Below are 144,179 nucleotides of genomic sequence, written 5' to 3'. Positions count from 1 at the left end.
GCTTTTGCACAGGTGAATGTACTAATGTGATTTGCCAAATGATCATCAGGTTCTTATTCCTATATCTTAGCACCAATAGTTTAAAATGAAAACTTCTTCACTTTCTGAGAACAATTGTAAGTAAAACTCCATTTTCGTGGAGACAGGGATTTTCCTAGCAGTGATTCTAGGAGCTGGTTGCCTTACTCCCGACTTTTCGTCCAGTTGTAAACACAAATAGAGACACATTAATTCCTCTCAAAATGACTTGGCTGTTGAAGGATTAACCTTCAATTTCTGTTCCTTAGTATTCTTCCCTCCAAAGCATAATTTGACCAAAGGTAAGACTGTTGAATTTTCTTTCTACTTTGAATCAGGACATGAGAAAAAAGCTGGCTTATGCATGTGCTTCACTTTAGAGTTTAATTACTAAAATTCTCAAGATTGCTATATATTTGAATTTGCTGAATTATTAAATAATGCTGCAGGGTAATGCAGTTCGTGATCTTCCCATTTAAAAACATGATGGCAATTTTATCAGCATTTTTAATAGAAATTCATATTTAGACCCAAGTAGACTGCTATTAATCTGAACAATTTCTTTCATACTGAGGCAAGAATATTGGTGGCTGTGGGTTTGTCAGATGCAGAACAAAGTGATATGAAACCATTTTAATAAAAGGCAATTTCCCCTTCAGCAGGATTTTAGTTGAAGTTTACTTCCATTATTTATTTGAATCATTTAATAATCTGTTGCAGTCCAATTAAAAAGACAGATTGGACTGAACCCATATTTAGAAGAACAGTGCATAAGACTTTCTCCTGCTGTCAAAATTCTGTTTAATTAGCACTGAAATTTACAGCATCTATCTTTCCACCTAAATTACTGTAGCCAGCTAAAATGCAATATGTTTCCATACCTGTGAAATGTTCAGGATAATCAAGAAGAAGCAGGTCAGAGTTTTCAGATTCTCCTACATACCTAGCTGAATGCACTCACAAATAAAATCTTTACCAGTATCAAAGAAGCAGATCACAGACCTTGCAATATGTTCAGATCTGTTCCAAAGCAATGAAGCTATTCAATAGTTAAGGTGAGTTGAATCCATTACTATCTCGTTCTGAAAGCAAATCTGTGATTTTAATGTTCAGGGTGTTCAGTAGAGCCAGGCTATGGGATGTTGTATGTATGTAAGAAAAAGCAAGAGGAAGAATAGCTAACTACAAAAACATTAAAGCCCATATGTTCCCAACAGCTGCACGAACTGGAAAATTGTCAGAAGCTGGGCAATATTGGTCTAACAGTTTCACCTGCCTGAGCATGCGGGGTGCATGGTTTTAATGTTGCAGTCAAATTGCTGCGTATGTTGCTGTCTCCATGATACTTGTGGAGACACTTGGATACTTGTGTACTCCACAAGTACCCTTCATCTTCTAGATTATTTTAGTGAAATTAATAGCATCTTTCTGTCCAGGACCACCTACTGAGTTTTGGTTGGATGACTTCCAGGACAAGAGACTGATCTACTGAGAAAGGTTGGCAGACTTTGGAATGGACAGTGAATCAGGAGCAAAAAGGTGAGAAAAACTGAGGGATAAGATAATCTTACTTCACAAAGAATAGTTTCTTTGTATTTTTGATAACTTGTCATCATCAAGAGTTAGGATTTCTATCTGGGCACCAGGAATTTTAGTGAGGGGGAGCTGCATTGCAGAAGTTTGCCACCAAGCACTATGATTTCATTTTGGAGACACCCATCTCCTTGTCTGATCCTTCTAGCCACCACTGACTCTCCCTGTTAACCCTACTTCTTCTGGGGTGGCAGCTGCAGGGCATGTGTTTATTCATACTGAATACCTCTTGTGGCCCACCCATGACACAATTCAGGGACCTCAGTGGAAGCTGTATGGTGCCTAATTTTCAAGCACCAGTCACTCGTTGGTTCGTAGTAACAGTCCAATTTACATAACTACAACATGGAACAAAAATTGTTCTTAATTTGTTGCTAGAATAGTATCAAATTGTTTCCACTACACATCCTAAAGCTCTTGCCCAGGTTTGTCCTTGAGAGGATTCAACTAAGTTCTGTGTTTCCACCATGAAACTCCCATCATTTTGATGCGCATTGAACCAGAGCTCTTCCTAGAGCTGGGTAAAGAGTTCTTCAAGGTGAGTTGAACTGTGTAGCTTTGAAATATGTTTTTGTATTAGGAACCTGACAAGTATCACATTTCTACCTTGTGCATTCATTCTTTGAAATATAACTACAGTCAGCTTCTAATATGCCAAACACCTATGACTCTTTCCTGTCATCTATGAGGGAGTATTTTCTTGATATAGAAAACTGTCTTTTTTTTTTTTTTTCTTCCCTAGAAAACAAAAAAAATTTTGTTCTAATTTGAGTGATAACATCACTTCAAAATGATGAATTGTCACTTTACCTGGGAAAATTCAAAATTGCTAAGAATAACAGACTCCAATAGAGATGTCACTTGGAGGAAAATCTTCTATGACAGCATGTTTTTTCTTTGCTAGAAAGCACATTAAACAAGACACTGCTAAGGCTAAATTGATCCTCCCATAAGAAATCATAAGCTCTTGTATTTTATTTAAAAAATAAATAAAAGGAGTCGATTGTCTTTAATTTTAATTTGGTTAACTTCCATGTTCACAGCTCTGATATCCCACTGTAATTCATTTCTGCATGAAGTGCCTCATAGTTAAGGAGAAACAAGTGTATTAGTGAAAAGCAATAAATGACAGATACTGCTTCATACACAGGAATTAAGTAGATGTTAACTATGAAATTTAGTTGCATGAACTGCAGTTGGTGAAACTGCCTATATTTACAGGTGACTAGTGCCATTTTGTGCACTTAGGATATCCAAGACATATCCACAGGACTGGGGGAGTATCATAGAAATACAGGAGATGCTCAGCTCTCTGCCAAGACTTGCTTTTAAGTTCACCCTATGTTAGGTCATCTTAAACCCACCTGCAATTTAAGCTCACCTGAAAGAAGCACAGAAGGCTTGGTTCGGTGGACTAAAACAGGCATCTAGTGCCATTTGAGATGCCCTAGGGCATTCGAGACACATCCATGCTTTTGGCAGATGTGACAAAGGACAAACAGGATGCCTGCACAGTTTTGGAGCATCTGGATACCACGCACTGTGCCTGAGGACATCTGAAATGACACTAAATGCCATTATTAGACAACTGAATTTGACACTTACTGCCCCCCCCCCCCCCACTTTCAAAACCATTAGTCATAATAATCTATTATAATATAACAAAAGAAGGCTACACTTAACCCAGGAATTTTAATGTTAATTGCTCCAGAATAAAAACTGGATTTTGTTAACAGATGGATTATTTCCTGTTGTTATCTTAACGTTGTTCCAAAGCATTTGGAACATTCAGTTCATCTGCAGGGCACTTTACAGTCCTCACTGCCAAAGACAAGTTGAAAATACCAAGCAAGATGGTTTTGCATTGCCCAGTTCTGCACAACACATAGTCAACAGATTAACACTTGCCCATACTCCATCACTAAGAGCCCAGGTAAGACTGGAAACAATTGCATGAGATTCCTTTGAGTTCACTAAACATATTGTTTTCATTAATTGTTAATTGTACTTTCATTCGCAGCACTGATGATGTGGAAATTAGTGATCCAGATGTAGACAGAGCTGAAGGAAAGGCTAGTGATTCCTGCAGGAGATTCTGAGTACTTGCACACTTCTGTTGCAGTCTGTCAGGGGAAAGAGTTGAGCAGTTACATACCAAAACAGGTCTAGCAGAAAGCTCTTTAACATGAAATCTATGAATCCATGTCTTAACATTGACCACACCCTAGATAATTCAGTTTGTCTTTTCTTTTGGCTACTGCTTATGTGATTCATACTTACGGAGATTTTGAAAGTTTACTTCTGCCAGATTCTCCCATTAGTTAAAATATTATAAATGAAGGATAACTTCTCATGAATTAATTTACCAGTGTAAAATAAACAAACAAGGAAAGTAATCAAATAATTTTACATTGCATACATACCATCTATCTATTGACTAGTGTGCCACTAATCTCTTTATTCTTCTAGTTAGCAGCTACTCAATTAAAGAATATAATTTTATAGAATCATAGAATGGTTTGGGTTGGAAGAGACCTCAAAGATCGTCTAGTTTCAACCCCCCTGCTATGGCAGGGACACCTCCCACTAGATCAGGTTTCTCAAAGCCCCATCCAACCTGGCTCTAAACACTTCCAGGGATGGAGCATCCACAACCTCCTTGGGCAACCTGTTCCAGCACCTCACCACCCTCAGAGTAAAAAAATTCTTCCTTATATTTAGTCTAAAACTCCCCTCCCTCAGCTTCCACCCATTACCCCTCATCCTATCATTACAGTCCCTTGTAAAAAGTCCCTCCCCAGCCTTCTTGTAGGTGCCCTTCGGGTACTGGAAGGCCACTATGAGGTCTTCCAGAGCCTTCTCTTTTCCAGGCTGAACAAGCCCAAGTCTCTCAGCCTGACCTCACAGGAGAGGTGTTCCAGCCCTCTGATCACCTTGGTAGCCCAACTCCTCTAGACTCATCCTAACAGTTCTATATCCTTCTTGTATTGGGGGCTCCAGAGCTGGACACAGTATTCCAGGTGGGGTTTCACAAGGGCAGAGTAAAGGGCAGAATCACCTCCCTCAACCTACTGACCACCCTTCTTTTGATTCAGCCCAGAATCTGGTTGGCTTTTTGTGCTGCAAGTGCACACTGTTGGCTCATGTCGATATTATCATCCATCAACATGCCCAAGTCCTTCTCCCCAGGACTGTTCTCATTCCACTCATTACCCAGCCTGTATCTGTGCTTGGGATTGCGCTGGCCCAGGTGCAGGATCTTGCACTTGGCCTTGTAGAACTTCATGAGGTTGGCCTGGGCCCACCTCTCCAACCTGCCCAGGTCCCTCTAGATGGCATCTCCCTTTCCTCCAGTGTGTCAACCACACCACACAGCTTAGTGTCGTCAGCAAACTTGCTGAGGGTGCACTCCACTTTCCATATTGCCAACAAAGATATTAAACAGTACCTGTCCCAGTACCTATCCTTGAGGGACACCACTTGTCACCGATCTCCACTTGGACATTGAACCATTGACCGCAACCCTTTGAGTGCAGCCTTCCAACCAATTCCTTATCCACCGAGTGGTCCATCCATCAAATCCATGTCTTTCCAACTTGGAGACCAGGATGTCATGTGGGACAGTGTGAAAGGCCTTGCACAAGTCCAGGTAAATGACATCAGTTGCTCTTCCCTTATCTATTGATGCTGTCACTCCATCATAAAAGGCCACCAAATTTGTCAGATAGGACTTCATTTCACTCCATCTACAAGAGAAGCAGAAAGGAGGATCCAGGAAACTATAGACCTGTCAGTCTCACCTTGGTACCAGAGAAGGTCATGGAGCAGATCATCTTGAGTGCCATTAGAAGTCATATAATGGACAAACAGGGGATCAGGCCTAGTCAGCATGGGTTTATGAAAGGCAGGTCCTGTCTGACAAACCTGATCTTCTTCTATGACAAGATGACCCAACTACTGGACGAGGGAAAAGCTGTGGATATTGTCTACCTGGATTTTCAAAAAGCATTCGACATAGTTCCCCATAGAATTCTCATAGGAAAACTGGTTGCCTATGGCCTGAATGAGCGAACAGTCTACTAGATCAAGCACTGGCTGGCTGGACGATCCCAGAGAGTGGTGGTCAATGGAGTTAAATCCAGCTGGCAGCCAGTCACAAGTGGTTTCCTCAGGGCTCGGTGTTGGGATCATTTCTGTTTAACATCTTTATTGATGATCTTGATAAGGACATAGAGTGTAATTATCAGTAAGTTCGCAGATGACACCAAGTTAAGCGGGAGTGTCGATCTGCATGAGGATGGGGAGGCTTTACAGAGATACTTGGATAGATTGGATCAGTGGGCCAATGTTAATGGGATGAGCTTCAACAACGCCAAGTGCCAGGTCCTGCACTTGGGCCACAACAACCCCCTGCATGGCTACAGGCTTGGGGAGGTGTGGCTGGAGAGCTGTCTGGGAGAGAAGGATCTGGGGGATTTTATTGACAAGCAGCTGAACATGAGCCAGCAGTGTGCCCAGGTGGCCAAGAAAGCCAATGGCATCCTGGCTTGTATTAGAAATAGTGTGACCAGCAGAAGTAGGGAGGTGATAGTCCCCTTGTACTCTGCACTGGTGAGGCCACACCTGGAGTATTTTGGGCACCTCAATGTGAGAGAGATATCAAGGTGATGGAGCAAGTGCAGAGGAGGGCAATGAGCTGGTGAAGGGCCTGGAAAATAAATCCTGAGGAGCAATTGAAGGAGCTGGGACTGTTCAGTTTGAGAAGGAGAAAGCCAAGGGGAGACCTCATCACTCTTTACAACTACCTGGAAGGACATTGTAGAGGTTGGTGCTGGTCTCTTCTCACAGATAATTAGCGATAGAACAAGAAGGAATGGTTTTAAACTACAACAGATGAGGTTTAGACTGAACATTAGGGAAAAAAAATTTTCACAGGAAGAGTGGTCAGACAGTGGAATAGGCTGCCCAGGGAGGTGGTCGAGTGACCATCCCTGGATGTGTTTAAGGGTCATTTAAATGAGATGCTGGGGGATATGGTGTAGGGGAGAACTTTGTAGGTTGGACTAGATGATCCCAAAGCTCTTTTCCAACATGAATGATTCTGTGATTCTGTGATTTTCCCTTGGTGAAGCCATGTTGATTTCCCCCAATCACCTCCACATTGTCCATGTGCCCTAGCAGAGCCTTTAGGAGGATCTGCTCCATGATCTTGACAGGCAAGGAGGTAAGACTGACTGGCTGTAGTTGCCAGAATATTCCCTTTTTCCCTTTTTAAAAATGGGGTGCTGGTAAAGACTGAGGCAAAGAACTCAATGAGAACCTCAGCCTTCTCCATATCCTCTGTGACGTGTTCTCCTGTTCCCTTCTGGAGAGGACCCATATCTTCCCTAGCTTTCCTTTTATCCTTTACATGCCTAAAATTTTTTTCTTATTTCCCTTGATGTCTCGGTCTAGATTTAATTCTGTCTGGACTTTTGCTTTCCTAACTTGATCACTAGCTACTTGGACAACTTCTTTATATTCTTCCCAATCTACCTGTCCTCCATCCTTTCACTTTCTGTAAATTTTCTTTTTATCTCTAAGCTTGTCCAGGAGCTTCTTGTCCATCCATGCAGGTCTAGCATTCTTACCTGCCTTCCTCTTTTTTGGAATACAATGTTCCTGGGCTTGGAGGAAGTGGTCCTTGAATATGCCCTGAGGATCATGAATTCAAACATTTCATGGTCGCTGCAGCTAAGGCTTCCCTTCAGCTTCACATTAGCCACCAGCCCCTCCTTGTTGGTGGGAACAGGGTCCAGCATGGCACTCCTTGTTGGCTCCTCTACCGCCTGGAGAGGGAAGTTGTTCTCAGTGCATTCCAGGAACCTCCTGGATTGCTGGCGCCCTGCTGTGCAGTCCTTCCAACAGATATTCGGGTGACTGAAGTATCCCATAAGGACCAGGGCTTGTGAATGTGAAGCTTCTCCTATCTGTCTATAGAGGGCCTCATCTACTCGGTTATCCTGATTGGGTGGCCTGTAGCAGACCCCCACTATATCACCTTCCCCTACCTTTCCTTTAACCTTGATCCATAGCTCTAAGTTTGTTCCTCATTCATCCCCAGGCCAAGCTCCATGGATTCCAGCTGGTCATTAACATAGAGGGCAACACCTCCTCCTCTTCTTCCCTGTCTGTCTTTCCTTAAGAGCCTATACCCATCTATACCTATGCTGCAGTCATAGGAGCCATCCCAACACATCTCAGTAATACCTATAACATCATAACCTTGTAGATGTGCACACATCTCTAACTCTTCTTGCTTATTCCCCATGCTCCATGCAATTTTGCCTTGTTTGTTACTCTTAGACCCCTAGAATCATCTAAAAGAACTGACCAGTATTTAAAAGAACTGACTTCAGTATTTTATAAACTAGATGGTTTATACTCCACTTCCATTTAGCAGTTTTCTTTGATGTAAATATTTTAAATTAAGGGTTCTGCCTTTATCAGGTTTGAGATTTACAGTTCCAAATGTACTTCATTTATATTTCTAAAGATACTTCATAATAATACAAGAAGGATGCAAATCAGTGATTTTACAGCATTAAAACAGGTAAATTAAAGAACCTTGAAGGCTGAGAAATTCATGGCTGAATATTAAATTGAAAAAGCTCAATAGTGGCCATATGACACTTTTGAAGAGATGCAAACATTTAAAGGGTAAAATATCCACTATGGAGAAAGCTGTTTTACAGCATTGCCAAGCTGAAAAGCACAGGACAAAGTCTGTGAGAGCATGAGGACAAAGTATTTCTCACAGAAGAGATCCAGCTATGGTAAAAGAAAAAAAGAATCAGAAGAGATTATAATCAGACTTTCTTTATGAAACACAGCCAAACCTTAAACAGAAGAGACTCTCTGCTCCATCTAAGAACCACCCTGCTTTGTACTGAGAAACATTAATCTCCCCAACTCCAACCTGAATTACAAGAATCTGAAGAAAAAAATCAGTAAACCAAATTATCAGAATCTCAGAAGTTAAAAATCACACAGCCCAAGCAAAGACCTACACTGAAAGAGAAAAATGCCAAAGAAAATGCCAGGGACTCTTCTGAATTCCTTTAGGAATTTCTTTGTTGCTATTTTTTAGCATGGAAGATCATCAGATACTATGATAATGGAGTATAAAACTGTATTGGGAGTTATTTTCAAGACAGGAATAGTGAGTCTGGCTAAACAAAATGTAAATGTGATTATCTTGTCTCTCCCAAAGGTTGTTGTTTCTGCCACATCAGAAAGAAAACACAAGACAAACATGCACTAGAAAAGCCTCCTGGAATATCTTGTAGGGCAAAAATCCTTAACAGACATGAGGACAGAAGATATGATTTGGCCGTAAATTGAGTATGCTGTCCGCAGGCACAAACAGGATCTATTCTTGCAGATAAGATTTTGCAGTGTTCTCAGATCACTGCTGGGTCAGTCACTTACTTTCATGCAGCTGATCTGCAAGAGGCCATTAAGGACCCTTGTAAAGTTGGTATGACAGGTCATTTCCTTCTCTAATTCAAGTGTTTCTGTGACAGAATATGCTAATCTGTGAACAGCTTATAGCATTAACATATTCAGGAATGCTCTACATCCAGCAAGACACTGTTTCCATCAGCAAGTGCAAATGGCACTAAGCATTGAGTTTACTCCATCACCAGGCTCTCAGCTTTGCACTACCAGGAAAATTATGCCATTATTTATTTATTTACAATGACAAGTTAATTAATTTCATTGCAGCCTTGTCTTCAATTTACCTCTTTCTTTGTACCTCCCCCCCAAACGTCTTCCTCCTTTTCTCCTGGTCTTTCATGCTGGTCTTTCTCTCTCTTTCTGCCCTCCTACTCCAGGCAAAAGCATCTGTTCTAAGTCTGCAAAAGGCTTCAGGTTTTACTGTGCTTTCTGGTATCTTTAAACTGTGGCTTTAATTTCAAAAATAGTTAAACTGGAAGAATGCAAACTCTTTATTCAGCTTCCTTAAATAGAAATTTCAGCTTTCAATTTCCTGCTGTTATGGACAAGCACCACAGGATATACTGGCACACTCACAGAACAGATGCCATTAGTTGGAGAGGAAGGGTGTACAAAGAGAAATTGGAGTGTTTCATTCACATATTTTTCTTGTGATGCTGCAATGGTTGTTTTAATTAGTTTTGGGAGGCTTCTCTCATCACCTAGAATTGATGCAAGTAGGTAGCCTGAGATTTTCAGCAGCGGGTGGTGGCAATGTGTGCAAAGGAGACATGCAGGGAGCTGCAGGGCATGGTTATGCAGCGCTTTCTAAAAAGCAGGCCCCACTGAAGTTTCATGAAAAATACTTAAACACCCCAAAAATCAACCATCTGTTTGGAAAAACGTGGTCTTACCATTTTAATGTCCTCACACTATGTCACTCTGAAGGAGCACTTAAAGGGAGCTCTGAAGGACCATCCCTTTTTCCTGCTAGTGGAATCTTCTCCCATACTCAGATTTTTTGAAGTTAGTCAAGTCACTTATAGGATAAACAGAATGAAAAGAACCACAGTGAGGCTTGTTTCCATTAAAGAAGCCACCACTATTACTTTAAATAACCAATTTCAGGTGGTATTTTATTTCAAGCCATTGGGTTCCTACAGCAACCACTGCAAAATCCACGTGGAAGAAATGACCTTGCAGTTCAAGGCTCAGTCTCCTGCCTTTCCTCTGTTCTCCACCTGTACCCACCACTGTCCTGTCACTCAGGCCATAGATTGTGCTTTCTTTGTATCCAGTCTTGCCATTAAAATGTATTGAGAAATCACTGTGTGGCTATAATTCATTTTTTGTTTTCCCCGCCCTCCAAAGTCATTCTCAGGGCACAGGGAAGGCTGGCTGTTCCCTAAGGGTTACAATTGAACTGAACAATGCCAAAACCTCAGAATTAAGAGGAAATTTTAGCTAGAAGCAACATGCAAAAATGAGGCAAGTGTAGAAAACACCATGAAGAAGCTGTGTTGAAGACGACCAACATGTACAGTATCAGTATAGCTTTTTTTAATTAGCAAAAGTATTTTCTCATGTTTCATTCTATTATACGTAATAGATCTGTAATTTGCTAGTGGTTTTTAAAAGTGAACATGCAGCCTCATCAATTTTTTTCTGCTTCTCATTTTTTTATATAATTACAATGGAAGTTGTACTATGAGACAGAAAAGCATCCTCAGCAGACAGAGGAGAGGATGCTGTGACTTCTTACTAGATCAACTGCACAGACACAGCACACATAGCATAGTATACAGCCAGTGTTTAACATGCTGCAGTGTGCAGCACTGGCTAAACACTGTCCTTGGTGAGAAAAGTGAGAGCTTTATAGGCAGCCCTCAGTCGCTCTGATCTGGCAGAAGTTCACGCTACATCCTGTACAGCTGCCTCCTTGTTTTCTTCAATGGATCATGGTTTTCTATTCTTCATACCAGTCAGGCGCAAGCTGAATGTTTCATGGCAGGGAAGTTTATAGTATGATACATTAATGGTGTAAACATTATTTCTGATACACAAAATAGAAAATTAGAATGTTTGCAGTATACTTGCATAGTGTTTGACTAGGACTATAGGGCAGTATGGTGCCTTGCTGAAGGAAAAGCCTAAAGCAATGGAAACCCTTACTTCTTCCTAAGCATTTCTGCCACCATCACATCATTATACCTCTAGATAGAGCATCTGCTGTTGCTTTCGCTGGTAATATCCTACTCAGTACATGCATAGTCAGCACTAGTCTATTGACTACTGTTTGCACCCAGATCAGCAGCCACAGGCATTTGACATCAGTGTAGATGACTGTATGATGTTTGCTGTACTGTGCATGTTGTTAGGCAGAACTCATCATTACCAAGAGACAAACCCTCCAGCCCTGCTGGGTAGGCAGAGAACATGTCCTGGGTTCCTGGGACCAGCTTTCCATTGCAGGAACCTTGTGTCTAGAGAACACAGTCAGAATTTAGATTGTGAACGGCTTAATTTCTGTGAATAACCTTCTTTATCCTTTGGGTAAATAATAAAGTTTAGCAGCTTAAGACAGACTCACATTGCTGACTCTTTGGGTTTTTCTCCACAGAAAAAAAATAACAAGGAAAAGAAGCCTCTGCACTCAGAGCTGTCGACTGTACTGAAGTGCAGCTCAGCTATGACTGCAGCACCATCTTCCCAGGCCCATTAGGCTTGCTAAGTGCCATCTGCAGGCCTTCTCGGGAGCACCGAGTGGAAGCTTTTATTACTGTCTGGTCCCACTGAAAATAACTGAAAAAGATTTGCAGCCTAGAAAAAATTGTAGGAATATGAATGAAATGAACTCTGTCTTGTCTCGTAATCTTTTAGTAATTTCTAAGAATAAGAATTTCTCTCAAGATTCTCCTCCACTGTCCCCCCAAAATCTTAAACAAATATTCACTAGCTAAATAATGGGCTTAGATTTACTGTTTTGTCTCGAAGGTCTAGTCAAGTTCAGGCTTTGTTGGATTTCCATAGCACAATATTACTTTGTACAGCCTGGTTCAGTTCATATGGTGACAATAATAACACTAACCCTATCCTCAAAATATATTAACTAACTGCTAATTCGCCACACTGTAAGTTATATTTTCATGTAAAATTAGTTTCCTTTTCCTTACAGTTAATAAAGCCATTTAAAGCATCCTTTAGTAACATAGCGAAAACAGTTCTGTCAAATGACTCTGCCCATAACACAACTTATATATTGTCACACATGCAGAAAGGAAAAAACAATGCAGTGAAGCAAAATGCCTGTTCAGGAGGAGTACATCTATGATTCAACAAGCAGGGTATCACTTTTACAAAGCACGCCCACCCATCATTCTTTAAATGACTGTAACGAATTAATAAACTTTTTTTTTTTTTTTTTTTCAGTGCAGTTTCAGCTTTTGAAGAAAGAGCTACAGTCAGTGAGGCACCTTGCCACTACGCTGCAACTCTCTTGCTGCTTGGTGCCTGCAGACACATCTGTCTGGCTGATTTCATGCTTCTCTCATCTCCCTCACTTAGCAGACCACCAGACCACAACCACAGGCACAGTGGGGAAATGTTCCTGTGATGTGGTTTCTGAAATTTGGCTCAGTTTTTCTTTGCCTGGCAAAGGCTTATTCATTTCCATGCTCTGAGCCAATCCTGTTCCCAGTCAATGATAGCTGTGTGAATGCATCTGAGTGCTGAATTTAGCTTTTTGTGTTCAGCTGGTTTCACAATGACTTCTTCTGACTCAGCGTTCATTCTGGCAAATAAATTCAATTTTTAATGAGTTACCACTTAGCAGTTTTTTTTTTATTAGCAAGTAAATTATTCCTACTTCACTTTGATTTTGTTTTCTTTTTTTCTTAAATTAAAAAATCAAAGTTCATTTCTAAGAACTGTTTAGAGTCCACAGTAGATTAAATTTTCAGGTGTAAGTAGCATCTTGTTCAGCCTTAATAGATCTCAGTGATGTCTGGTGCCTCCTGTGAGTAGTTTAAAAGTTACTTAACATGATTAAGTATGGGCTTTCAAAAGCAAAAGCTTAGGATCATTTCTAAACACATCCTTTCCAGAATGCAGACATTGACAGCTGTACAAAGGATATACTATAAAAATGCTCGGGAGGTCCCTGGTCCAGCCCTGTCACAACAGGCTCAGCACTGAGGTCAGACTGGGCTGCTCTTGTGATGTTAAACAGAACGGGCCCCAAGGCAGACCCCTGTGGTACTCCACTGCCACCAGCCTCCAGGTAAACATGATTCATTAATCACTGTCCTTTGAGCCCAACCATCCAACTGCTTTTTAATCAACTAGTTGTCTGCCCCTCCACACTGTACTGTCCCAACTTAGTTACAAGAATATTGTAGGAGGCACTGTTGGAAGCATTGCTAAAGGCAAGGTGGGTGATATCCACCACTCTCTCTGGTCCACAAAACTAGTCATATTAACACAGAATTCAATCATGTTGGTCAGGCATGATTATTCCCTGGAAAATCCATGCTGGCTGTTGCCAGTCACTTCCTTCTCCTTCACATACCCAGAAATGCCTTTCAAGAGGACCTGCTCCACAGTTTTTGCAGAGATCAGTGTTTTGGAGACTACTCTACTGATAGAAATTGGTCCAACTTCCATGTAAAATAAATTGTATTGCATTTCCTTCTATGCTAGTAGATGGATTTGAAGCCTTCACGGTGGATACAACATTTGGTTAATCACTCAACTTCATTTTAAAGTTGGTATTTTCAGGAATCCCATTAATTAAACTCCAGTTCTTTCATGACGTTTTTGTCCATTGCTTGACAATGGAATTTACGGCTTGGGCTATAATAAAATGCCACCAAAGCTGCTGAAATTTGGGAATATAGCTGAGGGAAGCTTTTTTCCAGAATACAAGTAGTGACCATAATTCATTCATTTGAATTCATTTTCAAAGCAATGTCTTTATTTTCATTTATTATTGGAATTGTTCATAAACATTTATTTGCATACTTTTGACTGTGTTAAAGAAACCTGAGTTATGATTGAAAGTGTTAAACAGAAAGAAGTTAGGAACTACTACCTTTGGAATTGCTTTGTGTGTTAAACCTGTGTTTGGGGTATGTGCCCAATCCTAGTATACATGAATGACTACTGAGGTGTCTGAAAGCTGGTTTTGCAGGAAACGTTCACTTGACATTTCTAAATTTCAACTCAGAAAATACTTTTTCTTTTCAGCACATGGCTTCTTACTTGCTCCTGTTATTTTTATGCTGTGATTGTGAACTGTGATAGGGGCTGTCTTTCTAGTCTGTGTTTAGACAGCACCTGGGGCAACACAGCCCTGATAAATGACTAGCAATAGGGAAAGGGAATTATACGTAACAGACATACCTAGCTGCTAAGTTTTGAGACACTTCTACATTATGTGTCACCGCCCAAAATGATTTTGCCATAACTTACTTCTCTTCCTTCCCTTCTCCATAGCCATGTAATTTCATACGATGAAATGGGTATTGTAATTATCTAATCTGCCCATATACAGGCCTGAGGGACAGTTAACGGGAACTCAGATTTTCTGCTTCCATCCCTCTCTATATCATACTGCAGGGAAATACGTGGATTTTGGGGGGTTCTGCAGCAAATTTGCAGATAGATCTCATTCCACTGTTTTAACAGTGTATTTTGGCATCACAGATGGATTGCATTAGAAAGAAAAACTGTTTTCTGCCTTGGCTTCTGAATCAGGCCAGCCACACAGCTTCATGGTTTGTGAATATCATAGTTTCTTCTTGTGGTGCATGTGTGAAAGAAGGAAAATGGCAATATCAGGCATTTAGGTCTCAGTAGAAGCTTACCAGAAATTAACAGGACAAAGGAAAAATATTTCATTAACTGTAAGTACTCCTCCTCAAAATCCTCCTGCAAATTATATGAAAAAAAAAAGTCTTATAGAAAAAGTTGTGAGAATGTTAATAATGGAAAGTGTTAAAAAGCCAGGATATATCATCCCTACTTCCCCAGGTCTCCTTCTAGCAATAAAGGTAGGCAGCATCTTAATACTTCGTAGTTAGGAAAATTTAGTTGAGTTTTAATATAGTAAAAGGAGAGTAACTCTTAAATACATTTCTGAAGGCTATCTGCAGCGTGCCGTAGCCAGCACAAATGATGATGTGCTTCAGCAATATTCACCATGGCATTCATTAAAGCACAGCCTTTATTTGGCTGAAATTACAACAGGAATTTGATAAAAGAGAGTTTATGAGTCAAGAGGCTAAATTCAATGCCTGGAATAATTTTACTGAATCAAATCCAATGGTGTGGTCTCCTAAAGTGCATTTGCTCAACAACTTTTGAAACAAAACAGACAAAACTGCAAAAGGTGCTGGCTTATAGCATTTTATTTAAAATCAATAGTGACTTCTGTGATCACTAACCTCTGGAGCACCGACAGCAAACATCTCTGCAAAAAGTATTTATTTTTAACTCCAGACAATAACTTTTTATTTTCCATTTAGTTCACATCTCCATCACTCCATTTTTTTCCCCACATAATCTGTTAATTTTTCAAGAAGATGTTTTTAAACAAGACACGGACAAAAAAATTCCTACATATCCCTTCACCTTCTGCCTGTGGGGAAACCACCTGGTCTGATCATTCAGGTTGTTTAGCTTTTGAATACCTCCTGGCTTTCCTAGCCTTGAAACTATTTTTTATCATCTCCCTTGCATGTTTCAGTACTGTCTCCTTTTGTCCCTTATAAAAACTGTTCCAGGACACTACACACATAGTGTCAGAGCACTTAGACTCCAAGGAAGATGGTAATTCAGCTTCCCAGTTTTAAAGCCTTATATTTAATAGGGACCTTTTCTCCAACTATTGTCTCCCAGACCTATACCCAAACCAAGGCTACTACTGAAAAGATATCTAGCAGGAATCTTGAAGAGCACATTAAACAAGTAAAACTCCTCAGTAAAATAATGAGAGACTAAGTAGGCTCCTTACTCTCAAACAAATTTCATAAATGAGGTTGCCCTAAATTAAGGAAGGCAAATTGCTAATGAGGGAAAGAAAGAGGGAACTTCCCTCCACCCTCATAAGGCAAGATCTAGCACTTCATGTTCTACCCACCATTCTTATGAAACTATCACAGATAGCCTGGGAACACAACAAAAAAGATATATCAATGAAAAGTCAGAGATGTCAATTGCTAAAAATTTTTAAGCTGGTAATAAGGTAGGGTGACAGAAAAAGATTTTATGGAATCTGTTCTTACCCTGATAACATGATGATCAAGGTGATCAATGTTTTTTACTCAGGCTAGCAGCCTGTCACAAGTGTGGTCCCCCAGGGATCAATACTGGGTCTCATGCTGTTCAACACCTTAAATGGGATTGAAAACACCCTCACCAAATTTGCTGATGACACTAAACTGTGTGGTGAGGTGGACATGTCAGAAGGCTGAGCCATCCTTACAGACAGACCTGGACAGGCTGGGCGTGGACAAGCAAGAACTGTATGAAGTTTAACAAAAACAAGTGCAAAGTCCTGCATCTGGGACATGACCAAAGGCCCCAGTATAGGCTAGGATCTGTGTGGCTGGGGAGCAGCCTTGCTGAAAGGGACCTGGGAGTCCTGGTGGACAACAAGCTGGACATGAGTCAGCAGTGCATTGCTGCAACAACAAAAGCAAATCACATCCTGGGCTGCATCTGCAAGTGCATTACAAGCAGAGCTACAGATGTAATCATCCCACTCTACTCAGCAATTGCCAGGCCACAACTTAAGTACTGTATCCAGTTTTGGTCTCCACAATTCAAAAAAGACACACACAGACTGGAGAGGGTCCAAAGGCATGCCATGAAGATGATCCAAGGGCTGGAGAACCTGTCCTATAATGAAAGGCTGAAGGATTTAGGTCTTTTCTCCCCAGAGAAGACAAGGGTCAGGGGGGACCTCATCACAGTTTTTCAGTACTTAAAGGGCAGCTACAAAGAGGACAGAGGCACTCTCTTCACAAGCAGCCACATAGAGGGCAACAGTTACAAGTTGCTCTAGGAGAGTTTTCATCTTGATGTAAGAAAGAATATTTCTACAGTGAGAACAATCAGTTACTAAAACAATCTCCCCAGGGATGTGGTGGAGTCTTCATCACTGAAGGTTTTCGAGATTCAACTGGACAGGGTGCTAGATAATCTCACCTAGGCTCTCTTTCCCACAGTGAACATCTGGACCAGATGAACTTTCAAGGTCTCTTCCAGTTTAGGCTGTTCTATTATTCAATAATCCAAGCTACACTGATGTTTTTGCCAACACTTGGACATTAATTTTTGATTAATAAAATGTCCACACCATCTTGTTATTAACTCACTGCATCCTCCAGAGAGCACCATGTTAGCAGCTTCTCCTCATGAGAATAAAAAAAGAGAAGAAACCAAACTCATCCCCAGACAAACCTAGATGGAAATGGTGGGCCAAGTGTTCTCCTTTCTATTAGGTGCCAGTGTCGCTTTCTCACATAGTGTAAGAAAACAATGGCAAAGATTATTCAGTGTCATTTCTCAACTTCCAATGATATAGGTCTGAGCATGTCTTAAAGACAGAGAGGATTTTTTTTTTTTTTTTGGTGTGTGTGTGGGTGGGTGGTGTTGGGGTGGGGGTGTTGAATGTAAGACCTGAGGAATCCTATCCAAGCCTGAAATTGAGAAGCAGATGGTACAATTCACCATTGGTTTGCTTGAATGAGCCAACATCAGCTATCTCTCAAAAACGTCGGATTATCTTCTTTGTCTCACCCTCTTCACAATTCTCTTGGACTCTAAATCAGATTTAATAAATTATTTGAGGATTTGGTTTTGACATGAATGATTGTGTCTTCTGTCCTGGCTCCAATTCATAGTCAGCACTGAACAAATAGCTTATCTGTCACACATCACCATTCTTTGACTGTGTGGCTTCTGGCTGTCTAAAATATAGCAAAATGATCATTGTTGCAGTCACACATTTTCTCCTTGATGAAGGATCATGCTGATTTTTTTTCTAAACTAAACTACTTTGAACATATAAATTGGCAGATATACAAAAAAAAAAATCCATAGTTGAGAAATCATAATAAAATGAAAGGATTATAAATATCAACAAACAAACCATAATTTGTGGATCAACTTGCATAGATTATGTATTGTCTTCATTTGACATAACTTTAAAGCACAGGTCTAGCACATGACACAGAAGGATTTAAAATCGTATGAGATTCTAGTTATTAGTAAAAAATAAAAGACCCCAGAGGATATCCTGATTTAGTTTTAAGGGCTGGAAAAATTGCAAAATTGCATCTTGAGGTCAGAATTAACTGGCAAAAATATTTTACAGAGGAAAGATCTTCTTATGAAAGTTAAGTCAAGAACTCAAATACCTGGGTATGCAGTTAGGAGCTCCAAGCTTTGCAAAGTAATTTCTTCAATAGTTAATTAAAAACATTAAGATGCCCACCTTGTTGCACCAATTTATGACTAAAATGTTGAAGTCTGAATGAGACAACTTTGCTAATAGTTTGATAGTTTTAAAATTAATTTCAATAAGCAGAAAATCATTACTAAATGAAGAAGAGGTTCAGTGAAGAGTGGCAGAAATGGTCAGAAGGCTGAAACTAATTATAAGCTACAACTAAAAGTGCTAAATATGTCAAACTTAGCAAAGGATTGTCCGAGGGGTAATATAACCAGTCATGGATATTTAAAAAAAAAAAAAAAGTTAAACTCAATATGATATGGATAAAGTAATGCTGAAAAAAATTGGCTAAATATCAGTAAAAAAGTAAGAATGAGTGTTTTCTGCTTTTCTTGATGAAAAAGCTGCATAGCCTGGGAATATTTGCTACATGAGGCATCATTGTAAAAGTGCAGATGGATTGTATGAATCAGTTGGCCACTGCCTTTATGAAAAGAACCTTTTTTTTTTTTTTTGTGAAAAGTGAGTGAAAATTCTTAATATTATCATCACTGAAAGTCTGACGAACACAGCCTGTCCTGTGGTCTCATGGCCATTATCCAAACCTCTCCAAAATCATGGGGTCTTTCCATTGACTTAAACAGGCTCTGACATTCTCTCAGAGTGAAATGAACTTATGGCTGGCACCCAAAGTTCAGGAAAGCTCAGAGGACAAGATCCTGACCTTTCTATGCCTAACAAGGGAAAAAAAAAAATAGTAAGGGAGGAGGCCAGACCTTGTAAAGACTAGCAACTTTGGGGCTTTCTTCCCTGAGGCATGTCTAAAGTAATGATACATGCTGGGGATTTGCTCCAAACTGATAGGGAAGGAAAAGGGAAGAGTGATTGTAGGAAGTTGGTTCAAGGAAGAGGGAGGAAGAAGAGCCTGGCACAGCAGAGAGGAATGAAGAATGCAGCTGGCAGCCCTTCCACAGAGCTCTGATAAGAGCTGCAGGGATTTAAGATCCTCCAGGTACCTTATGAATCTCTCCCACTTTCCTATTTCCATTACAAATTCAAGCAAAATTGAAAGCAAAAAGCAAAGGAGAAAAAGAGGAAAGGCTGTGCTTTGGTGGCAAGAGGAAGAAAGTATGCCTATTATAAGAAAAAAAAAGCAAATCACAGACATAAAAAAATGCAGCGTCTTGTTTTCTGCAACTATAGTAGCATATACTATAATACTGTGAACTTCAAGGCTATTACGAACACAAAGCATCTCTTAACTACATGGAGACTGGAAAGACTGGGAAATGTATATGACATAATAAACAAGGGGAAAGAAATATACATTCTCACATTTGATCTTTTTCAGTAGATAATGACATTTGGTTCTTTTTCTTATCCAAGTACTGAAAGCAGTAACTGCTAGGTGTCAAAGAGATGTATTCCTCAGTCTGATGTAATCAGATGTACTACTGAATCAGAACAGGGAGAATGAGAAATGGTGTGGAAGCAAGTGGTGTGCAGCCGGTGGGCAGCCAAAAGGAGGACAGTCACCTCCTTCCTTTGTCACTATCTTGGGTGACACACACTCAGCAGTGCACAACCAAACACCCAGAAGGGTCCCACCTCGGGCTAGCCACTCTGCCCCCAACACATGCCACTGACTTCAAGTACTACACTGACATCTACTTTCCTGGTGAAACTGGCTGCTCATGGCTTGGAGGGGCACACACTTTGCTGGGTAAAAAACTGGCTGGGTGGCCGGGCCCAAAGAGTTGTGGTGAATGGAGTTCAATCCAGTTGGTAGCCAGTCACAAGTGGTGTCCCCCAGGGCTCGGTTTTGGGGCCACTCCTGTTTAACATCTTCACTGATGATCTAGACGAGGGGATCGAGTGCACCCTCAGTCAGTTTGCAGATGACACCAAGTTGGGTGGGAGTGTTGATCTGCTCGAGGGCAGGGAGGCTCTGCAGAGAGACCTGGACAGGCTGGAGCCATGGGCTGAGGCCAACTGGAGGAGTTTCAATAAGGCCAAATGCCGGGGGCTGCCCTTGGGCCACAACAACCCCCAGCAGCGCTACAGGCTTGGGGAGGAGTGACTGGAGAGCTGCCAGTCAGAGAGGGACCTGGGGGTGCTGATTGACAGCCGGCTGAACAGGAGCCAGCAGTGTGCCCAGGGGGCCAAGAAGGCCAATGGCATCCTGGCTTGTGTCAGCAATAGCGTGGCCAGCAGGGACAGGGAAGGGATCTGACCCCTGTACTCGGCACTGGTGAGGCCGCCCCTCGATTCCTGTGTTCAGTTTTGGGCCCCTCACTACAAAAAGGACATTGAATGACTCAAACGTGTCCAGAGAAGGGCAACGAAGCTGGTGCAGGGTCTGGAGCACAGGTCGTACGGGGAGCGGCTGAGGGAACGGGGGGGTGTTTAGTCTGGAGAAGAGGAGGCTGAGGGGAGACCTCATCGCCCTCTACAGCTCCCTGAAAGGAGGTTGCAGAGAGATGGGGATGAGTCTCTTTAACCAAGTAATAAGTGACAGGACAAGAGGTAATGGCCTCAAGTTGCACCAGGGAAGGTTTAGACAGGATATTAGGAAGTATTTCTTTCCAGAAGGGGTTGTTAGGTGTTGGAATGGGCTGCCCAGGGAGGTGGTGGAGTCCCCATCCCTGGAGGCGTTTAACAGTCAAGTTGACACAGCGCTGAGGGATATGGTGTAGTTGGGAGCTGTCAGTGTTAGGTTAATGGTTGGACTGGATGATCTTCAAGGTCTTTTCCAAACTAGATGATTCTGTGAAGTGGTGGAAATGAAAATTTGGAGCACATCACACATTCTGTCCTCCTATTCAGTTTCAGGAATTTTAACATTGTTCCCTGTCATGGGGCTTGTGGCTCACAAAGGTGGAGATACAAGCCTGCAATTGATTCTGCCACTGAAAAAAAAATCACATATGACATGCTATAGGCCCTCAAACATTTTTTACTATTGAAGGCACAGAGCAACTGCAGACTACAAGCATTCCAGTTAGTTCAGTAAAATTTTTCTTTCTCTTCAGTGGGATAAAGATGTTTAAGTTAAATTTCTTTTTCCCAGATGTATTTATCTACCTCCCTATTACATCAAATGAGAGACAAAGATAAACAGAGGAATAGTTTCCATTCCTAAACTAAGCAAATAAATCAAAGTGAAAACCAAAAAGTGATCTGAGTTATTAATGAAGACCAATTTTGTTAATTTGATGAAACCAGAACATAGTGATAATTATTGTGACTATTATACATACTAATATAAAAACGAATTATAAAAAATTATATTATGAATAGCTATTCTACACAGCCATAGTACCTGTATTTATTGATAAGTTAACAAAGAGGAGAAGGTTTTTGCTTGGAAAAGACTTTCCAGTTAAAGCGAAGGATCGATAATCATAAAATATGATTAAATGTGGGCATGAAATAAATGGTCCTATTTTACTGAGAAGATTCCACCTGCATGAATGAAGCAGGATGGGTGACCTTACAAAGGCATTATCAGAAGAGATGGGAAGAAACAGAACATCCACACAAGAAAACTGGTGACATCCATAACAATAATAAGCTTGCACTAATGCATAGAGAGAGCCTGAAAAATTTGTCTTCCTGGGAGGTGGAAAACTTCAGCAGTCACAGACCAACTCTGTAAATACTGTTGAGGGGACATTCCCTCACCCAGGCATGTGCCATGTTCCACATGGCAGGTGCTGCTCTGGGTTTTCACCAGCAGTGACTTCAGTGGAAGGGTTTTGCCTCCCTCCCCCAGCCAGCCAGCCCAAGCACAAATATTTATTCAAATGGGATAAACAGCAGAAACAACTTTTTTTTAAGAAATAGAAATTCAGTTTACTAGGACTGTGGAAACACAGGGCCAGACATTTAAAAGTATAATCAAGCCATTTAAGTCCAGCCATAACATTTAGATTCTGTTTAATCCTAATGTATTTTTGTAACTGATTTTTGATGAATCAGCCTTTTAAATATCTTTACATAAACTGTTCTTTGGATTTATATGCAAATACTACCCTTTGTATACCTAAATGTTAGCATATATTCCTACCATGGTTTACAAGTAGCCTAACTGTTTACCTTTCAGATTATTCCTAGATCTTTTGATGGTAAATAGCATCCAAAGAAAGGAAAGTGCTTCCTTTTGGTGTATCACTAAAATAAACAGGCTTGGGGGCCACAAAAATCCCTGGGTTAACATCCCGTCAGGAAGGCTAATCTGAACAAGATTGGTTACCTTGATTTTATTCTTATTATTTGTTTAGCATATGCAATACGAACAGTTTGAAAAACTGTCTCCATTATAAATGAGCTACTTCACACTCTAGCAGTCTTTGCCAAAAGTCATTTCACCTTTTGACATACCTAGTTGACAAAAGTGGTACTCTTGACTGGAACAGAAATGAAATACCTGAATACCACCAAATTCAAAAAAAGCAACAAAGCAATCTTGTAATGACCTGGTAAACTTCCCTACCAGGTCAAGTACATTCAAGAAGAGGTAAGACTGGGAAGGGGAATGTGGACATCCTTCTGCTTACAAAAAAAAAAAAAAAAATTTTCTATTCTGCTCTATGAAAAGGGAAAGAACCTTTTATCTTGTTATATGCCATGTGTGGCTCCTACAGTAATGGATGCTTCTTTAAGAAACTTGCTTCTACCTATTCTCATTCAAGTTTCCACACTTCCATGATTTCCCTTGTGCTACAGATATCTTCATGCCTGTCCAGTAGCCTGAAGCAGTCAAAAAAGGCAGTAAGACTACAGAAAACAAAAGTCACAGTCTGAGTTAACAAAATGAGCACTAAGGCAAAGATTAGGCATAGCTATAGCCTTACACATAGTAAAGGGCCCAGAGATGGCCAGTTAGAGCAAAAAGTCCTTTCCTTAACCTCACCTTCTAAGAGGAAGAGAGATTCAAACTTTATGTTATGTCACCTTAGATTTCCAAGACATCTTCCCACACCCCATATTGGAGGTGACAGTGAAAGTTACCATTTCACTGAAATGTCTGTAATATTCATGCTGCATTTTGGTGCAGTTTATAATTAAGTGCTCATATGGAGGCCATCAGGTCCACTCAGCTTCATTTATGCATTTCACATTGTAAAAATTCACAAAACACACCCTCTGAGTAAAACCTTCTGCTTAATGTACAGAAACATAAAATCCCTCCAACAACACATTGCTACATTATACACAATACTGTAGCCCTAACATCAACTCACTGCATTTTCAGTTAGTACAACCTATATAAACACCTTCAAACAACACACTTGAAAAGCAAACATACAGGATAAGGCATAATGAAATAATATGGTATATATCTACATAGCATAATACAACACAAAACCAAAGCACTATTTCCTCTTTCTCATCAGCAAATTAAGTCTTGCTTAAACAGGTACTAAAAGTATTTATGATTTAAGGAGTAAGACATTTTCAAGAGTTAAGACAAAGCTCTGTACAATACTAAAAAAGCTAGCAAATGTAATAAGGTTTACCTGGGGAGATTTTTAGCTCATTCCCACATATGTTCTTTAAATCTACTTTATCCCTTGGTAGTGCAGAAGCAAATTAGCAACATGGGAAAAGTACTAGGGAAAACAGAAGGTGTACATTAATTTCACACCTAATTATTAATTAATTTGCTCAGGCTCTGCTGGAATAATCAGCACTTGAACAGCTTCACTTGTTCCCAATGAGCTGCTGCAGTGTCTCTGTTTAAAATTCCAGGGGGGTCACAGTTGCAGTAGGCTGAATAGTAATGATTGTAGAGAGCTTAGGTCTGGGTCTTCTTCTGTAGGACCTACGCCACATGCTTTTATGGTACCAAGCATGACTAGGTCACTAATGCTAGAGTAGATAGATGTGATATCTTTCTGATAGTTGAGTTATACTAGCACAAGACTGAAAAGAAGGAGGATTCAGGTGAAGTAGCTTTACTGGTCTTTTGCTGCTGTTAGCTAAGAGTATTAAGACAAAGCCACTGTTATTTACATTAGAAAAATTAACCAGGGTAAATTTATCTGCACAATGTATTATGAACCAAGGCTTTGGTGCTCTGATACAAGCAATACATATTGCTGGGAGATGACAAGTTCTGCTAACTTATTAAATAACACACAAATAACTTTTGACGTCCTAATGATGTGAAGGCTGGCTGAAGCTTTCCTACAGGCTGCCTTTCTTTCAAATAAAACTTCTAAAATACAGTCTATATATAAGCAGTTCCTTGTACATTTGATCCAGATTGCATTTCACTCCCTTCTGTACCCCATGCAGGTTGTAATTTGCTGTAACATCTGTCTGATAAAAAGCCTTTCATTTATACAAAATAAGTGACAATTTGAAAAAGAGTGCTATGCTTATATAAAGATATGATGCATCTTCTATATCCTATCCTTATTTTATCCTAGTTATTGGAAAGAGGCACATGTGAAAAATGGAAAACATTTAGGATGAGATTCAGAAGGAACTCTGGTACCAACAGGACTTGGTAAACTTTATACCCCAAGAAAATCAGGATGCAGCCCCCTGTTTGGGTCTGAAGATCCCAAATGCCTGCACACCTCTTTCACTACTTGTCTCACAGTGCTCACTAACGCTATCTAGCTCAGACCTAGAAACTGGGAATTCAATATAAATCCATCCTAGGAGAGTTTTATAGTTGGTGAGGAGTAGCCTAGGCTCAGCTAGACTTTCTTCTTTGCCTGCTGAGTATTTGCAAAGGAGATCAGGATCTTCCAAAGAGGGAGGGAAAGTCAATGAGGGGGAGCTTGGCTCTGCAAAGCCATGAGGACATTTAGGTAGGAGTGAAATGATAAGACTGTCTCTACTTTCAGGACTGATGATGTGTTTTATATTAAACAGTCACCGGACTTAAGAGTAATAAAAGGAAAAGTACCAACACTCCCACATCAGCACTTAATGCTATGGTCAAGCTTCATCCCTGTATGCATTCTTCAGCTACAGGAATTCAGCACTGCTCTGGGAAACTTCCTTCCCCTCCCTGCGGTGCTCACATTACAGACTGATAGGGACTTTGCTGAAAGAGGAAGGCTTGGTGTTGCTCAGGCTGGAGGGTGCCTAATATGCAGATACACCATTGGTAATCTCTCCTCAGACAGTAATAAAGCACACTCTGAAAAGACACCAGGAGCTTTACCTAGCTTTTTCAAGCAGTCTTGATGGGCACTGACCCTTGGAGAGAATATGGACTCTAGATACCAAAAGTAGAGATAAGTATATCTCTATAGGTACATATCTGCAGCCCTGAATAAGGCACCTAAGCTCCAGAGCAGGATTTGAGGGACAGTCTCTTACTTTATATTTTCTATCTGTGTCTTGCTTGTTCAGTATGTTGGGGGAAGGCAAAAACATGAGAAAGAATGAGCTGAGGGCCTTGGGCCACTGAACCTTCCCCATGCACTGCCTAAAAAATGCTAGTTCAATGGTCCCTTTTAGATATAAGGTCCCATTCTGGAATCGAGTCCACAAAATGAGAGCTATGGAGTACATTTGTCTAAGTAATTACAGTCATCTGCAGAAGACAGCTCATCTCAGTAAGCTTTGCTAAGTATTTCAGTCTCTGATGGATAGGAATTGGAGTGTCCTGGTTAAAATGCAAAAAATGCTACATATGGCTAAATAAGAAAAAGAATAAATTGTACAGTTCTGCAAAGTAAGATGCTTGGCATCCATTGCCTTCAGGAACAACTGAGAATGTGCAATAACCCTCAGGACTGATCTTCAAGTAACCTCTAAGGAAAGCATTGTAAACATAAGCTAATTTTAAAAATCAGGTGTAAAAACCATAAAATTCTAGCAGAGCTTATTTACTGTTTTATACCAAGATCTATGTTTGTATAAAATTTCATGAAAATTGCACCTAATTTACCATGGGTTATTTCTTGAATAAAAAATAGGAAGAAAGGGAATAATAATTTCCCTACATTTTTTATATTATTTTCATCACAGCAGGTAACCTACCTGTAATAAAAAAATGCAGCAAGTCTGTTTTGTAATGCTATGTTTATTGTATTGAGTTATACGCAATATAATACACATCAATACCATATGGTGCATAAGCAGTAAAATAAAGAGTATGAAACACAATGGCATTACGATTATTTAGTGCTATAAACACCATAAAGCATCAGAGTAGCTAGCAAAAATATGCTGAAAACTAAGCAGGGATGTATTTTTAAAGTTTTTGGAGAACTTTGCCAAGAACTACTCAACTGTTAATATATCCTCCTTAAAACCAGGTTTGAGTCCTCCACTAGTATAGTTTAAGATAGATCCATCAGCATAAATCAAGTTAATCAACATACACCAGCTTAAAGTCTATATCCACAAGGATTCTTTCCTTCAGCTATCGCATTATTCTCCCATGCAAGCCCAGGAACGCGAGTTGAGCAGAAAGAGTGCATCAAAAGGGAAACACACTTTAAAATAGTAATTATCACATTATTGGCATACTTTGCATTGCTATGGGATTGCTCCAAGGATTCCAAGCAGAATAATCAGTCTTCAATCAAGTCATCACAAGTTCATAAAACCCATTTTACAGATGAGATCTTCATTATGTGAAAGGACTGAAGATTACAATCAGCCTTATCAAAAAAGGATATGCTTGCATTTTCTTTGACCGTAAAACAAAGTTCCAGCTCCCATCATTAGCTGACCTCTCCCACCCCAGAATCACAGCTCCTTCCCCTCTCAGCAATACTGACTTGTACGCTGTAGGTCTGGTGCAGTAAACAAAATTCACAAATCTGGAAAAAAGGTACCTCCTGAATCAAGGGACCTGAGTTCCACCTTGTGGACTTAAATCAACTTCTGATTTAGGAGAGCAGGGACTGTGTATGTTTTTTTCCAGTAGTTGCACCAAACAGGCATGCATAAGTACAATTTGCCTGGACGGAGGAAGTGGTTTCCTTAAAAAAGAACTGAAGAGATGAGTTTTCTGAACTGAAGAGGGGCAATTATTTTTTTCAGGCTGTTCAATTTTCTTCCAAGTTTACAGAGATTAAAAAAATCAGGACATTTCATATCAAATGGGCTCTAACACTCGAAGTCCTGATCAGCAGGAGGCAAGACCTGTCCAACTGAATGTAGCTTTGCGCTTTTGCATCCTAAAGCCTGGCAGAGAGCCCTAATATTTTCTGTTATGCCTGCTCTGTGGATAGATTTCTTCATTTTGCTGCAAGCCATATGGCTTTCATGAAAATTACTTTTTTTCTCAAAATACTAAAATAAAGTAATATATGGATAATATTTTATTTACATCCCAATACCTTTTGGCGACAATAATTTAGTTTCGGATAAAATATGCATTACAAAATTTGTAATGGGTACTGCGGAGGTGGATATAGATAGAGAAGATATAGAAGTATTTGTCTTATTCCTTGCTGAAATGAGTTTGACTGATAAAATCGTGTATCTATTGGAATTTTACTCACGTCATGAGAGCACAAAAACAAATGTCAATGAAAATATTAAGTATTCTGTTTGTCAGTTAGAGATTATTATTCATGTCAGACAAATGTATTACTGAATCAAATTCATCCTTAACACTAAAATTCACCGGAATTACACCAGAGATGAGGGTGTCATATTGACTTCAATAATACAAAACTATAACACCTATGTTTTTACTTCTCCAAATAAATGAGATTCATTATTTTAAGGGATGTCTGTGTGTTACCAGTGAGATTCCATTGCACAATAGATTCTGTTACACAACAATCTTAAAAATCAGTTTTCATTAAAAGATCATTTTTTGTGTATGTGTGAAGACATTCAGGACTGGTGTTTTTCTTCATCCGTCTTTCTTTACTTCAGACATGGTATTTGTTCAGAGAAGCTCCAACAACATTTCTCAGATGTAAAATTATGTTAGGATCCCAGACATTATCTAAGTGAAATAAAAGTAAAAAAAAAGTGCTTTCTGGAGTTTAAATAAACAGTGTTGTTACCAGGCAATGCTTTTAATATTTCTTTTAAAACATCATTTTGATGTTTGAGGAGGTCACAGTTTGCTAGGACACAAAATATTTGAAAAACAAAGCACATAGCTCATGTTGCTTAAAGTACACAGAGGAATAAAGCATGGCAAAGTACGGGCCAAATTCTGACCTCCTGGGCAAGTCTTACAAAAGAGTATAGCTTCAGATGAGCAGCAAAGAAGCAAGATTTGCTTACTTTTCAAGCATTTTACAGCATTCCAAAAATGAAGAAAACAAAGCTTTCTGTGCGTCACATCTGGCTAGATTAATCTGTACTTCTAGAAGAAACTCTTAAAAACAAGACTATAACTTATATTAACAAAATATTATAAAACAACAGCTGATGTAGCAAATGTCTCAAGTATTTGACTCTCTGCAAAAGCACTTGGTGTGATGGTGCAGGAAGGAAATGGAATTGTGCTTGATAGTGGGATTCAGAGCTATAGCAGGATAAACCATTGGGTAAGGAGAGCTGTAGTTTATCTGGACCGATACAACTTTCAGAAGACAGATGGGAAACAGAAGGTGTGTTGCCCCAACAGACAACCACTTATGCAGGCTCTGTAGTATAGATGGTATAATAGAGGAAATGATAGCAATGACACATTTTGGGAAATCTAAGACAGATAGAAATCCAAAAAGGAATAGCAGTCCGTGTTTGCAACAGACTACATCAGCATCTCAGAAGAGCTGATGAATGAATTCGGAAATGTCAGTGTGATGGATAAAGGAATTAATGCTAATCTTGGAAGGAAATCTGAAATAAGTTACTGCAGCAGTACCATACAAAAGATGAACATAAAATCAAGCGATTATAAAAATATTCAACTTCAGGATATCAGAGTACTGGTTTTCAAGGTACCACAGACAGTAATTGGGGAGGACGAGAAGAAATACAATTCTAATGCACAGTAATATCCATGTACAACTACAAAAAAGGCCACCAGGTTTGCTGAGCAGACTCCTCAGGAAGCACAGTGTGATTAAGTCTGTTATCATAATTTAAAATTGTATCTTTTACATTCCATGAACATTTAGGTGGGGAGATTACATTTAAAACAAATGCAGTTTCTTCCTTTTCTCTCAGGATGAGATATTCAGCTCTGCAAGTATGAGAGGATTTGGGAAGTCCGTTTGAACCAGTGAAGACTCACAGGGAAGCCTCTGCCTCCATTGGGCACCTTCTTTGGCAGCATGACCATCTGCAGCTATGCAATTCCCTTCCTCAAAAGCAGCCTTTTTGGGACAGCAGTACTAGAACTTGAGTCCCCATCCTGGATGCGTTGTGAGAGCAGACCTGGAGCTGACAGAAGACTTGTAGGCATGAGAGTCACGTAACGCTGTGCAGTTCTGGGGTTGAAGACAAAGGGGAAGAGAGCCCTGCTGCAGAGGTATCTTTGCTGACTTCCATGATTCTCCATTCAGACTGCAGCTGGGATCTGCAAGTCCCCGATCAGGCAACTGCAAGCAAAATGAAAGGAGAAGAGAGGTCTCTAAATTGTTTGCTATTTCTAATGACAATGTAAGTGCCTTGCCTCAGTAGCAAAACCATTTCACAATAATGCAAAGTGTATTGAGTCTAAGGCAAAAGAAGATGTGTTAAAGATTGTTTTTGAATTAAAACCTTGCAATGCTGGTGTGAGATACAGTCGGCCTGAGTGAGTCTACCAGTGATTATAAACGATTAAGATCAAATGGAGGAATGGAACTGAAAGGAACCCTATAGACAGGCTATAATCTTCCTTCAGTGATCACAGATAATATTTGTAGTGTTTTGAAGTGCTAATGTAGTACCCACAAAAAAGCTAGCAGTTCACTTCAGAAAATGTACATGATCCAGACTTCACTGAAGCCAATGAAATGGATAACTTTAACTGCAAGCAACATTAAAATGTTAATTAAAAATATTTAATATTTTAGGAATATTCCTCTAGGCTCTGAATTTTTACTAGACAAAAGAATAACCAATCCCATCACCCCAGGTCAACATCTTTTCTTCATATTCTGTGGTGATATTGTACATCATATGTCCACAGCTATAATACCTTTGCCAAAAAAGTTTGATTTTAGCATATTATAAATAGCCTTAAATAGACATTTACATTGAAGAAAATGCTGCATTACAGGTTAATAGGTTCAAAAGTCAGATGTCCATGCAACTCTTGAATATTGCTGCCACCTTCAGGAAACATATGAGAAAAAAAGACCAAAATATTAATAAGAAAAGAAATGGCAAATAAATCAGAGAGTTATGATGCCACTTGGCTATTATATTGTACTTCTGTGACATTAATTTACATAATGGCATATAAAGATAACTGTATTATCCTCAATTTCCAATAAGGACCTAAGTCCAAAGTTAAGAGATTTGCCTAAGGCAAATCAGAGCCAGTGACACATATGTCCTTAGCTCTCTGAAGTTTCACCGAGAAAGATTTGTGGATCAGATAATTATTTTATTGGCATTTAGATATTTATATTGTCATAGAAGCTTATTTTGTCCTTGATTTACGGAGGCAGTTACTTAGCATTGCAGTGTAGATTTTATCGCCTGCACTGAACCTCCGTTCCAGTAGTTACTTTTACAACCACATGCAGGGTATCTATTGAAAGCTGTGTCATAAAATACAGATGGAAAAATCAGTGTCTATATATTCACTAAGTTAAATTTTTAATCAATAACGCTCCTGATTGTTATTGGGTGGGATGGTTCTGAGTTGGTGCTTTACAATGTTGTGTGAGAGTCTATTGATTTGCTGTCAGTTTCTCACTTCTTTTTCTCAGACAAAAGAAATCAGGAATAGCAGTGTGAGATCTTCAGTCTTCATGAAATGTCAGCGTAACTGAAGTTGAATTACCAAATAAGTAAACTCACCCAATTTTATTTTTGATTCCTGGAAGAGGTTACATGTATCTCATATTGGCTTATCCCTCAGCAGTAAGGTACAAACTCATCTGATGTAACTTTAGACTAAAGTCATGATACTTCACTTTATTTTGTCATGGAACTAATGTAAATTCTGTATGGATGTGTTTTAACACAAGTCTGCCAAGTGCAGCTGATAGTATGAAGTGATCCAGCCTGTGACCCTCATGCCCATTTACCCACCAATCCCTGATTGTTTGTTTGAACGGAAACATCTAGTAATGAGTTAGTATTTCCCCAGAGTGAACAGGGAGGAAAGGACAGATGGTCTCCAAAATAGAAAATTTCCTTTGGAGATTCTTTAAAAAGACTTTCCCATCAGAAGTAATCTTTTAAGCAGTTTCCTTTTTGATATTCATGATTAGATTATGATCTAATGAAGTTTCAAAACATGCTCATTGTTCCTCCAAATTTGGGAAACTCCCATGAATAGTGATGTGAGAGGGCAACAAATGCCACAGTAGTCATAAAAGGGTTGATGAAGTATCTTCATCTTTTATTTAGGGGCTCAAGAACTGCTTAAGGGATGTTAGAATATTAAGAAAGGTGGGATAGACTTCTTGTGTTATCCCCAGAGCTAGTTTTCACACTTAATTCTCCTTCCCTGACATATATCTTAGTCCTAGTTTGGGAAACTCTGAAGTGGGGATATCCTGGCTCCTCCTGGTCTTGATTTAGCTCTGGAATGGTGTATAGAAAGTTGGGTTTGTTCTGTCTGTTGCCAAGCGTAGTTTAGTCTCTCCTTTAGTTCTTCTTTGGTATATACTCCCTTGAAAACCCTATCAGCCAAAGAAGAGCATAAAATGGAATTTCAGTACATACTGGTTATGGTAAGTTACTCTATCGGATGCTGAAAAGCAATCCCTTTAGTTTGCTAAAACAAAGGTCCTACCTACTGAGTTGCTGAAAGTCTTAGTAAAACATTCTTGGAGACACTAATGTCTGTGCATCAACTACATAAATATCTCTTCAGACCTTTGTGTGCCATCCACAAAACGATGGTCTTGTGGAAAGATACAATGAAGGAAAAAAGAAGAGGGCAGAGCAGAACAGAACAGAGCAGAAATCGAGGAAAGGAGAAATTATGCCCCTGGTGTAATATCATTAACACTAAGACCAGCTGTTCCCACTACTACCATTAACTGTAAAGAAGATTCCTTTGTTGTCCATGTGAACTGCCATGTTGGAGACACTGCAGGAACACTTCAAATCTGCAGAAATTTGGAATAAACTGGTAATTCAAATTTTGGGACATGTTCAAGGTATGGGGAGAGAATTTCCTTATTAATCATCAGGTACGGACATTAAACTTCTTTGTAATACTTAAATGACTCACAACCTTATAATGTTTCAGTTTGACATTTTGCTTACCTTATATGCTACACACTCTAAGAACTGGTGCATTTGCTGTTTCCTTTGTTTCTAAAATGACAGAAGTCAGCACTGTAACTTTCTACGAATGTTGAAATTCTAAGGAGACTTGTTTGTATTTTATGTTTTCCTGAGCTAGGGTTAGAAGCCAGGGGTTTTCCTATTTGTACAATCAGGAGAGAACATCTGGAATATTTTTGCCAATGAGAAGGATGCCTTGGTCCAAGAGACAGTGGAATTTCACCAGTGTGAAATCCGCGTGAGCAATTTCACAGTGACTGCAACCTCTCTCATGACTGACATCCATCCATGTAAACAACGCACTTCAGAACAGTGTTGCTTACTATGGAGTATCACCCTCAGAAGGTATCTATCTGCTTGGATGAACCCTAATGATCACATCAAATGGCACCTGAGATCTACCAGCTAGGCTCAGGAGAAAGGGCTCCAGGTTCCAATAGCTGCAAAATGTGTGGCAAAAGAAGCTAGATGAAATACAGAAGGTGGAAGAGAGTAGAAAGGAATGGAAGGATTTCAGAAACACCACAGGTGCCATGAGAAAATCCTTCTGTGATGCAATTTATCTTATAAGGTGTTTTATAAGAAAGGAAAGGTATGCTAAAGTGAAGGCTCTTTTAGTAAGGACTAGGAATGCTGAATATTATGTATATCGAGTTTCTTTATTCCATACCAGCCGTGAAATTGAGATGCTGTCACTTGAATCAGTGCTTGTGAAATGATAGAGGAATTAGAAGTGTTGTACCACAGTGCAGCACTTCTCAGTTGGTGTGGAGTCAGAAAAGAAGCAAAAGCTCTGTTGCCTGTGAAAGAAGAGTCTGGCATGGATGAAGAATAAGCTGCTGTCACTTGTAGCCCATTCCAAACAGTGCACTTCGAAGATATGGAGAGTGCACAGCTGAAGTAACAGGACTCTGGCGAGTTTACTCAGGATCCTTTGCAAGCAGCTGGAAGCAGACAATTGTTCACTTTCTGTTTTGTGGGTACCTGAGGGCACTGGATCACTTCAAAGCACTGTAGAGAACAGTATTAAAGGGTACCACAGAGACTCCATTACAATGGATCAAAATCTTGTTTCTGAGGAACTAGCAGTAAGACAGGTTAATGTTTATGTTTCAATTGCTAGATCATCACTTTTCAATAGAAATACTATATTTTACATGCTTGGCCCCAACATGCTAGTAGTTTTACTGTGAGAGAGTGGATGCCCACATTTAGGTAGAGCTCTGTTAACTGAAGGGGCTTACAGATCCACTTACAGGAACATGTCGTCATGGAAGATTAGCATTACTGACATTGTCAAAATCACTAGAAAAAAGTAGGAGTGAAAGATAAAAACGTACAATGGGTCACCTTACATGCAAGCACTATCAATCATCATTGAGTGCTTATAGTAACTCATTTCTGGCTTGTTATAGCTAAGCTAATGGAAAATGATTTCACATCAAAATGCTTTTGCTGTTTTGTGTTGTGTATTTATTTGTTGAATAGAAAGAAATACTGCTTGCTACTTTTGTAGTATTTCCTCCATCCCAGGAGGGGATGATGAGTTATGAAGCACTGGGAAATACCTTGCCATTCATATTTCTCTGTCTTGAGACAATCTGCTCGCCTGCTGATGTAAACTGGGAATAACGGCATGAGTGAATTCCTTTGATTTCAGTGGAAAACCTACACCACACAAAAGGCTGGGAGCCACCATGGGCTGGACAGAGGTGAGCCCTACCACATCGTCTTGAAGACAGGGAGAGGCCAAGCTGTCTCCAGCTGCACCTTTAGTGAATTTTGTTGGGGTGGACCCTTATTGATAAACGTGTTCCAGTTACCCAAGCCGTGGGTTTTCCCTTGCCGTTACCTGGGCGCAGGGTACTTCAACACAGCGCTGAGAAAGCGCAGACCAGATTTTTCCTAGGCCAGTGCTATTCCTTTTACGTAATCTGGCCGACAACACAGAGACCACCAAGACGCGCCACAAAGGCGGCCCGTGCGGCAAAGGAGCCCGTTTCGTGCTCGACACCCTTGTCGGGGGAGCTCCGGGGCTGCCGGCCTGCCGCCCTTCCCGCCCCCGCGGCCGGGGGAGCCTGCGGCAACGGAGGGGGCTGGCGAGGGGCCGGAGCCAGCGAGGGCCGAAACCCCCTCCTCGGGGCCGGCCGGGACAGCGACAGCGGCTTCCCCGCCCTTCGCGGGCAGGAGCAGCGGGCGGCGGGCTGAGGTGGCCCGGCCCTCCCGCCGGCCGCCTCCCGCCGGCCTCTCGCGATGTTGCTAAGGGCCCCGCGAGACCCGGCAGCGGGCGCCGCCGGTTGCTACGGGCCGCCGCCCGGGAGACGCGCGGCCGCCGCGGCGGGAAGGGCAGCCGCCGCCTCAAGGTGATTCCCGCCGGCCCGGGGTCTCGCGGGCAGAGACCCGGCGCGGGCCGCGCACGGCGACGCCGCTCCGCCACCACAGCCGGCGGGGCCGGGGCGGAACTGGGAGTGTGGGGCCCCGGAGCTGGGCCGGGCCGCGCCTGGCGGGGGAGCGCCGAGGAGAGCTCCCGGGACCGGGGCACACCGGGGCGGGCGGCTGCGGTAGCCGCGGCGCGGAGCGGGGACCTAGGGCGAGCGCGTCCAGGTGCTCTGGCAAAGCCCCCCGTGCGTTTAGCGGTAGCGTGAGAGGGGCCCTTGGTCAGGTCCAGCTGCTTCTCCCGACGCTTTTGAAAAGACAAGCTGCTTTCCTTCGTGTGTTGTCATTACAAGTCCGGTTACTGCCCAAAACTTACATGACTGACGGTAAAAATAGAGAGGGGGAGAGGAATTCTTGCCCTGCTTATATTTCTGTTAATTGCTCTCGTTGGTTTCTTGCTAAAATTGCCACCTTTTTTTGTTGTTCAAAACCTTGCTCAAGGGAAGGCTACAACAGGCCGCTGTGGAATCATCCCGTGGGGTTTGGGGTAGGATTTGCCGTTGTGGGGCAGTGCTGGGAAGATTAATTTGAACTTGAAAAGGCTGTGCACACCGAGCTTGGCGTAAGGTTTCTTAGGGACAAAATGATCGTTTAAATTTTGCCTGGAAACTGAATGGGGGATATGACAGCCAGAGAAAGGACAAAACCAACAGAAAACCAAACACAACAAACCACAGACGTTTACAAATTAAATTTAAGATAAATATCTCTGTTAGTAATTGTATAAGTCAAAAAAGACTTTTCAAAGCAACCTTGAGGTGAAACTGCGATATGCCTTTGATTTGCCTTTATGAATGATTTGAGTGGGGCTTTGCACCGATTGCCAACCAGTATACTTGCACTTTTAAAAATGTGTAGTTATACCAAAATACTAAGAGAATTTTTTTGCAGGGGCTTAGGATCTTTCTAATGTTAAGGTCAAAATATAAGACTTACAGTGGTGGTTTATATAGGTCTAAAACTGCATTGGCTTTGATGAAATATCTTGAGGTTCTAATTTTAAAGAAAGAGGACTGCAAATCAGGGAGTTGGGATTTTGGGCGTTTGTTTTTTTGTGGGGTTTTTATTTTTTAATATTATTTTAATGCTATTTTTGGTAAGATGATTGAGTTAATGTTGACCTACATTGATCAAAGTAGGGTGTTCAGCAACTGTGCTGCTTACCATAGAACTGATAACTCGAGGAACCTTTCATAAAAGGTAACTTCCAGTTGGTGTTATATGGCTCTGTTTTTTTGTTCGTTAATAGGGTTTAAGTCGGAAGATGTGATGTATCATATTGTATTTTCCAAGTATGCGTATTTTTTTTATTCACAGGTGCTTAGAGAGTCTTTGACTTTTTTTAATTAAAAAAAGTCAAAGGTCTCTAAATCATTTTTCCTCAAACAGACTAGAACTATACAAGCTAGAACTGCCACTGGGGCTTGGAAGTATTTCTTGGCATATAAAAAATTTTAAGCCATTAATTAAGGTTAATTAATAAAGATAGAATGGAGCTTTGGGGTTTTTTTGCAACCCTTGAAAATTAAACTGCTAAGACACTGTCTTCTGAACTTGAAGGATGTTTCCAGTTTCTCTCTGCCACTGCTCCTCCTAGTTTTTCCTAGTAGCTGTAGGATTAAATTGACAGGACTCTGTCTGGTCACTGCAGCTGATTACAGCAGGGAAATTCAGCAGTTCTGGTAATTCCACCTGGCCCTTGCAAAAGCTGTCAGCACCTTTGATCATGGGCATGGCAACAGCTCTGAGCAGAGAGATCCAAAAAGCAGAATGGGTAGTAATAGCGGATGAGAAGCAGCTGCGAGACTCATAGAGGTTTCTCATCAAGACACAGTCATTACATCTGTAAAAAACCCCTTTTTAAATTATGATGTAGTCTTGTGCCTATTTTATGGGCAGGTTCTCTAGCATCTAGGAATATTCAGGCTTAATGCATTGTTTTGTTTAAGAATATTGTACTAAGATAACAGCTTTATTAAAACTGATTTGATTATTTTGTTTCCAGTTTGTCTGAAGATAAGCTCTAGCAAATATTTTCTGTCTGTGACTGTGTCTTTTGACAGAAAATCTCATAACAGGAAAAAAGTGGCAATTTAAGGAACTTACGCATTTTCTTAGCATCTTGAGGGGAGGAAAACCCCAGAATTATGAGAGCTTGTTATTCTTATATTTGCTTTTTACAGATGTCTCACTTTACAAGTGAAGATGAAGCTCTGTTACAGTCTATGCTTAGACAATTGCTGCACAGTGTAAAAGAAAAAATCACTGGAGCCCCATCAGTAGAATGTGCAGAAGAGATTCTCTTGCATTTGGAGGAAACAGATGAGAATTTTCACAAGTAAAAATATTTTCGCTTTTTAAAATATTTTGAAGGATGTGAAATGTGTAAAACTATATTATTACTGGGAAATGTTTACAGTTTGTATTGCTGTGCAAATGTGTATGTGTTTTTATATATATATAGATATTCCTTCATTAATCAACTAACAAAAGATACTAATTTAGAGAATAAAAATTAATTTTGCTGGTTTTCTGCTTTTTTTTTTTCACTCTTGGTCATGTAATTTTTACTGTAATAGTAACTGATGAGCTGTCTGTGAGAGAGGAATTTACAAAACAACTTAGGTCTGATGCATGTGTACATGTAATGCACTAAATACAACACACAAACAAGCTTGGAGGAATCCTCACTGAAGACTGTCAGGCAGTGTTTTTGACACCTGCTAGACAATATAATTTTGTTTTACAAAAGGTAAATTTGCAGAAGGCTACTTGGCTTCTATATTTGATTGTTCTGTCTGGCTTATATTACTGAACTGTTGTGTATCTTATCAGGTAGTTGTCCTTTTAATTAATGTTTTGAATAAAGCAGAAATGTATCTCCATCACACTTTTGTTAAATCAGACAGTGTGACCTCACATACATGTGATCTAAATTTCTGGAACCCACACTCTTCTCTCCTTTCCATGGTATTCTAACATTTTTTTCCTACATGAGAGTTTTTAGTATGCATTTATAGTGAGCCAATGGAATATCAAGCTGAAATGCCCTTGAAGACAATAAGGACCAGAGTTCTATGACCTGATTTCTAAGAAAGCTGGTTCCCTGCCTTTTTTCTCAGAGGTGGGGTTGTCTACATTCTCTGGTTTGCCTGGTTTTTAGTATTGCTTTGTCAGGGGTAGAAGGTAGGTAAAAGTAAATAAGTAAAATAGAACTAGAGTTTATCTAAAATTTCACTATAGTTTATAAACTACTTTATAATTTATGATGCTTTTGTATCTTCTGAAGATGCTAAATGCTGTCAAATATATTTTAGCTCAATTTTAATTTGTATTACAAATTGTATCAGATAACACTGTTGGCAGTCTTGCAAAGTTTGAGCACCAGGTTGGGTGACGAGCATGAGAGTAAAAGGGTAGGTTATAAACATATCAAAGTTGAAAATTTCATGTAATTTTGAAAATAAAGCATTTTAGATAAAGATATATACAGTAAAAAAAACCCCAAATAGCCAAAAGCATATGAAATGACTTCTGTCAGTATTTCTTCTGAGGACTTACTAAGAGAATACCTAGCATAAGGGAATAATGTCTATAGCTAATGGAAGCAATGCATACATAGCTTTTCCCTTTACGATGCTGAAACGATGGCTTTCATTGCTCTTTCCGGTACGTTAAATAATTGGCGATCCTATAGATACTTTCCTTTCATGAGAAAAGTTTTAACGTACATTTAACAGAATATCGAGTGATGCTTTAAATGCAGAATGCCAGCGCTACTCTGGAATATTTTTGAGGTATTCTAGTCTTGTTCATGACCCATGGCAGTATAGGTTGGTTTTCATGGAAGGTCAGAGAGGTCATATGGTGGCTTATTAGTGAGACCATTAGGAAACTTTTTCCTTGACCCTTACCCCATCCATACAGACTACAAGCTCCTTTTTCAGTAGTGTGTGCTTTTGGACTGTCCAATACGCTGTTTCAGCTCAGTATTTTGATCTGCCTCATGGTTATTTTACCTCAGTAATTTTACCAGATTTTGAGGCTTTACTTTATCCTTTGTTCCCACTTTGATGTAGAAAGAACAGAAACACAGGATCCTTAGAAAGCTAATAAAAAGGAAAATTGAATCAAATCTAGAGTTTATACAGTAGTAGAAATCAGAACTTCTATCTATGTAAGTAGCATGTTTTCTGTTGTATTTTTTCCTTAAAGTCCTCAAGTTTTTTTAACACACACACACACCCACACACACACACCCAGCTCCTTGGTGCTTTCTTTGTAAGCCCAGCCAGATCAGTCTGACTTGATTCTGCATGTAAAGTAGTAGTTTGGTCATTGCTGAAACACTTACTTGTTATGAAACATTTTAAGATTGAAGAATGATCCAGAAGATCAAGGCTAGGACATCAAGCAGACATAAACTTAGTGGCAATTATGTGATTGATGTGTATTTCAGAGTGAAGGAGTTGCTGCAAAAATATATAACCTGGAAATGTTACCTTCATAAAACAAATGATAGGAAGTTTCATGAAAGCTTTCATTCAGTGGAGAGTTGTGTGCAATTTCATTATTGTAGAAGTAAAAAGCCAGACTTGAAGACAAATGAAAATGCAAATAAACATGTTTGCATCTTTCTTGAAATATACTTCTTGTATTTCTGTTACTTTTCATTGAGAACAAAAGTGATGTAGGAATGAAAATAACTGAGAAATGGAAAAAAAAAAAAAAAGAGTTTTATACCTGATGAAACTGGAGGTAGGTGATCCAGTGAGCAGGTAGGTATCATTATACACTAAAAAAGTAAGCACAGAAAATTGTGTCTTGTATCTTGAATGTAGTCTACTTTATTTAATATCCAAGAAAAGCAAAAGTTGCTGCCTGTTGTAACAGTTGCTTTTATTTGCATTTTATAGCTTTGGACTCTGTATCTACAAAACAGTACTGTACTTTGTCCAAGACAATGAACTATTTTATTTGAATTTTTCTCACTCTGTATTTATCCAAATTAATACAACGTAGTTGCACGTCTGCATCTGATATAATGAAATTACAATCATGCTTCTACTGTTTATGTATGATTACTTTTTTGTGTTTGCTTTGTCTTTTATAGAAATAGGAAGACTAACCAAAAAAATTTATATATTCTGAAGCACTACTTTTTAGCATTTTCTATAGCTAATAGATCCTGAGGACCCAGTGAGAGTTTTTTGTTTGAAATCCCCCTCTGATTATTCTTTTGTTTAAACAAGTTTCTGTATCTAATAAGAGTGCAAAGTGCGTTTCCTTGCATTTAACATATACCTGTAATCAGATAGCTAGTTTGTCAGTTTGAGATTTGCATACTGTCATGACACACAGACTTTCATAAGCCTTAGACATGCTCAAATGCTAGTATTTATAAATTGTGCTTTCTATGTTTCTTCTCATTTTGTACATGTCCTGCATAAATAATAATACCAGATGGATACACCGTAAGACAATGTATGCTGTGGTCAGGATGCTCCAAGGAATGTTTCTTTTGGAATTTTAAATTAGAGATTTCTTGATACTCTGTGATTTTTGTCTACAAGACCTTAACCTTTTGTCTGAGTAGATTTTTACATTTAGAAGTAGCACAAAAGGAAATCAGAAATTCTCTGGTATTGCTTCTTCCTGGAATATGCTGATAATGACCATATTAAAGAAAATTAAACATAATTGTGTTTTTTACACTGTTGAAGTTTATTTCTCTACAAGTGGTAAACTTACTTTAAAGAAATAGGTCTGCTGGGAGAGAAGATAGCTAATGTTAATGTGTTGAAAATGTTTGATGGTGAGCTCAAGGTTATGTTACATTTTAGTTTTGTGTATTTCTTGCAGCTATGAGTTTGTGAAATACCTTAGACAATATATAAATAATACTGTGGGATCTGTGATTGAAGAAGAAACAGAAAAATGTACTTCTGCTCAAAATCAGGGTGAAGTATCTGGCTATGACACACTTGTCCAACATGTTACCAAGAAGACCCGTGAATCAGAAGAGTGAGTATATACGTGTAATTCACATTTTTGTTTCTTCTTGGTCTTTGTCTTCATTTCTTCTTTCCAGAACTTGTTTTGAAAAAATAAATGCTGAACCAATAGGTAACAAAAGTGATTCTTTGCTTTCAAAATCAGTGCTAAGCAATTCAGATTTTCCTACCCTACGTTACAATTTGTCATGCTTTGTCTCACTCTGGAATTAATATTATGAACCATTGCATAAAAAGATTGGCAGCAAATCTATGAAGTTTTTGAGGTATCTAGGACTAGATTTGGGCAGGGCTAAGATTTCAGAGAAGAATCACTACTTCATACTATTGCACTAGTTACAAATTAAATTGTTTTGATACGGAAGTTTACATAAAGGAAAAATTGGTTTTATTATGTACTGAAGTTTGTTAATTTCCTTAGATATTGGTGGAGAATCTGCATGAGAATGTTGTTTTCTAAAAAAAGTAAATTAGAATACATATGTATATTTTTAAAGATCTCTTCCTTGGGATTTAGTCAGGTGTCCTGTAAGAGTAATATGTTCAGTAAGATCTGCTTTCATTGATCAGTTTAAAAAATAAGGTTTGATCTATCTTGCTTTGTATTTTAGTGTATTTGCAGATACTTCTGTAGTACTGTCCATGTAATGTAAAATTGGTATGTGGACCAACTGTATAATTATCCAAGGTTTTTTTAACTGTCAGATGGCCAGAAATCAGTGGGTGTGCAAAACCACATGTCAGCGTATTACAGGGTTTATGGTCCAGAATAATTGGCTTTTGAACACCTTATTTAGTAAAGAAGCTTTAAGTAGAAAAACCTCTGTGAGTACCAGTTAAATTCTTTTATTTGTCATCTCTTTCCTGCTAACTTTATTCACCTTCTATGGACATTAAAATAACTTTTCCTTGGAAAACAGAGGCTGGTAGCTCCCCTACTGAATTTTCATGCTTTGAATTTTGAGTTTGCATACACAGATGATTGCTGTGATTCTTTAAAGCACTGATCAGTAGTACTTACAAAAAATGGATTTTAGCATATACAGCTGTTACTTCCAGAAAATATGTAGAACTTCAAACATTTAGTTTATGCATCACATTTGTTTCAGAATTCCTGGACGAAATCTTAACTACATCATAATGCTTAAAGCAGTTCTAAAAGTATTGCTTCTTTAATTAAAAGGGACAGTATACTTTTGTCATCATGGTGAATCAGGTCCTTGGCTCTCTATTTTTAATTGTCATAGAGAGCCATGATGAGGGCTTTACTGAGGTGGAACCATTACAATGTGAAAACAATAAAATAAAAACGAGCACCTGAAATGGTGAATGTTGAAAAATTAAAACCAACCAACCCCCCGTTATTTGATCATCAGTGGTCATTTTTGTGTGTTACAGAGGAAGAAAACAAAAGACAATTTTTGTCTCATATTTTAGCCACTGAAACAATTTTATGTACTACTTCAGCTAAACTATTTTTTTCACTAATTTTTATTGCGTAATCTTAACTTCATCTGTGCTTTTAGTGGTACTAGGCTTTTGCCATGATGCCTGTTTACTATGTGTCCTCAGTAAGAAAGAAATTAAAAAATAGCATGTGTTTCTGTTCTAGAAGATTTTGTGTTTGTTTTCAAGTTTCTTCTGTAACAGTATACAGAAATATGTTCTAATGAACCAAACCTTTATAGGGCCCTTTTCTTGTTACCTGTCTGCAAGCATTCTGAACTTTGAGCATTGTTTGGTCTCACTTTGATGGTCCAGATATAATTTCAGTATCATTCAAGGCTCCGGTTTTGTTCATTGTTTATTTTCTGTGAAATATTTAGGCAGGTACTATGCCTAAAGGTATTTATGGAGAAAAATACGTTAAGGAATTTAATGCCTTAGTAATACATTCTGTGTTTTCAGAGTACGGCCATTTATGTTAGAAAGCAGTTCTTAATCAACTGCACTTGGCTTTATTTTCACCTAGAAAATAGATGTTAGGATGATTGTTTTTCAAATTATGCTATTTGTGTATTTTTGTTTCAAGGATCAGGACCTTGGGGTTCTTGTGCTCATTAAAGTTGGTAGAAGATGCTCTAATAACTAAATATGTCTGTATCTATTTTTAATTTGAGAGGTAGGAGGCTATTAAAGCACAATATGGTAATTTATATCTCTGGTGACTGTAAAATAAGTAACAGTAGCCTTAAAGTAAAAAATAATTGGAAATAAAATACCAGTATCCTAGAATAGGATGTTTTTCTGAAGCAGCTTTTATTTTGAATTGCTTCCTTGTGGATATTATTATTCAATTTATATAACTTAGAAAAACCCTGGTTTTGTTGAAAGAAAATTGGTTTGGGTGTATGACCTGTACTCAAGATCTTGAATCAAGATGATGTGTTCTCTTCTACTGGTTCTGCTCAAGGCTTATAGCAGAAGCAAAATTGGATGTTGATCCTGAAGAAACATAAACAGTAACAAGGATGATAACTGATCTGTTTTCTCAGGGACAGATTCTTCCTATTGGTGTTTCTGAAGAACCTGTCAGAACAGGATTATGCTAGTGGTATTTCATTGAATGGTTTTAGAAGGGCAAAAGGGAATTTTGTTCTAATTTAAAAATATAATTATCTGAAACATTTAAGGTACATACATGTTTGTTGCTCATTTTGGATTTGCATTTGTTTTTTATTAATTTCTGTAAAGTTGGTGAGTTTGGGTTTAAGTAACGTTATGCCATATTCAGTTATTCACAATTTAGTGAATTATTTTTTAAATTAGTGATTTTTATGCTCTTTAATATTAAAATCATCTTTACTTTGAAGATACAGAGAAATGATGCATGCCTTGAAGAATGTCATGATGGTTGTGGTAGAATCTTTGATTAACAAGTTTGAAGAAGATCAGATGCGTAATAAGGAGCTGGATAGTAAAACAAAGAAAGAACATCAGAGTGGCTGTTACACTGAGAACTGTTCGGACAGTGACTCCTCGTTCAACCAAGTACAATGTGTTTTCTCTCTATGTTACAAAATAAGCATGATACCGCAAAACTGTTACATTTCTGTCAGTGAAGATTGAGAACAGGCGTTCCTATCTTTGATATATCCTAAAATGAACTAATTGCCTTTCTTTCACTCTGAAGTACTAAGCTTATACTAGCTATCTAACCTTTAAGCAGCATATGCTTGATGACATTAATATGATGCCCATATGTTTAAAGTACCTATCTAAGTACTGTGTAGCTAAAGATAAAATATGGTAAAGGCAATACATCATCAAACTTGTGATTTTACTTAAGGAGCCAAGTAACGTGCAGTTCATTTCCAGACTACTGCGCTATGCTATATTACTTACTGAATGAATTACTATAAGGAATTTTATGAAGATACAGGAAACTTTTAAGTAATGAAAAGCAAAATATGTAACAGTAATTTTGTTGATGTAAATTTAACTTTGGGCAAACAGCAGAAAACACTTAGAATGTTGACTTTATTGTTAAATTAGTATAAATGTTGAAGTCCTAATTATTAAATGTAAATTAGATACTGGAAAGACTGCTTTTAATCTTCTGCTGTTCACTTTGATAAAACATACTAACAATCATTTTACAATGTGTATTACAGAGTTACACGTTCATGAGTCAAGAACAATTGCAGCTGCTTGTAGAAAGGCTTGACCCTCTTCAGCCTAAGGAAGTAAGTTTAAAAGAAGAAATAAAATGTTAATACAAAAGAATGTTTATGACATATTGTAAAACAGACTGTACGTATGTAAGAGTTCATATGTACCTAAGTGGAATCTTGTCTTTGTTGGCGCATATTTCTTGACTTCAGTGCAGCAAATGCTCTGCGGTGCAGTATTTCATTGTTCGTAACCATTTGGTTCAAAAGCTAGTGTTGCAACAAGTGTCTTTGTTTTGTTAGGAGTCTGTATGCAATAGGTGGGCATTTTTAGATTGGAAGAAGTTGTTCTGCGAGAAATAAAGTTATTGAAGCTTATTTTCCTATATACGTGCCTCTTGCCCTTCTTGGTAACTTCTGTGTTGTCCTTTGTGTTACCCCTATCAGAAGAGAGAGATGCCTGCCAATTTGCCAACAAGCTGCTGCCAGATGGAATATATAAACTCCAAGTTAGGCCTGCCTTCCTGTCAGTGGCAGTAATAATTTGGGTCTCTAACCCCCAATCAGCACCAGCTGCTGATATTTTTGAAGCCTAGAGAAACATAATTTTGAGAGTGTTGTCTCAATAAGATTTGTTTGGGATGTCTGGCAGTTGAAAAAGGCCTGGTAGATGGGAACTGGTATAAACATTGTGGCTGAGTTTTCTTAGAAAACCAGGCAAAAATTTTGATGCTATTAAATATTGTTAAAATTTCCCACAGTTTGTTTCAGTAATATGAAATAAATTACTAGAGATTACAGTTGTGTACAAATAGAACAAAAAAAAGTTATTTGAAATTAGGTAGATTATATTGCTGATGAAAATTCAGCAGTAAAACATAGTGTCTAGTAACAGTTTCCACCTTCTTGTTTTTTACAGAGCTGCTAGGCACATTTGTAGTATTTGTTGATAGTTTCCTATATTCCCTGATAAAAAATTATTTGATTACAACCAGAAAGTAAAACATAATCCTTGCACCCACTATTGAAAATCTATATAAAATGGTTTTGTTGCTTCTTCAAATATATGTTTGTGGGTTTTTTCTCAATGATGTAGTGTTTTGTCTAAATCATCATAAAAATATAGCAGTAGATAAGTATTCTGGAATTCTTTATCTTTTCTACAGATAAGGGTCTGTTTCTTCGTTTCTCCAAATTACTTGGTGTTTATCTTTTTGACTAGGTTCGCCAAGAAGCATTGCAGACACTGTGCTTTGCCCCTCCCTCTGATATACTGAACTCTGAGAGTTGGCCAAATCTGCGTAAGCATCTAACGATGTCTCTGTCAGATCCTGATGCAGCCTTCAGTGTAAGCTAATGTTCTATATTTAGTTATCAGATGTCTAGCCTTAGTAAAGAGTACTGAAAAGGAGTAAGAAGTTACATATGTATTGTGAGTAGTCCGTTAGTGTCCCGAGACATTTTATTATTTGTGTATGTATCAGATAGAGTTTTTGAAGTAAAAGAGCTATGTGATTCCAGTAGGTCTGGATTTAAAGGACTACAACAGGCTTTCAATAGGAATTTTAGAGGCTGACGTACTCATTTACATATATTTCAATGGGAACGAAGAAGCTTAAATGTCTTTTAGCAAACAGACATACAAAAAAATCGACAAAACCCTTCTGTGAAACATGTCATGTTAATATTTCCTATTTAAGTCAGGTATATGCTCCATGATGAGAAAATGATACATAGTAATATTACACAGGCACTGATGAAGGAAAAAAAAAAAGGCAGCTGTTTAAACTGCTTTTAGATTTTTTATTATGCCAATTAACCCTTTTTTTCTTTGAGTTTTAAAGTCATTATCAAATAAATATGAAAGTTGCTCCAGCTGCTGTCATGTATTTTTCTTTCGGCTTAGGTCTACCGTTTCTTTTGATGCAGGGCTAGTCACAAGTCATTGGTACATTTAATAACATAAAAACATTAATGTTAATGGAAAAGGACAGTAATATTCCCTGATCTGCTTCTTTGTATCTCAGTGAGGCTTTGCATTGGTGCTGTCAGTTAAAGTATTTGAGTAAAATTCCCTTCCGACTGTAGGTGTCTGTGGTCCCAAACCGTTTATTTTTATCAAATATGCTTCACATCTATAGAGATATCTGAGCAATGTTTAATATTAAGAATAATGCCACTATATTGATTATTGTGCAATAATAATCTACAGTTGCATGACTATTTAATACATTGCTGGCTTTTTCTCCCTTAGGAGAAAATTCTTAGGTTCTATGCAAAAACCTTTTCTTCTTCTCCATTTAATATGACGAGAGAAGTCTATACAAGTTTAGGTATGTGCATTTAATTACATTTAAGACTTCATGAGTCAAGTTATTCCTGAAAATCAGTAAACTTTCATAATGAAGATGTAGAATACAATCTGTTTTGCCACTATTGTCATGGAGGTGAGATTTTTTTTGTGTTTTGGTTTGTTTTTTTTTTAGCAAGACACTTGGAGTTGTATTTTCTTTCTGGAGAATATTCTCTTCGTATTTCAGCTGGTCTGGATGTATCTAACACAGACATAAATCATTTACTTAAAAAGGTATAAATGAATTTTCCATACCTTTTTTTTTTTTTTTTTGTCATTATTGAAGCATCATGCATTACTTATTTTGTAATTTTAATAATTATGTTTTCAGGTTCGCCTTTTAAATGAGTACCAAAAAGAAGCTCCGTCTTCCTGGATTCGTTATCCAGAAAAGTATTTCACCTTCAAAAACCTGTCACCGTTTCTTAATTTAATGATTTTTGACATATAATTAGATACATACAATTTTAGAAAAAGGTTGATTACAGGATGCACAGATGACTGGTCAGTGATAAGGGGGGGAAATATAAATAGAGCGTGGGAAAGGTGGAATAGGGAAGTTGCATAGGAGTAGTCATGGGTCTTATTAAGCTGCTTACTTAGCTTTTGAAGTGTTTTAAGTACTTTCTTCACAAAAATAATTTGTATGTTTGACAAAGTAACAAGTGTAATAAAATATGTAATCGTGTAGGAGAATACACATGTATGTTGTTATTAGTTTTGTTCATGGTAATACAAAAGTAATATCCTTACAAGATCAAATAAAGATAGTGTTGTTGATACTATGATTTATCTGAACAGTGAAGTTTTACCAGAAATTTGTTCCTGAGTATTACTGGTGGAAATTTTTTTTTCTATTTGTGTCATAAGGTACATGGAAGAAGTAGTGGAGAGTACCTTGTCACTTCTGTCAGTAAAACATGAGCCTAATCATCCTGCCTCTCCAGATTTTTTGAGTCCAGTCTACTTCTTGGCTTTGCTAGATATCAAAGCAGTATGGTTCAAAAAGTGGACGGTAAGCAAAAAAACCCCACCCAACAAACCCGTCACTTGTTCATGTCAGACATGTATTTTGAAAAGTTTGTTTTATTACTATTATTATCATAGACCTATTGTGACCTTATAACAACCTGTAATGAGCACTGTAATTAAGGAAGTCTGGGAGTTTTTAGGCATTTGTGTCCTTTGCTCTTTAACACTACTCTCTCCATTTCTATTCAGTTATTGGTTTTCATAACATTTCTGAGAACCTACTGCTCTTTGGGACTTCAGTCTCTTTGTCATAATTGACTGACAGCTGTCAAAAGATGCAAATATTTTTCTGGAAGAAGTGATGAACACGAAAATACAGTTATATATATGATATGCTGCACACAACTTCCTAACTGCCAGTGGACATCAGAGCTTTTTTTGCAACCTACCATATATAAATTTCTAATCTAGGATTTACGTAGGAATGTCAAAACACGTCGTCTAACATTTCAGGGTAGTTACTGTTTTTCTGTTTATTGTATGTTCTGCTACATATTTTTCTAATGACATAGGGTTTTTTGATCATCTTAAATGCACTGCAAGCAAAAGGCCTAGTTGAGTATAATACTGGTTTACACAAGCTGGAGTTCAATATATTGAATATGTAATCTGCACGGGATCCCTAATAGAATTGGAGATTGTAATCTACTTTTTAATTTAAAAATAGAATTTAACGTTTGAAATTGACACTAGGTCTTCTTTGTCATTTTAGCATGCATATTACAGCAGAACAGTGGTACTTAGGCTTTTGGAAAAGAAATATAAATCTTTGGTAAGTATTTCCCAAGGCAAATTTACTTGGAACTTGTTCTTGCTTTGCACACTGTGGCTTGAGAACTTTTTTCTGTTTTCCCTTTTGTTCCATGTTGTTTAGCTAGATGAGCCTTGGTGGGGTTTTTTGGGTTTTTTATATTTTTTTTTTTTAATTTCTCTTTGCTTAAGTAAATCATTGTTAAATTTAAAGAAGGGTATGTGACAGCTCTGAGTAAAGGGAAATTTGGATGTTTTATAGCAGGTGTTCAATTATGATTATTATTTATTCATTCCTTCTGTTGCATTCATATTTAGAATTGTTGCTGACAATGTATAAAAATAGCAAATGGTACATGGAAAAATGTCATAAAAGCTCTGTTGAATTTGGATTTTTGATGGAAAGAGACTAAAAAAACCACCATTGTGTTCTTTAAGTTGTGATATGAAGCATTAAGGATTCAGTGTCAGCAAGATAAGGCAAACTGTGAAAACATCTTTAGTAATGTAGGTGTTAATCCTGTCACATATCCTGTACAGTCAGATCTCCTGACTGGGATAGAAGTTTCATTGTTTTCAGTAAGAGCAATATAGATGTGAGATCCATTCATACAGACAGGACTTTGGCTATGTTTTGTAAAATCTTGTAATACAAATGAAATATAATGTAGAATGCAAGTGACTGATAAAACCTTAGGATGGGAAACAAGGATACAGACAACTATAAAAGATGTTTCTCTTGTTTGTCTGTGTGCATAGAACAGAGCATAGAATAAAGCATGTTTCATGCAACAAAAAGTTTATAATAGGAAACCCATGAGCAGGGTCGTCTAATCTAATTTATGAGCATAGACTAAACATTTGATTATTTTTTTAATGACATATGTCTGTATGTTTTACTTACACTTGTGAATAAATCTTAGCAGCTCCAAACTGTAATAAATCTGAATGTACTTCTTTGTTCATATATTTGTGTTTATTTTCTAAATCCATGCTGATAATTTTTAAACTTTTATATACATTGATTAGATGATAATGCTATGATAATAATACAGCACTTCTGCAAACAACAGCAATAGCACTGACAGCACCTAACAACCAAACTTAACATTTTAGTAAGTTCATTCAAGACAAAGTTTTTCACGTGTGGAAAATGAAAATCTTCCCTCGTAACAACAATGTGTCAATCACAGATTACCATAAACTTCTCAAAATACTTGCATGTCCTCTGTACTCTTTTTCATAGATTGTCTTAGTGCTTATAGAGCTCATAGTGTGATAATGTAATAATAATGGCAATATGTTTTAATAGCCCTGTACAATTTTTGACTCCTGTTGGTTAACCTATCCAAACCACTCAAACATGAGGTAATTGCAGTGAAGTGGATAGTTAGGTTCTTGTGTTAAAGGACAGTACTTGGATACAAAAGACAGTGACTTTATTGTAAAAAAAACAGATATTTTATTATTTTGTGCTTTTTTCCTCAGATTAATGCAGCTGTCCAGCAATGTCTTGATTATTTTGAATTTTGCAAGGCAGCAGTTAATAAAAATTCCAGAGTCAGTGACTTCTCCCAGCAGCATTGTAGTGAGTATCTTTGCATGTTTTGCATTATATGGACATACATCCACATTCTCTAGGTGAGAGAGAGCATGCTACCTCACGAGGAGACATTCTGTCCTTTTTCTTCCCAAAATATTGTATGTCTATCTTTTGAGAGAACACTAGTAGTAGCCGTTAGTTACGTAAGCTGTCTGTCTTTATATACAGATGATCCACATACATTACAGGTAGTAGCTAGGTACTGTAAACTAAAAATGTCAAGTTCTAATTTTTTGGTTTTATTGTTAAAGGTGATAATCAGAACTTTACTTACACTGGACCAGAATTGCAGTACGTCTATTTTGTTCATTCACTGTGCCTTTTAGGAAGATTGTTGATATATAAGCAAGGCCGAAATCTCTTTCCAGTACAGCTGAAAAATAAAAAAGGTAAGGGAAGGGCTGAGGAAAATGGAACCTGTTGTGCCTGGAAACCTTTCTTATGAGATGCTATAGGTAGTTTTGAGCATCAACACAGTTTTTTTGATCTTTGATGGATGTAGTTTAATAGATAGCTTTTATCCCTGTGTTTACTATATTAATTTTATGTTGAGGGAGAGTTGGATCACTGTGTAAGTGTATCAGTCTTTGTAGGTATGAGTAATATCAAATGAATTGATAGAACTGTTTGGAAGAGAGACATGTCCAGAGACCAAACCAGTTTTCCAGGTGTGAAACAAAATCAGTATTTCAAGTTAACTGCAAATTGAAAACAATTACTCTGAGCTTAACGTATTAATATGATTAAGGTAAAACAATGGTTGAGGAAAAGGCCGGTACCTGTGGAACAGCAGTATTAATAAGGACAGAAGATATGAAATGGTAAAGCTTTTGGGCATCCAGAAAAATCTGCATGTGGTGATATGTTGTGCAGGGTTGGCAGATGCAAGTGTATGAGGACAATTGTAGTGTTCCATTACATTAATATATCTATTAATTCAGTGTAGAATTCAAAACATTACTGGATAATAATTGTTAAGCTTGTCTTTTGAAGGTATTTTGTCCCTCTGGTTTGAGGATCAGGACTTAATAGATCCAACATAGAGCAGTTGTGGGGAAGAAACATCTACTAATCAAGTGCTTTTGTCATTTGTGGATTATCTATATAACTGTATTCAAGCAGTGATCCATTGGTGATAGTTACTTTTTTCTCTCCCCTACAAAAGTAGCAATCTCACCATCTATCTTCTTAATAGTGTCCTTCTCAGCTTCATACATAGCAACCCTTTCCTCATGTATTGTACGATTTATTAACATAATTACATTAACCTTGGAGCAATAGTTCCTAACTTGCATTTAGCTACGTTTGATTTTGTTTCAGACCTGAGGAGGAGTTGTCTGACAGCTTGTCTCTTTTCCAGTTGTTTCATTTAATCTAATAGTAAGATAATACTTTTTTCCTACAGCCATGTATATTCAGCATTCTGAAACATTGGTTGCTATTTGTTTCAGTGGAAAACATGATAAAATTGCAATTAGCTAAATTGGGTGCAACATCAGGCCTTATAAGTTGATCATGAAATACCTTGGTAGAGTCCCAGGCACGTGCGTGTCCTTTGCTTTATCAGTTCTACATATGTTGAGTTTCTCAATAAAGCAAGGAATTGCTTACATAGATTTACAAAATCCATTTTGTTTGTAAAATTAAAGTTGCACTTTAATTTGCAGAGTACTTTCCTTTTTTTTTCTTTTTCTATAGATAGTATATCCGTAACCGATCTGTTGGTATTATTTACTCAGCTTATTTATTACTCTCCAAGTTACCCAAAGGCAGCTTTGGCAGTGCATACAGGTAAATGTTTGGTTTTATAATTATATATATTAACATATATTAATGAGGCAGGTGGTAACTTCTTTTGAAATTTTTAATTGGGGTATGTTACTTGTACAGAATTTTCTCTTCCTTTCCTCCCTTTTTTTCTTCCCTCTGTGTTAAATCAGTGCTCTACAAAATCGTAATTCAGAAGCATGTACATAGGCCATATAGATATGTTTATGTAAGTTAAAATCTAAACAAATAATTCTTGTGTTCACCAGACAATTATTCTCCAGCAAGTCTTGTTATGGAGATTCTTCAAGGTTTTTGTGATCAAACAGGATGTGCTGCTGAATGGTTATATACGGATGCAGTGATAGATGCCCTACTTCATCCTGTTCAAAGTTTACTGAGTGGTACAGAGGTTTGTAGTAATCTTCCAAATAATTTTTAAATCTAGAGAATATTTTTTCTGTATTTTCTGCGTAGAAGATGTATTTAGTCATGTGGTAACTACTTCCTTTGTTATTTTCTACATTAGGTATTATAGTATGCCTTAAATAGTGTAGGTTGTTGTCATGATTGGTCTGGCAAATTTGGTTTTCCTGAAATCTTGTTAATAGTAGCAAGAAGTGTGCTGTGGTAAGACTGTTCCCTTGGGAAAAATCATATTGCTTAATTTTTTTTTCTTCCAGTGTTTTTGTGTGTCTTTTGGATATTTTTTGGTTGCTGATTTGCTCTACCTGCTATTTAAAAGCCAACATACTTTTATTAATTTTCAAATTCAGCTGGCAACTTGAAGTTAAATGTTCTCAATAATTAATATAGGTAAAATAAGTAATTCTTAATTGAAAATTACTATTTTTTGAATTGGTAGAAGAGATTTTATTGTTTTTTTTTTTTTTAACATTTCTATAAGAACTGTAAAAATCTTGGGAAACATTATCTAATTCTAGGTACTTGAAAGTCTAATTACAGTTTCAGCCTGTCCTGTTGTTTTTGTTTTGTCTGAGATGATTTAATTGATCTAGGTGGCTGTAAGTCTCAAGACAGAGAGGCTGAGAGTCTGAAATACCTGTGGAGGAGTCTGAGCTGTCTTACGTAAAGAGACTTCGAGAAAATTAATGGCTGAGTAGTTTTGAATTTAATTCCTGAGACTCATGCTTGCAAAGACAGTCTGGGTTCCTAACTTAAATACCTCATCTGGGTTCTTGAAGTGGAATTTTGTTAGTATCCTGTTTATTTTTTCAGTGCAGTTTGTTTATTTTTCACAAAAGACTCTTCATATTAATTCCTGAAAGTATTTTTACCTATACAAAAACATTCCAATGCTATTTCAAAAGTGTAGACAATCGGTTTCCAAGTAAATATTTTAAAGTACATATTTCTGTAAAGCTTAAAATATAGTCCTACAAAAAATTTATATTAATAATTTAGCTCTTCTGTGTGTACTTAGTACAGTAGCATTACTTATATATTTTATTAGAAGTCTATCTATGCATGCTTTTGCAAGATTAACACCTTAAGTTGTCTTGTTTTTACTGGAAAAATTTAGTGCAAATTATTTCAAAAAATTACTGAGCCTGCATATGCTTTGAACACTGATAGTCAAATTTAAAAACAGTACTAAGGCAATACTTAATTGATTTGTTGTGATGGAAGCCTGCATAATCCCTCAGTCAATATCTGTGGTCACATGGTATTCTAAAGCATGTACAACCATCTATCTTCTTTATTATATGATGTGGTTAAAAAAGAAATTACTGCAAAGTTTAACAGTTCCTCCTTTTTTTTTTTTTTTTTTTTTTTTCTGCCATGCTCAGCTCTCTCTCTTCACAAATTCTAAGCCCTCCTGTGACTTAGTAACTGGTCTCTTTAAGAAACCAGGTCATGTTCAGGATATATTTAATACATGTAGCTGTAGTACGTTGGTTATGTGGTGTGAATCTGGAATATGTCATATTTATTCTAACAAAGGTGCAAATTGTTTTGTATTGAGTCTGGCAAACCAATAGCTAGAAAAGGTCGACCAAGTCAGAGTGACCCTCTTCCTCTTTTACAAGAATTTGAACTGATTTTGCTTCCCAACCAAACCATTGGCACTTGTTAGACACCCAAGAATCCTAATACTTGACTCTAATACTGGACAATGCCTGTCTCAAAAGGAAGGCTATGGCCACTCACACATCTTTCTACTGCTGGGGTTGGGCGGTGGATAGCACTGGAGTTACATATGGGACTCCTTGATTATACGGTGGGCCTAATGACCAAACACAATGCTGTTATTTTATATTTGATCTCTGAATTAACTTATCTAAGTGCAAGCCTTACTTAACTTTTAAGCAGAGTAGTATTGTGTGTCTGTAGTAGAGAGGGGAGGAGAAACTTAGTTGCTATGAGCAGTTGTCAGAAGGATCTGTTTTGGGGCAGCAGTGTTGACCTTTTGGGCTCTGTAGCCTCTGAGTTGCTGCTGAAGCAGAGGTGTGCAGAACATTGCATTCACATTTTAAATAAACAAAGTACCATGGTTTTGGTTTTTTTGGTGGTGTACAGGGAAAGCAAAATAATAACACTTGAAGAAACAGTGACAGCACAGTATGTTCTTTCTCAGAATACTGAACAGTGATACTCAGTAACCTAAAAATAAAAGGTGTGGGAGATTTTTAACCTTCTATCACTGAAAAGTTTAACTAAAAAAACGAAGTCAAAATTGTATTTTTTCTCTTGGGTTACTTTGACCACTGTCAGTAAATTTCTTTAAACTTTGAAATAGGAAGACTACTTATTTTTCATCTGTGCACTGTAGAGCTACCTGTAAGAGAAGAAGCAGGAGCTGGATCACATAGCATTTTAAAAATAGTTTCTCTTGTGAGTCCATCTGTCCCTGATGAATAACAAGAGACTGGAAAAGGTTTAAATGGTGGACTCCAACTTCAGGAAAGTGGTGCTTTATTCCCAATTCTGACACACTAGTTACTTAACAAGTGTTACCGGGAACAGTAACCCCCCCTACCTCATTGTTGCCTGTAATTCATCTCTTGTCCTGGGTGTGGATAGGGGGAAGCCACCAAACGGGTCTTCTCACTTTGAAAATCATCCTTCTTTGTAATTATGTTTATGCATAAATCCTAGGAATTTGGAGTGTTTCCAAGTCCCTGAGTGAGAAGGTACACTCTGGCTATCTCATGACTGTGTTATTAAGGCATATGGGCAGGAACAGAGTTTTGCTGAGCAACTTTAGGACACTGTATAAGTCCTGCGGAATTACAGCTGCTGTCTACTATCAGGTCCTTGGCACATCTGCCCCCTAGTTCCCCTCCCCTGGACTTGACAGCCTGGGCTCAGGGCTGGCATAGGTAATGGTGTGGGTGTCCAGCCATGAAGAGAGCTGTTTGAGAAAGCTCTGCTAGGAAGCCTCAGCAGAGATCCTCCCAGCCATGGCTCTGCTGATAAAGCCTCAGTGTGGACTCACTCCACCTTTCAGTCAGGAATGTTTTTTAAGAGGTTCTTCTCCTCATTCCTTGCTTGTACTATGTTGTAGCAGCCTGGAAGCCTACTGTCCTATTGAACTGAACCTTGACCCACAGACATGATTTCTTGGTTTGCTTCACCTCAGACCTGCCTCGTCACTGTAAATAGAGTTGTATGGTGATTTTTTTGGGCTGTGTTTGACCCTGGTTACTGTGTCTGGAGCTGACCCTGACTCACTGACTTGGCATCCTGGTTTAACCTTAGACCTCCCTTATCACTGTGGAGGGGATCTGGACTGTTTGTTGAGCCTGGTTACTATAACTGGACCTTGTCTGTTTACCTTGCTTGGGTATGGTGGGAGTGCCTGCCCATCTGATGGTGAGCCATTGTCTCTGCCTGCCTTATTATCATCCTCAGCTTCTGACGTCTCATCCTTTGCAGAGCATCCTGCCCTTGCTACTCCTTGACAGGTTTTTCATGGAGCACCCATTTCTAATTGTCTACCATTGGCATATTGACTCCACTTATTAATAACTAATGTCTAATTTAACATTAGTTTGGGTAGTGCATTTGTTAGTCATGGTACCATACCAAACAGTCTGAATCTCAGTTTGAATCAGTGTTAAATGTTCAAGTCTGCTTTGATTATAGCCTAGTTTTGGCTATACAGTGCTCTGAAGTGAATAAGAAATTGGTAGAGGGCTTTTGCTTTGCTCCAGTGGGGAAGATTTTCCTCATGAAATGGGGGAGTTAACATGTTTCTCACCTTGATTCAGGTATTGTTCTTATAGCCCCTGATGGCATATCAAGAGCCTTTCCACATTCATGATGGGAAAAGAGAAGGAGGAGTTTAGAAATGTCTGTTCTCTATATCTGTGTAGTCATTGAACCTCTGCGATAATCATTAGAAGTGACAATTATTGCCATTTGTGATGAAGATTTCTGTTATGGAATTTGAACATAGACTGTTTGCTTATTTTGTTTAGGCTGTTAAACAATCATCGGAAAGGTGACCTTCAGATTCTTCATACATAAGCCAGACTTGAATAAATAGCTTTCACAAAAGCACTGAATATAAAACTACCTTTTTTTTTTTTTCTTCCTTCCAAATAGGTGTATATAAATTGTCTTGAAACCACTTTAATTGATGTAGCTGATATTTTGGCAAGGATTGCTGCTGTAGAAGATGGTCTTTCTCTTCTTCTTTATGGAGAAAATAAAAAAACTGCCAAAGAAGATAGGTAAGAGTGCATTAATGAATAAGCATTAGTGAGTACTTTAATGAATTACATTAGTCTTATGAGACTCATTTTCTTTTTTTTCATTTATCTGTAAGGTGATACGTTTTGTTTATGTTTGGTGTAAAATATCTGGTTATCAAGTAAAGTAGTAAGTGTTTTAGAGAAGCTGTTAGGGAGACATGTATAACCAAGTGAAATGTGAAATTAAGAAATATTTTTATTCAGGGAGATTTCTACAGTTTACTTGATTTTTGTATTCATATGAGAGCTTTCCTTTCTCTGAATGTAGTTCCATTATATTCATAGTGCTGCTGTTCAGCCTGAAGGCACCTCTTCTCTTCTGTTTGCTTGTTTGTTTTCAGAACAAATATTAAAATTCAACCTATTTTATTGAAAGAATAGATTTAATGTACCATTCACTTTTCAATACATCTTGTAGAGACAGATCTTGTATCAGAAGCTGATATTTGCAACACTGTACCTAACTTAATATCTCTGTGATCCTGTGGGTAGTATATTGTTAGCTGATGCTAAAAGAGGGCAGTAAAACTGAGACTAGTCTTTAAAAATATCTAAGCTGTAGGTCATGAAAACGTTTGGAATGTATGTGTTCAAAGTGGAGGAATCTCAGAAGTTGCATATGTTTTTAAGGAGGGTTGGAAGTGAAAAATAGTTATTTTGGAGAAAGAGTTGTCATTTGCATTGCAAACCTAGAAGACTTCAGGAGATCTCAGACAGGAAAAGAGGAAGAACAAGGGCAAATTTTGCCTTATAGTAATATCCTTAACTCTGATTAAGCAGAAGCAAAAACGATCATCTTGTTACTCTTCCCAACTGGACTCTTATAAAACACAAAGTTTGTGTAGTTCATGACCTTATGGACTGGATGGAAGAACAATAGATGCATTTTAGCTTTGTGTAGACCTGTAGCCAAAGTAAAATCACGTGCTGTACATTTCTTTTCTTCTGACTGGTGTTACAATATAGTTGGCTCTTCTGTAATGGATCACAGTTTTATTCCATAGTTTCTGCTTCTGTAGAAAAATTTCAATGTTTAGTCAGAGGATTTGTTTAAAGGCTTATTGATGACTACAAACAACATTTTAAAAGTGTTATTTTATTTCTAGTCCTACAGCTGTCCATGTAATTGTTCAGTTTACAAAGAAACTTCTTCATGAAGACATTTCTCTATTATCTGGATCCGAACTTTTCCCAGTTGTTAAAGGAGCTTTCATTTTTGTATGTCGTCAGATGTACAGAACTTGTGAAGGCCTGCAGATGCTAATTCCTTATGGCTTGCATGAATCGATTGGAGAGGCCTGGAAAAAGGTAAATCTTGTTTTGGATTGAGAAGATTGGAAAGAAATCTTACTGTAAGAGCTTCAACTTAAGTAATAGTTGTTCTTTACTTCAGGTTGCTTATATTTAAGTAGTGAGATAATGCTTTGAATTGTTCTACAAATAAAGTTCTACTTCACAGATTTTCTTTCTGTATGTGAACCTAGCAGAAGCTTAGTTTGAGACTTCTATGCTTTAAGATTAAACCAGGAATTCTCAAGATGCATCAATAGACCTGTCATTCATTGTCCTTGATGCTAGGGGTCACTTAATATCATGACAGCCAGTGTCCAACACAGATCCTGTCTTCACTCCTGGTTTGGGATATTTTGAAAGGAAAAACTCCTGAGATGTGGTTTTAGTAATTTTTAGATTAAACTAGTTTATTTTGGTGGGAGATACAAAGAAAAAAAAAAAGACATTCCAAATATTTTACTTAAATAGTTAGGTGGCGATTTACTTAAATAGTTAGAGACAATAATGAGAAGTGCCAGACAGGACTTCTTGTCTCACCTATGTACTTGGATATCTTATGAAGTGTAGACTCTGTATTTCAACTTTGGTTTGATTGCTAGTCTAATGCTTTTTCTGTGTGAAAGAGCAGTTCTGTGTATTCTGCTTTCTGTTATAAATTTAATGAACAAGGTATATGGATCTCAGTGAATAAAGCATTTCTACTTCCATTGTTCTCATAGCCATATGCTGTGTGAAAATTCTTACCTATCATAAAAATCTAGTTAAGATGCAAAAATGACAGCAGATACTGCAAGAGCAGATTTCAAAAAGTTCACAGTGAAGTAAAATTCAAACTTTTGAATCATTAAAACAACATTGGCAGCGTTTAGGTAAGTGTATCATAGAAAGCTTCAACTTGGCTTCCAGCTAAACTGAAAGCATATTTAAACTATAGGTATTAGAACTCATAGTGGTAAACCAAAATTTAGCTGCATTGTTTTACTTTATACTGAAAAATTGAGACATCTCCTTTTTTTCTTTGTCTAGTGATTGTAAAATATTTTCTTAGAGAAGGATCAGACCAAGGGAAAAAACATTGGCTAAAAGACTAAATTTTTTTTTTTTTTTTTTTTTTTTTTTGAGTTGAGTTGAGGAAGCAGGAGAGAGATTGAATGCATGGGAAAGAGAATAAAACAGCTATTCTTCCAGTCAAATGCTGTATGCTTTTATTATGATTAGAAAATCTAAAAATACAGTCACAGTGTAAACGGAGACAGAAGATAACCGAAAGATAGAGTATGAACAGAAGAGAGACTTAAATCACCAGCTTGTGGGTATTTCTCACTGCTTTTATATATGAATATTATCATGAAAGCATACATTTTGATTGAAAATAAAATGTATTATTCCTTACAGTCATAATTATATGACAGTAAACTCGGTTTCTTATCAGAGAATGTTGGTTTTGAAACTTACATTCTTCCTTGCATTGAGAGCTTCAGGATTTTATTGAATTAAGGAGTTCACTTGAATCATGCTGTAATTTACATAACTCAACAATCTGTCTGTCTTTTTGTGCTTTCTTATTGTGTAACTAGTCAGTCTTGAACTAACCTGTTACTCTATTTAATGTTTATCACATGTAGGCTGCTATATACTTTTGATAGGTACTTCCAGTTATTTGCTCTAAAGCACCACAGCACTTACACATGCACAAAAGACTTCTTTGCACATTAAAATCCTTCATTATGGTGTAGAACATAATTTAAACACATTGTTTTGACACATACAAGTTAAGTAGGCTGAATGTGTCAAATTTTAAAAATCATGAAAGATTTAACTGACAAATTGCCACTTCTTCACATCACTTTGGAGGTCAAATTGAGATTGAAGTGGAATCTATGTATTCAGGACTTCAGGAACAGAGAGGTTAGTACAGGAAAGTCACATTTTCAAGTCTGCCATCTTGATTAAGTTTTAAATTATTTTCTGTCATTATTCAATTTTAGAACATCTGCAGTTTATAAAATACCATTTATAGTGTAGCAAAAATGGTGGGCTTTGTTGGACTCTGTTCCAGCAGTAGTGACAATTTTTTAATGGAGAGACTGGTAATTTGTTTCCTTCTCTTCTACACGTGTCCTGGAGTTCTAAGACTGATGGAGAAACAACATTTTTTGGAGATTCTGCTGGAATTGTGGGACAGAATTTGTACAGATGATAATAAAAGGGGGACTTAACAGATCCAGGACAGGAATTTTGTGTATTTGTTAGATCACATTTATAAGAGCATGAATTAATGACTACTCACTTTCATTTGAATGGTGCAATTTGCTTTTTATCTCTAGAAACATGAAACAACTTAAATCATTCATATTAAAGATACAGTTTTTTGCCTAATTATTTTCAAATAACACTTAAATTAGAAACTGCATTAAATATAAAAATATCTGTGTCTGTAGCTCTAATTATGTACATGCCAATATAGATAAATTTATAAGTGAATAAAATAAAAATTGGCCGTATTGTTGAATAAATGTGGTGGTGAGTTGTTGGCTCCAGAGGCTGTTATTTCCTTTACTGTGACAGAAGTGGAGTAAAGAATTGCTTTCTGATTTTTATATTTATAGATCTTTTTTTTAATGCCAATTTTTGCTTTGCGAGTCTCCAGTTAAAAAGTAAAAAGAAAGAGCTTTTTATTTTAATAATTCTAATAAAAAAATTATAATATGTGCTAACTTTAAAAAGGTTTATACCCAAGGAAGAAATAAAAAAAAAAAAGTTTTTCTGGAATAAAATATATAGTGAAATAATGTACTCTGTGACAAAGGCTAGACTACAACCTGATCGCTGTTATTTTTTGAAAAAAATATATAACAAGACATCGAGCAAGATCTAAAGTTTTAAAATGGTGTAAATAAACATCAAGGAGGTATTTATTTACTTTTTATTTCACAGACAAGTTTGCTTTCAGAAAGAGTACCCACTCCTGTAACTGGTGCGAACTCGACTTCATCAATAGGTCTAGAGTCAAAAAACATGTAAGTTGATGCTTAATTTATGCACATGCACAAGTATAACACACATTGCTACTTTATCCACAGCTGAGGCATCTTATAACCCTGTATGTTTTTGCGAAAAGCATAGTGGTAGGTAGAGGGAGTGAAATCATGCTAGCATAGGTCTCAGTACAGTTACAGAATTGTTCTTGACCTTTCAGGTCTTTCTTGGCTTACACAGTTGTGTCTAATCTATGTAAAATTTACTTATAGTTGATTCTCTCTGACTGCAGAAATTGGTTTGAGGAAAATGTGAATTAGAAAGCATAAACCAAAATAGCTGTCAGAGTTTATTTTGTGGCTTTGATGTGGTGTTAAAATGCTGTTCTGCTGAATGGTATCTACACCATCAAAATGTTATGTAGCAAGATTTTCAGCCAGAATGATGCCAGCCTGATCCATACTGAGTGAAAGGCATCCCCTCTCTTATAGTAAAACTTAACGTCCTTTTATAGAAGTTTGTATGCATTAAGATGAGAAATATACAGTATCTGTGAGCCTGAAAATTCAGGGTGATGTTGGTGTTAGTGCAAAACCTTGTTAATGAAGTAGATTCTTGTTTATGCTTTACTGTAGTTTTTTACATATAATTTGCAAAGATACCTCACCAGTTGTTACTCTAGTCTGTAGTGCTGGTACGTGAACTGGTTATAGCAATTTCAATTTAGTGGCGAAAAGAAATCTAGGGATGCAGAGCTCTGACTGATGAGGCTGTTACTAATTGCTGCCATTGACATAAGATACAGTTTCCTCTGAGCATCTAGATTTTTCATTTAACTATGGAACAAGACATGCTGATATATTTCTGGGTGAAATTTTTGCTTCTGAACATGACGTGGCAGGGATTCTGTGGGAGAAGTGTCTGAAGTTTGGGGGGATGGTTGTCTGCTACGAGAAAAGCTGCATGCTGCTGTTTGGTGATAGGAGTCAAAAATGGGAAATGAGAACTAGAATAATCTGTTAAGCAAACGCTTTTAGAGAAGCAGAATCATGAGAGTCTAGTGATACCTACAGGGATGGTACCTAGTCAAAGGTGATGTAATTGCTTCACTTTTCTTCTTAGGGTGTAGAATATTTTGTAGGGCAGAGGATATCATACTTTATTCTTCCAATTGCTGTTCTTCATGCCATGTCTGTAGAAAATACCTTCCTTTTACTGCTGGTAGTATGTTAAAATATTGTATATATAGTACCTTATTTTCATAATTCTGTACTAATTTCTAGCAGGAACCTCTCTCTCCTCAAATGTTAGTTTTCATTAGTTCCTCATAGTGTTTTTACATTAGTGAGAAATTCTGTGCCTGCTGGGCTGATTCGTAAATGACTCATTAATATCTTAAGGCTTGTCTAGAGTCAGATAGTAAGTCATAAGTACATTTAAGGGTGGTATAGGTCTTTCGGGTTCCCCATTGCATCATCTTTCTGTTCTGCGTTCCTGCCTAACCGTAGTTTTGTCAGGATGAGTTTGAATGTTTGTACAAAATACAGTCTAATACATATTAAAACTTTCCCAAAAGCTTTTTTTTAAACTAATCTAAACATATAGAGTAAACATAGAGTCCAGTGAATGAAGTGTTTTCAAAGGCAGAAATTGTAGTTTTTCTTTTTTCCTGTGCTTCTTTACATATCTTTTTTTAATTGTTATTTTGCTACTCTTGCAGTTTGTTATGGGAAGAGACTTTGTTAGATGCTTTGCTTAATTTTTCTGCCACGCCCAAAGGACTATTTCTTCTTCATAGTACAGGTGCCATGAATGACTGTGTGAATTTTATGTTCAGAAGCTTATCAAAAAACCTCCAGGTAAGCATTACAGAGTCTGTAGAGCTTTCTTTTAATGATTGTAAAAAAATTAAGCAGAAAAAAAATAATAAATAAATCCAGGAATGATTTTGTCACTTAATTTTTGCAAAAATTAATTTTAAAAAGTAGCTTATCATCTTTGATATTGGTGCCACACTGATTTAAGTTTATTGGGTGTTGCTTATCTTCAGAATGTCAGGCATATATTTAGTTTTTCTGACTTTTACCGTAAAGTTTGAAATGCTAGGAAAAATATTTTTCTTTTTTTCTTCTAAGTGAATTTTTTTCTAGACCACATTGAGGTGATGCTGGAATCTTGATGTGCTAGACAATACTTGAAATGTAACCAAAAGTTGGTTAATAGCATTTTAGGAGAAAAAAACATAATGTTATAGACATCCTACTTAATTTGTACAGAAAACATTATAATGCTAACATTTTTATTCTGTGCTGATGTTGCATGTCTCAGCCATAGTATTTTGCATTCAAATTTTGATAAGATACTTGATAAAGATCTTGGAATCTGACCCTGGTAAGTCTGTAGAGGATAATATCTATGAACTTTTCAAGTCTAACTGTACAGTGGATTAAATTCTGTAAACAAATGTAGGAAAGATCAATATTTAAGAGATCATTTGAGAGTTTCATGCCCTCTGAATAACTAAAACTGTGTTTTTACATTTGTTACTAACAGACAAATGAATATGAAGAGTTTGGTAATAGAGTGATTGTTACGCAAATGGCAACAACACCAACAGGTGCAGTAGCTCTACAGAGTTCAGGTAATATAAGAATGATGTTATTGTGAATAGTTACATGCTGTAGTCTTGCATATTAGAAAAAGTCAGTGAGAAATATGCTAAAAAAGGTCAACTGAGTTGAATAATTTCAACAGTATTAGCAAAAACTGCTTAAATGTTTAATGACTTCATGATGGGAATTTATTCTTTTCAACTTTAAATCATTCACTTATCTTGATGCAGTGTTTTGTTTGTGTTGTTTTCTTTTTTTCCTTAAATTATGAAAGCTCTTTACATCATTCGTTTGGATTTCCAGAAACTTTGTGTATGTGGATGAAGACATTTATATTTGTTAAATAATAAGTTGTTAACAAGTTGCAAGTGCTTCTTATTGATCTACAGATCAGAATTAATAACTGTTGATTTCTGTAATTGGTATGTACTTTTCCGTAGTTACTGACTGCTCAAAGAGCAAGAAACTGCAAAGGCCTGAATGTCATTGGCATTCTTGTACAGTAGTGAGATGGAATTGAGATTGTTTGAACTGACAGTTCTTCTCATATGTCAACCCATACCACAAAGTCCCTTCAGATTCACTCTCAGATAACTCAACCGTTTCCATGCAACCCAGCAGTCTAGGTAGTTGTTATGTTAAAACTAGAATATTATTGATAAGGTAAAGCTACTGTCTTAAGTTGCTACAAAAGTCCATGAGATATATTCTCTCTGAGTATCTAGAATTGGCTGGTGTGTAATTAAAATGACTTGACTGAAAGACTGTCAGAAAGGCAGGCAAATTCTGCCAGTCAGGGAAACTGATTGTTAGTTGCTTATCATTTATGTTTCTGGGACTGTTCAGAAAGCAGGGAGCAGATCTACTTGAGGAGTAACCCATCTGTCCGTTTAAGGTTCTCAGCCAAGTTGCCTCTTATGGCCCTTGGCGTCCAAGACAAATGGTAGACCAAAAATAATCGGCATAGATTTTTCAGCCCTGAGAGGTTGTTGTAAAATGTACATAAAGTTTATATTATAAAGCCTGTAACTTACATTTAGAGATTTCAGAGTTAGATGACTATACTTCCTCTTCTGTGTTAATATTTAACATTTTAAATTCAGCTAGTAGTGGTTCCCTTAAAAAGACTTCTTCATTGTGGTATGTTTTAATTCATTAATGAGTTATAGTAAATCTGTATACTTAAAAGCACAGAGCCAATACTCGCTAAGTCTTGATCTGTAGCAGTTAACTTGTTAAAGAACATCAGCAGCTCATTTACAAGGAAGATATATAAATATCATCCTACTCTAGTATAACTGTCTTTGCAGACTGTTGCTTTAGATTTTAGACTGAATACAAGCAGGCTGCTGTACAAAGGTATTTTGACTAAAGGATTGAGAATAGTAGGGAGAGTAACCCTCAGGTAGTCTATCTTGTGAAATTTTAGTTCACAATGTAGATAATGTTGAGAATCTGAGTTAAAATTGCGGTATAAAATGTTTTCTAATATGGAAGTTGTTTTTTCTGGTATTCTTGTCATTCTCATGATTAGAACAAAAATTTGTTTTAGGTTATATAAAGACACTTGTAAATGAATTATGGACTCTTTTGGAGTGTGGAAAAGATGATTTGAGAATAGCCCAACCCAAAACTACTCCAGTTGACCCTATTGACCAGAGCTGTCAGAAGGTGAGAAAATCTTCTATATTGACATGGAAAAAATAGTGCTGTAGTTCAGAGAGGATGATTTTCACTGTAACTATACCTGCTTCATTGCATGTGAGGCAAAATTAGTATAATACATTAGTCAAATGATGAGTGATCGAAAAGATTCTTGTGTTGCATGGCAGGTCACAATGCCAAGAATCCATTAAAGTCAGTATAAAATGGTTAAGTTAAAAATCATGACAAAAGTGAAAGTTAAAATACTGGCCATCAGTTCATATCTCGATTATTGTAGTAAGATCGGAGAGAGTAAAGTGTTTTAGAATATGCCGTGTCTCTGGATTTTAGAATTATATGATAATGAAAATATTATAATTTTCAAAACTACAGGTACAATTTGGTAGATAATACATATTTCACAGACAATACTGCCATTTTAGGTTATATAGACACTGACAGGGTTTGCAGTCTTACTCTGAGCAGCAAGTTCAGCCTACAAAAAAGGATAATAACTAACTTAAAGTAAATGGGAAATAATTGTTAATGTTTACTTGGTTATACTTAACAGATTAACATTCCTGTTTGTCCCCCCTTTTTTTTCTTTGTCTAGTCTTTTCTGTCTCTGATAAACTTGCTCACTTTTCCTGCGGTTTTTGAGCTCCTGAGTAAACAAGATATACCAAATAAACCAATGTATTCACTCCGTGAAGTACCTACAGATATTATTGTAAGTATAGTTTTTATTTTAAAAGAAAAATAAATACATTTTTCCTGATAAAATATTAAAATAATAGTAGAATAAGTTTTTTCTTATGACTGAAAGATTTTGAAATTTTCTGCATTTTGTATTACATACAGCATGAGGGCAGTATATGCACATATCACTTCAGGTTAACCTAAATTTTTATTTTGAAATCCTAAAGATAATGTAAAATTTGACGCCTAATTTAAAGGTTATCTTTCCTGGCTTGTGTTAGAATTGTGTTTTTCCATGGGAAAAAAAGTGACATACATAAACACCTCTATATGAGTATGCGGTTAAAACCTGGAAAATGCTGGAAAATATATATACTTGTACTTTATATAATATTGCTCTATCACACTGTCTGTTGATTTCAACAAAAAAATAAAAAAAACAGAAAAACCTCAGGCTTTCTTAATAATACAGATGATTCGCAAACGTTAAAAATCAGTAATTGAAAAGTTATGGATTAAGACATATTTCAGTCTTAAGAAAAATAGTATCCATTTTGGTATTTAGTATTATTTTGTATTAGTTCATCCAACTGCAATCCATTAGGGCTTTTTTCTCATCTACAAAGCACCAGCAAATTTAATCTCTGCCTCTGAGTGGCAGTTAAAATCAGATTTTTTTTCTAATGAGCTAGTGCTTTGAATTGCTGTTGTGTTAAACTGTTTGTTTAGCACAAGCTCTGGATTGTGATAATTTAGGTTGTTTAGACAGAGTGTATCATAATAGTGTATGTTATGTTTGGAAGGGATTTTTTAGTTCTTTTTTGTAATACTGTTTTGATGATTTCAGGAGGAAATGGGATGACAACTTCCATTTTCCCCATCCACTCAGTGTTGGTGTGTCCACCAATGGATACTTCTGTTCAGTCATCAAGTTTTCTGAGGCACTGGGAGCGGGGAGGGGGGGGGAATAGTTGTATGTTTAAGGTGATACATACTGCAGAGCTTTCAGGTTGGGGTAGGTCTTAAGCAGTGATTTTTGTGACTTTTGAAAGCCCATGTTGTTTTGACTTTTGAGGCACTAAGGCTTTGGTGGAATTCTCTAGGTTTCCAGAAATAGCAATACCAATACCATTGTTCACAGTTCCCTGGACGGTTACAGATGGTTTAGATGGGGTTTGTCTCACTTAAATACTGTGTAACAGTGGCTTTTTTAAGCCTAAACTAGTCATCCAAGATTATGTAGTGAACAGAAGGAAAATAGTTCTAATGTTCATTTAACAAATAATGGCTATAGCTGAGTACTCAGAAAACTTCAGGGGTTAAGCAGACATGTATAGATTTGTTATAACCAGGTTTTTGGGCAGTGATTGCAGAACACTAAAGGTAGATTTGACTAGATGTAACTATGGTTAGAAAGCAAGGTAAAAGCAATTTCAATGACACTAAAAGATTTGATTAGAAGACCTAATTGCTTTGTTTTTCTGTATTTCTGAATCATGTCACATTGTCACAGAATCTGACTTGTAATATTTTTGCTGAACTATATTTGATAATGCACAGAATGGAATCATGTTTGTATGCCCTTTATTTCTCAAATACAGAGGATTTAAACATTTTTTTCTCTAATCCTTGGTATTTTTGGCTAACTAGTTGTATTGTTTACTGAACAGATTTTTTTTTGTGCCCTCAGGAAAACTTTTCTTAATATGTGCTAGATTTTTTTGTTGTTGTTACTCTGCCATACAAAAAATACTTTAGAAAATGGAGCAGATGAGTCAGGGCACTTCTGCCTGTCTCTGCTCTTCCTTTGAGAGGTTCTACAGTACACATATGCAAGGGAATGTACCCTCCAGATCTGTAGCTTTGAAAAACATGTTAAAGCAGGTGAATTTCTTTTTTTTTTTTCCCAGTGATTCTGGAGAATGGTGTATATTAAGTATTCAAAGTAGATGACATCCTACCTGTAATAATTAAGTTACTATTACTAATATTTTTCTGATTGGACCTTGTGTTGGACCTAGTTCATTATCTTCCTTCCTAATATCCCAAATCAGAGCTTGATCTGCTTTCTCAATGGTCTTCTCTCTGTGCCTGCTCTTTCTACTCTTCTGCAGTCTCCAAGCTTTGATGTATAGATGAGAGGAGAAGGTTGTTTCCAGAGAAATATGCTATGACATTTAACTCTTTAAATGGGCAAATATCTAAACAGGCTTAAATTCCCCACAAAATCAATTGCTTGCGCTACCAATTTTATGAACAGCCTTAAGGTCCGAGTTGAATTGTTTTATTGTGGATTTTACAGTTGTAATGGTTTAATCTCAGTCAGCAGCTCAGCCCCACACAGCTGCTTGCTCACTCCCCCCTAGTGAGATGGCGAAGAGAATCGGAAGGGTAAAAGTGAGAAAACTCATGCGATGAGATAAAGACAGTTTAATAGATAAAGCAAAAACTGCTCACACAAGCAAAGCAAAACAAGGAATTCGTTCACTACTTCCCATCAGCAGGCAGGAGCTCAGCCATCTCCAGGAAGGCAGGGCTCCATCACGCGTAACAATTGCTTGGGAAGACAAACACCATCACTCCAAATGTCCTCCCCTTCCTTCTTAGTCCCCCAGCTTTATGTGCTGAGCATGGTGCTATATGGTGCAGAATATCCCTTTGGTCAGTTGGGGTCAGCTGACCCAGCCTTGTGCACCCCCAGCCTCCTCCCTGGTGGGGTGTTGTCAGGAGCAGAAAAGGCCTTGACTCTGTGTAAGCACTGCTCAACAATAATGCAAACATCCCTGATTTATCAACGTTGTTTCAAGCACAAATCCAAACCATAGCCCCATACTAGCTACTATGAAGAAAATTACCTCAGCCAAAACCAGCACTATTACGAACATACTATATGGAAAAAGTGCGTTCTTCACATCTGTCTCCCCTGCAGCTCAAAAAAATGTAATAGGGAAAATACGGTTTCGCAGTATTTTAATTAAGAATGCATTTTATGAAAACAGTTTACTTTGACAATTTCTAGATTATTTTTTTTCTGCTGCTGGCAGTTTTACTTGTGGTGTTTACTCTTACCGCTGTTGAAAACCAGAGCTTTGGTTGATTTTGTGAAAGCATAGATCCTAACTTTTCTCACATATTATACTGAAATAACTCATTGATCTAAACAGTTGAATAATAACTGCATCTTCTGTTTCTGAATCTATGCTTCTTAAATGAGAAGATAAAAGTTTGTTTTTAATTCAGATTAAATAAAGCCCATAAGGACTCTGTAGTTTTTTTAATTCTGACCATAGCACAGCACTCTGTCTCTGAGACAATAACAACAGTGAATGTTTTAATGTGTTTCTTAGTCTTCTAATAAAATAATTTCTTCAGAAGCAGTTTGGATATGCAGTGAACCTGAGGGGAATATAATAAGGTTGGATTTGTGGAAGAAGTGGGAAGCAGCCACAGGTTGTTGTCTATTACATGAGATGCTGTGAGGTGAAAGATGTAAGCCTTAACATCCAAGCCAAGCCTTGCTACACTGAGAATAAATGGCTGTGTTTTGAAGAATGTAGTAATAATCAGTGTTAGAAAGGGTGTTATATTAAAGGATTTTCTGTTCTTTTCATTAAAATAGGTACATACACATTTAAAACATACAAAACACAGTTTAACATTTTTGTTGTGTTTTAATAGTAAATAAGGATTGGGATACTTGATATACTAGGATGTATGTTTAGTGATTTTTTTTTTTTTTAACGGAGATTTTATTTTTCCTTAACCTTCTGTATGGTTTCTTTTTGCCATTGCCTTTTATGGTGGAAAACACCTCTTCTTACAGAAATAATTTCAATGTGTATTTTAATAATAGGTTTCATTTTATAGTAAACATCCCTGTGAAACTATTACGTGCATAAAATATAAAATCGTACATGAGGTTTTTTTACATTTGTCTTCCTTTGGCAGGATATCATTGACAGGCTTATAATTTTGAATTCAGAAGCTAAAATTCATTCCTTATTCAGTTATGAACAGTCACATATCTTTGGTCTGAGGTAAGATGCTCGTTTTTTATTCTCTGGTCACATTAAATAAATAAGGTATAACATGCTTGGATGTGTTGCTTCTGCTAAGATAACATTGTTTGGTTTTTATTATGCATGAAAGTAAAATTCCTTCTTTTTTTCTAACATAAGAAGATTAAATGAAAAATGGCCTACAAAATGAGAATAGTGATGTATCTAATCTTATTATTTGTAAAAGAATATATTATAATACGATAAGCAGTAATAGAAATTGCATGTTGTTATTTTACCTCGTTGATTGAAAAGAACATGTGGTACAACCATTGTAATGCATAAAGCAAAAATCATACCAAAATAAATAAATAAAGGGGTTTTTTTACCGTGTTGTATCAGGATTTGGTTTATCTAGTCTCCCTGTACTTAAAATTATTTTTTAAAGTATTGGTGTAACTATCACCAGTATAACCAGTTTAACTCAAAATAAACTTATTTTGAGAAGGAGAGTACCATTTGATCCCAAACATTCCTAGAACCTGAAGGAACACTTAAAATACGCTCACACTGTCATGGTCATGTTTTGTAATACTGTGTTTTATAATATTATAACACAGAAATTAGTTTCTGCATTTTTTTTCTGTTTCCTAAGTTGAGTATATAAATCCTTGAGTTCACATTTTTGTTAACATTTGTGCAATTGAAATAAAAGGTCTGATGGATTGTACTTCATAGTATGGAAAACTTTGATAACCTTGCTTGGGCAAGATATAGCTGAATTGATAAAGTACTGCAACATTAGCTTCCTGCAGCTGTATTTGTATTTTGATATCACAATAAAATTGTTTCATAATATGTATGAATAACCATAAGATACAGTGTAATTTGCTAATAAGGATGAGCATGGAGGAGATGAACAGTGGAATTTGGAGCTGGGAGATACAGGATTTTGGCATATAAATTAGAAGTTATAAATTCTGCTTTGGAGGAAATCACTAGTTGGCTAGGAATGGTATGTCCTAAGATGAAATTTGAAAAATTAAGATATTACTCTTCATTTAGAATTATACTGACTCCATAAAAAGCTTGGCAGAACTCCCTTTGATTTAATTAGGGATAAGGGAAAGTTTTACAGTTTAAGGTAATAGTTAGCTTTTAGATTGTGGTCTACCTTTATAAGATAACAGATTTCTCCTACAATGGTATTAGAAACCCTAGTAAGGTCCGGAGAAAAATGAATTATTCAATTTTATTGCATAAGCAGTTGACTCCCATGCTGTGAGACAGAGACTGGTACACAAATACATGGATCATGCACTGAAGTTGTGTTGAATACTTACAATGCTTTTATCAAAGCCTATACCCTGTGAAGCAGCATAAGTACACATATGAGCAATGTAACAATGTCATGAAGTCAAGTAAAAGAAACTGTATTCTTACACAGATAAGCTTTAGAGTTCACTGTGGTAATAACATTTTCTGCTGGACACTGACAAAGTCATTTTCAGTGTGGAAACCTACCACATAAAAGTGGTAGATATTGTAATAACCAAGCAGTAATCAAAAAAAGAAAAGATTTTTTTAAAACATTTAAATATAAGTTTCAGTAGAGGCTTCATGTTCTGCAGGGACTTTTGGAATCTCAGTGATACCTAGGACCTCATATTTAACTTCATTTTTAACAGTTTTTAATTTTATTTTTTTTAATTGTTCAAAAGCCCTGTGCCCTTTCCCCCTTGCCTTTCTTTGCCTTTCCTGTAAAAGAAAGGAAGATACAATTCTAGGGATTTTAATATGGGCCTGTGTATACCACGGATAATATAAGAGTGTGTTTTCTTATTGATTAAATGGCTCTACATGAGCATGTGAGGCTTTCTGTACAAATGTTTTTTGCAAATAATACAGAATTGTCACATATAAGCCTTTTATTGTGACTAATTCAACTGTCTGCACAAAGAGTATTTTTATTCTTACATAGTTATTCAGAGTTCCCTGTTAAAATGATACCAGAATCCTGGATGATTCTGGAATTTGTCACGCTTACTGTATATTTTACAGTATTAAGCCTTGCAAGAAACCCCAGGCTACATTATCTGAATATGAGAGGTATACAGTTTGGTTTAAATACCTTTTGAAATTAAATTCTCTGAGCTTTTCTGTAAGCACTGCTGATTGCAGACATCTATGTTCTGTAAAGTGAACCTTGCCTTGAGTAGTTGGCTTGCTCCTTGACCACTTTCCATCAAGAATACCAAATTCAGCAGCAGTTAGATCAAATGCTTAATACAGCTGAAAATTTAGAAAGTTAATTAGAAAGAGCAAAATATCTAAATTTCTCTTTGCTGCTATGTAGAAAAAATATTTAAATGTTAACTGCATCATTGAAAAACCAAACAGTTTTGTGACTGAATGATTTTAGTGAAATATTTGTCTAGAAACATTTCTTTCTGCTAGACCTAATACTAGTAGTACAACCAAACCCACATTCTTTTAATTGTTCAGGTATACACAGCTATATACTTTGCTATTTGTACATGTGGCTCACCTAGAGTTGAGTGCTGAAATTCAGATCTGTTTAACTTACATGTTATACTCTGAGATCCTGTAACACCCTCTTATTGTTCAAGAGTTACGAATTTGCTTATTTGAATGTTAAGCAACTTCTGCGATTTAGAACTACATTTTTCTTTATGTGTATATTGTGCATCGGTGACTTAAAATGATTTTATTTACTAACTGTGTAACTACATATAAAACTTAAAATATATAGGTATTTCCACAGTCTGTTTAATCCATAATACACAGATGTATCTATTTATGTTTTTAGTGTTAATATTACATTTTCTAGTGGATGATTGTTTTCATTTTGAATAAGTATGAATTCTGAATTATTATTCTGAAGGACAGTACTGCAGAGGCTCTGCTGTCAACTTCCCCTTTCAAGCTTGCCCGCTCTGAAAAGTGACGTGCATGCAGCAGAAATCAAAAGGAAAATGTAGGGAAGCTAGATACAGCTGTGCATAGCCAACAGTCTATAAAGAATGCTCCCTAGAGTGCATTTATACAGACCTAGGTTCTGTGTGATCAAGGTAAAATACTCAGTTTCATAGCAAGCTATGGCCTGATGCAAATCTGGTTTTCTTGCAATTCTTAACTTGAAAGTATCTTGAAGATTCTTCTTCAGTAGTTTCAGACACTGATCTGGTGTTCCTTTAAGTGCAGGTATTGTTTCCTTCTAGGATGAGATTTATTCATTTGAAGGTCCTTTTAAACTCATTTAAAAAAGAAATAAAGTAATTATTTGAAGGGAAACGTTAGGCAAGAAGTTGGAGCTAAGAACAGAAAAACAAAATTAGACAGTTCCTAATCCATGTATAGAAAGATTTTCAAACTATCGGTTCAACTTTCAACTTCAAAGCAGATTTGTAGTTATTTAGAATCAGGAAGTCTCTCGATCAGTCAATATTGGTTGATAAAAGACCTCTGAAGTCTGTCTCTTTTGTACAGGCTGAAAAATCTGCATGCACAGGAACTAATGCAAAAATTCTCAATCGTCTTTCTGTTTTAGAAGATTCTGAACTTAAATTGCTGTCAGGCAACAAATCCTAGAGGAAGGAAATTCACAGCAGCAATCAAAGTAATAAATTTTAAACCTACTAAACACAGAGAATTTTCTATCAGAGCAATAAAGTTGATCATTAAATTAAGAAGTGTACCCATTGATCTTATAAGTTATTGGACGTGAGAGAACAATTTCCATAAAGGTGTGACACTAGAGACCTTAACCACCTCCCTTTCAAGGCCAAGCTCTTTGAATCTCTGTAACTTAACAAAGGAATTAAGTAAACAGTAGTAACATACTTTTTCTTCCAGACTGATAGATTATATGGTATCAAAGCAACTTATCTAGTATTTCAGTACAGTGCATACATCCATGAGTTGTGAGTTTTTACAGCCTGCCAAGAAAGTATATGCATACTATATATTTTCAAAGCCTCTGCCTAAAGCATTATTCAGGCATTTACATATTGCTGTTCTCTCTATTCAGAAACTTGAGTTTTCTGTGAATGTTAGTGATACTGTGTTGTTAGCTGAATTAGTGCAGTGAAGTACCAAATTTTTACCTTCAATAACCAACCCCCTATACTTAAAAAGTATCAATACTCCAAAATAAATTCAAAGATACTCCATCAGTGTTGGCTTTCATATAAAACAGGAGAAACAGTGTTTCTGGGAATACTACTGGGAATAGGCATAGACTGTGGGCAGTGGGAGGGGATTGGAGTCGGTCTACAGGCAGCTTTGCAAAAATCCCCCTCATTTAGCAGAGTACTTTTATAACATATACTTTTCCTGGAAATTTGTTTTTCCTTTTTTGGATATATCATAATATGGCAGTAATAGGCATCTGAATACTTCAAAGAAGAAAAAAAGCAACCCTTTCTTTGATTATTTTGTATACATATGACACTTGAATTTTTTTTTTCTTCTTTTTCCCTCAGTGGCTTCTTTTGGCTATAGGTTAGTAAAACTCATAAATATTGTGAGGTTAAAAGATCTTTTGTAATTATATTGTGAATCAGAAGAATCTTTGTTAGCCACACAGTTGTTCGCTAAAACACCTCATGCTAGTGAGCATCAAGCAACAAGGACAGCACTTTGTTCAAGAGTTTGGCTTTCTGCAGGAAAATACTTGGAAAAACTCTGCAAGTAAATCCTGTTCCTTCAGATATGCAAATTGGAACAGTTTAATTTTAAAGACACAATATGCTTGCTTAGCATTAGAGATATCTGAAGGTAATCTATTTTGTAGAATTGTAATTTGAACTGCAATGAAAAACAGATTTATTTTAGGCCTGTATAAGGTAAGGCTGAAAAATGAGTATTTATTACAATGCTCTCTGTGAATCATCTAAATGCATTTATATTTCTGTGGGATTATAGAAAATTGTAAATATTAGTCTGTCACATGTTCATCAATATCAACCCCAGGATTGTAGAGCTACAGAGCCTGCTACAGATAGAAAAAGCGTATACGCTTGTTATTTTCAGATTTGGGTAATAAATATTTTGACATTAGTGTCACACTTTTTTTCATCGTATAAAATACCATGGTGAATGTTTTCTTATAATACTCATTTAATTGCTTGCTGAATGGGTGCAAAGGTTTATAAAGATGCATTGTATCTATTTCTGTTGGCATACAAAAATAGTAAGAGAAAGATTTAGGAAAGAGAATTTAAATGGCTTACACTATACTGACATGAAAATCAATCAGTGTCTTGAAATTTGCCTCAAAGCAGTATGCATTAGTCAAAATTTCATCTAGTGCACTCCAGTGAAATACAGGTGAATGAATAAAATCCTACAGGAACTGGGAGATAAACAAGAATGTGATAGGCAAGAGATAACCTTGTGGGTTTAGGAAATACAGATATTAAACACTGCTGCATTCTTTTCCATTGTGTTTTCATCTGCATTGTAAACACACTGTCTTGTATATAATTGAATTTTAATAATGAGGTAGCTTCAGCATATGAAATACTTTGTTCCCTTAATTGTACTTACATTATGTGTATTGTTAATTAAGAGAATGTGTGATTTTAATGATTGCAACAAATGGAAGGAACATAAATTATCTTGTTTTCTAAAGGTAGAAGATACGAATCCTGATCATTCTTTTTCCTCAGGTCAACGTGCTGTTCAGATTTATCCCCTCTTTCTCTTTTTATTAAAAAGCATTATGAGGAGCAGAAGCTTTTTGAAAATGTTTGTATATAATTCTTTAAAATCTCATTTATTATAAATTGAAGCAAGACTTTTTTATTTAAAACTATTTTTAAACAAATTCATTTTCCCCTTTGGAAAACAGGGCACTTTTTTTCTTGCTCATGTTTTTGTTTTCCGTCTTCATTGCAGAGCCAGAAACAAGACTGTACTTCTAGCTTTACATATATCTTTATTTTAAATATACTGTCATAGCCCATGATCACTGTTGTCTAATGTCACTGATGGATCTTTTTGCTCACTAACATTTGAATGACTGGCTGGTACATTTACTCTTGCAACAAGATTTATGGTGCTATTGGCTGGATGTGCTGAAGAAACCCTTCTCATGCCACATCCTGTGGCTTTCAACACGCTTATGTCTTTGTGAATGGAAGAAAGCCATGTTCATAGAGTTCCTCCTCTTGAAGGGAGTGTGGAGTATAGTGAGAGGGGAGGAATTGAGCCTAACAGGATTTCTTTCTTCCTTCAAACCTGCCAGATTTGAATTATCTTATTTTGGAAGCATGAAGTATTATGTAGTCCTCCAGTTATTTTCAACCAAACCTTTTTCATTTAAATAAGGAGAATTGATTGAGTTAATTAATGACCCATTTTCTATTATTTCAAGTGTGGTTTCTGTTTAGTAAGTGATACACAGTTCTTTGGAAATGAACCTCTTCCTTACAAGTGTGCATGCTGGATGTGTGTGAGAGACAAGTCTTCTGAGTAGTGATCACTGGAATGCACTTTTCCTGTAAATCTTAAACCCCTGTTTAATAATCCAGAGGTGAAAAAGGACAGAGTCTACATTAGTAATGATGGTGATTTGCAACAGGATTATGGTGGCATGCTTCCACATCGAGTAGTTATACAGTTAATTCAGTTTTTTGTTAGTTTATATGTTAATAGAAGTTTGTTAGGTTTATAAATTAAAACAATTTATAATTACTAAAGTACAAACAGCAGATTCTGTGATAGGATTATGTCACTTATTTGTTGATGGTTGTTTTTCTTCACTGAGGGAAATTAAAATGTTTCACTTCCTGCAATTTAAAATCTGCTTCACTCTGAGTCCTCTAGGCTGGCCAGTGATACTCATGAAAAGATTTTTGTTTATCTAGGGAAACTCTTTTACCGTTAACAATCACATTACATGTGAGTTGTAAATACACTGGGTAGCTAAACTGCTGTAGGTGCTCTTTTGAAAATCTTTTCATGTGGAAAACATCATAAGGAATACATCAGTTCCTGAGTTTTCTTACTGGGAGAAACATGACTGCCCTGAGGTAGAAGCTTCCAGTGCCCCAGGCATCAGAGGTATACTCAAGGTATTGGTAAATACTCTGTATCCAGAAGATCTTGTATTTTTCAAAACCACTATGAGCATTGCCTTCAGTGGGACAATTAAAAGCCTTGATTCTTTAGCAAGACCACATGCAGAGGCATGTTCTGTCTGCTCATTACTAATGCCCTTTGTTCAGTCTGCAAAGGCATCGTGCAAAGCTGTGTATGGCTAAAGCTTCCAAGTGCCATTTGTGTTTTACTGCTGACGAGGTAGCTTTTGGGCTTTTGGGGTTTTTTTTGCTAGCCATTTGCCTTTGTGTACTGGACTGGCACACTTGATAGTAATTGCTATTTGCAGTTTGGATCAGTGTTCTCATTGGAGCTCAGTCCCTTACTCAAAGCATAATAAAGAATAAATTGAATTGGTAATGTAGGCTCTGATGTTAAACGTTTTGAACCTGTCCCCCATGATGATGACACTGGAATTTATTTAATGAAAATTTTGCTTTGGGTTTTTCTGTTGGTATACATAATTCATTTAGGAAGAAGGAGGTCCTGCTACTGCAAAGAGGTTCCAGTCCTTGTTTTTTTTAACTTACGTTTTTAATATTGATTCCTGGGAGAGAAAGTCTCATAGCTTGTCCCATAGCTGAGCTCTCTGCAAATATGCTGTATATTTTGCACTGATCTGAATCAGCCATGCCTGTATCTATAGAAGGCAGTAACTGCAAGGCACAAGGAAACCTTTTACTAAAGACCAGTTTTAGTCCTCCATTCTGGGGTCACATCACTGGAACACCTTACATACAGTATAGATGCAAGCATTTCAGGTTTGGTTAGCCATTACACACTGCCTGAACACATATTACTGAGATTGCAATATAATTTACTTTGGATTTGCTGGTTTTTTTTTTCCCTCTACGGTGGATGGACCCCTGCTTATAGTATGAAATTTTACCTTTTGCTGGGACCATGTACTGACTGGGATGGAGTTGATTTTCTTCGTAGCAGCCCACATTGTGCTGTGTTTTGGATTTGCGACTAACACACCCCTGTTTTGGCTGACACTATGTAAGCACTGTTCAGCAACAGAGCTGGCTTCCCCCCCCCCATTCCCCAGCAAGTAGGCTAGGGGTGTGCAAGAGGTTGGGAATGAACGCAGCTGGGACAGCTGACCTGAATTGACCAGAGGGATGTTCCGTACCATATAACATCGCACTCCGCAACAAAACCTCTGGGGGTGGTGGGTTGGTCTTACAGGTAGCCATTGCTCAGAGCCTGGCATTGGTCTGCATGTGGGTGCTGCCGAGTGAGTGAGCGAACAACTAGGTGGGTGCTTAGGTGCTGGATGATCAACCCACCACAGACTATTACAACACTGTATCCAAGAACAATATCTTGCATTTTTCACTGCCAACTGAGCATTTACAGGCATCCCTGAAGTGAAGACAGAGCATCAGACTGGGTTTGGAAAGAACATATGTTATGAAAGTAAGGAAGAATAGTCTATGAGAGTGTAGTTGGAACTGCAGAAAGCTAGAATTGAGATGTGATTTAAAGTGTGTGGGGGGAAGATAACTGAGAAAATGGGAGTACAGGGAAAATCATATTTTGTGTTCTTAAAAGGAACTCAGAAAAAATATTGAGAAATATGGTAATGATAATATCCTTATATGATAAAAATGATAATATCCTCATAATGAGTTTTTTTAGCAACTTAGAGAAATTCATAGATGTTTAATTATATTATTTTCAGGTGAAAAAAATTTAGAGAGGCAATATAAAATTAACAGGTTTAGAAGCTAGAATTATTTACTAGCTGCGTTATATTTGTATCCCATGAAGGACCTTTTGTTCTGCCATAATTAGTCATTACGGTTCCATCTACCAAAACCAATGAGATAATCAGTTTACATAGGTACACAAATACTAGTTAGCATTCCTTCTTTCAGACTAGAGATTTCTACAGTGAAGTATTAGTTGTGATATTATAGTTGAAGGGATAGAATCCAGGGAACAACCTCCAACAAAGACAGGGATGACATAGGACAGGAAATGCACAGTTCAGAACCAAAATTACTTATAATAAGTAATAATAATCTATAATAGTAATATAACAATTACAAGATTATAATTACCTATAATATTACCCTATTTTCACAACTATTATATTCATTCTGATTTTTCTGAATTTCTTTAAAGTTATTGTTCTATAAAAGACTGTCTTCAGGTAACCTTTTACTTTATATGTATTGCAGTTTGTTCCTGTAAATATGGTATAACTTAGTAGTTTTCACAGAATTATAGAATCAAGATTGAAAGGGAGATTGAAGATTGTGTAGTCCAACTGATCTGCTCAAAGTGTGTTCAACTAGGGAGTATTACTCAGGGCTGTGTCCAGCGTCATTTAGAGTATGTCCAAGGCTGGTGTTGCTGCAAGATCTCTGGGCAACTAGTTCCACTGTTTCACCACCGTCACAGTATGTTAAAATGGAAATTCCTGTGGTTTAATTCATGCCCATTGCCTCTTGTCTTTTCACTGTCTGGCTCCATCTTCATACCCTCCCGACAGGTATTTATACACATTGACAAGATCTCCCCTTAGCCTTCTCTTCTCCAGGCTGAACAGTCCCAGCTTGCTCAGCCTCTTTCTCTGTGTCAGATGGCCCAAGCCCTTAATGAGCTTTGTGGCTTTTTGCTGGACCTGCTCCAATGTGTCCATGTCATACTTTTACTGGGGAGCCCAGAACGGGACCCAGCACTCCAGGTATGACCTCACCAGTGCTGGTAGAGAGGAAGGGTCACCTCCCTCACTGGCCTTCTGGCAGTACTCTTCCTTACACAGCCCAGGATGCTCTTGGCCTTCAAGGGCATGTTGGTGTCTCATGTTCAACCTGTTGTCCACCAGGACCCCCAGGTTCTTGTCTGCAAAGCTGCTTTCTAACGTCTCAGTCCCCAGCCTGTACTGTTGCATGGGGTTATTTCTTTCCAGGTACAAGACCTGGCATCAAAGCATATCTTCCAATTTTCAGCAACATTTATGTTGGGAATTCTATCTTCTGCATTTAAACCAAAAATTTTAAGTATATCAAATACATGCTTTGATTTTATTGTATTATATCTGTCAAGGTTTTATAACTTTTCATAAGCATGCATCCCTTCTAGATAGGATATTGAGCTGGGTGGTCTGATGCAATTCTTATGTTCCAAATACAATTAAAAACAAACAAACAAACCTCAACAGCCATATTCAAGCATTCTCACAAATACACACACTATACAATGTGATTTATTATTTTTCCTTCAAACTTTATTCTATGCATTTATGGCTTTGGAAGGTAAAGCAGTGGAATATTGTCTTTAACTAAATATCTGTACTTCAGTAATGGTATTTTTAAATGGATTCTTCCATGTAGATGAAAATTTCATTTGAATATCCCAGCAGAGGCTGCTCATGTTAGATCTCATATATTTTGTCATTTATCCTACTGCTATCCCTTCTACTTAATTTTATTTGCTTTTGGTTGGTTTTATTTTTTTGCTCTACTTTGTGTACCAGAGGAGATGTTATAAGGTTTTTCAACCGTCGGTCTTCTCCCAGGTGGTTTTTAACTGCTGGAAACAGGTTCTTTGCCATTTAAAGTCATTATACTTAACAGAAGAAATGGTCCATCTTCATAATGGTTTCAGTGCTCTTTTTGTGCATTTTTATTCTATATAATAATAAAGAAAATTATAGTTGAACTGACATTTGTTCATCTCTGATTTAGAAAAGTACTCAGAACAAATTGTCAGGAAATAGTTAACATAAAAAAAAAAGGACAAAATTGAACAGATCAAGTTATATTAAAAAGAGAAAAAAGAGAAAAAGATATATTATCATCTTGACTATTTAATCCTTGGCCCCAATTGTGTGAATTTGCAGGTGTTAAATTATCCAGATAATGGCTTATCAGTTTTTGCTATTGTCAGTAGAAAAATATTAGGAATTACATGGAAGAAAATAAGCATTGGCTAACAGACTACAGATTTCAAACTGTATGTGTTCTCTAGTTCATATCAAGTCTTACGTGAATGCAAAATATAGTGCTAATCTGACTTAATTTATGTTGCGTTTTATAACTGTGATAAAACAGAAAGTAAAAATAACAAGAAGAATGTTTAGTCGTATTATTTTCTAGTAGAAGGAAGCCTTCAAAGAAATTATTTTGTTGCTGTGTTAGAGTGAATAGATTAGTTAAAAAACCCCCAAAATTAGTATGATTTGGATTGCCCTACATCAGATTTACGTGAAATAGATTGGAGTATTTTCACCGTTAATTTGTCTGATGTTATAAAAGAAAATTGTATGTAATGTGTTGTCATGTGCTCTTATGATTATTAGTTTCATTTGTCATTATTTTGTGTTTCTCTGAAATAAAAAAAACCACAGCAGATTTGTTGTTTTTAACGTGTTTGTTATGTGCTAAATCTTTTATTGCTTTTGAACTGAGTTTAACTTGATTACTTAAAAGCCTGTTTTCTAAAGGAAACATGTATTTTTTTGTCTCCCTCCCTTCCTCCTCCTTCAGACAATCTGATTCTGAGTTGCCTTACCAGCATATTATTGTCTAATTTCTACATAGTTCACATGGAATGTCTCATTAAGTCTGTGTCACTTTTGTTATTCTGTGATACAAACTCAAAAGCAGACTGAGCTGACCAGTGAGTATTTTCTCTGGTTGTTCAGTGCACACAAAATCTGCGGGGAACCATTCCCTGTTTGCTCAAGGCTGTGCCACTTGAGTGGCTAAAAAGGATATGAAAGAGTGTTCCTGACCCAGTTCTGTCTGGGTATTTTTCAGACACTTTAAGGTGGTTTTTTTCTGAGGTTTTGTTTTATGTTTTTTCCATTTTGAGATCTCATAAACATGTTCGCCTTTGTCTTACTCTTCATTACTGGATTCCTGACTGATGTACTATCACTGCAATGTGTCCTTCTGCAGGTTGTTAAATGTGCTATGCTGTGAGCTCAATACCCTTTTGCTCTTGGAGAGTCAGTATAAAGTGTCACAGGTTTTGCTAACTGCTCAGGAGGAGAATGTCACAGAAACTTCAGAAGGACAAGGGTAAGAAGTGACTGATGTAAATGTTATTTTAACTATCAACTTCTCTCCTGAGAACAAATACATGAGTACCTTGGTGACTTTAAACATACAAATGCTCTCACTGAAGTTGGCTTCTAATGTGCAGAAGTTTACTTACATGCACGCTTGTCGTCAATCTTAAATTATTAAAAGATACAACAGTGTTATTCTTTCTCCCATGTCCACCTCAGAAGTGTAAGGAATAAAAGAGAAAATACTTTTCTCATTTTTATTTGTATTAATCTTATTCCTGTAAAAAAAAAAAAAGTGCAAATATAAAATCAGGGTATTGTTTTAATGTTTATGAATTAAAGGCATCATCAGTACTTTGTGGGTTTTTTTTGTTTTTTTATTTATTTATAACTTAATTGACTTTCCAGGTTCTGGGAGTTTCCATTCCCAAGTTCTAAGTAAAATTGCAGAGTGCATCCTTTCAAAATGAATAGTGTATTTTTGGGCCAGAAGTGGACAGTCATTTACTCACAGACATTTTGTGCTTTCTCTCAGATTGCTGAATTTTAAGAACTTTTCCTCCTACTGTTTGCTATATGGGACCAATACAGAGTTTAAATCAAAGTGTGGGTGAAATCTCAGCAGATGTAGGTGATTGTTTACCATTTGAGGATGAAACCTACTATTTCCTTACTAAGGAAAAAAGTTGTAAGAAACTTGGTGTATAAAACCTGGTATTTATTAATTTAAAAAAAGTTTGTACCTTGGGTTACACAGTGACTTCAGACAGCAAGTTGGCTCTGTGGTGTTATGAATAACTCTGCTTATTTGTGACAGCAGAAATTTGCTGGTAAGCCAAATAAGGAGCAACTTTTGATGGTCCATTAACTGTCTCTGCCCTAATTACTGAGCATGTGGGCATAACAAAGCTTGCAAGGTTTTCTGCTCTTTTGTGTCCAGTAATTGTTCAGATGTTTCCAATCAGCAGCAGGTAGGGAGGGATGAAGTTAGGATAATGCTTGCAGACATCTCAAAATACTTCATGTTTCTGTTTATTTCTTTATGCCTATGTGTTTTCCATGTTGTGTTTTAACTCTGGTTTGTGTCTCAAGGTATTCTTGCTTGTTGAAGGTTTCTGAATTAAACAGTTGGTAAATCACAGTGGTTCTGATTTTTTGAGTTTTTTGGATTTTGTTTGGTTTTTTTTTCCCCAGAGATTTTATAATTGATGGTCTTTCAGTGGAGAGAAACCATGTTCTTGTAAGGATAACTCTGATTGGAGGACCACAGGAAAGGATTTTGCCTTCGAGAGTACTAGATAAGGTTAGAATCTAAAGTTTAACGATTTCTCTTTCCTCAACCATTTCCTTTATTGATTGAACATTCTTGCTGATAATTTAGCATGTGAAAAATTATTTAATATTAAGAAATACCAGTCCACCTTTAGCTTTATAAAGTGCTAAAATTTTTAAGAAGTGATACACTGGAAAAATTCATTGTTCCCACTGTCTGGGGACTGGCATGTGTCTAGGACATACCATGTTCAGGTGAAATGTATATATTTCTCTATTTTAATGTTAATTTTCCTGGTATAAAAGTGAATGCAATTTGTCTTCTTTTTTTTTTTTTTTTTTTTACTTTTACATTTCTGTCTTTTCTTTATTAGCTTTCTATTTCTTATATTTCCTTTTGTTTGATATTTTTTCCATGCTTGGGTTTTCATCTGCGGTATCTAATACCTGGAGCTTTCATTGATGCTCTAAGATGCAGTGTTTGTTAAAAAGCTCCTTTAAATGTTCTGTTTCTCACTGGCTGTCAGTCTCATAAAGATGAAATGCAAATTACTGTCAGCACAGGAAAGACAGATAGATCAATATACAAAATTGGAAATACAGTTTTGTGGGGTTTTTTATTTTTATGAAAACTGCAATTTCCTTTTTGTTTCATAAAAAGAACTGTAAAATCAAAACTGTCAGTGGTATATACCAGAAAAAAATCTGGCCCAAATGTTTTTTTGATTTTTGTATTCTTTACCTTTTTTTTTTCTTTTAGTTATTGAATATCTCATTGCAAATTGTAGTATCAAACATAATTTTTTGTGCATAGGCAATAATTCTGGAAACTTTCTCTGTGTGTTAATCAAGCAAATGCTACTAATTCTTCTTCTAAATTAATTTCTTTCTGGTCCTGTTTCTAGGGCAGTGATCCATATCCTTGGCCAATGTTTTCATCATTCCCTTTGCCAAAGTGCTATCTTGCAGAAATTCCGAGGAAAGCTGAATTCAGACAAGGTACATACTAAGCATGCAAGCAGTGTAGACATCAAACAGGCATTTCTGTCAATTTAAAATTTTTTTTTCCTACCCGTGATGCCCCCCCCCCCCCCATGCCCTGGATTATAATCTCATAAGTATTTAAGGGGATATTTTTATTGTTGGCTGCGTTTGTAGCTAAATAAGTTGGTTTGGTTTTGCTTGTCTGGCTTTGTGCAACTGTCAATCTGCAAAGCTCCGTTTAGTAATCTAATTCTTATGCAAACTTCAAGATTAACCTTTTGGCTCGTCTCAGGTGGGTGACTCATGAGATACATTTATATCATCTCTCTAGTAACTGAAGCAAGACAGTATGGTTAAGCTACAAATTTTTTGTACACTATTTTCATGATTCAGATCCCTGTGTTTACAAAGCTTGGTGGTGTGTGAAATAGACAGCGTTTAGGATAGTTGGTTTCCACATTGAACATCAATTTGGAATGTGGGCAGACTGAAGAATCCTTTGAAGAACTATCTAGGCAAAGCAGTTTAATTCATACAGAGAAACTGTTTTAAGGTTTTAATTTGCATAGACAATGCAAAAGAATTTGATGAATGGTTTATAGTAAATAAATAATTCTTTGTATTTGTTCATGTTTACTGTATCCTTGAAATGCACTTATTAGGAATTATTTGTGAATTACCTTGGCAGACACAGATTTTCAAAAGTGATATAAATTCTACATTAACTGTAGAATACAAAATAGTCTGTTTATAAATATATAGAAAAAATTTTAGCCAAAGTGATTCCCTTCTCTGACAAGAGGAAAGACCATAGAGTTATAAAAGAAGGGAGTTTTCTATATCTTTAATAATACTGTTCTAGGCTTCCCAAGGCAATTTTCATAAAACAATCAAATCACCATAAAGTGGGTGCCCAGTTGTTTTAAATATGTCTGGTAGTATTGCTCTTGGATTGGAAAAGCATGTTTTATTGTATCCCACTGAACCTCTCTGTTCTCTTGTTCAGGGCAGTTCTGTTACTCGTCATTAACCAGTGGGGTAATAGAATAGAGAGTATAGTTGTCACTACTTTTGTGGATGACAGCCAGCTAGGAAAGCTTGGGTAAAACTTTTTGACTAACTAAGTTTGCTGAAATGAAGTTTCAAAGGTTTGCAAATGTGTTTGATGTATTGAAATATTTTATTTTTAAATGTAATTTTTGATAGTAAAGGTAACTGGACTAAAAGACTATATAACTGGAAAATGACCAGAATATTTCGTTTCATAATGAAACAAAATATTTTTTTTGCTGTTTAAAAAAAAAAGGAAAACAAAACATTGAATGTATTCTATTTCAGTTCTCATTAAAAAAAAAAAAAAAAATTTTTCTTCCACCAAATTGAATATCTGAGACTGAAGCTTTCAGGATGTGTAAGTTATTTTGGAAGAAAGTATCAGAATAAATAGATCAAAAATGAAAAGAATATGTTAATTGCTATTTCTAGTGCTTGGAAAAAAAGAAATCAAGAGCATGTGTAGAAGATGGGGAATGTCTGAACTGTATTCTATAATACTACAGTATGGCAGTGATAAGAGTGCTCCTTCACAGGCAAGGTTAAAAATATGATAATGAGAAAGATCTGTGAGTTACATTTATGCAAGACAGAAGATCTTTGTCAGTTGAAAGTGGTGAGCCCTGGGCTGGAGTACCTCTAGCACAGGCACTGCAGTCTGAGGAAAATAGATACGTTGGGGGATTCTAGACCACAGCTACAGATTGTAACTTTGAAGTGTGATATGTGAGCATAGATTGAAATAATTGGAACTAGCTGATGCTGAAAAGACAGAGGTCATGTAAGTCTTTTAGTATGTTAGAAGCAGTTATAAGGAGGGCAGATTGATTGTTTTCTATGTCTCTGTGCAGAAAAAGGAGTAGTTGGCTTACTTGGCAATAAAGATTTGTTACAGGTTAATAAAAAAAAATTCTAGTAGGATACATCTGGAAGTCATGAAATCATCATTAAGAGGTATTAAGAACAATTTTCTTGGATGTTGTGAATATTCAGAATTCATGTTGTATGTTACTTACACAACTTGTTCAGAGATTTTAAAACCAGTTTAGACAGACTACTTGTTGATTTTGATTCTGCTTCACTGAAAGAAGATGAACAATGTTCATAAAGACTTCTTAATGGCAAGAGTTCTGCAGCTGTGCAAACACTTGTACATCGTGTGAGGGGGATTGCATGACTGCTCTGTAGGCCAGCAAAATGTTTCTGTGATTCCCTGAAGTTGTCTGTGTTCAAATTTCATGCTGCAGTGTTTCATTATGTAACCTGTGCAGTATCATTTCTGTCCTCTTTTTGGAGTGTTTCTATTGTGTGAATAATTAAGACTATTAGATTCATAATTTATTAAAGAATGTACAGTTTCTTTGGCTGAAAAGGCTGTAATTATAGGTTTTATTCTGACCTCTTATTTACCTCCTCTCTTATTACCCAGGTGACATGGACACCTGAAAGGATGCTTACTTTTTTTTTTCCTTTGAAAATTGGTCCTGTGTCTATCATGTAATTGTGATGTCACCTGTAAAAACATAACCTGAGTTCTTTTGTTGTTGTTTTTTTGTTGTGATGTTGGTTTTTTGTTGTTGGTTTTTTTAATTTTTTAATATATCTAGAGAACAGATATTGGAGATGGCTGGGGGGAAGGGGAGAAAGAAGAGGTTACAGATGTGCGCTCAGATATGATACTGCTGTCTCTGAACATGTTTCTCTTCTGACCTTCCCTTCAAGTGGAACTGAAGGATAGATGCAATAACAGAACCTTTGTTTCCCCGGGGTGTCTCTCAGCTAATGGAAATTGCCTTTCTGAGTGCAAGCTGAAATTACTCACTGAATATTTTGGAACTACTGTGGCTGTTGCTTGCTGAAAAGATTATGTACTACTGAGGTCAGGGAACAGGAAGCTTCATTTCCACAGCCCTAGACTTCATGTAGCCTGTGACTGTATCCAGTCTAATGGAAACCATAGATGAAACTGAAAGTAGCATGTGAGGGGTGGTCACTGGAAAAGATTTATTCAATCTGAGTTTTCTATGAAGAAAACCCAAGTGGTGTGGGGTTTTTTTTCCTTCTCTCTAAATTCTTTTGAAGGACACTGGCAAACATGCAGCACTGGCACCTTTTTGGTTGTTCAGCTGTGGGGAGAAAGGGAGGAAGTCTAAATTAGCTCTAAGAAAAAACAGAGCAGTGCTAACTCTGCAGAGTGTCTGGAACATGTATTTTCCAGCACTGAGTCTTGAATGCTGAATCCTAGAGAACTTCTTTTTAACACTCTTGCTATTATTCTGTGCTCATGTAGTGCTCACAGACACTGGCAACCGGATATTTTGCCTCACTGGATTGAAAATTAAGCTATCGTAATTTACACTGAAAAAATTATTAACTACGCTGGAGTAGTGAAGTAATTCCTTCATTTCATGATGACACTTTGTACATGTAGACTCAAATACAAAAAAGTATATTTGTATTTGAGGAAAATCTGCAGTGGATCACTCTTTACAAGTATCTTCCTTGGTTTTGCAGATGTTAAGCATTTGACTGTATGGTATATGTATACGTAGGAAAGGATATATGGAAAAATAAACTTGCTTGATTGTGTATTAATATGTATTAATTATTTAAGCCAGTATTTAGAGTTGGAGAACTATTGGATAGCAATATATTAATGGTTCACTTCTCTCAAAGGTAATTTATAGTGAAGCTTCAAATAATTTATGCGGATCATTATTTACATGTGGAAATTACTTGTGCCGCTTCCACCTGTTTACGCTGCATCAAGATATCCTGTTGCTTTTCTTTTGTCTTAATTGTTAAATTATTATTTCAGGTAGATATTTTGAGGAAAAACTAGCAACTGGTTTTCAGAGTGATATAGTCCTGTCCTGGTTTTGACTGGGATAGAGTTAATTTTCTTCCTAGTAGCTGGTACAGTTGTGTGTTTTGGATTTAGTGTGAGAATAATGCAGATAACACACTGATGTTTTAGTTGATGCTGATCAGTGCATGTCCTAAATTAAGGGCTTTTCAGTTTCCCATGCTCTGCCAGCAAGCAGGTGTACAGGAGTGAGTGAGCGGCTGCATGGTGCTTAGTTGCTTGCTGTGGTTAAACCGTGACAAGTCCTTTCTTATTCAGGATACAGCTATTAAAAAGAATTATTTTTTTATTATTATTTGTAATATTAACTACACTGTAGGTTCTTGAAAGTTGAACTGTATTAAACTGTAATATTCACTCTTCTCTTTGCATAGAAGATCTGTTTTGCTTTTCTTCTCCTAGCTCTGCAATTATGACAGTTGAGGTGAGTGTGACTAAAGAATAGTGTCCATAATTGTCCTGCAATGATGCATTCACTGCTCAGCATTTCCGTATATGTAGGCACCCCATCATTCATTAATCTTACTCTCTTCCTGACTTGTACAGTCCAGAATTGCTGCCAAAAATATTTTTTTGATGTTTTATCTCAGCCACTGTTCTCTGAGTTCTTTGTCTTATACTCTTAACTTGAATGGGAACATGCTGCTATGTTTCTGTTTTGTTTGTTTAATCTGATTTCTTTTCAGCCATATTTGTTTTGATATCTACTGGAAACTAGCCATCTCTCTTTTTTAAATTGTTTTTTAAACTTTCTCTCAAAGTACAAGCTATATTAGCTTTCTTATTAATCCCTTATGATTTAACATAAATGTCTTTATCACCTTCACTTCTTTGACTTGTCCTCCTTTTTATATTTGGCTCATTATTAAAGTATGAGCCTGTTGGTTTTCACTCTTTAAAAAGTCCTCTCAGTTAATGAAAGATGAAAGAGAAGTAATTTATAGGTCAATCAGAAATGTACATGAACTTTCCTAAAATATATATCCTTATATGGATTTGTTTTCATGTAGTAGTCAAATATAATATAGTCAGGTAATTCATTATCTCTAAATTTAGATTTTGGGTAAGATACACATGGATTTACAGATCATAGTTTTTTCAGTCGCAGAAAAACACTTTTGTCACAAAACACAATCAGATGAGAAAGGTCTTGTGGCATTTCTAATGTTTTTTAAAACATTTGTGAATTTTCCTAGGTCTTACCCACTTTAGACACAAAAGCTGGCTGAAGAATTATTTGAAGAATTATAAAGCAGCATCTTTTATGGAATGACATCAGTTTAAATTTACAGAAAGTTATGGTTGGTGGTTCAGATTTCATACATGCAGGTAACTAGGTTATTTATAGTGCAGTTCCACAGCTTCATAAACTCGTAAACGTGGGTTGTTGGGGTTTTTTTTTGAATAAGGCTACACAGAGCAACCAGTGCTAGCACAAAGAAAGGGGTGAGATGGCAGAGTATAACCACGTATAAGGAAGAAGGCAGGACTGCAGCAGATTAATTAAATTGACACAAGCTTCTCTTCAATCACAGTTAGGTTTGAGGATATTTAAAAGCTCACTATCATTAGAAGAGGAAAGTCTTGCTCATTTCCTTTCTCGCTTTTTCTTTTCTATTCCCGTTTTTTATTTTTCCTTTCTTTGTTCCCTTACCTTCTGTACTGCATCCCCTTCAGCAGTTCTGGTATTTCTTCCAGGGGAAAAAAAAAAAATCAAGTCATTAATGTTGGATAATTAATTAACTCATTTAGTGATGTACCAGAAAAGAGAAGGAAGAAGAACAGGACTTCTCTCTTGGCATTGGCTTGTTTTTAGAACACCTCTAGCAACAGTGTGAAAGCCCACCCTCAGTAACAAGCAAGATGTGTAGCCCAGGACTGTGTGGTAGTTGGAGTTCCAGCTATGTGGCAATACTATTGGGCAAGTTATGGTTGCCTACTAACTTGTGAAAGTGAGCTGGTGTTTGTTTGGTATTGTGAGTTTTTTTGAAGCAATTTTCATTCAAAAAATCTCCAAGGTTCATGGTTTTATTTTTGTTTGTACTGTGTTACGCTGCTGGAGGAAGGGGTAGCCCGTGTTTAATGAGAAACTCTTAAGAATAGCAAGTGATTTAGCTGGAAGAAAACAAGATTCTGTAAGTTGCCACAATATGATACCAGTTACAGTATGTAATGGATGTATTAAATACATGGTTATGTTACAGTATCTTGGTTGCATGGATCTTAAGTTTGTTTCTCTGTCATTTGAGTTTGAACATTCCTGTACGCTCTGAGGATCCTAACTCTTGTATTCTCTTTGACGGGGGGGAGAAATCCACTAGTTATATAAAAATGTCTTCATTAGGTTCCTTGCCTGTCACTATTCTAATGACAGAACACTATACGCTTTAGTTATATTTGGTACATATTGGAAGTTACTTGTTTCTTTTTTATAAATATACTACCTTTCCAGAGGAACCTTAAGGCAAATATGGTGGTCCATCTTTAGCAAAATTTCAGAAAAAAGTGTAATTCTGTAATTTTTATTTCCTTAACCTATTGCTGGAGCATAAATTAACATTGTAAAAGATTACTTGTTTAAACAGTACAGTCTTGGATGCATTGGTGCTGCTAGCTACCGGCATGTGCACATTTCAGCAATCACAAAATAAAGATTTAATTTTGTAAAACCTGCAGGAGAGGAAGAATATTAGAGAGACAAACTGTGCAAAGAAAAATAGGGATCAGATCAAGGAGCCAGAAGGAGGCAAGCAGAGACGGATGGGCAATGATCTTGAAATCCTGCTTTCTTGAAATTATTGGGGGATTTTTTTTTTTTTTTAGTAGTTTTAGTTCCTTAAGAGGAATCAAAGTTTCGTCCTGTTCTCAGTTTGGTAAATTGACTGATTAAACCTCAGCTTGTAGTCTGATCCTCGCCTGCCAGACTGAATTACTACAGTCCTTTAAGAAGTGAAGTAACTATTTAACTTGTAGAGGAGTGTTGCTTTGCAGTTCTAAGATTTTCTTCAATCTTCACCCCTTGTAGAAATAGCAGAAAAGGGCAGAGAAAGAACTAGAAATCCTACTGATAATATTGTAAGAATAAATCCTTCTTCACATTAAATTTTCATACTTATGTAAGCTGTTCTAAGCGTCAGTGCGTTACTTGGAATGATGCTAACTGAGGATTTAATTATTTGAGGATAACAGGAATTTCAGGTTAATTAATTTGGAATAATAATGATAATAATTAAATTACTATAATAAGCTTCTTTTGAAATACTACGTATTGTACAGTAAGTTCCAATGGCAAGGAGACAATTTACTCAAATCATTAAGGTCTTTAGATCAACTTAAAATAAATTATATGCAATACTGTAATTCTGGTGAAAATATTCTAATCTTAAAAGAATAAGATAATTTGAAAATAGCATTTTGTGGAAACAGGTTTTATTAGAAAACTGAAAAACTATAAAGAACTAACAGTAACAGCAAATACTCTAAATAACCATAGACTGGCTCAAAGAATTGTTGGATTTTTAATCAGAAGTCACCTTTCATAACAGAATTCATTTATGTATTGTCCAAAATGTAGAAACAGAACAAAGGAGAGTTTGCAAGATATGAAGAACCTTCATCACCTGAGTGAGTAATAGTAGTAGTGCAGGCTACTATCCTTTTGTAATGATGGGAACTGCATGGTCCCACCATGAAGGGATTGCTCACAGCTGGAGTGAGTGCATGTGCATTTACCTTATTACAGATAACACCTTTATTCTTCCCTTCAATTTGACCAGAAAATACTTCATAGCAGCATCAAGTAGTCTGGGAACCAAGTTGCATGAGGAGAGGCAGACTAACTGATTGTTTCATTTTTGTAGCGGTCAGTATTTTCTGTTAGAGTTTGTTCAGTTTTATCTTACATAAAATTACTTAATGAGATGACTTGGCATTTGAACTTGAAATTTGTTCTGCCTTCAGAAAAAATAGAATTTGAATAGTCGGCCCTTCCCAATATATTAACATTTTTTTTAGTAAATGTTGTGTATGGGAAGAAATTATTTCCTCTTTGATTTGCCAAAGCATATGTATGAATTATTTTGATTGTTATCTTGCATATATTATTCAGTGTCATTTTGCATGATGATAGCTTGCTAATATTAATTTTTCAGTGTGAATTCCAAGATAGACATTTTGTTTGCAGAAGATGTTTGATTTAAAGAAAAAATTCTTAAGAATTTAAGTACAGACATTATATTGTTGAAAGCCAGGTTAACGTTTTTCATGTATGATTACACATGCTGGGTCTGTTTGTCACTATGGATCTTCTGTTTTCAAACCTCTGAGAGACTGGGATAGTTGTGAAATTTACTGTCTCAGCCTGTGGTATTTTATTCTAGAAAAATGATAAAGTATGTCTAATTTCCTCGAACTTTGTAGAAAATAGAGGGGAAAAAAAAAACACTTTTAGCCAAGAGAGAAGAGAACATACTTACTGTCCTTTTGTCATTGCATCAGTGGCCATTTTAATTTTGAAGGCATGTCTCCCTATTTTGAAGAGAGAATGTGTCTTTAATAACAAGGTAGGAGTAACAGTAAGGAGCAATCTTTGAAGCTCTTTTCCTTTTCTTTCCTTTTATATTTAAAAGGAAACTTTCATAAAGTTATTTTTGTAAACTGTTCTGCAAATTTGTAAGCAAGCTGAACATATAATGAAAAATGTTATCTGATATATTTGTGCCTCATATATAACAGTTGTACGAAAAGACTGTGTTTTAATAGTCCTCAGTAAAAAGTCAAGCATTCAAGTTAGAAAATGCCTGAATTATATTGCTGCAGCCTCTGACAGCACCAATAAAGAGCCTGTGGCCCTGGCCTGGACCATGTTGGGTGCACCTTGATTTTTCAGAAAACTCAATTTAAAATTCTAAGTTTCTCTAAATATTAATGCAAGACTTGCAAGGTGACATTTCAGTGACAGTAAAAGAGTACTTTTAGTGTAACCTTTTGTCCCTATTTTAAGTCTTTCTGCTAAAGTTGTGAAATGCTGGAGATTATCAGCAAAGCTATTAGAAGAATTCTCATATCATGGGTAGCCCAATGTATTTTCACAAAATGTACTTGATAGGTATGCATAGCAACTGAAGGTATACATGTGTATGCCATAATACCCGTCCATAGTAGAAGCATCTGAAGGAAACCTGCTTGCAGAAAGAAGCAGAAATTTTCTATGGAACACTGTTACATTGCTGTCTTATCATACTTCATGTTCTACAAAATAGTGCTGCCACCTTATGGTTTTATTATTAAAACAATGATACTTGGTGGAGGATCTTTGCCTGTCTTCTATTGTAGATTCTCAGCATGGTGAAATTACATGAAAATACCAAACTACATTCTTTAAAATGTCTTTCCAGTTCTTATCATGTCAAGAGAGAAGAGTAATAACTTTGGGGGAGTTATAAAATGTGCCTCAGTAATGTCTTAATGTTCAAAATCCAGCAGTAAGTAGAATGAATATTTCTGTTCTGTATAAAGCAGAGTGTCACCAGCTTTAGGACTGCTGGTCCAGTTTAATTGTCATAGGATAAGAGATATTTTTTAGTCTTTTCTTCCTAAGGTATGAGGTCTGCCAAAAATACCAGGCAATGATAGGGCTCTCAGATGTGCCTGACTTTCCTGTTCTTCTGTTGAAATGTTTCTAGTTTCTGAATGCATCTACTTGTTTCTATGGTACTCTGTAACTGATAGCTTATTACTTATGTAGTAAGTTTAAAAGAAAGAAAACAAAAATGAGCCAAGACTATCATCACAGAAGAACACTGATTTTTCATTTCTTCTAGATAAAGATCTTGACAAGCTTTTATCACTCTTAAAATGTCCAGAGAAGCAAACTGGGTGGACAGAAATTTGTAGAAAACAGTTCTGCAAAGTCATGAAAGCCAGACCATATATCATCAGTGGAACAAGTGAGTATGACTTCCTAAGTTTAACAAAGCAAGCAAATGGAAGGCCACTAGTAAGCAACTGTTCTCTAAAGTTTCATTGAGGGTTACATTATCTATACAAGTAATCAATAATTTTGTATTGATTATGAAAGCTATTTCAGTGGGATTTTCCTGAGAAATCAGGGTTTATGCCTCATGTCCTATTTTTCTCTGTTTATGGCCATGATCCCTCTGTGTTGGCTGTTTTCAATGAAAGATACTGAACGAGGGTTCAAATATAAGTCTTTGTTTCAGATTTCTAAAGGGTCTATGATTGAGATACTGTGGAAATGGAAGAGAGAGACTGAGAGAAAACAGATGTTTTCCAGAGATCAGTGAATGACTTTAAGATGGATTGGGAGATCATATTAATGGCCAATTTCAGTAAAAAATTTCAGAATTAAGCCATACTAAACATCAAAAAACCTACTCATTCAGGTTTTTCTTCATTTTCATATGTATTTTCTAGTGAAGAGTGTGATCATGGAAGAGCATTGGTATAGATCAGTTAAAACAACAAATGAGCCAAAGCAAAACCAGTGATTGCCCATATAACATAAATCATCAGAAATTGGACATAATAATTCACTTGTAATATCATATAAACTTGTGGAGCAATAAAGAAGCTAGGTGTTTTCAGACAATGCTGGCTTCCATTTCTGTAAGAATTCTCATTATGGTCAGATGGTCAGTACATAGTCTAACTTTTTGTTTACAGATGCCAAAGGTCTCACTTTAAATTCTTTAGGTAAGCAATTCATACAACTGACAGTGAAGACAGATGAAGTATCTTCTATATGGGATCAAACTAACCCAACATTTGTGTTTTATGTGAGACCTGAATTTTATGGTAAATTATATAGCATTATAAAAGTTACAGGGTGGTTTCAGAAGCCTTAAGGAAGTAATTTATATAGGAACTGATTTAATATTAAAATATTTAATAAGAAATTTGTCATTTGTATAATGTGATAATATTTATTGAATGTCAATAGTTACTAAATGTTTCAAAATTCTGAGCTTTCTGTTCTTACTGCTTGTTTGAAACAAACTTGAGCCTATAATCTTAGGTGATTTTAAATTAGTCAGAGCTTTAATCTCCCATTTGGAAGAATGAGTGTGTAAACAGAATACATGTGTATGTATATAACGCATATGTGCACTTATACCTTATATTTGACATCTCCACAAATGCATGTATTTAGACAGTTTTGTGAAACAAGTGAACAAGTAGAGATTCATAACCATTCAGAAGCAACTGAATGTATTGTGTATGAGCTTCAGCTAGTGGAAGAAAAATAAATTGAAGAGTAGCAATTGAAAACAATGCTAGATTTTTCTAGCAAAGCTGTATGTTTACTTTTCTTGCATGACTGATCTAGTAGTTCAGTAAGACCTTTTTTTGATATAATATATTGTGAAGCACAAATAATTTAGTCTTTGTAAAATCAATTTTATTTGAATGCAGCATATTTTCTAGACTGATCTATTCTTGGATTATATGAATTTTTTGTTGAAAATTGTTAGTCTGTCTTTCTGCATCTGAAAAGAATTATTAGTTGAAAAAACATATTTTTACAAAAAACAGAACATACATTTAAAGTAATGTCTTTAAATGTCTTACAAAGAAAAATCTTTCTTTTTGTGCGTTGTAGTTATTCATACACAGCCTCAAAACCTGTGTAGGTTGTTTTCTGTAACTTTGTTGGAGGTACCAGAAGCTACAGTGACGAATTAGAGTCATTAAGATTTGTTAACCTAAAGCAAAAAATTATGCTTGCTTCTGGATAAGCGTTTCCAGCTGAGATGGAACTGGGAGTCATCAAGATATCTGTGGAATTGTTAAGTCTCATAGGGACTTCTGCAAGTGCTTTAGAAACCACGCAAAAAAGGAAAGTGTGAAAATAGAAACAGAACACTTTCAAACACCAAATAAATAAATAGAAACACCTTACAAAAGGATAGTAATATTATAAACTCAGTGCGGTTCTGGTATTTAAGGTGGATGCAAAACTGTTAAAATGTTGCATGTCTGTTTGGAGATACTTTGGAAGCAGCAAAATAGCTGCTAGCTGTGTGGTTTCAGACAACATCATGTTCAGTGAAACTATTTAATGAGACATAGGTGTGCTACTATGAACCTTTTGCAGCATGTGAAGCTCTCCCAGATTTCAGAGAACTGAAAGGCTGACCTCTTTCTTGTCTGCAGACATTCAATAGTGAAATTGTTGATGAAAGAAGAGTGGTTATGATTAACACAGTGTTCTAGAATCCATTAATGCTTTGTGAGCTCTGCATCATCTGAGGTAGCTCTGTCAAATCATGCTGACAAAAAATACTGTCATCCTTTGAGGCAGTGTCGTTGCTTGTGATGTTTGTGTGCTGCAGCCTTTAGTAATTGCTGCAAAAAGTGAAAGTAACTGCAGAACTTTCCCCATAGGATGAAGAACCAAAAAAATGGATATTTTCAATAGGGTATGATTGTTGTGTGTGGTTTTGTGTTTTTTCATTCAGGATAACAAAATGCTAAACTTTGGCAGTTTATCAAAGGAGCCTAATCAGGCATTGTAAATGTAGGTAAATGTAAGTGAAGGTATACTTTACAGCTACCAGAATCTTCAGCAAGGAGGGTGCCTCAGTTGTCATCGTTCTGCCTGTATATAGAAGTAAAGATAATAGGGGCTTTAATTTTTGATGAAAAGGATCTTCTGGATTCAAAGACAATGAAATACTACATTTTTACTTTTTTGCCTCAGTCTTCACTGGCAATCTCTCTTCCTACATCCCTTGAGTGGATGGACCACAAGACAGGGACTGAAGGAGCAGAGTCCCTCCTACTGCAAGAGAAGATCAGGTTCATGACCACCTGAGGAATCTGAACATACATGTTTATGGGACCTGACAAGATGCATCCCAGAGTCCTAAGGGAATTGGCTGATGTAGTTGCCAAGCCACTCTCCATGATATTTGAAAAGTCATGGCAGTCAAGTGAAGTCCTTGGTGACTGGAAAAAGGGAAACATTGCACCCATTTTTAAAAAGGGTAGAAAGGAGGACCATGGGAACTACCAATCTGTCAACTTCACCTCTGTGCTTGGAAAGATCATGGAACAGATCCTCCTAGAAGCTATACAAAGGCACATGGAGGACAGGGAGGTGACTTGAGACAGCCGGCATGGCTTTACCAAGGGCAAGTCCTGTCTGATTAACCTAGCGTCCTTCTATGATGGAATGCCTACATCAGTGGACAAGGGAAGAGCTATGGATGTCATCTATCTGGACTTCTGTAAGGGCTTTGACACGGTCCCCCACAACATCCTCCTTTGTAATTTGGAGAGAGGTGGAATTGATGGGTAGACTGTTTTATGGATGAGGAGTTGAATGGATGGTTGCATCCAGAGGGTAGTGGTCAGTGGCTCAATGTCCAGATGGAGATCAGTGATGAGTGGTGTCCCTTAGGGGTACGTATTGGGACCAGTACTGTTTAATATCTTCATCAGTGACATAGACAGTGGATGAAATGCACTCTCAGCAGGTTTGCAGATGACACCAAGCTAAGTGGTGCAGTTGACACACCTGAGGGAAGAAATGCCATCCAGAGGGACCTGGACAAGCTCAAGAAGTGAGCTATGTGAACCTCGTGAGGTTCAACAAGGCCAAGCACAGCGTCCTACACTAGAATCAGGACAACCCCTGGTACCAATACAGGCTGAGGAATGAAGGGATTGAGAGCAGCCCTGAGGAGAATTGCTTGAAAATACTACTGGTGGATGGAAAACTGGACATGACCCAGCAATGTGCTCTCGCAGCCCAGAAAGCCAACCGTATCCTGGGGCTGAATCAAGAGAAGTGTGGCTAGCAGGTCAAGGGAGGTGATTCTCCTTCTCTACTCCATTCTAGTGATGCCCCAGCCGTAGTACTGCATCCAGAGCTGGACACCACAACACAGGAAAAACATAGACCTGCTGGAGTGGGGCCAGAAAAATTATCAGAGGGCTGGAACACCTCTCCTGGGAAGAAAGGCTGAGAGAGTTTGAGTTGTTCAGCCTGGACAAGAGAAGGCTCCAGGGAGACCTTATAGGAGCATTTCAGTACTTAAAGGGGGCCTACAGGAAGGATAACAGACAGAGTTTTTGGTAGGACCTATAGTGATAAGACAAGGGGTAATGATTTTAAACTAAAAGAGCATAGATTTAGTTTAGATATAAGGAAGAGATTTTTTACGAGGAGGGTGATGAAACACTGGAACAGGTTGCCCAGAGAGATAGATGCCCTATACCTGGAAACAATTCAAGATCAGGTTAGATAGGGCTCTTAGCAACCTGATCTAGATTAAGGTATCCCTGCTCATTGCTGGAGGATTGGACTAGATGACATTTAAAGGTCCCTTCCAACTCAAACCAGTATATGATTATGTGGTTATTAGTTTGTTCCTTTTTTTTAAGGAGAAAATGATTTAAATTTCAATCTTCATTAGGTCCAGCTAAAGATTTGACTAACTTCAGTCATGTATAGTAGTATTCCATAGGTTCTTTTGTTCACTAGGTGAGAATTCCCTAGGCTGTGATTTCAAACAAACAGATCAGGATAACTGTTAGATTTCCATTCCCAATTAATCCTCAGAAAAGCCTCTTCTTCTTTGTAAGAAGAACATAGATTCTCTAAGCTCAATTTGACCTTTTTAATATGGACCAAATCTTCTGCCTCGAAGCTCACTCAGTTAGATCTAGATTCTAACTGTGGTCTGCCCTCATTTTTTAGTATAACCAATTTAAAAACATAGCATTCAGAAAAGAGGTTTTTAGAATAATACAAAGATGTTTACCATTTTATGTCCTTACTTGATTTTTCAAGGAGGCTTGTTTCAGAATTAGAGTGGAACAGTGGGTCTTTTGTGTTACACAGGAAGAAAAACTGCAGATCGAAATTTATTTCTTTTGTCCCCAAACAAGTTTGGAGCAACTTACAAAGGAATATCCTGTAAGAAGTGTAAGTGCATGTGAATGTGTATGCATGTGTGAAGATTATGACATTTGATTAGGACTTTAAAGGCTGGTTTTTTTCCATTAATAGATATTTGTATATTCGTAGAAGATATGTGACCTTCCTCTTTAATGGCAGCACTGCTGGAATTTTTGTTACTGTTTTCTTTTTTTCAAAGAAAAGGCAGGTTGTTCCTTTGCTATTTCAATGTACAGTAATTGAAAGGCTCTCCCGTTATCTTAGGAATTAAAAATAGTCCTCCATATTGTTGCCATTAAGAATGGAATTGCCAACTGTGTTTTTCATATATTTATGAAACTGAAGTATGGTTGATGGAGTTGAAAATTTCTGACACTAACCATACAAAGTCAGCTGTTCAAGACTTTCATTCTTCAGTTTTTAACCTCTAACACAAGTCAAGCAGGACTACCGTTGACTCTTAAAATTTCTTTTTTCTTCCAAACTCCTCTGAAGCATCTGTGACTTGGTATAGGATATCATCCAGTAATACTAGTTACATTAGAGGATCTTAAAAAATCTGATGCTGTTTAGAGTTTTTGACCTTTTTTGGCTTAAACCTTTCAGAGTGGGAATTAGATAACCTCTCATGGTGGATACCTATTAAAAGTTTTAATCACATGATTTTTTTCAATCAGTGTTCTTGTGTAGTTTAGAAGCCATTTTGATTACCTTCCTTTTGTACATTTTCACAGAATCACAGAATTGTCTAGGTTGGAAAAGACCTTGAAGATCATCCAGTCCAACCATTAACCTAACACTGACAGCTCCCAACTACACCATAACCCCCAGGGCTGTGTCATCTCTGCTGTTAAAAACCTCCAGGCATGCGGACTCCACCACCTCCCTGGGCAGCCCATTCCAACACCCAGCAACTCGTTCTGTAAAGAAATACTTCCTAATATCTAGTCTAAACCTTCCCTGGTGCAATTTGAGGCCATTCCCTCTTGTCCTGATGCTTGATACTTGGTTAGAGAGACTCATCCCCAGCTCCCTGCAACCTCTTTTCACGTAGCTGTAGAGGGCGATGAGGTCTCCCCTCAGCCTCCTCTTTTCCAGACTAAACACCCCCAGTTCCCTCAGCCGCTCCTCCTACGACCTGGGCTCCGGACTCTGCACCAGCTTTGTTGCCCTTCTCTGGACACACTCGAGTCATTCAATGTCCTTCTTGTAGTGAGGGGCCCAAAACTGAACACAGCAATTGAGGGGTGGCCTCACCAGTGCTGAGTACAGGGGTGAGATCCCTTCCCTGTCCCTGCTGGCCACGCTATTGCTGACACAAGCCAGGATGCCATTGGCCTTCTTGGCCACCTGGGCACACTGCTGGCTCCTGTTCAGCCGGCTGTCAATCAGCACCCCCAGGTCCCTCTCTGACTGGCAGCTCTCCAGCCACTCCTCCCCAAGCCTGTAGCGCTGCTGGGGGTTGTTGTGGCCCAAGGGCAGCCCCCGGCATTTGGCCTTATTGAAACTCCTCCAGTTGGGCTCAGCCCATGGCTCCAGCCTGTCCAGGTCTCTCTGCAGAGCCTCCCTGCCCTCGAGCAGATCAACACTCCCACCCAACTTGGTGTCATCTGCAAACTGACTGAGGGTGCACTCGATCCCCTCGTCTAGATCATCAATAAAGATGTTAAACAGGAGTGGCCCCAAAACCGAGCCCTGGGGGACACCACTCATGACTGGTCACCAACTGGATTGAACTCCATTCACCACAACTCTGGCCCGGCCACCCAGCCAGTTTTTTACCCAGCAGAGCGTGTGCCCATTCAAGCCACGAGCAGGCAGTTTTGCCAGGAGAATGCTGTGGGAAATGGTATCAAAGGCCTTACTAAAGTCAAGGTAGACAACACCCACAGCCTTTCTCTCATCCAATAAGCACGTCGTCCTGTCGTAGAAGGGGATCAGGTTTGTCGGGCAGGACCTGCCTTTCATAACCCCATGCTGACTGGGCCTGATCATCTTGTAGTCCCGCATGTGTTGTGTGATGGTACTCAGGATGAGCTGCTCCATCAGCTTCCCGGGTACTGAAGCCAAGCTGACAGGCCTGTGATTTCATGGATCATCCTTTTGACCATTCTTATAGATTGGCGTCACATTGGCCAATTTCCAGTCAGTCGGGACCTCCCTGGTCAGACAGGACTGCTGGTAAATGATGGAAAGCGGTTTGGCGAGCACCCCAGCCAAGTTCAAGGAGAAAAAAATTCTGCAGGAATTCAGATGTTTTATAAGCATATGGCAATCATTTAGGGTATTTTAAAACTTTTATTTTGTATGTTATTACACATTTCTAAATTGAAATTCTCGTTATTTTGGATGTGTGGGTTAAATTTGCATGAGGTAATGACCAGTCTTTTAAAAACTTCATTATTAATACAGCCAAGCTACCATAATTTAAGCAAATCAACATTTTCACTGAGTTGGTGGGCTACAACACTAATCTCTATGTCTACACATAACCTCTACATGAGAACGTGGGCTTTTATAACAAGGCTGACTGTACTATACAATGAACTTTCCTGAATTTCTTTTGTCTACTTTTCCCATTAAATGAAAATCTCTGAGTCAGTTTCCACCTTTATAAAGATTTTCAGGGAGTGTGCAAATGGCAGCTAAATGATTTAGTATTAAAAAATTAAAATATCTACTTGTAATTTCACAAGGACTTTTGGAGGAGGGAATGTCCTGTGAAAACCCTTTATTTATGTGTTAACAACATTTGTTTTGATAAATTCTTATGTTTGTGTTCCTCTCTCAAACTTGATTAAAAACATTTCAAAGATCCTGATAGTCACTTAGATAAATACTTTCAAAAGGTGAAAATCAATTTAGTGCTTGAGTTTAAAAAAATTGCTTAGCAGTTGAGCTGTCACTTCTCCCATTAACTCAAGCACTGAACTGAAATATTCGACTGCTAGGTCAAGCATGTGGATGCCTTCCAGCACAAAGGGAAGAAATGTACAGTTTTCTGACTTGGTGTTAAGTTTTCTGAATTACATGGTATTTTAGTCTTTTTAACATAGTTCCTGTTTGTTATTATAGTTTGGCATATTTCAGTAGTCACAATACTAATAGGCATACAGTAAACTTCAAGCTAGTTACAAATTTTAATTTCTGCTTTTGCTATCTACAGTTCCAGATATAGACACTTTTTCTCATTTTACACCAATATTTGTTATATTGTTTGTGGACCAAATTCCACTAAGCATATTAGTGAAGATTAGTGAGATGATCGTTTATTCTATTTATTCTCCCAAAATGAGTAAACTGTTACTCTTCTATAAAATAAATTGATTTTTTCTATCCCCATGTGGTTTATTAACCATGATTAAAAATAGCTATTTTATGTTTAAGTAGCAGTTTCTTCTCTCCATAAAAATGTGTGGGAATATAAACTACACATGTATTTTTTTTTGTTTTGATTTAGTAGTCCTTTGCAATGCAAAATTAATTTTATTACTGTTGGAGCTGGCTACTCTTAATTGTAAATCTGTGTTTAGCTGTTGTTGTGAAACCTGTTCCCCTTTGCCCTACCCATCAACCTACTATTACCAAAACTCAACCTTTTAAAAATTTTTCTGGACTCATTCAATGTAAATTCATTTCTGTAACTCTTTTAGACAACTAATCAAGAAAAAAAAAATCATGATTTAATGTCAGTATATCAGCTTAAAATGGTTGGAAGAAGAGTTAACAATCTTATCTTTTTCTTTGTTATTTTTCTGGCATAACGAGCATCAGATTGGGTGGAGGTTCTGTCATCTTCCTCCTCACGCACAAATGAGCTTGCACTGCAGTGTCCTGTGTTAGTTTTCCTGTCAGCAAGGCTAGTTCAAGAGTTTTCTAGGTTTCTCTGTTGCCACCTCCACCACAGACTGTTGTGCCTTCTGCTGCTACAGTGTTCATACAGCTATCTGCTAAAATGTGGGTGCATGCTGTTATGTGCAGGAATCGATGACTAGGGAAGGAAGCTTCAGTGCTATTAAACTGAGCTGCTGCCAAGGAAATGGTAACATGCAGACTTAAAACAAGGAATCCCATGGGCAGCAGTACTTGTTACTCTCTAAATACACTTCCTTGCTTTGCATTAGTTTGAAAATAATGTTATATCACTATTCTTTAAATCCTGTTTGTCATGACAACAGCAGCTGTTTTGGGATAGTATTTACTTATAAAAATGTTCATTGTTGCTACCTTGAATTCTTAATATGGCTTATCTCAGTATGGGCTTCCTCTGTGCAGTATGTGTAAAGGCTTCCTTGTGTGTTTTGTTTAAATCTGTAAGGTGGTGTGCTCAGTTGCAGTAGTGTGAAACTTGCAGAACTGAGGAATCGGGAGGAGTTTTTGCTAATGATTTGTCATTGAGAGTTCTTGTGTACTTCCTGGCTAATGTCATGTTAAGGTGGGAGATACGATTTCCTACATAGTGACCAGATGTCAGCATCTGACTCATCAATGCGGTATCTGTAGATTCAAAGTAAGAACTAATTAAGAACATTATGGTCATCATAAAAGACAGACTTTCCCAAAGGAAATATTCCTTTTGCTTAATTTTAAGTGAATATTTTTTTTGTTATGATGGCATAGGTAGTTTATATGTAGGTTTGTGGGGGTTTTGTTTGTTTGTTTGTTTGTTTGTTTTTTTAAATAGCCCTTAAAGCTTCATTTACTTTTGTTAACACATTTTTGGGGTGGTGTTGATTTTCTGGTGTGTGGGGATTGTAAGTTTTTTTTTTTTATTATTTCCTGTCTACATACACAGACAAATATGGTAAGATACTGTGGTTTAATTATAGTTAATTTTCATTTCATATTGAAACCCTGTAACAAATTATGAAGTAATCCTTGGAGGATATAAAGATAATATGTGATTCTCTTTCCGTTGACGCTGAATATATTCTCAGTAAAGCTATTAAAATTTAATTTAAGTTAGGAATGGTGTTAGGAATGCAAAAGCACAATCCATGCTTTGAATTGTTCCTCCATAAAAACATGAATAAACATGCAGGAATTCAAATAGCTTTAGTTTCTCAGATATTGTAATTTGGTTAAGTAATGTAGTTCCACATTTTGTTCATTGCCTCTAATGTTTTCATGGATTTTTATTTTTTGCAGTTTTGGCAGAATTAATTGAAAAGTTCGTGTCACATCTTTCTGAAAGCCAATCAGATTGTTATTTCAGCACAGGAAACTATAAAGGTCAGTTTCCTAATAATTTATTGCCATGCAGCCTCTTCATATTTAAATTACTTTCATTTTAAAAGTATCTGTAGTATTTTGAGGGTTGTTTAATATGGTTTTTAACAACTCAGAAATTAATTACTTAACTGGTGGGAAATACCTCACTTTGGAGCAAAAGATGATGTGCTTGAGTAAACAGTACAGATAACTATTATTGAATGGGCTTTCACATTTCTGCATGTGTGATGGAAAGGTGGAGATGCAGAACAGGTGAGGGTATGATTCAAAGTATTTGTTGACACCTATTGTAGAGTGATTTGCAAAGCTGATGGTATAAACATTTAAGAAGGTGTAAGCAATCTGGCTCACCTTCTGAAGCCCCATGATATATAATCAACACCCAAAAGTATACAATTCATATGGCATTAAAGGATATGTATTTAAAACCTGCTATTGTTGGCAGAGTAATCTGAGTGTTATAATAGTTTTGTGTAGGTGCGCTTACAGCCAACAATAAAGAAGAATAATAAAGTTAACTTATTCTGAGTGAAAATTAATGCATTTTAACATTTTGAAGCATTTGAAAAATTAGAATATTTAGAAGCATTGTTAATATCTGCTGGAAAATGCACTTTCATTCTTTACTATCTGTCCAAGACTTTTCACTTAGGTTGCAGTTCAGTCATTCAGAGTACTTATTCTGCCACTAACTGGAGAATCAAGCCTGCTTTGGGGAGAGTCTGTTATCTCTACTGATACTCTATTCTCACATCCATAGGATGAAAATATAGTGTCCTTGGAGACTTTAGACTTGCCTTTGAAGTTTCAAAGCAGAAAACCCTTTAGCAATTTAGAGGATCTTTTTCTTTTATCTAGTGGCCTTTACCTTCTGAAAGCTTGCAAATGGAATACTCTTAAGTTTATTTGAGAATCTCTCTCTCTTTGCTTAATGAAGAGAGTTGCTGAAGTGACAGTTCTTTCTGTCACTATTTTATTTTTCCTTAAAAGATCCTTAAAGGGCTTTTTGTTGTCCTGCATTAGTCATTTACTTTTCAACTTCTCCAAGGCATGATGAGCAACAAGAGTCTTTTCATGGGCTCATAAGACTTGCTATTTACATATTTTTGACACTTGCCAATTCAAATGATGATTTTGATGGTTCCTTTAAAAGTCCCCATAATGTCTTCATGACAGAAATTATTTATTTGAAAGCTAGACTGCCCCTCTTGCTCTTCTCTCTCTCTTTTTAGGTTGCAGTTCAAAGCATCACATGATCTCCAGTGATATGGAAGGCCTAGGTATAGTTTCCTTTTCCATCTTGTGGTATGCCTATCTCGCATTTCTCTGGAGAACAGTATAGCCCACAGACCTAAATTTTCAAAGTTATCTTTGTGTTTCCTGTTAGAAAAATGGGAAAACCCACTTGGTTTGAATAAGGCAAAAACTAACTAGATAAGGAACAGACATCTAACTGCAACCTCCAAGTGGATATCTTGCCCAGCAAAGACAGCATCCTGTTGTTTCTTAATGATAACAGTTAAGTGCTTCCATCCAGTGTGGAAGAACTGTAATGAAGGGAAGCAGTAGTCCATGCTCTGTTCCCTTAGATATTGAGTAATTTAGTTTCAGTCGACTCTTCTCAATCTTTTGCTCAAAGCTAGAATTTAAAACATTCAAGAAGGTTGAACCTGGATCATCTTCTTCATTGATGTGTGATTTTACGATTAACCATTGATTAGGTGAAGGTGGTAACAACACTACATTATTTATCTAAAATTTAATGCCAACTTTGAAGAAATACCAAGTTTGAAAATCCTGTGACAATTGCATACATTAAATTTATTTTTTAAAACAGAAAATCCCAAAGAAAGGGTACAGAAACAAAACAAAGATAACATAGTAAAAGTCTTGGTTCCTTATTTTCTTGAGCTTGACAGATTTCCTTTCCATGATAAACCAACCCAGTCTGTATGACACTCCTTTATGTATTTTCTGAATATTTTTTTCATTCAGTCTTATACAAGCACTATTGAACATTAATTCTGTATAAGTTTCATTTTCAGTTCTCTGAAACTTCAAAAATGTAAAGGGTTAGCTGATGAACAGCTTTATTTGCATATACTTTTGATATTCCATGTGCTTTAATGAAGACAAGTGTGGAAATGGAGAGTGAGAAGCCTTCTGAAGGATAGTCAGTAGTCTGGTGGTAAGAAACTGATGTGAAATGTACGTAGAGGGCTGGTTTGTCTTAATGCTTTCTTTCCCTGCCAGTGACACTATTAGCACAGACACTTTTTGTGAAGAGTTCTCCAGTCCCTGAAAGACTGTTGCTCAGGCAAACAACATATATTTCATCAAGGGTTTTTTTTAAGTTTTATAGAAGAATAGTTACTGAAATTTCATAGCACCTTTTTCAGACAGGTGTAGCAATGAGTGATGTCCAGGGAGACTCGTTTAAACAAATAAATTCATGCTCATTGAGTGAAAGTGAAACAAAAGTCTGGCTCTAAAATTGAATCTATTATTTCACTCTGGAACAGTAAAAGGGCTTGATTGTAAGAATCCGTTTTATAGCTAAACTTACACTCGTTTCAGGTTCTTTTTTTACATCATAAGACATACGGTGTGGCATTCCTGTGAAGATGGGGAATGTGCTTTGAGGACCCAAGTCTGGATTGCACTTCCTATGTTTGTACAGAAGGGACAAACAAAACACGCTCAAATCTTCATCAGACCTTATTTGCTTAAAATTAGGTTTCTTGCTGATTAAATAATAATCACATTTGTATACATGTCCCAGAGTTTTCTGCTAATGTGTATGAAGGGTTGAAATTTTTCCAAGAACAATTAATTATTGAATGCCATGTTATTTCACAGTATCTTTTCCGTATATGTATGTGTAAGGGCTATCTAAACTAACTCCTAAGACTGCTGTTACAGAAGAGATATTTTTCTGAGTTAGGTAAAGCTAATGAGTTGTTAGAAGGTAAACGATATTCCAGATGCATCTTTTTAGCTGCATATCTAAGTAAGCTAAACATGCACTTTGTAATTGTGTGTGTCCACCATTCTCTTGAATAAATTTGGGTCTGAGGAACTGAAATCAGCTTCTAATAGTTGTTCAGTTTTAATGAAGCCGCAGTTTTTGTGAAAGTGGATTCAGTACAATGCATAGATATTCAGTGTTTATCATGTTTCTTGAAATGAGGAATTGATTATCTTTAAAAAATGACAGCTTTCTAAACCTGTAGGTATCTTTAATTAGCATAACAGTCATCCATCTGCTGTGGAATCCCTCAGGATTTCAGTCTATTATAAGATTTGCAAATGTAGAAAAATCAAATTAGTTTGGGTTGTTATCATTTTCAAGATAAGAGAGAAAGAAGGAAAATACCTGATAAATCACTGTGCAGTTGCAGTCTTTAATTATAAACAGTAACACAAATCTTACTTGAAGTTTACTTTCTGCTAGCAGCAATGATACTGCTCTGATGTGGATTCAGATGAGTAAAACAACATACAGTATGTACATCAAATGTGAATGAACTGTCTATCCCATTTCCCAGAATTAATCCTTTCTAGTTTGCTTTTATTTCTGTTTCTTCTTAAGAAAAAAATGAAAACCAAATCATTGATGTCTAGCTGTAATAGGCAATAGGATGGCAAGAAACGGAAATTTATGTAGTAAAATAAGCATTACATATTAGTGATATGAAGTTCCTAAAATAGCTACTTGCTATTCCTATTAGAAAATTCCAGTTCATTGCAACATCAATCCTTTCTGGAAATTTATTAGTTTTCTCAAGGTTCCAACCAATCCATTTCTCAAAGAATTCCACTTGCAGAATCATCTAATATGTTGGTGTCTGAACTTAATTGGTCTCTGCCATGTGTTGCAGACTGCCCAAAATTGGGAATGCTACAGCCTTTCAGGATCAACTGTTTTTTTGGTAGCTCTGGATGTGCAGATGACCTTGCATTTGAGTTCTCTATTTCCACCAGACTTTGTCTCTGAAACAGCTTTGCCACGTACTGCCAAAAGGGACAGAACCTCAGGGATTTCAGGTCTTGGCCATAAAACTCAGATGTCATGGTGTATTCCTTCTCTAGATGAGGTTCAGTTCTCCAGCTGAACAAAATCTCATAGGAACTTTCTATCATTTAATGGTCTTTTAATCTTCTAAGGTCAGGTATATTGGGTAATGAACTGAGAAATTTTAAAAACACCAATGGGAAGCTATCAGTATAGAGCTGATCAGAAGGAGCAGCAAATGAGAAATACAGGACTACAACCCCAAATTGGGCTGAAAGAGAAGGAGAATCTACGGTATTCTTCCCTTCTTCCTGCATCATTTGATGAATGCACTTTTTAAAAGATGGGTAAAGACTTTAAAGATGCTGTTAGCAAAAAGCATTTTGCCCTTTGTCAGTTTATCCATAACTGGACTGAAAATGTGGTTCATTCTTAATGATATTGCTGCCAAAAATTTGTGATGAGTATTTCTGTTGAGTATTTGTGATGACCCATACATAAAGAAGAAGTTCTAGATATGATTATTATATATTTTATATTTATAGTTAATATTTTATGACAAGCGTACTGATGACATAACAGATACTTTCAATAGTCAAAGTGGAATTGCACGTGAGGTTACCTAGCTTTGATGAGAAGCCAACAGCATTCTCCAGCAATTATTCTTGGATCTTGTTTACATTGTCTCCATTCACAGTTCAAATCCAACAATAATAATGCTTTTATTTGAAATGGGATTATTTCATACACAATTCTAACAATGAAATATGAAATCCAAACTGTCACAAGCCTGGTAATGGAGATGACACCATCAAAACAGTAGCAAAATGGCAGAAGAGAAGATAGTGAGAAATGTATGACTTCTGCCTTGCCCCAAGTCCAAATAATGTTTTAGAATAGAAAACTTTCCTAAGGACATCAGAAGGAGAGAGGACAGGTACTGACAAAACATGAAGTTCTATACTGACTGCTTGGGCACCTGCCCACTGACGGTGTCAATGTTTAGGTACCTGTTGAAGAGTAAGTAAAAAAACCTGCTTTTTTAGTTTAAAAACCCCATAAAATTAGTGAGTTCCACAATTTCACTTTATATGGACAAATATAAGGACTAGAGATCTGATAGTGAACATAATCATGTACTTTTAAGATTTTTGAAGCATCTGCAGGGATTATGCAGGTGTCTCCGTCCATCATGGAATTTTCAACTGTTTGCAGTATTTAACTTACATGGTTCCTTTGAATCAAAAGTATATTCCATCTGTCAGAGATGCAGCACCAAGAAAACTAATCTTCCTTACTATCACTGAAGTTAAAATTTAACATTCATTAACATTTTGCAGTTACTTATTAGCAACATAAACATTTGTCCTGGGCACCAGGAAGTGAAAAATCTAAATCAGTAATGGGAGCAACAACTTCAGTCACTTTCTTCACTTCACACAGAAGGGAAGCTAGTAGTTTCTTTGGGGTAACAGCAGTTAAACAGGGAAATAAATTAATTTTTGCCTAAAGACCATACAGGTTGTATGAAATATGCTGTAAAGCTGTCATGTCAGTATGAATGCGATGTGGACCATTTTCTGACTTAAGCACATAGAAGCTTCTTCATGGTGAAAGGGCAAATAAGAAAGAAAGCATTCTTTCCTATGAGTTGTAAAGTTACTTGAAGCCTATTCTGATCAGGAAGAGTACTACTGGACTGTGCATTACAGCTAACTTTTAAGTGTTTGTAGGTATAGATAGAGTTTAGTTGCCTTTGCAAATCACACCTTATGGCATGTCCATTTTTGTGCTCCTGAATAGCATTTTGAGAACTACTGCCTATTGAGATGCTTGAAAATGGGTATGATCAGAGTTAGTATGAATGATCAGCCATGACTTTGAAGCAAGGAAATACTAAGATTGCTTAAAGAATTGCTCCCTGTCTTCCCTTCAGTCTGTTCTTCCCATTCCCCCTAATCCTTTTTGACATTTATGATTGTTTGGAGCTTTGCAGGAAGACCTGGAAGGTAAAAACCGCTGAAGACTATCTGCTCATCTTTTCATTTTGCTACAAGATGAAAAACTTCAAATAAATTTCCATCACTAGGTTTTGCTCCACAATAAGTAAATAAGGAAAGGGCTTTTAAGCAGAAGTTAATCCCCCACCTCTCCCCAGGATCATCTGATTCGCATCTGGAACTATACCAGATGCACAGGATTGCTTCTCTTTAAAGATAAGACTGGATAGGCACTGGCAGTAAAGTGTACTTTATCTAGCCTAAATCTGGAATTCCGGACAGAACCATGTGGGACAAGTTGCTCAATGAGCCCTCTTTGCCTTTTTTTTGCCCTGCTTCCTACCCTCACTGCTCCCTGCACTCAAGCAGCAGAGGTCCTAATTCTTTTTGGTTCTCTGTGGAACACTGAATTTGGTTTAGAGGTAGAAGAGTTGGAAGCATAAGGAAGATTACCAAGTCGTAAAAAGAAATTTCTGTATTGTAAGAAAAGATTTTTCACATGTAGTGTTCTTTTGGTTTTGTTTAAAGTTATCACTGAGAATTAATAGTTTACAGCCCTTGGTGTTTCAAAGGAAACATTTTATCTTTTGAGTGATTGTGTTAAATAGTGGATTTAAAAAAAAAATAATATTTGAGAGCAGGAATACCAATATTTCTTAAGATTAGCTTATCTGAAGTGTGTATGGTAGGTTGTTAATATAAAAGAGCAATTGCGTGGCTAAAAAAGATATGTATCATTTACACTTAAAAATGGTCCAGAGTTACCGCTGTGGGGTTTTTTAATGCATTTTAGAATGAGAGATAAAGTAATTTTGTCTGTTAAAACAATTTATTTTAAAAATTGTAATTCAGCTCATAGAGAATTCTGATACCCTTCAAGTCACTAGTTTAATTTTGGCTTAATATCTATGTTACAGTGTTTTACACTTTTAAAGAAAGAAGTGTAAAATACCTGTACCAACATAGAATTTTTTTGTTTATTAGAAAAATAAAAAGGAAGCTGCCAAAACATGCTGTTCATTACATTTAATAATAGCCACAGTGCTGTATCATGTCATCTAATTCACAGTTCAGAGAGGTGTTCTGTCCTTTGTTTGAGGATAAATGTCATTCTTATTTAGAAAATTGATCTGTTGATGCCTTTTGTTATGAAACTCATTGGTTTTCAAGACAGTTTTATCAGGTGCATTGCTAAATATCTGTCAAATGAGTTTTGTGGAAAATTAAATTCAATGTATTAAATCAGAGGTACAAGCATCATTACAGTAGTACAGTCACAACATATTCCTGCAAGCTTACTAGTCAACTTTTTATTCATGGAGTGCAATATGCGGTGTTTCAATATTCCACTTATTGTTAATAACAATCTTCTAAGCTTAATAGAGCATTTAAGGTCCAGTTTTTAATCAGTGGGAAGTGGTCCTTTGTGTATTCTAAACTACTTTGTAGTTTTCTAAAGCCTAGTCTTCCCAGTCTATTAATTGGTAAACAAAATGGAAAATCAAAGCTTTTGACCCAGGATAAAGAACCACGATTACTGTGTTCACATTGTGAGTTATATATTGGCAGCACCTTGACTGCCTAGTGGATGAAGCTATGATTATTTCAAACACACTGGTGTACAAAAACAAGAGGTTTTGCCTTGCTGAGGTACTGTGTAATATAGAATTATTATTCAATCCAAACTCTATGTTAATTTTATCTTTCACAGTACAGAGGAAAATATCAAAAGGAAAACTGATAAGGAGAAAACCCTTTTCAGCAACTAAGAAATGAAATTGTTACAACAGAGAAGAAAAGGCAATGAGAGTCAGTGAAATCAGCTGTGTTCTTTTAGTGTTAATGAGAAGTAAGCATTCAGTACTTGTTGTAAACTGTTACAGAATGGAAACAGGGTTCCAGTTGTGGGTTGTGATACAGCTGTTGCTCATTACACCCTTGCTGGACTGGGATACCAGCACCTGCATTGCCACCCACAGGAGAATCCACCTCAAAATGGAGGCAGGGCTTCCTTCTGTCTTAGAGGTTGTTATACTGCTGGCCTCTCTCCTGCCATTAAGCGTGGTCATATCAGGACTGAATTAGTATTAGTCATAGCCAACTCATTAAATTCTCCCTCGTTTCTGGGATATAAGTGTGCTTCTTGCCTTTATAGTTGTACACAGGAACCTGAAAATGATTTTAGTATGGTAATTGCAGCTTGAGTAAACAGGTAACTTCGAACAGGAGCTGTAAAAAGGTATGAACTGTTTCACTTATCTCTGGGTTTTTGACTGAAATGCCCAGTGATCTTACGTGTATTCTTCCAAATATTGTGTTGCTGGTATGCTATTCAAAAGGTGTTTGAACTTCTGTTCTTTGAGTAAAAAAATATCTCTGGTGTGGGTTTGCTATTTCAATCCCATCAGATTATAGAATAAATTTGTTTTACTCAAAGACCAGTTGATTTTTCTAATGTATAAATGTATTTGTCCAAAGTACAAGGTCAATTTCTCATGACCCTAACACTTAGATTATTGTCCTCTATTAAAATTGTTATACAGAGCAGGGTTTTTTTTCTTACTGTATTTCCCTTGCTGAATTCTATTGCTTCATTGTTGAGTGTATTTTTTCTGTATTGTTTTCTTCATGAAAATTTCAGCCTCCTTCATCTCATCTGAGCAGAGTGCTTTATTTTTTTTTTTTATATAACTTTTCTTCCTAACCAGAGGTATTTCTTCCCTTAACCTGTAAATATTTGATCTTTAATGCCTTAGTTCCTGTTTGCGTACCAGGAACATAGAGTCTTTATCTGAATGGGTAGCCAGGGAATCTTTCAGTTTGATTTCTCTGTCTGAGAAGGATATAGAAAAAATTACATATCCAGTTACTGTGTGATCTGCTTGACTAGATTTTTACATTTATCACTTACATGAATATATTTTAACTTCTGCTGCCAACTGTTACCCACATTTTTAACAGATTATGTCAGTTGTTAGGGTGCTTTTCTATTCATTGGTTTTGTTTGTTATTTTTTAAGTAGCGCTTTGAAAGAAGTGTGTTGAAAGTTTAAGCCATCAACTTTGTAACTCATTATTGGACTGTGATTTTTTTTTTTTTCTGAGGTGTAGTTATCTTAGATGATATATGTACATGAGAGAAGAAATGCCCCATTTTAAATTACATTTAGAATTTAAAATTTTGAGAAAATACTACAACAAAAGTTGCTTTAATTCATGATTTATTAATTTGTCTGACTTGGATTTTAGTTTAAACAAATGCAGAAATTGGGGTGTATATTATTGTGTGAAAGAAGAATACATAGAAATACAGGATTTTTAAAATCCATCGGTTATAAAGTTTTTTGTGATTCATATCAAAATAGAATTTTTGTTAATAAAGTTGGTTTTACAGCTAGGAGACTTTAAGGCCACTGGAATGGAAAAAAGTAGATCAAAAAATGCTGCTTTGTCTGATTTCTTGTTTAGAAAGGATGAAGCTCTACTAAGAAATGGGACTGAAAATGATGTTGTTTGTTTCCATCATGCTGTAAAGCTAATGATAACCATACCGATTTTAATTAAAAACAACAAAAAATATATGAAGAATGCAGGTTCTTGATGCATCCATTGCAAACACTACTAATCTCATTTCAAATAAGAAACAGTTCTCCAGATTGGTATTCATACATAAAAGAAGCTTTACGTTAATATTCAGTTAAAATCATCTTTATCATAATACTTTATTATACCTTTTTCTTTTCTTTTAGCCATGGATGCAGATGTGAAGTATGAAAGTCTTTCATCTGTGCAGCAGCTTGGTGTTGAAATGACAGTCAGGTACATGGTATTAAAATATTTCTGTAGTGTATTTCTAGGATTTCTTTGGTTTACATGGAATTACTTTAATGATACTTAATCTATCAACTCAATACTTTATACTGTTTGAATCTAAAGATCACCTTTAAGAAGATGAATTCTAACTTTGAAAATGAAAAAGGTATTAGTACATAATTAAACTATCTTTACAGATTATATAGGTTATTATCCTTTATTGTTGTAAAGGTTAATTGTATCTTGTTAGTAAGATTTACCATAGAATTACATTATCCTGAGTTATGTGTCTTTTTTTTCTATCTGTTTAGCTAAGCTTACTTATATTCCATTTAAACGTTTTATTTGGTACTTTGCAGAGCCGTGATGAAGGAAAAGCTAATGTGTCTGTACTTCCACAGATTATTATCTTTAGCATTAATATTTGAATTTCAATGCTAATAATTACACAAACAATATACTTAGATGGAATTCTAAATAATGTATGTGAAGAAAATGAGTTGTGTGATGAGCAAGAGTACTTGCTCCTCCTCACCACAGAGTCTAAAACCAAACTAAAACGAATTTAGGTGAGGAATTGTAACACTGAGTAGAAGACTTTTTGTGTGTATCCCTCATATATAAAGCATAATAGGTTTTATTAAACCATTTATGTATATCTACAACATAGTGTTTGTGATGAACACCACTATGACAGCTTAACGTTCACAGGCTTTTTAGATACAAATTCTTGCTTTACAGGAATTAAAAAAAAAAAAATAACCCACCTTTAAACAGTTTTGGATTTTAACTTTTTTGCTAGATATGGAAAATATCTAAACTTGCTAAAGGAACAAGCTGAAAATGGGCTGTGCTTCGTGTTAATGAATTGTGAGAAATTTCTGAAACAACAGCAAAGAACCGTGGTATCTTCACTTCATATCCTTTCATGATAGTATGTTAGATTACCTAGAAATGCTAGTGGAATTTGAACTGTGTTTGGGCTTTTAATGGTGGTGTATATGTGTACTGTGTACTGAAAGAAAAAAAAACACAAATAAACCCAGCACTTCTACTTTGAAATTTTGTGAAGTTAAAATGCACACCCAATGCACTCAAAAGTCTTTTCCCTTTTGTTCCCGTACTTTGTTAAAATTGTATCACATGCATTTTTGTCATAAACTGTTTTGAAGTATGATCATATCTTTTTGTATGTGATAAAGAGTCTGCAGCAATGCATCTCTGAGCATTGATGAGTATTTGTGGTGTTCCCACAATACTGACAGTTTTAATGGTATTGTCCATGTAATGATATATGGTGGCTGTAATCTGATCAGCAGGAATGTTTTGGTTTCTGATTCTTTTAGATTTACTGTGGAACTTTTTTAAAAAATAAAACAGATATTGCTCTCCAACAAACTTTGCTACATTCTTCAGGTATTTGACTTACATATCACTATTAAAATACTCTTCGGGTATAATAGTCAGAATATGCTTAATCTCTTTTTTTAAAGCTTTTCTTTTACTTATTTTTTTTCTCATAATCTTCACAACTCCTGTTTTCCTCCTCCAACATTCTCCTGTCACATACTACAAGCACGCTTGTTTTGGTGCAGGGGTTTTTGCTTTTACTTTTTTTGTTGTTTACTTTTGTTAATTTGGCTTGACTACTTATGGACTTGAAAAAAAAAAAGTAGTGTGTAGGGAAAATAGCTTAAATTTTCTCTCTTAATTCAGTTTGAGAGGTGGTTGTGCCCCAGGAAGCTGCCTTCTTTGCAGCTGTATTTCCCTTGTCCTGTCTCTAACAAATCCGCTCTTGCCTCTGTGTGCATGGGCCTGGGGAGGAGGAGGGCTGTGGTTCCTTCAGGGCCATGAGGAGAAGATCCCTGCCCAAGTTCCTTAACTTTCTCGTGCAGGCTGCTTGTGGGAGCGCTATGCTGGCTACGACTGGTTTGCGTCTTCTGTCTTCCTCATAATGTCAGGGGACAAGGAGAAGACACTGACGTTTCTTCAGCAATTTTCATGTCTACTTGTTTCAGCATTTCTCTGGCTACCAAGACTGCATATATCTGTAAGAATTTAAAAGCTGTTTCTTTATGAAAGGCAACTTTGGAAGTCTCTAAAGGAGACTTTATCAATTTCCTTAGTTTTGCGTGGGGTTTTTTAATGCATTAAGTTTTCATTAGGGCCCTCTAACTGAATCCATGACCCTGAAAAATCCTGTTAGAAAAATATAGATTTGACATCTGCTCAGATAGTTGTTTAAAAGTAGTGAAGTAACAGGTGGACTGATAATAAAGGCAGTGTTACTGAATTTTAAAGCTGGCAGTAGAATAAACTTTGTTAGTTGCATTAAACCTGTGTGAAGGCTGCGATACTGTTGAATGACCTTTGTTTTTATTTTTGCAGTGTGCACGTCCATCCTTTGATTGTTTTAGTAAAACTATCAGTTTCAAAATTTGCTAAATACGCTAGAATGTATTCAGTCAATTAAAAAAATTATTACTGCCCAAATAGCGAATGCTTGACAATTTTAATTATTATTATTATTTTGGGTCAAGTTTGTAGTATAGGAAACAAACATAATTTCCTTAGGGGTGATTCCAGCTACTTAAAACCCTTCCAGTTTACTTTGTACATTGTCATGTTGTCTGAATGTTTTCACATATACTATAAAGCAACGGTAGTCTTTACTAGAGAACTCCTGGGTGTAAGAAGCACTGATTAGATTCCGTACCTCTTCTGCATGCAAGCTTCTGTATTAATATGAATTGGTCTGTCTTGTCACCAGAAGTGACTGTATTGATCCACTAACAGCACTGAGCCCAGCCCTGAGGTTGTTCTAGCACAGTGAAATTTTGCTCTGTTGTGTGAATGTAATTGTACTGAACACCATCAGTGCTGAGATCGTGTAGAACGACATGCGTGTTAACGTTCATTTGCAATACATAAATGATTTATTTTTCATAATATACCTTGAAAACACAAAAAGAAAATTCATTAATTAACCTATTTGCATAACTACCGCAATGTAAACTAAAATAAAATGTTAAAGCATGAATGAGGAATTATTCAGCCATTGGATAGTGATGCTGCCTACCTCAGGAAGGAGGAAAATTTCAAAGGATGTACATTGACCTTCTAGCATGAAGCCAAGGATTCATTACCTAGAAACCAGGCACTGATATTCAGAGCTTTCCATACTGATAAAACCTGTTTCATTTGGTGCGCAAAACAGAATTTCAGTCATACCACACATGCAAAGAAATGTGTACGCAGAAAACTACTTCAAATACCATAGAAGTTCCACTCTATCCACCAGTAAATGGGAAAAAAAATCCAACAGAAATTAGTCTTTTTTTGTTGTTGCCTGTTATTTTGTTTAAATTGTAACAACAGTTTCTTCATCCCTGCTTTGACAATTAAAGCTTATATGCAGTAAGAAACTAGATTGCTAATGCAAAGGAATGGTCAGGATATATTTAATAACAGTTTCTAACTTTTAATTTTCTTTAGTTTAACTATGTTTTTCCTGATGGTAGTACCAGGTTTCCTGTCTCTAAAACAACGGGGATGACTTATCTTACAAATAAATGTGTATATTTTTATATATTGTTCTTAGCAAGATACTTTAAAATAACACATTTTTGTAGACTGTAATCCTTTTCCTCAGTTTTGTTGTTGTTGTTAATCAGATGCACCTGCCTATTACCACAGTGGAATCTGGCATCCATCCAGTCTATTTTTGCAGTGCTCATCACATTGAAATGTTGCTGAAAGCTGAGTTGCCGCTTGTCTTTTCAGCCTTCCACATGTCTGGTTTCACTCCATCTCAGGTAATTTATGAAAGCATATCAAAGTGTCATCAATTTATTGACTTAAATCTATAAAGGTCCTTAAGGACCTATTGTGTTTTTTCTATACAGCACTTGTGGTTACGAAACTGGGGGTAAGACATATAGTATTGGATGCACAATGACTTAGAGCATCTGAGAACAGAAAGCAACTGACTTTGGTAGAGTAATGACAGTGTACTGCAACTGATGACCTTCCATTACATGTTCATGCAGAAAACTTGATAAAATTAATATATACTAACCCCTCGTTTATCATTAAAAATAAATAGAATCTCTTATTCCCTGGACTAATTTTCCAATTTTTCTGTAGGAAGGAAATGATTAATTTGGGATAGGTGTATAATAGCAAGTAGTTCAGGTGATATCAGGGCAGAACTGATTTTATATAAGCTACCATAACTAGTGTGTTACCCAGTTGTAATAATCTTCTATATTAAAGAGATGTTACTAAAGAACAATATTTATCTGTTATGTTAGCTTTCCTTTGACGTACTTTTACGTACTTCTTTGGTAATATGGAATGCTATGTATGGAGCATTACTTGTAAAGACTGAAACAGCTTCATGCAATAATAAGTTAGATTGCCAATGCAAAGGACCTCTCACCACAGAAAGAAAACTTATTAGTGTTCCATGGCAAGAAAAATATTTTTCATCTTAGGCCTTCAAAACTCCTTTTTCCCCACAAGATTTCCAGCTTAAAAGGCTTCTTAAGGGGGGCAGATGCCAATGTGGTCCAGATACTGCTTCAAATAGTCAGTTTGGGATTTGGCCTTTGAGGAGAGGAGATTGGCAGATGAGGGACTTCATCTCAGCATAGGAATGAGGTGCTTATAATAAGGTTCCTGTTTTGGGGTGTGAAAACCATGGGGACAGTCAGTCCTTCCTCAGCTATTCTTGTGTGAGTTATACTGTATGCTTTCTTAATTGTTTGCACTCAATTAATAATACACTAGTTATTCTAAACTGCTGACACTTTTTTTGGGGGGGGAATTTTTAATTTATTTACTGTGTTATTGAAATGCCACTGGTGGGTGCCACTGTGTCTTCTGTGTGATTTTGCACTTCTACTGCAGAATTAAAAATAAACAAACCTTGAACTGTGAAAAAAACACTGATGTATTTAAGTGCTTGTGTGCATCAATAAATACCTGAAAACAGATTTAATGCCAGAGTATGGTTGCTGTTATCTAATTAGAATCTTGGTACTTCTATTGCTGCATATTTTTAAACACTTTAAGGACTGATTAGCAGATTTGAGGTCTAGAACTAAATGAAGTGTGCTCTACACATCTTAATACATTGTGATTTAGAACTGGAAAAAGGAGTCACTGTGTTTCATACCCACTTCATTAAATGAAAACGTGTCTTAGGGAAGGGCCTAACATTCCTTTGTAAGGCAATGAACTACTTTAATTTAAAGAAAAATCCACATTAAACACACCCTCATTACCCTCTAGGCCATATTTTTAAAAAAAACTTGAAAAAATCACCTTTACTTTCATTGACTTTGAGTTTTAGGTCTCAACCTCAGGAGTTGCCAGAATACAGTAAGATAAATGAGATGCACAGAGGCAGGGTGTTATGTTTAGAAGAACTTACTGGAAGTCTATTCAGAGGCTGTGGTTTAAAAAAAACGGTGATTCTTGGCTTCTTTTGTACTTTAATTTTCATAAGTAGGACAATGTTATCGGAAAAAAGATCTGTAGTATAGAAAAGAGATAAAGCTGATCAATTAAGACTGAAATTCTACAGAAATTTAATTATAAAAAATTTTATTCTAGATTTGTCTGCAATGGATAACTCAGTGTTTCTGGAATTACATGGACTGGCATGAGATCTGTCACTACATTGCTATATGTATTTTCCTTGGTCCCGATTATCAAATATATATGTGTATTTCCGTGTTCAGACACCTACAGCAAGACATCCTGACGCACACTGAAGCCCAAGATCTCCAGGTTTTTCTTAAAGTAAGGGTTTCTTTTTTACTTTTTCAATTGCTGGAGGGAAGCAAAGCTCTCAGTACTGAAAACATATATGTTACTTAATCTGGAGCTCGTACTGAATTTCAGTTATTGATTATTTTAAGTGAGTGGAATACTTTAATTTTATTTACTTCCTGGCAGGAAATTGTGGTAGAGTATTTTTGAGAGCATACCTTTCCTGCATTTTATCCTGAGCAGTTCCCTTTGTAAGCAAAGTAAATAGCCACATTAAGTCATGAGGGCATTTGATTCCGTTCTCTCTGTGTGACCCCAATCTCATTAAACCAGATGTTCTCCAGAAAGGTGGGTTTTCACAGTGGTCTCATACAGAAGCTTGAAGAGATGTGTCACAAAGCTTAGTTAGCTGTTATTTTGAACAGATACCAATTACTATACAACTAGCTCCACAATTTCATATTCTTTGCCATATTATAAATGATATTTGGTAATTGGATTCTTTCTGCAGGATACTGCTTAGATATAGATGCAGTCATGAACAGATACAAATATTTGACTCTTCTTCCCAGAGGCTTTTTTGCTTTTTTCTGATTTTTTTTTTTTTCTCTACAGTCAAAATTATTTTGAGAGCTATATAGCTGCGTCTCTGTCCTAACAGCTATAGTTTTCTGACTAGTTTGCATCCACCTTACATATTTGTAAATATGAATATGTCAGTTTAGTCTTTTTCCTTGAAAGTGTTTGGTACGTAGTCTAAAGAGTGAGTTGTTTTGTTTGACCTGGTTTTGTTCAATGTGGCTTATAAACTGCTTTATCTTGATGGTATTGTGGAGATAGTTCATGTAAATTATAGAAAAGAATTTATATGTTATCAACAACAGTATAGACAGGTGAAAGATTTGACATGGCACTGTTAATTTAATGAGAAATACTGTGTATTAATGCACTACTGGAGTACATTGAGTGACTACTGCAGAAAGAGGAATGATCAGCATACTTACACTGCAGCCTTGCCTTTGATAGCTCTTAATTCATCTAAAGAAAAAAAATTTCTGTCATTGTATTAATTCAATTTCAGCTATATTATGGGCTTCGTGTGAGGTTACTTGGGTTTAGAACTTGCAAAGGTGTTATTCAGCTGCCCTTTTATTGAAATAACCACGTTCGGTTTCAAGTTTTAGCATATTTCTCAGCACAACATTCTCAGATTTGGATTACTGTAATAGAGCAATTCTCTTAAAAGTGGAAATATAAACTATTCTGAGAACATAATCCAAGTTAAGAAAAAAACCCAACACACCTACAACCTTTGAATATTCATTTTCTATTTTTTTAATGTAATGTCACATCCTGAACTTACACTAGCAATGGTCATTTGCTATATGAACAAGTCTTGCTGCCTGTTTTCCTTCCAAGAACTGATAGTACTTTCTGGTTTTAATTTCTAACCTGCTTTATATCTGTAATATAAAGGTGATGATTTGACAGTAGTACACCTTTGTTGGTATTATCTAATAAGTAGTTCTGGCTAGCTACTAAAACTAAACCCAAATATTTTATTTTAAAAATAGAAATATACTTTCATTTGCATGTGAAAAAAAGGAGTTGGAGACAACTTGGCTGTCAATTCAGATGACATTATGCCTAGCACTTAAAATAAGCAAAGCATTTACCCCTTCAACGTGTCCTTCTAGTGATAAACAGATGATCACCTGTTAAAGAGATCATCTTCTATTACTCTATAATTTATCTTTTCCCTGTGCCAAGAAGAAAGTAGAAGTAATGAATTGTCCATGAACATTTTTTCCTTTTTTCTGGTTCTTACTGTTGGCTGAGATGGGTTGCTAACAGTTATAATTTCTTCGAGATGTCGAAGTTGTAGCTTTAACTGAATTTTAAATTTATTTCTTGGTATTTTATTAAACCTTTCATGGAAGGCTGAATTTTGTAATTTCCACATGTGAACCAAGAATACTGTCACCTGCCATCTCAGTAAAGCCTTCTTGACTATCCTGTTTTCATTTGTTTCATTTGAGTAAAATAGATAAACCAGAGCTACTGGATTTGTGACTCATAATAGCAAATATTGTCCAGTATGTCAGTCTCTTCTAAAAGTAATGTAGCTACTCTACACTTTATTTTCTGTGAGTATGGCCCATATTATTGACAACTAAGGTGCTGACCACTGCTTTAGTATGTGATTTTTCCACTGTAGTCAATCTTCTCGCAGTGCATGAAGAGCCACTTGTGAACACAAAGGCATGATTTTACCTTCCTTGTGAGTAGGGGAGGAGAAATATAAAGACCATCTCAAATTCCAGTTTAGAAGCCAGAGTAGCTTTCCAAGCCTGAGTAGATGCTCTCAGGAGAATTCTACTTATCAGAGATGCACAGACAGTACACCAGCAGATAAAACATATCCTCAAGGACTGTCTGGCTCCAGAGAGTTTTTTTGCAGCACATGCTGCCAACAGTGGTTGCAGCAATTGCTTGGTAGATGGTGGGCACACAAGTTGTTCCAGTTCAAAGCAGCAACAAATTCACCCCTTTCAGCTAGACGGTTCTTCAGGAACCTGCTCTCTGCAGCGCATCCTCCCTCTCCCTCTAATTTAGTAGCACCAAAAAGGAACATGGCCTGTTTGTTTCTATTTCCTGAGGGCACCTTCTTTCACTCTTTTTTTGGGAATTAGTAAGAATTAATTGTTTGTGGTGATGCAGAAGTGTTTATTCTGTTTTTGTTTAAGCACTTTCTACAGAACTTTCTTTATCATCGATTTAAAAAATGAGGATCTACTGTCATTCTCCTGGTTTTATTGATAATGTAGTTGGATATAAAAGTCATGTTAACAAACTTTTAGGATGTCGTGTGCTGGTATGGAAAACTTTTAAAACAATATTTTAGTACCTGTCTTTGCCTTCTTAAAGCTTACTTTGTTTTCCTTAAAGATTTTTGTATGGCATGTTCTCCAAAAAACAGATGAAAAACATCCACCTGAAAAAACCACTTGTTACCAAGACTAATTAGAGCTGTCTGGAAGCAGATATTACCAATTTTTTTTTTCTAAATGAAATGTAATAAAATGTGTGTATTTTAAACATCCAGACTGTGACAAGCAGAACAAAATGAGCTATCTTTAGAAGCTTGGAAGTCATTAAATGTGAGTTTTGCATCTTTTGTTCCTAGCTAATAAATGTTTTCTGTGTGTATTTGTGCAGGAAGAAGCACTCCATGGATTTCGAGTGAGTGATTATTTAGAATACATGGAAAGCTTGGAGGCAATCTACAGACCTATGCTGCTGAAAGACATGAGGAGCATAGGAGTGCAGAATACATAGATGAAGCAAACAAGCACTTTATTTTGCAGTTTGGTTACATCCTTTAAAAGGATGCTATTTCATTTATCAGTCAGTCTCACCTAAAATAAGTCAGGCTCTGTAGATGTACATACTGAATAAGGAGGGTTTTCAGAATATAGTGGAAAGTTTAGTGACCTAAAATACTGTATTTTCCCAGACAGGCTCTATGTGCACCCTCATTTTCAGTTAGCAGAAGGCATTTTTAAAACCTACCTGTAGGATGCTGAAGTGTCTTCCTTAGAATGTAAGTCTTTCTTATAAAGCCTTGAACCTGTTCCCAATTCATTGCATTATTGTCACCTCATTGTAGCACAGTCCTAAAACCTTCATATTTTGCTAGGGTCTGACAAAGTAATTTTCTTACAAACAACCGATAGTGTGTATTCGCATGCACAAAAAGTCAACAGCTGAAAAACAAATTACTTGTACACAGCGGTTCTGACTTTGTGGATAAATTTGAGAAAATAGGGTGTTCAAATACATACAATAAAAAAAGACTGATATTCCTGTTTTGTGTTTTGTTTTTTTTTTTAAATAAAAGAAATCATTTTATGTCATAAAACATCTACTTGTAACATACACTCTGTCTGCATAGCTGAATGAGAAGTCCTTGAGTGGTCTGCTTTTCATATCTCTGAAAAATGATCATTTTTAAAGATTCTGGTTTCATTCAGACAGGAAAACTAATAAGAAACTTCATCTGTGCTTGCTTTTCATCACCAGTGAAAAGCAAAAATTAAGGCTGCTAGGTATTTTCTAACACCAGTGCAGTGTAGGTAGAATTTCAACATTGTGTAAGTTAACTGAAATTCCCAGTTTCAACAGAAACATGGTTTTCTTGAGAAGCAATACATTCCATTTGCTATAAGGACAGGGTTTTGGTAACGGGTCAGTAAGCAACTGAGGAAACATTCTAGCAGCTTTCTTTCCATATTATATAATTGTTAAATATTTATGCACCAATTACTAGCTGGTTTTTGAATACAAATTTCAAAGCACTGGACATGATGTTGAGTCAATAAATAACAGTCAGTTAGATGACAACATATTTCTTAAATGAATACTACAGTTGGCTTGTCAAGAATTAATAAATGCCTTTGTATTTCATTGAAATTATGGTCAGTAAAATTATGGTTATTGGCAAGCAGACAGGCTTCCCTCAGTATCTGCAAGTAATCAAAGGATATATATGGAAAATGACAAGGTATTATCCTGTGGCCATTTTATATTTTCATACAGTCAAAGAGCCCTGCATCAAAATTTAAAAAAAATAAAATATCAAGTAAAATTGTAACCTTTACAATGCCCACACGAGGTTAGATGAAAAATAGACATTTAAGATGATAGCTTACTAACTGCAGAAATTCATAGTCACATGGAAAGAAAATCTAAAATAGAACAGTTATTAAAATTTATTCTCAAATTTGTTATACTAATGTCTTGAAATGGAAGCGGCAAAAGAATGTGGTCTGTTTGATACATCCTACCCATCACCAGCCAAGATTCCTCTCCAGTCTCCCTCATGCATGCACCATAGTATTTTTAGATTGCTTGTTCTTTTCAGTTTACAAGATTTTTTTTTTCCTCTCACTTCTGTAATTTGTGGGCCTCTTCTGTTCTGGGATTTTTATCTGTACATAAAGGAATTCACTCAGTAGGCACACTACTTCCCATTTCTTACAACCTCTATTCTACCCTGTTTTTATTGTTCTCTGCTACAAGAGGCATAGTGATGTAGACTTTGATCTGTTTCTTATATACTACCTCACCAATAGAACTTTTTGGTTTGAAGCTCTGTCTCGTGAGTTGCGAGAAAGTTCAGTGGGATTAGTTCAGCCTACGACAAGGCTTCGAGACTGGCTTGGAGCAAAACATTTGGGAGCATTTAAGAGCAGTAGCATCCATCCATGAAGTGAGACACACTTGCCTGCTTTTTCTCTTGCGCTATACTAGATGCAGAATTAGCATTTGTTGCATGCTGGCCCACAGCCTTCCCCTCAGAGCAATATTACCGATATTTTATAACATTCATTCATCCATACAAGTAATTTTGACTGATGATCTCTGACTTTGAACTGAAGGCTGACTTTGTCTTTTTGGAATTATGTCAAAGATATTTTTTTCTAGATTATCTATAAAGAATTTTATGGTGCATGATAAAGTTTTATATTAAAAGGCCCAAGGAACTTTTGGATCAGTCCAGCATAGCTCCTTTTGGGTGCTGTGAAGAAACTCACCAAGGAATCCTGCTCATGTATTTTGAGTTGGTTTACTAGCAACTGCTTAGGTAGCAACTGTCTTAGAGGTAGGAAGCAGAAGAATTGCAGTCAGTAGGCAAATCTTAGATGAAAGTTGACTTAATGGAAGAAAAGAAATAATGGCTTTAGTGGAGATTGATTATAAGTCTTTAGACACCCTCTTCCCCCTTCTCTCTCCTACAAGGGGAGGAATTTTTATTTTCAAACTGTGTTCTTTGAAAAAAAAAATCATTCAAAAACTCAGACTTAACACAACCATACTCTCATCTAGTCCAGCCTTGAACAAGATTAATCCAGCACCTGGATTTACAAAGTCTTTCAATGAAACTACCTTAACTTTTACTTAAGGTCTTAAGATCCTCTGTTGGAACCTAGTGTCGCTCACTAATGGCATTTTCAGTGATGGCATCTAAATAGGCTTTGCAGTTGGATGAAGTAAAAGTTCTACTCTGTAGAAAACAGTAAATACTAGGTCATTACTTTGTATGAGATTACCTAGTGTCATCAGTATCAAGTTCCTAAGCAGCTTTTTGAAAACATTATTTTTGGCTTAGTCTTGGACAATAAACCTGTTCTCACCCCGAGAGACTCATTTTCCCTGACTACATTTGCATCAGTAATTCTGAAGTTTCTTGAAATTCATGCTTCCTCCTTCAACCACTAAAAGTTTCAAAAGGACAAATACTGAACATATCTTTTTATTAGATCTATCCTTTCTTAGGATTTCAGTTTTGCTTCAGCCAAAGTAATAGTTGCACTACAATTTAGACTGAAATGCCCCATTTCTGCAGTTACCTTTAAAGAGATTTTTGGTCTTGGTAGTTATTTTGCATAGGAAGTTGGTAAGTTGCCCTGTACCTTGTAATATCACACCCTTAGGACCTTGATGTTTCCAATGACATTGCTTTGTCAAATGAAACAAGATTCAGCTTCTCTAGCAAAAAGTTACTTATGATCTGTATTCTCATAAGAAGTCATCTTTATACTGTGAAGTGTAGGTAGCCATCAAAATCTGTCAAGTCCCTGCTGTACCTAGTTCAGTAACCAAGCAGTATAAATTCCCCAAATGCATCCTACTTATGTAGGCAACATTACCAGATGATGTTACATAGTGAAAGTTAAGCATTAAGTAGTTCTTTCTTTGGTTAAAGAAGTAGGGAAAATACTATGTTTTATGTTTTATCAATACCTGCAATAACATTTTCTTTACAGAATGTCTGGAATCTCAAAATATTTTGATTAGAATAGGTGATACAATATATGTTTTAGAAGTGAAACAGAAACCACAAATGTTGAATTTAGACTTACCCAATATCATTGCCACATTCCTGTGAGACAAACTAAACATTATTTCAAAGTTCTTGAAAAACAACTTCACTATATAAAATGAATGTGTGAGCACACACACCAATTCAAATTATAAAATACGTTAGAACCTGCAGTGAAATTTCTGTCATTATATGCAACCTAAGAGTGAACAGTGACAAAGGTTTTGCCACTAATTTCTGTTTTCCTGACTGTGCATTTCATAAGTTCATGGATTTAGCTTTTTGTCCTGTCTAGGAAAAAAAAAAGTTTTAAATATTTTTGGAATTTTGTGAAGTGTGTCGCTCACCTACATTAATAAAAGAGTCTGGCTGGCAAATACAAGGAAAGAATTATGACAACTGACAGAACCAAGTATTTGCTGACACCAGGGTCAAAAAATGCTAAGGCTTCTGTAAGATCTGTTCTTTTAACTTTGATAGGTTTTGGGGGTTTTTTAATAATTTTTTTGGCAGATATTTCAAAATAAGAAAATGACAAACATCCAGATGGTGAATAGAACACTACTATATATGTGTTTCTAGAAATTCTATACATTTTTAAAGAGTCCGTGGTTGATTAAGCTACCAGTTATGAAATCATCAGTTCCTTTATCAGCAGCAGATATAACACTTGTGCTAGTAACCCAGGGACTCTTGCTATCTAAATAGGTGCTACTGTCTTTTCCTCATCTCCCAACAAAGAAAAGAGAGGCACTGTAGAGATGACGCTTCATATTGTAAAATCGTAGAATGGTTTGGATCAGAAGATACATTAAAGATTGTCTAGTTCCAACCCCCCTGCCATGGGCAGGGACACCTTCCACTACACCAGGTTGCTCAAAGCCCCGTTCAACCTGGCCTTGAACACTGCCAGGGAGGGGGCAGCCACAGCTTCTGTAGGTAACCCGTTCCAGTGTCACCACCCTCACAATAAAGAATTTCTTCCTTATATCTAACCTAAATCTGTCAGTTTAAAGCCATTACCCCTTGTCCTATTCCTGCACTCCCTGATGTTTCCTGTTGGACCCCTTTAAGTACTGGAAGGCCGCTATAAGTTCTCCCCGCATCCTTCTCTTCTCCAGGCTGAACAACCCCAACTCTCTCAGCCTGTCCTCGTAAGGGAGGTGCTCCAGCCCCCTGATCATCTTCATGGCCTCCTCTGGACCCACTCGAGCAGGTCCATGTCCTTGTTATGTTGGGGGCCCCAGAGCTGACACAGGACTCCACGTGGGGTCTCATAAGAACAGAGTAGAGGGGGAGAATCCCCTCCCTCAACCTGCTGGTGATGATTCTTTTGATGCAGCCCAGGATACAGTTGGCTTTCTGGCCTGCCAAGTGCACATTGCCGAGTCTTCTTGAGTTTCTTTGTCAACCAACACCTCCAAGTCTTTCTCCCCAGGGCTGCTTTCCGTGCACTCATCACCCAGCCTGTATTTCTGCTTGGGATTGCCTCAACCCATGTGCAGGACCTTGCACTTCATGAGGTTTGCACGGGCCCACCTCTCCAGCCTGTCCAGGTCCCTCAGGATGGCATCTCCCCTCCAGCATGTTGACCGCACCACACAGCTTGGCGTCATTGGTAAACTTGCTGGGGGTGCACACAATCCGCTGTCCATGTCACCAACAAAGATGTTAAACAGCACTGGCCCCAATACTGACCCCCAAGGAATGCCACTCATCACCTCTCTCCACTTGGCCATTGAGCCATTGACCACAAGTCTTTGAATGAGATTATCCAGCCAGAGTTATCCACCGAGGGGTCCATCTGTCAAACCCTTGTCTCTCCAATTTAGAGACAAGACCATCTTTCTTCAATACTACATCAAAAATTCATCAATATTGCATCAAAACAGTGCAAAGATTTACAGTATGCAACAATCAGGAAGACAAATCAAATACAAAGCCAACAACAGCCTGAGTACCAAGTGCTGCTACTGACAAATGCACTTTTTGCATTGCCTCCAGCAATTCAATCAACTGCAGTTTCCCCATCTGCAAAACAGCTACAATTTCATACAGTCCGTGTAGGTACTGAGAGGATTAAGTAGAGAATATTTGTAAAACATTTAATGCATGAAAATTCTATGTAGATGCTAAATCTTAATACCTGATAATAATACAAAAGTCCATTGTGCCCTATGACAGAAACAGAACATAGACACATATTACAATAGGCTGAAACAGACCTTGAAGTGATGGTAGTCAGGGAAACCAATGACATCTTTGGATCAATGATAGTCTAAAATGAAATATGATCATTTTAGTTACAGATATCTGAATACTTGCTTACATACTATATTACCACTGGTTTTAAGACTTCCCTCATCCAGCTGTGCTGGCTTACATATACATTTCTTCCTTTACTCAGCTTCCCATTTTCTTTCAGGGAGCTGAAGTCTATTGAGATGTAAACATTTTCTGTCTCTACATCTCTTTGTATTTTTCTGGTTGCCTCTTCCAGCTTCTTTTTCCCTGCTTTCCATCTTGACTGTGTTTACCTCAGGCATTTTCTCTCTCTTATTTTCAGCTGCCTCACTGTTCCCAATCCCCAGTGAAAAGTTCAACCACTAAAAGATAAGAGGTGTTTCCTTACTTATACGTAAAATATATATGTACATGAATATACAAATGAATGTACATGAATTTGTACATGAATGTACAAATAAACATGATTTAAAATAAACATGGGAAAAGACAAAACAACGCTAAATAAAAGCCCAACTTGGAAAAATTGAGAAGACAGTAGTAGGAAGACATGACCCCTCAAATAAGCTGTCAGCAGTTCTGACCCTGTCTCCTATTGGAGGGAGCTGAGCACTGCTGCCTCTGCCTGTCTGTCGCATTCCCCTAACCATCAGCTGGGATGCCACACTGAACAGAAACATTTGTGCTATCCCTAAAAGACAGGCAGTTTCCAGGCCACCTTCTTCAGCAGCTTCTGCAGCATAACTCAGCCTTTTGGGATAAAATGAGTAATCTACAAAAATATTTTTCACCTCTTCTTGTCTGCCGTATTTCCTTTTGCCAAGTTATTTTACTTCTGAAAACTTACTTTGGATAGTACCTATATATATATGTATTAAAAAAAAAAAAAAAAAAAAAAGTAATGCTTACTCACTTTTGTAAAAATGACAGTTCTGCAGGTCAAAGCAGTTTCCCCATTACCATATACAGTGTCCATGCAACAAGAGAAATACTGGCAGTGAAGTAATCAGAAGGTTAAAAAAATCCATTAGGTCTGGTTGGGGAAACAATAGATCAAAGTTAAATAGTTAACACTCTAAACACTGTTTTCCACTGGTTTAAGATGTCAAACTCAAACAGATAAAGTCTCAGCTTCTCTAAACCATTTTGAGTTGCCTTAAAGTAACTTCTAGGTAATCCATAGCAATATTTAATAGATTTCAAAAGGAGCTAAGTTTGAGTAGTATTAAAGATCCTGGTAAATAGGCTGAATTTCAGTAGAACATGTTATCATTAATGACAAGAGATCACAATACAGAATAAAAGCAGAAGCACTGCTGAGTTGACATCAGAAGGAAGTTAGAAAATGCCAGGCTACAGGCAAAGCTGTGGTGTCACACAACACACAGTAGTGACACAATGCTTATTGCCAATCTCTGTATTTCATCACCTACGGCATAAGCATCATCCTTTATTGCTTGTCCAGGTGGTAGTAGTGAACATGTACTTGCTTTCAATCGTTTGCATTTTTGATACAGGGATGATATTTCAAGGATGGCAAGAAATTTGGCAATAAGAATGGCATTAGCACTGGTAGTTTCAGGACACGTGTTCTCTGTCCCTACTAAGAGCAATGCTCAGATTACAGCAGGTCCCTCACTCACTAGTGAGGTACAGCAGCAGCTTCTCGGGGAAGGAACCTGGGACTCTGTCAACATTTGAGAAAGAAGGTACATTATTGGCCATCATTACTGAAAATCAACCACTGAAAGCAATTATTTTAGGCCACATTTTCTAGGGAAACCGAGTCATCAGGCATATCCACACACCAGGCCAAGGACATATAACAGGAATTGCACCAGCAGAAACTGCAACAAAACCAGTGACGTAGGAGAAATAACACCCTCTCTCAGAATGTTTCCAGATGACCATGAAACTGGTGGAGAGATAAGTAAGTGATGGTGATTGATCTGGGTCAATTGGTGAAAAAGGCTAATTAGCATGTATGTATTTTAATACAGCTAACTGCCAGGTCCTATATCTCAACAGGGGCCAAACATCATGTTTACAACATAAAGGACTGTTTTGAAAGGACAGTGACAAAGATAAGTAAGTTTGCTATCCAAAAGAATCCCATAGTGTTCCAGTAGAGAAATTTATGAGTTATGGCTAAGAAATCCTATTTTGTAAATGAAGAGACTATTTTCCTCTATTTATAACATCAGGGACTATTAAAGAAATAAAGTTCTATTCCATTCCCAACACTTCCAGGAAGCATGTGTAAAAATTAGAAGGCTGAGAAAAGACCTATGAGTCATAGTTAGACCGTTCAATAGAATATTGTTTGGTTAGAGTGTTAGAAGATGGTTTGCTCACTGTCTGTGACTGTCTATGTGGAAAAGAGAGTTCTGATACCATCTTCTTAATCTAGTTGAAAGTCTTTCCCCCACCCCTCCAAATAAGAAAAACACATTGCCAACAAGAATGTGTGAGATCTAGGAATGAGGAGCTATGTAAACATACATCAGGACAGAGAGGTGGATGAAGTATTCTATAGGTACTTAGGAGAAATCTCACAATAGCCTGCCTTTGTTCTTGTGGGAGACTTTAACTTCCCAGACATCTGCTGGAAATACAACACAGCAGAGCGGGACCGGTCTCAGAGATTCCTGGAATGTGTGGCAGATAAATTCCTGACGCAGCTCGTGAGTTTACCGACCAGAGAAGGTGCCCTGCTGGACCTCCTCTTTGTGAACAGAGAAGGACTGGTGGATGATGTGGGGGTTGGAGGCCAACTATGGCACAGAGATCATGAAATTATAATAGAGTTCTCTGTTCTTAGAGAAGCCAAGAGAAGGGGCAAACAGAACTGACACCGTGGACTTTCAAAGAGCTGACTTTGACTTGTTTAGGCACCTGCTTGATAGAATCCCTTGAGAAATGGTCCTGAAGGGTATAGGGGTCCAGGAAGGCTGGGCACTCTTTAAGAAGGAAGTCTTAATGGCACAGAAGCAGGCGATGCCCAGGTGCTGTAAGGGAAGCTGGTGGCAAAGAAGACCACCCTGGCTAAACAGGGAGCTTTGGCTGCAATTCAGGGAGCAAAGGAGTTTACAGCCTTTGGAAGAAGGGACTAGCCACTCGCAGTGATTACAAAGATGCTGTGGGGCTATGCAGGGTGGAAATCAGGAACTCTAAAGCCCAGATGGAATTTCATCTGGCTTCATCAATCAAGGACAACAAGAAATGTTTGTATAAGTATGTCAAAAGCAAAAGAAAGACCAGGGAGAGCCTCCATCCCCTGCTAGATGCAGGAAGAAACATGGTAACAAGTGATGAGGAAAAGGCTGAGGTGCCTTTAATAACAAGACTAGTTGTACTGAGGGAATCCAGCCTCCTCAGCCAGAAGACAGAGACTGGGAGAACAACCCCCAACATTCCAGGAGAAGACAGTCAGTGACCTCCTGCATCACACAGACACACACAAGTCTATGGGACCGGATGGGATACACCCGAGGGTGCTGAAGGAGCTGGCTGGGGTGCTCGCCAAGCCACTTTCCATCATTTACCAGCAGTCCTGGCTGATTGGGGAGGTCCCGACTGATTGGAAATTGGCCAATGTGACGCCCATCTATAAGAAAGGTCAAAAGGATGATCTATGAAATCACAGGCCTGTCAGCTTGACTTCAGTGCCCAGGAAACTAATGGAGCAGCTCATCCTGAGTGCCATCATTCAACACATGCAAGACAACCAGATGCTCAGGCCCAGTCAGCATGGGTTTATGAAAGGCAGGTCCTGCTTGACAAACCTGATCTCCTTCTAGAACAGGGCAACCTGCTTATTGGATGAGGGAAAGGCTGTGGGTGTTGTCTACCTTGAATTTAGTGAGGCCTTTGACACTGTTTCCCACAGCATTCTCCTGGCAAAACTGCCTGCTCGAAGTTTGGACAATCGCACACTTCACTGCGTAAAAAACCGTCTGCACGACCGGGCCCAGAGAGTTGTGGTAAATGGAGTTAAATCCAGTTGGAGGCCGGTCACAAGAGGTGTCCCCCAGGGCTCTGTTTTGGGGTCACTCCTGTTTAACATCTTTATTGATGATCTAGACGAGGGGATCGAGTGCACCCTCAGTCAGTTTGCAGATGACACCCAGTTGGGTGGGAGTGTTGATGTGCTCGAGGGCAGGGAGGCTCTGCAGAGAGACCTGGACAGGCTGGAGCCATGGGCTGAGGCCAACTGGAGGAGTTTCAATAAGGCCAAATGCCGGGGGCTGCCCTTGGGCCACAACAACCCCCAGCAGCGCTACAGGCTTGGGGAGGAGTGGCTGGAGAGCTGCCAGTCAGAGAGGGACCTGGGGGTGCTGATTGACAGCCGGCTGAACAGGAGCCAGCAGTGTGCCCAGGTGGCCAAGAAGGCCAATGGCATCCTGGCTTGTGTCAGCAATAGCGTGGCCAGCAGGGACAGGGAAGGGATCTGACCCCTGTACTGGCACTGGTGAGGCCGCCCCTCGATTCCTGTGTTCAGTTTTGGGCCCCTCACTACAAAAAGGACATTGAATGACTCGAGCGTGTCCAGAGAAGGGCAACGAAGCTGGTGCAGGGTCTGGAGCACAGGTCGTACGGGGAGCGGCTGAGGGAACTGGGGGTGTTTAGTCTGGAGAAGAGGAGGCTGAGGGGAGACCTCATCGCCCTCTACAGCTACCTGAAAGGAGGTTGCAGAGAGCTGGGGATGAGTCTCTAACCAAGTAACAAGCGATAGGACAAGACGTAATGGCCTCAAGTTGCTCCAGGGAAGGTTTAGACTGGATATTAGGAAGCATTTCTTTACAGAAGGGGTTGTTAGGCTTTGGAATGGGCTGCCTAGGGCAGTGATGGGAGTCCCCATCCCCTGGAGGTGTTTAAGAGTTGGGTTGACATAGCTCTGAGGGATATGGTGTAGTTGGGAACTGTCAGTGTTAGGTAAATGGCTGGACTAGATGATCTTCAAGGTCTTTTCCAACCTAGATGATTTTGTGATTCTGTTGTAATTATACAATGAAAAAGAATAACTAGTAGAACAAAGGTAGTCTTAAGATAAATCATCAGGTTGATATTTTCAGTCATGATCTGATTTTTTGAGATACATGCTATTCTAGAACACATGCCATTCTAAAATATATAATTTATTCCAGCTTCCATAGCCCAAATTATCCACTGAGTTAACTGTGATGTCTGACCTTTCTTTCCCTTATATTTAAAAAAAAAATTTCAGTTAGTATCAATGGGATATATCTCTTCCAGTTCTCTGATGCATTTTATACAAATCATAACAAAAAAAAAAAAAAACCAACAAACAAAACCAACACAAGGAGTTAGAGATAGACAAATCTGAGGTAGAACAGCAGAAAAATTATATAAAGAATTTAAGAATAGATCGTAATGACAGCACACATTTCCCCTTTCAAATAATAATAATATATACCCTTATACCACATGGAACTAGAACTGAATATACAATTTTAACTAATTTGAGCAGAGATAAAATCAAAACTTGTTTGAAACATTATATTTGTGTCAGAAGAAGTAACTATCATTTATTTTCCATAAGAAAGTACTTTGGAGAGCTACAATGTTTGTACCCTTTTTGCAAATCACTGGAGTATATTCATGACACCCCTTCTGGCATTTTGTTTACATGTAAGTAGACAGAGGTATGACTCTTACTTCAAAGCTAGATTATTCAACTGTTTCAAATAATTTAAAATGCTATTTCCAGATACACAGGCCATGCTCTTTCAGATTTTGCTTTTGTTCAAATTCTGAGCTAAAATAGAACAAATCTAATTTCAGATCATGAATGAGGTACCAGTTTTATTACTTCTAACAAGAATGGGTTCAGAAAGTTTTGTATACTCAGCAGAGTTTCAGAGAAAAAACACTTTCCCCGTTCCTCTGATACCAAACCACCAGTAAATGTATAAAGCCCTACAGCTCCAGACCATAATGCCACTTGATTCTGCCTCATCATTTAAAAAAAAAAAGAAACAATAAGATCTTAAAGCTTAACATTAACATACAAATGCAGTGGTGTGTAGGGAGGTATCAACATGGTTTGAAAAATTAGTTTAAATGGGGTTAAATTAGGAAGAGACACTTGAATAATATTTCATCAGGTCAGTTTCCTTCTCAGAAATAGCATGAGACAAGGAGAATACATGAAATTTTTGTAGAATTATGAACGGAGAAAACAGAGGTTTTTGTGGTAGATTTTTAAAGAAACAAACAACAAAAATAAAAACTCCAAGGGAAATTAACCATTTGAAAGAAATCAGTGTTTACTCTCCTGAAAGGTTTCATCTGCTCTTGATATTTCCTGTGCTCTAGCTCAAAGCCTATCATGGTATGAGATTCAACCATGATGTGAAAATTAGCGCTTTTAAGATGGACTCAACTTTTAAAACAATGCTTTAAGTTAATACAGACATTCATAAACCAACAGAATAATCTACTTACACTGCAACATTCCTTTGCATCATGGCTGCAGGTAACATCGCTACTGAAAGAAAGCAGTATTCCTAATAAGGCCAGGAGGATGAGGGTCTCACCATGTTGATAAAATTAATGTTAATTGAAAGAGGAAGAAGCCTAATAACAAAATCCATTTGTCAGCTGTTCTCTAGAGAAGATGAAATTTCCAGCAAAGCAGTGTAAGTGATGAAAAAAAAATCACTGTGCCCATTTCATCATATGCGCATTTGAATTTCCCTCTCCTCCAAATTCATGATGGTTTAGATAAAGTACATTTTCTGGAGGTATCAAGGCTACTGCCTTCAGCACAATTTTCACTTAGAAGGCAAATTACAAGTATTTTTTTCAGATCAACCTTTTCTTGGTTTGTAAAACCCACTGTTGTGAACAATATCATATACTGTCACAATTTGTGTCATGGACCTTATAGGTAAAGCTTTCAGGTTCAAAAGAAATTACTTCCCATTTTTATTGAGGATAGTGTTTAGTTATAATGTTATTTTTCTCCAGCTCTAAATCAACAAAGAAAAGCCTTCTACTAGAAAATAGGAAACCAAGGTTTGGAACAAATACAATTTTGGCAAGGAATTCCTTCTGAGGGAAATTATAGACCCATGAAGCCAGTTAGACCATCTGTCTAAATCACTTTGGAGTCATTCATATACTCATAGGAAATTAATTTTGTACAGATCTTGGAAGTAAGGGGAAACCATGGTCTCTAGATACCCCAACCCTTTCAGACTCCCATGAAAATTAAATTTAATGAATTTTCAGCCAGATCACTTGGAGCCAAACAGCTTTCTCCCTTAGAGAAACTAATTTTGTATCTTGAATAATTGCCTTCACCTTCAACATGCAGTAGACTTGAATCTTCCAAAATATCCTGAACTGCAGGAGCAGGGGAATCTCAGTGTAATGTTTAACAACCACTGTCTGGATTTATTCTGCAAAGCCATTGCAGACTACCACTATGTCTATCCTTAGTGCCAACTCCTTTTCATCTGTGAGGCTAGAGTTTCAAAGAACTATTGACAACATCACGTAATACTAACATGCTATGCTAAGGAACACAGTATCATCTTCCATCTGCAAGCTCCTAGCTCATTCTCTATTGTAAATAATAATGCAATTGTTTGCTGCAACGGAATTTTGACATCAGATGTCACCAAATATTTTCTAAAAGTACAGTGATACTTTTCAGATATGGAAACCTTCTTAAATGTCTCCCATAAAAGTAGTCTCCCTGTCCATCAGCACTGCTGCCCAAAATATCAAGAAATTATTTAAAATATTACTCCTTGGAGAAACAAAGTAATAAAGAACTCCCAGGACACGCTCTCACACACAACTAAAACACCCTAACAACCTGCTACCTTCTATAATACCTGCCTCTATGTTAAATACTCCCACCCCTTGCACTACTCCGATTCTTGCCACATCCTTCCACTAACTGTTTTATATCAATAAAACAGCAGAAGGACATGTTATTTTGTGGGGGTTGTTTTCTAGATGCTCAGATGGGGAGCATGAGCCCCATTAGTGTTGCAAGATGAACCTGTAACATGAGTAATAGTGCACACATGGAAAAATCTCTCTTCTACTTGTGCCGTGCACAGTTAAACTGTCATTTGTTACAGCAGGGAAGATGAAACTGTCAGAACTCCAATGCAAGAATAGTTTGTTTTCCCCCCACATGAACATATTCCTACTATAAATTTCAGCTATTGAAGAAGAAGTTTGAAAGATTTAAAGAAATATATTAACATATTTTATGGTATAGCATGGTCTGGATTGTAAGCAGCCAGTTTGACGTGACTTTAAACAGCAGAAAAGGTAAATGACAGAACCTGGTCTTCTAAATGGTCCTTTAAGAACCTATGAATGGGCAATAAACTAGAAAAAGGCAAATATTCTCTCCTATTCTAACCAAGAAAACAAGCTTGGCACCTACAACACAGCAAATATTTTCCTTTGGGAAAATCCTGGCTGAGAACTACAGTATATGTTCTTTGGCACATAACTTTTACTTCAGCTTGTTGATTGAACTGTCCTTTTCACAGAATCATTCATGTTGGAAAAGACCCTTGGGATCATCATCCAACCATCAGCCTTACTCTACGATGTTCTCCCCTACACCATATCCCCCAACATCTCATCCAAACGACCCTTAAACACATCCAAGGATGGTGACTCCACCACCTCCCTGGGCAGCCTATTCCACTCTCTGATCACTGTGTCTGTGATTTTTTTTTTTTTTAAACTGTTGCAGTTTAAATCCATTCCCTCCTGTTCTATCACTAATTACCTGTGAGAAGAGACCAGCACCAACTTCTCTACAATGTCCTTTCAGGTAGCTGTAGAGTGTGATGAGGTCTCCCCTCAGCCTTCTCTTCTTCAAACTGAACAGTCCCAGCTCCTTCAATCACTCCTCATCAGATTTGTTCTCCAAGCCCTTCACCAGTTTCATTGCCCTCGTTCCAGCACCTCTATATCTCTCTTGTATTGAGGTGCCCAAAACTGGACACAATACAGGTGTGTGTGTATTGATTATTGATATATAATATATATTATTGCATATTATATATCAATATTATATAATAATATATATTATATATCAATAATATAAAATATGTTCTATATATTAATAATTATATATTAATATAGTATAATATATTATATTAATATTATATATTATTGACACAATACACACACACAAGGTGTGCCGTTGACATTCTTGGCCACCTGCGCACACTGCCAGCTCATGTTCAGCTGCCTGTCAATTAGAACCCACAGATCCTTTTCCTCCACTACCTACCACAGTTGCCAGGGTCTATCCCTAATGTACTTGTATACCCACCACTTTAAAAAAAAAAAAAAAAATCAATATCAAATTATACAATGACTGCAATAGGATAACATGAAGAATTCATTTTAAAGGGTTTGTGATCTTCAAGGAGAAGGGTGCAATCAAACCAGTAACTGTAAAGGGGTACTTGAATCATTACTTGTACATCACAGGTTGATGACAATACAGTCACCTCATGATGGTTCTGGGGTCTCAGAATGTATATTGTGGATCTGCCAGGTTTAGCCTTTCTCCAGCTTCCCTGACTGCAGCCACAGGCTCCTTGCACAATGTTTTGCTTAGCCTGCTACTGTTTAAAAGTTCTCACAGCTCTTAACAGAAATCTGTCTGGAAACTTTTCCCGAAGTGAATGCCTTAAATGTGGTCTCTCACTGAGTGTTAGTTACTTAAAAGTATGAGCAATATGGGAAACTCCACATATACATTTTCAAAATTCTTTTGCCAGAAGACACTCAGGACAAAGAGTTATGTTTAGTTCCTGATTCTGCATCCCTCCTCGTAGGCAAGGGTTTGCAAATCACAAGTTCTCCACACTGCAGATCCACAACCGTACAGCATGAATAATAATGCATGGTCCCTCTCTGCCTTAGCTCCTGCAAGATCTTCAGGAAAGAGACTCCTCCTTAGTATTTGTACTAGTAGTTTCTATTGTAATTTCATAGCATTTCAAGACACAGGATGGGAAGGCATGAAGAATTCCTTGAATTACAGTAACAGTCTCACAGTTTGTGTTTGTGAAATAGTCACAGAAAGAATGTGTTGCTTACAAAGGCCAAGGGACCTAGCTGCACCTTGTCACTTTAGAAAAACATGCCACTCTGCCATGTAGCAGAGGCCAGTGTCAACATATCTTTGTTTTATTTAATCCTATTAATTTCACTGAGATTATATTAGGCTTCATCTTCAGAAATTTCATCTGTGAATACAGAAAACCATGCTAAGACTTGCTAAATCTTTTCTGCCAAAAAAAGTGGATTGAGGAATTTAGGCTAGATGTGATGGTTAAGTTAATACGTAACTTTAGAGTTATTTAATCTTGCTGAAGAAACTAAAGCTTTAGGTGTTCTGCTTGCAAAGAAAATCTTAGAATTATAAGTTCAGTGAACAACAAGGCAGGGCAGTCATTTTAAAACAGTAGCTTGGAAAAGTACATACTTTTCTCTGTTGACCTCAAACTGACATTGTATTAAGATACATCATTACCTTTAACAAAGAATGAGGGCTTTTCTGAGAAATCTCTTGCTTTTATTAATTCCAGATAAACTGACCTGATAAGATCCCAGGCTTTCTTCTGATAGGGCTGAACGTTAGGTAAAGTTTCTAGTCAGGAGTCAATATGGAGAGTGAGAGCTCATAAAATTCAGCAGAAGTTTTAGCAAACATACTGTGTTCATTTGTGAGGTGACTCTGCAGTTTGATAGATTGCAATTATTATCAGTTAAATGTTCAATTCTTTCCACAAAGTAATCAGCCAACAAAGATTAGCTCATTATGCAAATGCAGACAGTGAACACTGTGTGCACAGTGGTGTAGCAAAGATGCTGCACCGGCAGCAAGCTACTTAAGGTACAGAGAGAAACCAGAATTTAAAACAGTAAATGTAATAATAAAAAACAATTAGAGGGAGTGTAAACATTAGGTCTGAGACTAAGAAATTAGAAGAAATAACTATCAAATTAGTATGCCAGCATGGAGTTGGAAAGCAAGGCCCTTCATAAGATAATCAGAGCACAACAGAGACCATCTGAATTTAAAATTGCAGTTCCAATGTATTTGAAAGTATCATCCATTTGCAACAAAAATCAGCCCCAAGGGGTATACCAAATTAACAGAGCTCTCACCCTACTGTAGAATGGTGTCTTCTGTGCAATGCTGTCCTGTGTTTACACAGCTGACAATTTCTTGACAAAACCATTTTGTTAAAACTGCCAGTATTTGCCTCAGGCAGCTCTTTTGAAACATCTTACAGTGAAGAGCTTATGGAAAACTCATGGCAGCTCTTTTAAAAACTGTATTTGGCTTCCCTGAGATCAAGGTCTTCCCACCCTCCCAACCTGGCTGCTCTGAAAGTGCTGGCAACCTCATCAGAAGATGAAAGTTCTCATCTTGTCACACCAGACAAGCTGTCTGGGCTGTAAGCTAATAAGGCACAGCCCAGTTCAGGTTGGGAAGCTTTTTAGAGACATGGATGCACATGTGTCTGTGGTATGTCCATACAGCTTCCAGGCAAGAGAGATCAGCTTTGAGTTAGCACATAACTGCACATCTCCATGTCGGTCCCAATCTCACAGAAATTGCAAGCTCTAAACATCCTCTTATTATATGGAAGTGCTTAAATAGTTCCAGGTTTTTGAATCACGTAAAGTATCAGCCAGAAGTCCCAGCTCTACACATTTGTCTAGATAAAGGTATTCCAGCAGAACTACACAGCAGATAAAAAATTCTGGAAACTAGCTTAAAGGAATGTACTTATTTCAAAGTTTGGGGCACCTAATACTTAGCATCCAATTCTTCATACAGGCATTTAAATTGCCATATGTACTTAGATCCTTCTAAAGATGTTTTTCACATCTTTAGAAGGATCTAAGGCTTTAAAACTGGTGTTTGGATGTTCTACTGCCAATTATGAGTGTGTGTCCTAAGAATTTTCTCAGTTGCCTTCAAATATTTTGATCATTCAATCAGTCTCAGATATACATCACTGATACATTACTGTCTGCTGTTGCAAATATCTAGCTGCAAATAGTTCACTGCTTTTCAATACGATCTTCAGGCTTTATCCACAAGTCATGAATAATCTGTCTCAACTGCCTTTTGCAAAGGAGAAAGCAGTAATGGATTTTAATTAGCCACATACAGTAGGAAAGCATTCATTCAGAAGACTGCTTTCTTTCTGACTATTTTCAAATTGTGACTAACCCCATCTCCCCACTCTGATTTTCTGTGACTCCGCAAGAGCCATTTATTTCTCTGTGAATAGGGAACACTTTTAGAGAAAATCTGTTCTGAAATGTAGCAATGCAGCACTCAACCTGGTCTAGAGATGAAAGGTACAAAAGCTCTTAAAGCAGCATAGGTCATTCATGAAAGAAGGATTTCAGACTGGAAAAAAATTTAACCCCCTTCACCCACAAAAAAGATAGGGATTAAGCCCATGTCCAATTTGATAGAGAACATTTTCCTTGCTGTATGTTAGACTGAAAGTGAAACACCAGTCTTAGAAGCTGATACAGATAAGATGTTTGCAAAAGAGGAATTACAGAGGAATTAATTACAACTTATCTTGGTGTCACGGATGAAAGTATTGATACGGTAATGATTTAATAGGAAATCTAGATTTATTAATAACTAACAGCAATTTAGCTATACAAAATGATTCTGAAATGCTGAGAGAAATAAAAGTGACTTATTCACAGATTCTAAAATGACAAGATTCACTCTAACTTACTCAACGGTACCTTGATTTATACATATATACATGAGCATACACAGAACGGATGTACATATACAGAAACAAAGGTGTTTAGATTCAGTAGAATGAACACAAAACAGACAAACACACAGACACAAGGGTAAATACCCCCCCCCCAATAAACAGAGAAAGAATGGGTGAAAGAGAAACTAGGTCAAAGTAAAATTTCCCTCTTGAGTTTAGAGCAAATATTCACAATGCCTTGACATTCCTCAACGGGTGATAACTGAGACTCGAGCAGGTTGACTTTGACCTGGCCTTCACTTAACTCTGGCAGCAGACGACAACTGAAGGGTTTTGGTACCTCAGAGGCGTCCCAGGTCAGGGGAGATGCTGGTCGCAGACCCGCTGCGATCCAGGAGAGCTCAAGGGTCTCCCTTGAGGGTCACAATTTATAGGGTCCGAGATAATTGACTTTTGTCAAATACCTTCTGGTGCCTTCCAGCAGTTGCACAAGAATTTGATGAACATGCAACTCTGTTATTGTTCCATCTGATCACATCCCAGGCACAAGTGTGCCAGGCCATCAGGAGATGATGGGCCATTATAACCATTTCCAAGCAATCGGGAGGGGCAGGAGCCAGGTTCGTTAACATTATCAGTCCTTATCTCCACAGACTGGTGTATAGCTGGGGGTGATGTGGATGGAATCACACCTAGCACCAAATAGCCCAACAAGGAGGGGCACGGAGGGGTAAGAATTACACCACAACACTTGGTTTCTCAAATTTTCCAGTAAACACCAGAAGTTTATTTGTTTTCCTCACTCTCCAATTAACAAAAAAGCCCTCAAACTACCAAGAATAATCAAAATGGGGACAGATAGTGATTTTTTTCCTCATTCTTCTACAACTTTACATTTCTGTTCTGCATCTCAGTCATGAAAAAGGTATTTATACTTTATAATTGTGATGATATTGTAATACAGGCTCTTTCCCACAATATCAGAAGAATTAGGACCCAACTACCCATGAATCTTTTGGTTAATCTGCATTTGATGTTATAAAATATCACTGTTGAGCTCTGATCTAACCCTGCAGACACTTCAGCCTCTGAAATCTCAGATAGGGAGATCTCCAAACTGACACCAACCCTTTTAGATTTACTAAAATTCTAATATTTACACCTGGCTCTTCCATAATTCCAAAACCTGTACCATATAATACCTAACTCTTGGGTATAATCTCAGCCTGCCTACCTGTGCACAAAAGAGGTCAGTAAAAGAAATTTCTACCAACTATTACTACTACATGTATAACATTTCAAAGAAACTCTAAGAACCTGGTTTTTTGGTTTTTTTTTTTTTTTTTTTCACGACCTAAGGCCAGTGATAACACTCTTCCTCTGTTTACTATGATTACTCTTTCATCTTTACCTCTTTTTCCATTCTGCTTGTGCACATGACACTGATCCTCATTTGTATTGCTTCAGTTTTCCTCAAGCTCAGTTCACCCATAACACCAGGGCTGCAGTAGAGGCATGAATACCTGTAGTTTAAAGCAGTAGAGATTAATTCATTACAGGCCAGAGTTCTCTGACATAAGCTTTATAATGAATGATCCACCCCAAATTATATTAGCACTTAGATAAAAAATTATTTGACTACCATTTTTACTCATTCTTTTAATTTCCAGGAGCCAGGCAGGAGCATGCAGAGCTGCAGGCTCTCTGAGATCCCAATTGGTAAGGGACTCCATGATGGCATATGCCGCTTCCAACATGGGTTC

General features: G+C 37.0%; 1 protein-coding gene across 1 annotated transcript; it reads left to right on the top strand.

The window, feature by feature from the left end:
* The first annotated feature begins 35,160 nt into the window (after positions 1 to 35,160).
* On the top strand, positions 35,161 to 124,362 carry TBC1D32 (TBC1 domain family member 32). Its single transcript, XM_074923782.1, has 35 exons — positions 35,161 to 35,259; positions 37,516 to 37,670; positions 41,195 to 41,356; positions 44,160 to 44,337; positions 44,961 to 45,032; positions 46,180 to 46,305; positions 47,212 to 47,290; positions 47,444 to 47,544; positions 47,642 to 47,703; positions 48,181 to 48,325; positions 49,055 to 49,114; positions 50,581 to 50,680; positions 50,947 to 51,084; positions 52,394 to 52,486; positions 52,732 to 52,874; positions 57,035 to 57,162; positions 58,290 to 58,491; positions 61,414 to 61,496; positions 63,176 to 63,314; positions 64,009 to 64,096; positions 65,620 to 65,738; positions 66,325 to 66,441; positions 70,359 to 70,447; positions 82,450 to 82,572; positions 83,757 to 83,865; positions 84,740 to 84,833; positions 94,560 to 94,685; positions 104,813 to 104,896; positions 106,129 to 106,176; positions 114,660 to 114,729; positions 115,526 to 115,641; positions 116,619 to 116,773; positions 118,398 to 118,538; positions 120,343 to 120,531; positions 123,721 to 124,362. The coding sequence occupies exons 2-35, from the start codon at positions 37,516 to 37,518 to the stop codon at positions 123,838 to 123,840; spliced, it is 3,954 nt and encodes a 1,317-aa protein (XP_074779883.1). The 5' UTR covers positions 35,161 to 35,259; the 3' UTR covers positions 123,841 to 124,362.
* Positions 124,363 to 144,179: the final 19,817 nt, after the last annotated feature.

This window comes from Athene noctua, chromosome 1 (genome assembly GCF_965140245.1).
Source record: "Athene noctua chromosome 1, bAthNoc1.hap1.1, whole genome shotgun sequence".
In the NCBI taxonomy this organism is placed as follows: Eukaryota; Metazoa; Chordata; class Aves; order Strigiformes; family Strigidae; genus Athene; species Athene noctua.
This window is presented reverse-complemented; position numbering and strand designations above follow the sequence as displayed.

What these genes read in the sequence shown, in the direction of transcription:
- TBC1D32 (XM_074923782.1), top strand. Translation starts at nt 37,516, where the DNA reads ATGTCTCACTTTACAAGTGAAGATGAAGCTCTGTTACAGTCTATGCTT. An exon ending in GAAAGCTGAATTCAGACAAG is followed by an intron (nt 84,834 to 94,559) that starts GTACATACTAAG and finishes CATTTCTTCTAG; the next exon opens with ATAAAGATCTTGACAAGCTT. An exon ending in CAGCACAGGAAACTATAAAG is followed by an intron (nt 104,897 to 106,128) that starts GTCAGTTTCCTA and finishes CTCTCTTTTTAG; the next exon opens with GTTGCAGTTCAAAGCATCAC.